Raw genomic sequence first — 138,436 nt, forward strand, 5'->3', positions numbered from 1 at the left:
AGTTTCCTTTTAGGTATTTGTATTATCATTATAATGTCATAATGTATTTTGTGAAACTCTATCTTATTAAGAATATTCATTCTCCTAAATATGGAGTAGAGCCAAAATAAAGAAACCGTGACATCAGCCAACTAATGATTCTGGCTAAGGATATAGAACCTCAGAGTTAGAAGAAACCTCAGAGATATTCCACTTTAACTGCCTCATCTTACATAAGAGACGTCTGAGACCTGGAAAGGTGAGGTAATTTGTTCTAAGTCATGCAGGAACCAGGAAGCAGGTCTCCTAATTTTCAGGCTAGTATTTCTTCCACTGATTGAGCCAGTCAATAAAGTTTTAGAACTTTTTGAGATTGCTTTCCTGAAAATGCATCCTCAAGTTCAAGTTGATATCCATTCTTTCATTACTAATTCAGATTAAACGAGCTATTATTGCTTTTGTTGGGAAAGTGATGTTTTAGAAATAGTATTTAAAACTAATATCATGGCCTTTTAGGTCCTTCTCCTTCACATCCTTGCACATGTTTCTTTATAAGCAATTTACTGAATAAATGCAGAGGAAGCCCAGATCTGACTAAATTAAGTGGACCAATGTAAAGTCTCTTCACTTTTGGGGGTATCAGCTTCCTCATTTATTCAAAGAATGAGCACCAGGCCCCATTCCATGCTAGGCCCTGGAGACATGAAGATGAATAAGGAACAACCTTTAGGCCAGGCAAGGTGGCTCACACCTGTAATCCCAACACTTTGGCTGGCTGAGACAGGAGGGTTGCTTGAGCTCAAGAGTTCCAAGACCAGCCTGGGCAATATAGTGAGACCCTGTCTCTACAAAAAAATAAAAAATCGAGGCCAGGCGCAGTGGCTCACGCCTGTAATCCCAGCACTTTGCGAGGCCCAGGCAGGTGGATCACCTGAGGTCAGGAATTTGAGACCAGCCTGGCCAACATGGTGAAACCCCATCTCTACTAATAATAAAAAAAAAAATAGCTGGGCATGGGGACACATGCCTGTAGTCCCAGCTACTTGGGAGGCTGAGGCAAGAGAATCACTGGAACCTGGGAGGTGGAGGTTGCGGTGAGCTGAGATCACACCACTGCACTCCAGCCTGGGCAACAAAGCAAGACGGTCTCAAAATACACACACTCACACACACATATATATATATAAAAGTATCTAGGCATGGTGGCACATACCTGTAGTCCTAGCTACTCAGGAGGCAGAGGCAGGAGGATCACTTGAGCCTGGAAGGTCAAGGCTGCAGTGAGCTGTGATTGTACCACTGCACTCCAGCCTGGGTGCCAGAGCAAGACCCTGTGTATAAAAAATACTAAAAAGATACAACCTTTATTCTCCTGGGGCTCATAGTTGAGTGGGGAAGATGGGATGGGAAGATAGACATGCAGATAGCTGTATACATTATAGAAGAAGGTAATAACACAGGATGTTCCTAAAGGTGCTGTGCTATGAGACTAGGGGAATAAAAAGAAGGATTCTTTCTATCACAAAAGGCTTCATAGCAGAGGTGGCATTTGAGCTAGACCTCATAAAGTGAACAGCATTTTACTAGGCAGAGTAGTGAGGAGAGAGTATCAAAGATAGCAAGGCAGAGGAAATAGGAAAATCAAAGGCATGAAGACATAAAAAAAAAAAGTACACATAGAATGGGGATCTCGAAAAGCAAGATAAAGGATGTTAGACTCTTAGTGGTCCTCAACTGGGAGTACTTGTCAGAATAACTTGCAGACCTCTATTAAATTTTAGAAGATTGTGATGTACATCCTTGAATAAAAACCTTACATGGCCACTGAAATCTTATCTATGCCCTAGAACTTTTTGGATCTATGTTTACCATAGTACCACCACACTTAGTACCACAAGTTATTACCATTTAATCCATGTTGGAACCCAAGTGGCAAAAACAATGCCTGTACTCTGGATGGTGAATTGACACTGATGAATGGCTTGATCATCAGAAAACCAAAGGGGACTGCAAATGAAAATAGAAATAAAGACATAGTCTCACACACTGAGTTTTCCCCAGTTCATTTTTTGGGGGGAAAAAAAAAAAGCCCTGTTTTTAAAGGTTCACCCAAGTGCTAAGATGCCTCAGGTGAGGAGTTGATGATAATCAGTAATTATCCAAGGTGAAATTCAAGATATTTTATAAAGATGGAAATAATAACCCTGTCAGAAATGGAAATCAGCTATCATGGGGTATGGGGCTATAAATCCAAATATAATATCCAACTTGTCTTCACCTCAGAGAGTTTCCAGCTGTTGATGACGTTCTGCTGTGATTTGCCAGAGATGAAGTGCATTTTTAATAAAACTCTGCTCCAGCCAGCTAAATGAAAGGCTTGGAGTCATACTCTCTTTCAAGAAGTGTTGAGCACTTGTGAAGTCTGCAGAGAAATGGTAGAAGGTGTCCACTTTCTTGTCAGTTCCAATTAAGATCTTTTCTTTGCAACCCCAGAGTTGAGCATTATTTTCTAAGCGAGCTAATGGAAGATCAAGTCAGGTCTTTCTCGGGTTGAAAGGACATTTGTTGAGATGCTATGGGCTTTAAACTTACCGCTCCAAGTCCAGTAGTTCAAATTCAAGCCTTGCTGAAGGCAGAGGTAATAAAGGAACACACGCTTATGGAGAGCCCAGGGAGTATATATGTGTCAAGAAATAATTATGGGAAGGAAATGGTCCAAATAATGCTTGAATATGTGCATAAACACGCACACACACACACCCCCCCTGTGCTGAAACATACAAGGCAACCAGTAGTAATGGCAGTTATCTCACCAGATCATAATTAGATTGGAGACTCCTTGGGAGCAAGGACTGAGGCTTTTTGAGCTCTGAATTCCCCAGCAGTGTTGAATTGATGATTGGCCTGTTGAATTTGAGAAGACAGTGGTATGGGCATGTGGCAGTGTCTTCCCACAGTCCCACTAGACTGCCTACAATGTTTCAAATAAGCCTTGCCACCTTCACACCCTGCCCTGTGGCTGTACCCCTCTGATTACTCCTCTGCCAAGCACCTTCTTGCACCTCTGTGGCTTTCAAAGTCTGTCAAATTTCTTCTTGTTCTTCATAATCCATCTCACTGTCTTTTGAAAATAATTCTCCAAGCACAAGAGGGAGCAGAAAATGTTCTTGGAAGTCAGAGAAATCTAGATTTGAATCCCAATTCTACCTCTTTCAAGTTCTTAAACAAATTACATTACCTCTTTGTGCCTCAGTTTCTTCCAGGTGGGTTATGGGGAAAATTTATTTATTTATTTATGAGATGGGGTTTTGCTGTATTGCCTAGGCTGGTCTCAAACGCCTGAGCTCAAGCAATCCACCCACCTCGGCCTCCCAAAGTGCTGGGATTACAGGTGTGAGTCACTGCACCTGGCCAGTTTTAGGGAAGATTTAATGTGATAAAATACGTAAACTACCTAGCTCAGTGACTGGCACAGGATAGATTATCAGTGCATGATTGTTAGGCTTATTCACCTTCCTCTGTGAAACCTCAGTGCTTAATAACTGTTAGTTTCCCCTGCCTATACATCCTTTAACATCTCTTAGGTTTCTTCCCCTACTCTACCACCCCTGTATCAGCTGTTGCCCCCTCCTTTTTTCCATAATCCCTTGTTTATGCCTCTTTTCTAGCACTATATGCTGACTTGTGCTGTAACTCATTGTGTTACCCTCCTGGGTAGCTGAAAACACCTCAAGGCACTATCTCTAGCAACTAGCAGAGGGACTAGTTTAGGACAGACATTCCATAAATGGTTTTCTAATTGAAATATAACATTTAATCCAGCTTTCCAGAAGATAAAGTGAGCATGTAACATGTCTTCTCCCAGCAAGTGCTGAATGGTCTAAGTAGCAAAGAGAAAGTTTCCCTGCAATTAAGTGTTTCAGAGTTGATTGCTGTCTATCCAGCCCAAGTAAGCAGAGCCTCAATTTCCAGATGTTTTTGTTTCTCCCACTTCCAGCCTAGCCAGGCCAGAGGAGCATTCCCATAAGGGTAACCCAATATGTGCTTTTTGATGATCTGATTAGAGTGTGAAATACTTTCTTTGGAGTAAATGCACAAGAGTGAGGATTTTCCTGTTTTTGTGACGGACTAAAGGTGACGGAGTGGGAAAAATCGAAGCCAGAGGAAAATCTATCATACCCCAAGAGATGAAGAGCACATAAAGCCAACACAACCGATATTGTCCTGGGTCAAAACTTCAAAGCCTGGGCCATAAATGACTATACACCTTTGAAGTGACCATAGGAAAAGAAACAGAAGCAAAAGCAAAAGTTTCCTAGAAGCTATTCTTTGCAGTGATACCTGTACCACTAAAGAACCTAAAGCAACCTGAACATCAATCAACTGAACAAATATTTTCTGAACTACTAAATGCAGGGCACTGGAGTTACAGATATGTTGGTGAAGCTAGACTTCTGACCTTAGTCCATTGTTCTAGCTATTCGATTACCTTCTTTTTTGTTTTCTTTCTTTCTTCTTTTCCTTTCCTTTTCTCTCTTTCTTTCCTTTTCTCTCCTTTGTTTCTTTCTTTCTTTCTTTTTCTTTTCTTTCTTTCCTTCCTTCCTTTTCTTTCTTTCTTCCTCTCTTTCTTTCCCTCCTTCCTTCCCTTCCTCCCTCCCTCTCTCTCTCCCTCCCTCCCTCCCTCCCTCCCTCCCTCCCTTCCTTCCTTCCTTCCTTCCTTCCTTCCTTCCTTCCTTTTCTTTCTTTCTTTCTTTCTTTCTTGACAGGGTCTTGCTGTGTCACCTAGGCTAGAGTGCAGTGGCACCATCTCAGCTCACTACAGCCTTCACCTCCTAGGCCAAGCGATCCTCCCACCTTAGCCTCCCCAGTAGCAGGATTACAGGTGCACACCACCATGACTGGCTAATTTTTGTATTTTTTGTAGAGGCAGGATTTCATCATGTTGCCCAGGCTGGTCTTGAACTTCTGTGCTCAAGTGATCTGCCCACCTCAACCTCCCAAAGTGTTGGGATTACAGGTGTGGGCCACCACATCCAGGCTTCAATTACTTGTTTCACTCAGTGTTCATCTAAGGAAACAGAACTACTATGAAGTAATGCATAAGGAATTTGTTATACGAATTAAAACTAATACAGTTGTGGGTGCAGCTGGGAAAGTGCCACTCTGAACTTGGAGGGAGGCAGGGATCGATGGAGTCACTGAAGAAGTCAATCCTAGCAGCCAAATACACTCAAAGGTTGTAAAGGGGCTGCAGAGGAGGAGCTGATGGAGACATCTACAGAAGGCTGTGGGTCCACTGCAAATGTCTGGTGCTAGGTTTGGAGCTACGATTGGTCAACAGGGTCAGCAGTCAGGAAGAGCTGGATATGGAGTGGAGGAGAGTGAACTTGCTCGTGCCTCCTCGCCTCTTGTTGTAATGAATCCCCATGATCTTCAGAGAGCAGTGGCTGCTGATTCACTTTTGCCTCCCAGATCTCAAGCAACCATCACTGTTTTGTTTTGTTTTGTTTTGTTTTTTTAGACGGAGTCTTGCTCTGTCGCCCAGGCTGGAATGCAATGGCATGATCTTGACTCACTGCAACCTCCACCTCCCGGGTTCAAGCAATTCTTCTGCCTCTGCCTCCCAAGTAGCTGGGATTACAGGCACCCATCACCGTGCCCAGCTACTTTTTGTATTTTTTTTTTTTTTTTTTTTTTTGAGATGGAGTCTCGCTCCCGTCCGCAGGCTGGAGTGCAGTGAGTGCGATCTGGGCTCACTGCAATCTCCGCCTCCCAGGTCCACGCCATTCTCCTGCCTCAGCCTCCCGGTAGCTGGGACTACACGAAGCCGCCACCACACCAGCTAGTTTTTTTTTTTTTTTGTATTTTTAGTAGAGATGGGGTTTCACCATATTCCAGCCAGGATGGTCACCGATCTCCTGACCTGAGTGATCCATGCGTCTCCAGCCTCCCAAAGTGCTGGGATTACAGGCGTGAGCCACCGCGCCCAGCTACTTTTTGTATTTTTAATAGAGATGGGGTTTCACCATGTTGGCCAGGCTGATCTTGAACTCCTGACCTTGTGATCCGCCCACCTCAACCTCCTAAAGTGCTGGGATTATAGGAGTGAGTCACCACGCCCAGCTGCAACTATCACTCTTAACCGACTTTAACCTAGAACCATACAGTTGCATTTTAACCAATCTGACACATATAAATTTTCTCCATAACCATAAAGTGATTTCTGTCTTCTCCCAGTTTCCTACAGTGGAAAAAAATTGGACTTATAAGTCTAACAGTGCTAGGCTCTAATTCTGGGCCTGCACTTCTGTAGCTGTCTGACCTCAGGGAAATGACCATTTCTGTGCCTTAATGAATCTGGAGCCCTTCCTCTGTGCTATCATAGTACCCATGTGCTGCTTTCTGTTGTGTATATATTTCATTTTACTCTCATTATCTATTTATGTGTCCATTTCCTCCATTAGACCTTAAGCTCAAGCACATGGGTCATATCTGATTCCTCTCTATATTTATGATGCCTGACAGTGTCTGGCACAGAGTAGATGCCCAGTATATGTTTGCTGAGAAAATTAGTCCTTGAAACAGAGAAACTCATCAAACTATCAAGCTGGTAGCAGAACCCAGTACTAACATATTAAGGCAGTGAGACCCACCTCTGTGTCTGTCACACTCTCAGCACCCTGAAAAATCAGGCCCCAGACACCCTCACCTCATCCACAGCTTATATCTTAAACCATTCACCACATTTCACTTTCAAACCTGTTTTAATTATCCTGATTCCTGAATCCTGAGCTTGACCTCTGTTTATGACCTGCTATCACCTCTTAGACCTTCCAATGTTCAGGCTTCTGGCTATCTTATTTGAATTTTCATTTTTCCCATCTGATTAAATACTTTCACTTTCTTGGCATATTTCTCACCCCAAACCCTAGGTTCTCAGGTCAGAGACTATGAAAGTCCCTGCCCTCAGGGAGTACTCAGACTGGTGAACAACAGACAAGGTGACCAGCAATTCCAGGATGGTATGGTAAGAGATCTGGTTGAAATAAGTTTAGGGTACTATGGAAGCATAGAAAGAATGAAGAGCTCCTAAACTTAGAAAGAGAAGGGTAGTTGTCAAAAGAAAGTGTGGATTGATCTGAGTAATGAGAAACTGCATAGGAGATTCCCAGGCAGAGAAAGGGAGAATATGCATTGCAGACAGAGACCAGCAATGCAGAGGTATGAAGACAGGAGAGATCAGGATGTGGGCACCACAGGTGGGTTGGTGTGTCGAGAAGAGTGTGAACGTGCAGTTGAGAAGTGGAGGGAGATGAATAAATGTCAGGCGACGGATGGCTTGAGTTCTAAGCTAATGAACTTAGACCTGACCCTGTAGGACAGAGATGGTAAATTATCAGGATTTGGCCCAGAGATCCTCCTTTGTTCGCCCCACATACTTTTTTTACATTTGCTTTCCCAGTATTTTAAAACTGGAAAATTTTACATAAAATTCTGGGTTTCCAGCTTCTGTGGAAAAATCAGGTGACCCGGCCACACTAGGCTGTCATTCGTTGTTTGTCCTTCATAGGTGCTATATGTGTTTTGTAACTCGCTAGTCCGTACCACACCTCTTTGTCCTCATACTCCTGCACTTTTGTTTTTCTTTAGGGGGAGAAATATTTCTCACTACCAGTATCTCTGTGAAAAGTAAGGAGTTGAAGGTTAGAGTCAGGCATTTCAGAAAATGGGGAACAGCATGTTTCTTTGTAGAAATAAAGAAACAAAGTATATCCATTAAAACACTGCAACCTTCTCTTAAACCACTTCTTTTCACTTGTTTATGTTACCTACAGGATTTGCTGTATAAAGAATGATGACTTCACCAGGCCACCTTACTTCCATAAAAGCTTGTGATGCTCACAGACCGTCAAGCAGGAATGTGCTGGGTATTCTAGTCTTAAAGAAGGTGTAGGAGACATGTACATGTCTGGCCAGAGATTGTCAAAGACTCTCAGAGTCTTTGGCCAACACTGACTCTCAGAGCCTCAAATAAGTGATGAATCAAGTAGAAAGAAATTGGGAGGACACAAGAAAGAGCTCGTCGGGGCCACAGGCAGCTAATGCAGCCAGTGACAGAATAGAGGAAATGCAGCATAACCCCCAACTCCAGGATCTAGGGCCTAAAGGCCAGAGCCACTCCCTGTAATCATGCAGAACTCGCCCACCTTCTCTGTAAGAGGGTTGCTGGGTCCTTCAGACTCGCCCCTGCTTCCCCCTGCCCCACCCTCACATCCTGGGACTGCACCGCACTTCCACTAATCCGAACCCTCCTGCCCTCCCAGAGTCTTGAACCGCTGCTTCTGAGCTCCATGTAGCTGGTGAAAGGAGGCTGCCTTGGGCTCTTTGGGGGCCTCCTGTCTTCAGTGATGATTCTCTGCAGCTCAGCTCCTCTCCCCATGTAACTGATCCCAGTCCTCTGGTTCTGTCAGCGCCTCTGCTGTGTACACTATGACATGTGTGAGTTCCCAGCTGGGTGGGAACCCTGAGTGAGGTGTGAGTTTCCTCCCAAGCCACTGAAGTTGGCTTTCTGCAGTAAGCCAGACACTTGGGCTCTGCTGGTCTTAGAAACAGTATTTTCACTACATGGTCAGGGAGAAGGGATCCCCTAAGTCTTCAAATTGATCTCTCTGCTCCCCCATCTTTTCCCACCTCAATTCTGCTTGTACCCATGGAATTACTATACATTAAAACATAATGCTAAATATGTCATGTTTCTAATCAAAAACCTTGAGCAGCTCCTCATTTCCTACCAAATTCAAACCAAGTTATCTGCCCTGGCATGTTGGACCTGTCCCAGGCTGACCCCAAATGCTATTTTCTAGGCTTATCTCCCACTATAAATAACAAATGCTGCCCGGCACAGTGGCTTATGCCTGTAATTCCAGTATTTTGGGAAGTCGAGGCAGGTGGATCAACTGAGGTCAGGAGTTCGAGACCAGCCCGGTCAACATGGTGAAACTCCGTCTCTACTAAAAATACAAAAATCAGCTGGGTGTGGTGACACAGGCCTGTAATCCCAGCTACTTGGGAGGCTGAGGTAGGAGAATCACTTGAACCCAAGAGGCGGAAGTTGCAGTGAGCCGAGATTGCACCACTGCATTCCAACCTGGGCAACAGAGTGAGGCTCCGTCTCAGACAAACAAATAACAACAAAAAAATGCTCCAGCCAAAATTTCACTTGGCCTTCTCTGCAAGCAAGGAGATTTCTTGCCTTGGTTCTTTTCTTCCTTTGTGCCCAGCTGTTCAAAGCCTACCCATTCTACAAACTTCATCTCAAGTCACCTCTCAAAACTCCTAATGGTTCTAGTCGCATGTTGCTCTTGCTCAAGGTACCTGCCATATATTGTTCTTCTTGTTTAACCCTGGGTATAGTCTATTTCTTTTTTAAATTATGGCCACACACCTTAGCCTTTTTGCAAGGCTGAGCTTAGACAAAAGGGGTTATGTATTCACCTGTATCACCATTCCTTGGACAGGGCCTGGTGAATGCAAGATGCTCAGAAATATTTCCTTGAATTGTGTTCATTCTTCCTGCCATATTTTTTGGTGGATTCAAAAAAATCTACCTTCCTACCTCTCCATAATCCTCAACTCTTCACAAAGGAATGGCTCTTAACTGTCATTGTGTCCAGTCTTGCATTTGATGATAGGTATCTCTTCCTGACATCCCTGCCAAGGGAGGATGCCAAGTAATTTCCCACTAGAGCAGATGGAAAAGTAGTGAGACCCATCCAGGTGAGACTAAATACCTGGGCAAGAGAGAAATTTCACACACAAAGTCATCAGAGTTAGTCTAATTGTGTCTCACTGGGGCCTGGATGTCCCTTTTTTTTTTTTTTTTTTTTTTGGATACAAAGACTGGCTCTGTCACCCAGGCTGGAGTGCAATGGCGCCATCTCGGTTCACTGCAACCTCTGCCTTCTGGATTCAAGTGATCCTCCTGCCTCAGCCTCCCAAGTAGCTGGAATTACAGGCGCCCGCCACCATGCCTGGCTAACTTCTGTATTTTTAGTAGAGACGGAGTTTAGCCATGTTTACCAGGCTGGTCTTGAACTCCTGGCCTCAAGTGATCCACCCACCTTGGCCTCCCAAAGTGCTAGGATTACAGGCATAAGCCACCATGCCTAACCCAGGCTATCCATTTTGCCAGATGTTCTCAAGCCACAGTAGTAAGAAAGGCCTAGTCCACTGGTAACAGAGGACCAAGACCAAGCCAACTCAGGCGTCATTTGCAATCATCCTCCCCTGCATTGTGTAGCTAGCCTACCTCATCCCATGGGGAGTGATGGGACATAATATTTTAAGTACCATACATCATAGATTCAAGTTTATTGGAATTTCATCCCATAAATTAGGAGGCAATAAAACACAAAGGAAGGAGCATGGCCTTTGGAGCCAGCCAGACCAGGTTTAATTTTCATTGTTTTGCTTAGTATGATGTGGTTAAGAACTCCAGAATTAAGCAGAACCAGGTTGAAATGCTATTATGCCATTTCTTATCTCTATAACTTTGGGAAAATTACCCACCTTCTCTGAGCCTTCATTTTCTAATATGTAAAACAGGGACAATAACACTATCCTCATGGATTTTTGGTGAAAATTAAATGAGAAAATACATGTGTGTCAGCTAGGATGTCTTTAGCTCCAAGTAACAAACCAAAACTCGAAATGGCTGAAACATGGCAGAATACACAAGGAAAATGTATCATCTCATATAACAGGAAGTCTAGAAGTAAGAAAGTTTCAGGATTGGTTAATTCATCAAAAACTCTTCTTTTCATCTTAATGCTTTTCCAACCTTGGTATATAGCCTTTTCTAGGCTGGCTTCCCTCATGGTCATAAGATGGGTGCCAGGGTTCCCAAATTTATATCCAGATGCTACAATATACAAAGCAGAAAAGGGTCATCTCTTCCTTTTGTGTCTTTCTAAAAATAAGAAAACCTTTCCCAGAAACATCTCACTGATACTCTCTCCCACATCTTTGGCCAGAGCTGGGTAATAAGCCTGCCTTTAATCCAATCGCTGACAAAGGGGGAATGGGATCACCATGATTGGCTTGGCCAATTATACTGGAGATAGAGCCCCTTTTCCTGCCAGATGAATTGCTGGGTAAAATTAGAATTCTGTTAGCAGAGAAGAGGCAGGATAGCTACTGGGTAGGCAAGCAACAAGGTCTGTTACAGCATGGAATCTGGCACATGGTAAGCATTTAAGCATTTAACTCTTGTTATTAACTCTTACTAGCTGTATGAACTTATTCAAGTCACAAATCTCATAGATTCCCAATTTCTTAATCTGAAAATGGGAGTAGGATTATCAGCTTTGTTGGATAGTTAAAAAGTTAAACAAGATGACACATGTGAAATCTTCAGAGCTTAGTAAATGATAGCTACTTATAGTTGTATATAATTATTGCTAGAGCACTTGGGCAGCAGGCTGACATCTTCAGCAAAGGTTCCTGGGGTTAGCACCAGGCTGAAAAGCTCAAAAACATGAGCACTAGAAACTGTACATACTCAATTTTCTATAATTGTGATTCTGTGTGTTAATTTGCCAGACCTTAATCCAGTTGCCCGTGCCCATTAGTTCTCCCTTCATGTAAGGAGATCCAGTAAGAAAATGATTTCTGCTAGGTGGTCCTCTGCCCTTGCCCCTAGAGGGCACTAAAGGCAATCCGGCCTCTCCTACTGGATTTGATGGCCCAACACCAACATCAACTGATCCAAGATCCCTCTTCTTGGGCTTTGAGCCCTCAACTCAGGATGGGAGCTTGATTCTTCATAGCACCCAGGGCTATAACTGTATCAGACCCTGATTCCCATCCCAGCTCTGCCACTTATGAGCAGTGTGACCTTAGGCAAAGCACTTAACCTCTGTTTGTTTGTTTGTTTGTTTGTTTGACAGAGTCTTGCTCTGTTGCCCAGGCTGCAGTGCAGTGGCCCAATCAACGCTCACTGCAACCTCCACCACCCAGGTTCAAGCGTTTCTCCCACCTCAGCTTCCTGGGCAGCTGGGAGTACAAGTATGCACCACAATGCCCGGCTAATTTTTGTATTTTTAGTAGAGACTGGGTTTCGCCATGTTGGCCAGGCTTCTCTTGAACTCCTGACCTCAAGTGATTCTCCCACCTCAGCCTCCCAAAGTACAGGGGTGAGCCACCATGCCCAGCTGCTTTACCTCTCTTTGAATATCATCTGCCAGACCTGTAAAATGGGGTACAACCTCATGTTTGCTACCTTTCCCTCAAACTCAGGCCTCTGGTCACTTGAAATGATCTGACATTACTGAACAGATCACAGTATCTCCCCCTCCAAGCCTTTATAGATTACTTTCCCTTCCGGAATCAATGCCAACCCCATTTCATCCTCACCAATCAGGATGGGGTTTAGGAAAGCATTTCCTCTTTCTCCACCTCCTGCCCACAGCTCAAATGACCCTAAAGCACCTTGGACTTACTTCTTTTGTTCTTTTAATGGTTTATCAGTATTGTTTTCAATATTTTTATTGATACATAATAGATGTATATATTTTGGGGGTACATGTGATAATTTAATACATTCATATAATTTGTAAAGATTGAATCAGTATAATTGGGATATCTGTCACATTAAATATTTGTCTTTTCTTTATGCTATAAATATTCAAATTATTTTCTTCTGTTTTGAAATATATAATACATTATTGTAAACTATAGTCACCCTACTGATCTATCTAACACTAGGTTTTATTTCTTCCATCAAACTGTGTGTTTGTACCCATTAATCAAGCTCTCTTCATCTCCCTTCCCTCCTACTCTTCCTGTCCTCTGGTAACCACCAATCTGCTCTCTATCTTCATGAGATCCAGTTTTTAAGCTCCCACATATGATATTTTTCTTTCTGTGCTTGGCTTATTTCACTTAACACAATGACCTCCAGTTCCATACATTTTGCTGCAAATGACAGAATTTGATTCTTTTTTATGGCTGAATAATATTCCATTGTGTATATGTACCACATATTCTTTATCCATTCATCTGTTAATGGATACTTAAATGGATTCTGTATTTTGACTGCTGTGAATAGTGTTGCAATAAACATGGGAATGCAGGTATCTCTTTGATGTATTGGTTTCCTTTTGGATAAGTACCCAGTCCTGGAATTGCTGGATCATATGGTGGTTTTATTTTTAGTTTTTTATGGAACCTCCATAAAGTTTTCCATAGTGGCTGTACTAATTTACATTTTCACTAACAGTGTATAAGGGTTCCCCTTTGTCCACATTCTTTCCAGCATTCATTATTCCCTATCTTTTTGATAAAGGCCTTTTTAAAAATATTTATTTATTTATTTATTTATTTATTTATTTATTTATTTATTTATTTTGAGACAGAGTCTTACTCTGTTGCCCATGCTGGAGTGCAGTGGCACAATCATGGCTCACTGAAGCCTCGACTTCCCAGGCTTAAGCAATTCTCCTATCTAAGCGTCCTGAGTAGCTGGGACTACAGGCATCCGCCACCATGCCCAGCTAAGTTTTTGTGTATATTTTGTAGAGACAGAGTTTCACCATATTGCCCACGCTGGTCTCAAACTTCTGGACTCAAGTGATCCACCTGCCTTGGCTTCCCAAAGTTCTCGGACTATAGGCAGGAGCCACCACACCCAGCCTATAAAAGCCATTTTAACTGGGATACCTTGCACGTATTGCTATAATTGCATTGCTCTCCCAGGATGGGAACTTTTACTTGTCTTTCTTAACCACTAGGTTGTGAGACCACAAATTAAGAGGAAGGTCCCTGGACTTACTCATTGCTTTATCCTCAGAAAAATAAAGAGTGTTGAAATGTCATCACTGCAGTGAAGTGTTGTCAGTGAAGGGGAGCTCTAGTTTCCAATGAAGTTCCGTGGGTGTTGCCTGGAGCCCCAGTAGCACCATGGAATCATTCACCTCCCTCCCTTCTCACCCCTGGAATCCCAACTTCAACAAATAGCAAGATGATTTCCTTCCTTGGGAGCTATCCCAGCAAGTGGAGCATTTCAATAAACAAATAATAAGTGTGGAACAAATGGAAGAGGGAAATGTGAGACCCCAAGAGAAGGATTGGAATGAGACTTGGCAAGAGGCTGTGAATACATCCAAGGCTGATAGATTTATTATTGAGAAGTTTGTTTTTCCTCATGGATCTTTCCTACCTCCAGTATAATAGCACGCAGGGCAGGACATAAAGCCAAAGTGATCTGGAGGAAGCAGGACACCTAAATTCATTTGACTTGGAAAGAGCTTTAAATTTTTACATTCTGTCTTCAAACACAGAGTTTCCCAATGGTCTTAGGGGGATGCGTGTACATTTATGCACATGTTCATCCTAGATTTTTGTTTCTTTCTCACAACATGCACACACATACATGCACACACACTTGGATAGGCAGAGATTGATTTTTTAAAAACAATCACATTCCCATGCTTCTCCAAGAAATTAGGTAGAAAAGAGACCCTTAAACTTCTTTTTTAAATTTTTTCTGGAGCTCAGGAGGATTTAGGCATTCCAGATTCTCATATTTCTCCAAGGTGAACCAAATGTTTCACTTCCATATTTCAGGGTCCCATTTCTTCCCATTTAATGCTCTAACTTTCCTGTAAGAAACTTGAGGCACCTGTGATTTCTACGAACATTGTAATTCTGCACCCACAGGATTAAAATTTGGGTTTGCCTTTCAATGATCTTAGTCCCATAGCTATAATAGATTATATATTATATAATTAATGTCAATATTAATATAATTAACCTATTTATATATAGTTTTGTATATTAGTTATAAATACATATATATTTTAAAGCTATAATGGAAGCTCTCTGGTTCTCTGAACACGCCTAGAACTGAGAGTTTAGAATCCTGAGCTTGAATTTTTTTTTTTATAAGAACTTTGGCACCGTCAGAAGCAACTGATTCATCTTAAAATCCTTGGTCACAATTCTCACCTTAGTAGTGCATTTCAGCAGCCATTTGGTCTTCCAAAGACTTGCCTTTGAAGGCATTTCATCCCAGTTATTCACAAGGTGCTAGTTTAAGTAACTTTTGCTATTGCGTGCCATGGACTGCCGTGGACAGTTGTTGGGAAATACAGTTTGCCGACCTCCAAATATCCTTGTATATTCTTGTTTGTCCCAAACAGCAAGGACTAACCATTTTCTGACCCTGAATAGTTTATATAATTAGTCACAAAAGCAGTTAGGTAGGTAGGTCAAGGTGACCACAATGTGCAGCAATTCGCTCTCCAGGGAAAGGAGACTGGCTTGTGAACTGCTTGCTATAAAAGGTTCTGCCCTTAGCCCACGATTCCTTGGTGACATGACAGCCCCAAGGCACGCATAGCTGCCATCTGGGCCATTGTATTGACTCGTGGGATTTGAGGGCAAGGAAACTCACTCTACCATGCTCTTGGCCCTTTTGTTTGCTATACTATCTTTTTCTGATTCACTGGGTCTTGCCTACTTTCAGCTCCCATAGAGTTGTGGCAAGCCAATTTGGAGTCCTGTTACTCCTTGTCATCTTCCATGAGGTTGGAACTCTTCCCTGATACAGTATCCCATTTTCTACTGGCAATGAAGTCATCATTGAATTCAAGCCCACTCAGGTCATATTACAATCCCAGATTCCTATCATGGAGGGTCAGTTTCCCATGACCGCTTTCATATCAAGTATTATATCAGCAGCTTCCTGTCAGGAAAACACATCATTCTAGATCTGTGCTGTCCAACACGGTAGCCATTAACCACGTGTGGCTATTAACATTTAAGTATTAAAATTAAGCAAAATTATATGTTACAAATTATATGTCTTGAACAGGGTTCTGGGGCCCCTGGCTATATGCCAGGTACTGTCTTTTTAGTATCTGGATCTGATGGATCCTGGGAAGTTCCAGGGAATTCTAAGAGGCGGGGGGAGGGGGTGGGCGGGATGGCTGGTGCAGTGGCAACAGGGTACCCAGGGAGCTTGGGGGTGGTTACTATTTACTAGCCAGTATAGAAATATTTCAACACTTTAATAACCAATACAGTCGAACGTACCTAATGCAGTCCTGTTGGCTGGGGTTATGACTATGTAAATGTTATTCATAATTAAGCCATATAGGGGTCTGTGAGTATATTTCCATTCTTGTTAAGATTTCAGTTTCTCCTACATTAATAATTGCCTTTTTGTTTTCTTTTGCTTAGTTTCTGTATCTCCATCACTAAGTCTTCTCTCAAACTCTTTGAAAGAACAGTATGATGACCAAATCTGTCAGGTCCAGCTATATCCCAGGCATTATGATGGCTTAACTATGGCTATCCATCAGATCCAGCTACTAAAAAGACAGTACCTGGCATATAGCCAGGGGCCCCAGAACCCTGTTCAAGAGGCCAGCGTTTGTTCAGATCAGTCAGTTTCTGTGCCAGTCAGCAGCCTCCAGTCCCTCCTAGGCACTGCCTTTGGCTCCCCCAAAAGGCTGACCTGAGCCTTCCTTGCTACACCTACCTGGCCCAGGGAGCCCCGCATGAGAACCATCCTGAGACTGTTCTGGTGCCACCTGGCTGCCAGGTAATAGCCAGCTACCCTCACTTCCCACATATCAGCCCCTGTCCCTGCATGTTCCACCTGCCCCCAGGAGGCTCAAACCTCACCAGGAGAGACAGCAGCCCTGGAAGAGATGTTGGTATCTCAGAGGGCAAATATATTTTAATGACTTCTGTGGTCATAATATATAAACACTGCAAAATGATTAACCAAAAATTGTTAAATAATTGTAGATACAATTATATTAGAGAATGGAGGAGGGAAGCGCTATTAGAGAAAACTTCCATTGTTCAAAGTCAGTAGATAATGTCTGAACCTTGGTGTTTCAGGAATACCCTTAAAAAAAAAAAAAAAAAAAGACTAGGTCTATAATAAAAAGTGACGAACTCTGCTTGGGGGGATTGGAACTGGTTCACAGAGAAAGGGGTGTTTGAGCTGGGTCTTGAAGAGAGTATAGAAGTTCTCACTTCCACAAAGGTTGAACTCTAAGGTGAGTGGGTATCTTAAAGGAAGAAAATTCTTGGGCAAGGGTGGTGAAGAATAATAGGAAGTACAAAGGCACAAAAGCATGGGAGCATCATTTTGGGGACAAACAATGAACTGTCCCATGGAGTGAGAAGTTCAGGAGCCATGTTAGGAGAAGACAATGGTAGAAATAAAGCAGAGACAGAAGTTTTTGACCAGAGCCCAGCGGCCTCCAATGTAGCCCAAGTGGTCCCCTTCCTCAAATTGGTGGCAGCATAACAGGTACAAATCCGAAAAGCAATTTGGAAATACACATCAGAAACCTTGAAAATGTTTCTATCCTCTATCCCAGTGATCCTACTCCTGGGGATTGTTCCTGAGAAAATACAATTTTTAAACCATAGAGTGAGCAGCACACACTGGTTTTTTGTTTTTTTTTTTTTTTTTTTTTGCATCATTATTGGAAATAGTGAAAAACTGCACAAAAACAAAAGTTTCATCAGAGGAGAATACTTAAGTAAAAGATAGCAAATTCACCTAGTGAATAATAAATATGCAGACTGGTATGCCTGTCATAATTTAGGTGGGCTCACCCAGCGGGCCTGCTGGGCCCAGTACCATAGGATGGTACTAATGCCATCCCCATCTTACAGATGAGGACCTGCGGCTCAAAGAGATAGAATGATCTGCTCAGGGCTAGCTGGCTTCAAAGTAGAGGAGCTGAGATTCCAACCCAAGTCAACATGATGGCAGAGCAGTTGGTGCTTTTCCTCTGCCACATGATGCCAGTTGTCGATGATGATCATGTTACCTGTGGAAAGTCCCTTTACATGACCCCTGGCATATTTCTTCAGTCTTGGGAGAACAATGCTAAGCCAGTGTGGACACGAGGGGCTGGCAATAAGTAGCAAAAGAGAAAAAAACTGTATGATACAAGGCTAAGCAATAAAAACAGAATACGTAGTTGTATTAGTAATAAAAGCGGTCAGAAAAATTATGCTCATGGACAACAGCAGGAAGGGGTAAGGAGAAATGGAAACAGATAATGTGTGAGTGGGTGCTCTCTTTCCTCTTTCTCTTATTGAAGTTTCCGTTCTTAACACTGTATTATTTGCACAATAAAAAAACAATTCACAATGAAAGATAGAAAGACAGAAAATACGAGTCCCTGGGGTGGCCCACGGCCATGCCTTGAGTCCAGCTGCAGCTCTAGGATTTCCAAAGCCATTCTGACAGCAGCACTCATAAAGAAGCAGCTAGTTCCTTTTGGATGAAGGGGGGAAGGAGAAAAATGTAGCGTGTGACCCATGCCGAGAGGCTTAAGTTCCTTGCCATCATGCTCCAGGGTTGGTGTCATTGCCACATCTGATCAAGCTCTTACCCTGGCTGGGGAGGTGTGCCTGTGACCTGGCACTTCCCAGTTCAAGAATTTTTGCATCTAATGGTATTGTTGATCCCTGTTCATTTGTTTCACCTCTGCTGGCTGGGGCTTGGGTTTGGCTTTGCTGGAGGAAGGGCCAATGTGGGATTCTCTCTAACTGAGGAACAGAGGCCAAGATGACTTTAGCCAGCAAAGAGAACAGTGAAACAGCAACATTTATGCCTGGGGTGCAGCGATTTTTCTTTGGTTCATGCTCACACCCCATACCTCATTTGATTTTATTCTACCCTTTAGATCACCATTCCTTTCCAGATTTCATACATTTGCCTATGCTGGTCTCTCTGTCTGGAATGCCCTGTCTCATTCTTCCTGACAGAGCTAAGCCCTGCCCATCCTTCAATACCACTTCATTGATGAACCTTTTTCCAATCTCCTTTTGGGGAATGAATCATTCTATCCTCTGGCTCCCAAAACACTTGATTTGTATCTTTCCTATGGCAATTGCATTTGTCTGCAGTACATTATAATTATTTATGCCCATGTCTGTTTCTCCTACTAAATGGTGAGCTTCTCAAGGTGGCCAAGAAATATGTCTTATCCAACTCTGATCCCTCACACAATGTCTGGCATGTGGTAGGTGCTCAATCAATGTATGGAATGACATTAATTTACAATGGTTGAATTCTTCCTCTTTCTATGCATGGGCTCTCTGGGAAAGCTGTTGAGATTATAGGCAGATGACCAATTGGTTTTTATGTCCATTTGAAAGAGGCAGGAAGAGGAAGAGAGTTAAAGCTATCTGTGGATCCATATTCCAGAGATTTCAGCCAGGGCTCCTTAGGGGGATGATAACTGGAATAATAACTAACACGTGCAGAGGCTCTTACTTACACTTTCACACCCATTAACTCAGTTGAGTCACACAAGGGCTCATGGAGGTAGGTTGGTTGGGCAGTATTTGGCCTGTTCCAGTGTTACAGCTGAGGAAACCAAGGCTCAGAAAAATGAAGTGATTTGCAAGATTACATCAACTCAAAGTAGGGCTGGGACTCAAACCCAGATCTGTTGACTCCAAATTCCATGCTCTTGGAAATGCTGAGGTGACAAGGGCACAAGCAACTCTTCTCCTTGATAAAGGTTTGCAGAAGGAAGAAAGGAAGCCTATGGTTAACCTTGATGAAGTATACTTGCACCAGGCCCCAGTTGTTACCCTCATACATATTTACCTCTCATCCAGGGCAGAGACCATGCTTTCTCCATCATTTCTCTCTCCAAAGTTCAGGTCTTTGGCAAGCCTCACACTTTTGCTGGGTCTTGATTTTCAGGTCTAAAACGAGGAGGCTGAGCTAGAAGTTTAAATTGGGTCACATTCACACTGGCACCCAACACAAAGCCTGGCACACAGTTTCCATCACCCTCTCCATGGATGACTCCCAGTTCCAACACTAGAGGCCTCCAGGACTCCAGCTGACATGATGCAGTGCGTACCCTGCACGTTGCAGCCTCTTCCCAGGCTGGCTGTGGAAACTGAGCCTCCTCCAGACAGCAGGGCTGCTCCGCTCACGCGGATCAAGTCCGGAGCCTCATTAGTCATGTCAGATGACATAGTTAACACTTGGGGCCGGTACAGCCAGTTCATCAAAAGCTCCTATGTGCCTGGCTCCATCACTGCAGCTGAGGAACTACTGTATGTGGAGTAGGCAGTACATCAGAGGAACAGCGCCAGAGTGCTTCCAAATTGGTTTTGATTAATTGCATAGACCTGTCTTTAATTGGTGCCAGTGCAGCAGCCAGAGAACTTATGGGAAAGCAGGATGTTATGCTTTCATTCCCTGAAGTCCCATAAAGCAATGAAAGATGAGGAACAGAATCACTGCTCGTTGAAAATTCATCGACCGTGCAGACCTAGAAAACACAAATAAGTATCTGAATTGAAACCTAACCTCATTTTCCCAACTCATTGGAAGCCATGCATGTTCCCCTCTGCCCTGCCTGCCTGCCGAGATATGCAGCTGAGCAAAAGGTGTGATTTCTAAGAAACAAGTGCTTTAGCACAGAGACAGCATCCTCACCGCTCCCTCCTGGAATCGATGCCTGGAGGTATTTGGGAAGGTGCCTTCCCTCAGAAACGCCTTTCTTCAGCCCATCTCCATCCTATGAACTGTTACCAGAGACTGATTCACTTTGGGTGAAGCATTCATTCACACATTCATTCTTTCTTTTCTACCTCTTGGAGATTTAAGACATATGTATTGACCATGTACTAAATACAAAGCACTGTTCTGGTGTCATAAGGAATATAGTAGAATGGGAAAAAAAAAAAAAAGACGCTTTTCCCAGGAAAATTATTATATAGGAGAAAAGAGAGGACAGATGAACTGATGCATGATGAGTGACATCACATAAAAGAGGAACCATTGGGATTTGGCATCAAGAAGACTTGGGTTCAAATCTCAGTTCTGTTTCTTCTTACTGAGCCACCTCAGATAATCACTTTAATTCTCTAAGTTCCTCTCTTTTTGGGAGGCTGGAGTGCAGTGGTGCAATCACAGCTTACTGCAGCCTCCAACTCCTGGGCTCAAGTGATCCTCCCATCTCAGCCTCTCGAGTAGCTAGGGCTACAGACATGCACTACCACACGCAACTTTTTCTTATTTTTTTTTTTTTTTTTAGAGATGGGGGTCTTACTCTGTTGCCCAGGCTGGTCTTGAACTCCTGGGTTCAAGTGATCCTCCTGCCTCAGCCTCCCAAAGTGCTGGGATTACAGGCATGAGCCACTGAGTCTGGCCTGAGTTTTAATTATAGAATAAAATAATGATACTTACTGCACATGTCGACTGTGAGACTTGTAAGAATGAGCAGGGTGGAAAGTACCCAGCACAGGGCCTGGCACTGATCAATAAATTGTTGCCAATTCCAAATAAGCATCACTAGTGAGGCTCTGATAGGGTGCTGGGTGACAGTTCAGTATTCAAGGAACAAACCATTACTGATCACAGACTCTATGCCAGGTTCTATCCTGGACATTAGGGATTTAGATAGGAAGCTCAGTCCTGCCCTTGAATGAGACTGAGGTCCACTAGGGAGTCACGGTGATTTAAGGTGGTAAGAATGGCAAAGTGTCACAGGTGTGTTCACAGAAGTCTACTCAGGGAGCAGTGAGGAGAAAAGGAGATACGGGTCACTTCTACCTGGGAAATCAGGATAGATTTGCCTAAAGAGGCAATGCTGGAACTACATCCTGACACATAAGAAGATTTTCATTTATAGATAAAGAAGGAAGCATTTTCCATGAACAAGGCCACAGTTTCCTTCCTTTTGTTCCTAGAGCAAACAGGGGTTACCCCCATAGAATCTTGGAATTAGCTGTTCTCTTTGTATAGAAAGTTCTTCCCCTAAATTTTCCCAAAGCTGGCTCCTTGACATTTATAACCCGATATTTTATTTTTTCGTTTGTTTATTGTATATCTCTCCTACTAGAATGACAGGTCCGTGAGAGCCTGAGATCCTGGCTATATTTTCCTCCACTCTGTTACCACATCTAGAACATTGCCTGGCATATAGTAGGCATTCAGTATACATTTGTTGCATAAATAAACAACAGGAGGCACAGGAGGGCATACTGAAATTGAGGACCTATTCTAAGCACACTGCCTGGCACGTAGCGGACACTGAATTTTCTTTCGTAAAATTAAATAATGGGAAATGCCTGAAGCATAGGCCAGAGGAACTGAAGTGGAAGGTAATAGAAGAGGTGGCCTCTGAGCTGCACCTGGGAAGAATGACAATGTGATAGGGATGCTAGGAAGGGGATCGGGAGGATTAAATCATAGAACTTTTAAGTCCCTTCCAATCTTGAGCTTCTGAGAATTTCTCCCGAACAAATAATCTCTTGTCACCCTTCCTGATCCCCTCACTCACACCCCTCCTTTCCACTCCACCCTGTCTGGAGGCTGTAAGGACATCTGACGCACCATTTCCTGCCAATGTAAATCATAGACTGCTGTGTGATACTCATTCGCAGGTTTTACCATCCCCAGATGGAGATGGCCCCAAATCTCAGGGTGGAGGCCTCAAGCAAAGCCAGCCTTACCACAGGGTGGCAAATAAGGGGGAACTGTTTACCCACCAGCACCTTCCTGGCCCTGCTCCCAGATAATTTTATTTCCTCTGGTCCTGGATCTGCTCCTTAGTTGGATGCACCTCAGTTCACTTGCTGGAGCACTGATGTGTGACTGTTTAACTGCTGCTGCTTCCTGTCCCAGGGATCCTGGGCTTCAGGGAGCATGGGAAAGAGACAAGAAAGAGAGCTTTATATGAGGTAAGCCTTGACAGTAATCATAAAAGTCAAAGACTAACTTACACTTAGATAGTGCTTCACAGTTTACAAAGCCCTAGAGGACCCCTATTCATCCTTCAAGGCCCGAACAAATGTTACCTCTTTTCACTAACCTTCAACTCTCCCAGGCAGAGCTAATCCTTTCCTCCACACTTGATAAAACCTCCATGATAGCCCTTACTGCTTTGTAATAAACGTATCTGTGTACATGTCTCGTTTCCTCCACTAAACCATCAGAACCCTGGGGACAGATCTCTTTTCTCCCAGTAAAACACATTTCTTTCTTTCTTAAAAAGTAATTTTAATGTTCATTATACAAATTTTCTAACTATAAAAATAATATTTACAGTTATAATAATAAAATTATATATATAAAAGCATAATGAAGCAAATTGAAAATCACTTATAATTTCATCACCCAGATCAAACCACTGGTAACGTTTTGGATATATCTTGAGGGCTTTTTTTTTAGCATACAGAAAGTAAAAATTGGACCATATAATGCATGTGGTTTTATAGTCTGATTTTATCACCTATCTTATTGTGAACATCTTCAAACATCATTGACAGTTCTTTAAAAACATCATCTTAAATAGCTGCATTATTTCTTTTTCTTTTTTTTTTGAGACGGAGTCTGGCTCTGTCGCCCGGGCTGGAGTGCAGTGGCTGGATCTCGGCTCACTGCAAGCTCCGCCTCCCGGGTTCACGCCATTCTCCTGCCTCAGCCTCCTGAGTAGCTGGGACTATAGGTGCCCGCCACCTCGCCCGGCTAGTTTTTTGTATTTTTTAGTAGAGATGGGGTTTCACCGTATTAGCCAGGATGGTCTTGATCTCCTGACCTCGTGATCCACCCGTCTCGGCCTCCCAAAGTGCTGGGATTACAGGCTTGAGCCACCGCGCCCGGCCAGCTGCATTATTTCTCTTAATGAGTATGCCATAATTTTCTTAACAATTTCTCCATTGTGGGGTATTTGGGTTATTTCCTTCTTTTTACTATTTTCACAAATAAGTCTGCAATGAATAGCTGTTACATAAATCTTTGTCTGCATCTCTGTTTTCCTAAGAAAGATTCCTAAGAAATCTTCCTAGAAGATTCATTCCTAGGTCAACTGGTTTAAATTTTTTTTTTTTTTTTTGAGAGGGAGTCTTGCTCTGTCGCCCAGGCTGGAGTGCAGTGGCACGATCTCAGCTCACTGCAACCTCCACCTCCCGGGTTCAAGCGAGGCTTCTGCCTCAGCCTCCTGGGTAGCTGGAATTACAGGCGTGCACCACCATACCCAGCTAATTTTTGTATTTTTAGTAGTGACGGAGTTTTACCATGTTGACCAGGCTGGTCTCGAACTCCTGACTTGTGATCTGCTCACCTTGGCCTCCCAAAGTGTTGGGATTACAGGTGTGACCCACTGCGCCCAGCCCGGTTTAAACTCTTTAAAGCTTCATGATGCTCATTGCCAAATTGCTCTGAGAAAAAAATATCAATTTATAAATTTCACCAACGCAACAACACGTCTCACCTGACCAACATTATGATCCCATTTGTATCTTTACCAAGTCCAGTGTCCTTTTCACAATGTCTCACAAGTTAAGTAATTTTTCTTAAACACAGCAGAAATTATACAACCAAACTTAGAGGTATCCTCTTCCAAGATGTCAACCTGGGTGGGCATATTTATTTATTTATTTATTCATTTTATTTTTTTGAGACAGAGTCTCACTCTGTAGCCCAGGCTGGAGTGCAGTGGCGCTACTCGGCTCACTGCAAGCTCCGCCTCCGAGGTTCACGCCATTCTCCTGCCTCAGCCTCCCAAGTAGCTGGGACTACAGGTGCCCGCCACCACGCCCAGCTAATTTCTTGTATTTTTAGTAGAAACGGGGTTTCACTGTGTTAGCCAGGATGGTCTCAATCTCCTGACCTTGTGATCCACCCACCTCAGCCTCCTAAAGTGCTGGGATTACAGGCGTGAGCCACCACGCCTGGCCCGGCATATTTATTTAAACAGTGCTTCCACTGCTTTAAACATTTCTTTTTTATTTGAAAATTGGCTGCAAAGCAGACAACACTTTTTTTTGCATCTAAATTACAATACACTCTGTCTTCAGGGAATGATTTTTGATTTTTGGCAATAGTCAAAAGTCACTTGAAGTTCGTGAGATGAGAAGCTACAGCTGGGTTTGGGGTCAGAAATGAAGTGCAGTATTACAGTAATGAGATTGAGGTCTTTTGCAACTTGTAAAGCAAGTCCCAGAGGAGTTCTGGGCAGTAGTGGCATCATCAGAATAAAGGCTGAGCCTTTTAGCATGACCATTCCAAAGCGGCTGCACTCAGGTGGAGGAATGACTCTAGCACACAGTTATGGAACCTCCTCTCATGACTTCATCGTTACTCTGTGGATAGCCCCAGGACCAGGTGTCAACTTATTTCAGAACTGAACTCCAGGCCAGGTGTGGTGGCTCACACCTATAGTCCCGGCATTTTGGGAGGCCTAGGTGGGTGGATTGCTTGAGCCCAGGAGTTTGAGGCCAGAGTGGGCAACATGGTGAAACCCTGACTCTATAAAAAATGCAAAAATTAGCGGGCATGGTGATACATGCCTATAGTCCCAGCTACTCAGGAGGCTGAGGTGGGAGGATCACCTGAGCCCAGGAGGTAGAGGCTACAGTGAGCTGCGATTGAACCACTGCATTGTAGCCTCAGTGACATAGGGAGAGCCTGTCTCAAAAAAAGTAAAAAAGAACTGATCTCCAGACCAGGCATGGTGGCTAATGCCTGTAATTCTAGCACTTTGGGAGACTGAAGGAGGAGGATCACTGGAGCCCAGGAGTTCAAGACCAGCCAGGGCAACATAGTGAGACCCTGTCTCTACCAAAAAAAAATTTTTTTAAATTAATTAGCCAGGCATGGTAGCATGCACCTGTTGTCCTAGCTACTTGGAAGGCTGAGGCAGGAGGATCACTGGAGGCTGCAGTGAGCTACAATCCACTGCACTACAGCCTGGACAACAGTACTGATCTGATCTCCTTCCCTCTTCTTTCTTCCTCAAGTCCACTCGGACCTGATGTGACTCCAAGACAGTATTTTAGAGGGGCAGTTTAAGGGGAGGGCGGAACATGGCATGGCAATGGAAAGAGCCTTCAGACTTCAGTCAGAAAGAAATGAGTCTGTTGTGTGGCTCAGCCTGTGCCTTTTGCCAGCTGTGTGATAGGTCCCATTAGTAAAGGAGGATGCTACCTACTTCCAAGGACTGTTTGGGAAAATGGAGAATATACATATAACCACACGTAGACACACAAACACGCACAGGCATACCAAATAGCTAATGCTTATTGAGTACCGACTCCATGCCAAATACATACTGTGCTTCCTATGCACATGGCAGACCCTGTTGACTGGCTACCCAAAAGTCATTTGCTCCTTGTTACCTACCACTGCAGCTCCCTTGGGCCAATGAGATTTAATAGAACTCTGCTGGGAGTTACTGGGAGAGCTTTTGCTTTCCTGATGAAACAGGACTGCTGAGTCTGAACTGTCTGTGCCTCCCAACCCCTGCCTGCCTTGAACTTGGAGGTGAGGGCTGGGTGTCACAGTCATCTTGTAACCAAGATGGAAAGACCAAAGTAGCACCTTTGGAATTCTTGTTATGCTAGAAAATAACTACCTATTTAAGTCACTGTTAGTTATCATTACTTGCAGCTAAAAATATTGCAATATACATGCATAAAAAGTGTCCACACATAATCAATGCTCAATAAAGGGTAGCTATTTGTACTCATTAAAGTTCCCATCCTGTAGAGACTTGAAATGCCTTCTTTTTCTTCAGTTAGACCTCAGTCATCCCCATTGATCCCCTGCACCTTTGCAGGGCACCTACTCAGGACCAGGCTTTGTGCAAGATGCACAGGGTAAGAGGCACCCCCAATCTAAGGAAGGAAGTGAAAAGCCTGAGAGTATGCCAGTCTCTGCTAAGACATGGCCCAAACCCAGAAGGACTCAACAGGTAAGTCCTACCGTGGCCTGGGCTTCCTCCTTCTGCCTGAGGCAGACCAAAGATTATGCACGGGATGCTTGGTACGTCCCCTTCACTGCCCACCTCCTGCAGAAGCTTGGAGATGCTTCTGGGTGGTGGAGGAAATGCTTATTGACTTCCACATCTTTCCAGCCAAATGCTCCTACCAGGGGCTCCCAGGCTCAAGACAGCCTGGCTTCACCTGCTTGCTGTTTACGCCCATAGGAAACAGGAGGAATCTTTTTCAGAATATTTGCTCCAGCAAAAATTGTCCATAAAGGCTAACAATGGAGAGAAGGCAGACATACTGAGATACCTTTTAGATGCCTGGATGTCCCACATGGGATTTTATAGAGAAACAGATTGAACATAAAACCTATTTCCGCACTTAAAGTTGTATGGCTTTAAGCAGTTTAGACAACCTTTCTGAGCTTCAGTTTTCTTATTTGTAAAATGGAGATGGCTGGTCCAAAGGTAGTGAGTTATCTCAATCGATTGTTCACAGTCAATCACAGATTGAACTCCTCGTTCTACTCCTTCCCTCTTTCTCACTAATAAACTTAACTAGTCTAAAATAAATAAGTAAATAAACAAACAAAATGGAGATGTGACAGCCAATTTTGTGTGTTCACTTGACTGAGTCCTGGGGTACTCAGATAGATGGGAAAACATTATTTCTGGGTGTGTCTGTGGGGATGTTTCTGGAAGAGATTAGCATTTGAATTGGTAGACTGAGTAACGAAGAGGCACCCCTTCATTAGGATGTGCATGGACATCATCCAATTCATTGAGGACCTGAATAGAACAAAAAGATACGAGAAGGGCAAATTTGTTCTTGCTTCTTGAGCTGTGACATCTATCTTCTCCTGCCCTTGTGCACCAGCACTCCTGGCTCTTCGGCCTTTGGACTCAGACTGGAGTTTACACCTGGTTTTGGCTGGGCATGGTGGCTCATGCTGATAATCCCAGAGCTTTGGGAGGCCAAGGCAGGAGGATCCCTTGAGACAAGGAGTTCAAGACCAGCCTGGGCAACATAGTGAGGTTCCGTCTCTACAAAAAATAAAAATAAAAAATTATTTGGGCATGGTGGCACATGCCTGTAGTCCCGCCTACTCAGGAGGCTGAGGCGGGAGGACTGCTTGAGCCCAGGAATGCAAGGCTGCAGTGAGCTAAAATCGTGCCACTATACTCCAGCCTGGGTGCCAGAACAATATCCTGTTTCTAAACAAACAAACAAAAAAACAACAAAACCCACTAAACTCTAGTTCTCAGGTCTTTGTCTTTGGGCTTGGACTAGAACACCACCATTGGCTTTCCTGGGCTCCAGCTTGCAAATGGCAGTTCAAAGGACTTCTCAGCCTCCATAATCACAATAAATCATATGACAGAATAAATCTATTTACATATATCTCCTAATGGTCCTGTTTCTCTGGAGAACCCTAATACAGGAGATTATGTCTACCTCCAAGGCCGGGAGTGGTGACTCATGCCTGTAATCCCAGCACTTTGGGAAACCGAGGCAGGCAGATCATGAGGTCAGGGTTCCAGACCAGCTTGACCAACATGGTGAAACCCTGTCTCTACTAAAAATACAAAAATTAGCCGGGTGTGGTGGCACGCGCCTGTCTCCTTTTCATGGAAGAAAAGCAGACTGCCCTTTCTAATAGTGCGATGTATTTTATCCCATGTATTTTATATATCTATCTATATATAAATAAAATAGAAGGCATAATAAAGGATAATAAAGGAACAGAATAGTATGGAGGAGAAAGAGTTGGGAAATTTGAAAAAGAACCATATAGAACTTCCAGAAATAAAAACATAATTACTAAAATTAAAGACTCAAAGATGAGTTAACCTACATATTCGAGCTAGCTGAAGAGGGAATCTGAAGAGACATTTTGAGGACATGACCCAAAATGGAGTAAAGAGAGATAAACAGAGAAAACCTGAACAAGAATTTAAGAGAAATGAAGAATAAAAAGAGAGAGCCAAACAGATGTCTCATAGGAGTTCCAGAAAGATTTAACAGAGGGACCGGGTGCAGTGGCTCATGCCTGTAATCCCAGCACTTTGGGAGGCTGAGGTGGGCGAATCACCTGAGGTCAGGAGTTCGAGACCAATCTGGTCAAATGGTGAAACCCTGGCTCTACTAAAAATACAAAAATTAGCCAGGCATGGTGGCGTGCACCTGTAATCCCAGCTGCTCAGGAGGCTGAGCCAAGAGAATCACTTGAACCCAGGAGGCGGAGGTTGCAGTGAGCTGACATTGCGCCATTGCACTCCAGCATCGGCGACAAGGGTGTGAGACTCCATCTCAAAAAAAAAAAAAAAAAGGGCTAGGCGCGGTGGCTCACGCCTGCAATCCCAGCACTTTGGGAGGCTGAGGCAGGAGGATTATCTGAGGTCAGGAGTTCAGGACCAACCTGGCCAACATGGTGAAACCGTCTCTACTGAAAAATACAAAAATTAGCTGGGCGTGGTGGCAGCTGCCTGTAATCCCAGCTAATCGGGAGGCTAAGATGGGAATTGCTTGAACCTGGGAGGTGGAGGTGGCAGTGAGCAGAGATCACGCCAATGCACTCCAGCCTGGGTGACAAGAGCGAAACTCCATCTCAAAAAAAAACCAAAGATTTAACAGACGGAATGGTGGAAAATCATTATTTAAAATATTATGGGGTTCTTCAGAGAAACAGGAAACAGAACCAACAAGATATGTGTGTGTGTGTGTGTATGTGTGTGTGTGTGTGTGTACAGAGAGAGAGAGAGATTTATTATAAGGAATTGGCTCACGCAATTATGGAGGCTGAGAAGTTCCAAGATCTGTACCTGGCAAGCTGTAGACCCAGGAGAGCCAACAGTGACTTTCCAGCCTGTGTCCAGAGGCCTGAGGAAAAGGAGAGCCAGTGGTGTAAGTTCCAGTTCAAAATCCTGCAGTCTTGAGACCCAAAAAAAGAGCTGATGTTTCAGTTTGAGTCTGGAGGCAGGAAAAGACTGATGTCCTATTTCGAGCAGCCAGGTAGGAGGAGTTTCCTCTTACTTGCAGGAGAGTCAGCCTTTTTGTTCCATTCAGGCCTTCAACAATTGAATGAGGCCCCTTCGCATTATTAGAAAGGGCAGTCTGCTTTACTCAGCCTATTGATTCAAATGTTAACGCATCCAGAAACACCCTCCCAGACACACCCAGAATAATTGTGTGACCACATATCTGGGCACCCCATGGCCCAGTCAAATTGACAAATACAATTAACCATCATGAATTATTGATAATTTTCCAAAACTGGAGAAACATACCAAGACAGTAAATAAACAGTCCAGGCACAGTGGCTCATGCCGGTAATCCCAGCACTTTGGGAGGCCAAGGTGGGTGGATCATTTGAGGTCAGGAGTTCGAGATCAGCCTGGCCAACATGGTGAAACCCCATCTCTACTAAAAATACAAAAATTAGCCAGGCAGTGGTGGTGCATGCGTGTAATCCCAGTTACTCAGGAGGCTGAGGCAGGAGAATCACTTGAACCTGGGAGGTAGAGGTTGCAGTGAGCTGAGATTGTGCCACTGCACTACAGCCTGCGCGACAGAGTGAGACCCTGTCTCAAGTAAAATAAAATAAAATAAAATAAAATAAAAGAATAAATAATTACATGACTAGTCACATACTGATGAAACTGCAGAACCACAAGGCAAATACAAAAGTCTGCAGTGACAAGGGTCAGATTATCAAAAGGAATGTTAACTACAATGAAATCAGCTTTCTCATCAGCAACAATGGGAACCAGGAGACAGTAGGATAATATCTTCAAAGTGTGCACAAAAAACAGATCTCAAACCAGAATCCTATACACAGTCAAATTAACAAGTGAGAGCCAAACTTACAGACATTTTCTGATGAACAAAGACAGTTTACCTCACAGAAACTTGCTGGAAGTATTTTAACACATTAATAGATATACTTCTATAAGAAAATTGAGGCCGGGTGCGGTGGCTCAAGCCTGTAATTCCAGCACTTTGGGAGGCCAAGACGGGTGGATCATGAGGTCAGGAGATCGAGACCATCCTGGCTAACACGGTGAAACCCCGTCTCTACTAAAAAATACAAAAAACTAGCCGGGCGAGGTGGTGGGCGCCTGTAGTCCCAGCTACTTGGGAGGCTGAGGCAGGAGAATGATGTAAACCCGGGAGGCAGAGCTCACAGTGAGTTGAGATCTGGCCACTGCACTCCAGCCTGGGCGACAGAGCGAGACTCCATCTCAAAAAAAAAAAAGAAAAGAAAATTGAATTCAGGCTGGGCATGGTGGCTCATGCCTATAATCCTAGCACTTTAGGAGGCTGAGGTGGGAGGATCGCTTGAGGTCAGGCGTTCAAGACCAACCTGGCCAGCATAGCAAGACCAACTCCATTAAAAACAATGTTTTTTGGGCTGGGCGCGGTGGCTCAAGCCTGTAATCCCAGCACTTTGGGAGGCCGAGGCCAGGCTGGGATCACCCGAGGTCAGGAGATGAGACTATCACAGCTACTTTTGATTGAAACCCGTCTCTGCTAAAATACAAAAAACTAACAGGCGGTGGTGAGAGCTGTACTGTGGAGTCCAGCTACTGGGAGGGTGAGACTTAGCAGGAGAATGCGTGAACCAGGTGGGCACAGTGAGCTGAGATCCGGCCACTGCACTCCAGCCTGAAGCGACAGAAGCGAGACTCCATCTCAAAAAAAGAAAAAAGAAAAAATTGAATTCAGGCTGGGCATGGTGGCTCATGCCTATAATCCTAACACTTTAGGAGGCTGAGGTGGGAGGATACAAGCTTGAGATCCAGAAGCGTTCAAAGGAACCAACCCTGGCCAGCATAGCAAGACCAACTCCATTAAAGTATTTTTTGGGCTGGTAGCAGTGGCTCAAGCCTGTAATCCCAGCACTTTGGGAGGCGAGGCAGGCGGATCCACGAGGTCAGGAGATGAGACCATCCTGGCTAACTGCGGTGAAACCCGTCTCTACTAAAATACAAAAAAAAACTAACGGGGCGAGGTGGTGAGCCTGTAGTCCCAGCTACTCAGGAGGCTGAGGCAGGAGAATAAGTGAACCGGGGAGGCGGAGCTTACAGTGAGCTGAGATCCAGGCCACTGCACTCCAGCCTGGGCGACAGAGCGAGACTCCGTCTCAAAAAAAAAAAAAAAAAACAATGTTTTTTAAAGAAAATTGAGGCCAGGCACAGTGGCTCACACCTGTAATCCCAGCACTTTGGGAGGCCAAGGCAGGCAGATCACCTGAGCTCAGGAGTTCGAGACCACCCTGGGCAACATGGTGAAACCCCGTCTCTACTAGAAATACAAAAAATTAGCTGGGCGTGGTGGTGTGCACCTGTAGTCCCAGATACTCGGGAAGCTGAGGCATGAAAATCACTTAAGCCCTGGAGGCAGAGCTGCAGTGAGCTGAGATTGCACCACGGCACTCTAGCTTGGCAGCTTGGGTTACAAAGTGAGACTGTCTCGAAAGAAAAAAAAAAAAAAAGAACAAAGAAAATGTAATGCAGAAAGAAGTAGTAGCATGTAAGGTGTGGGATACAAGTGAGGCACTGAAGCTAGATCTCATCAGCCCAGATAGCAGACTGTTAAAACTTTCAGGAATTTTGAGAATTGGTTGTTAAACAGTCATTTTCTTTCTTTTCTTTTCTTTCTTTTTTTTTTGAGACTGAGTCTCACTCTATGACCCAGGCTAGAGTGCAGTGGTGCCATCTTGGCTCACTACAACTTCTGCCTCCTGGGTTCAAGGGATTCTCCTACCTCAGCCTCCCAAGTAGCTGGGACTACAGGCACAAGCCACCACTCCAGGCTACTTTTCATACTTTTGTAGAGATGGGGTTTCACCATATTGGCCAGGCTGGTCTCAAAACTCCTGACCTCAGATGATCCACCTGCCTCAGCCTCCCAAAGTGCTGGGATTACGGGCATAAGCCACCTCATCCAGCCCATTTTCAAAAATTAAATTATGTAAACTTACAGTTAAATGAATCACTTTAAATATAAAGGTCAAAAATCCTTACAATACATGTCTTAATTATTTTACCACATTATGCTATTATCCATGCAACTTTTATTTGTATCTCCTGTGTTTATACAGTAGACATACTATAGAATGGTGTACTGCTCTGCATCTCTTCCCAACTCTACATTCAATGTGCCACATTGGTAATTTGAATATTTACACTCTAGAAATTAACAAATGTTACAAATCAGAGATCCCCAACCCTACCAAATGAAAACTGGTGTTAAATATTTACCAGCATACCACTGAATACAAGAAATAATGAATTATTTATGAATACCACTCCTAGGTGTATACCCAAGGGAATTAAAAATATATGTTCACAAAAAACTTGTACATGAACATTCATAGCAGTATTCTGCATAATAGCCAAAAGCTGAAAACAACCTAAATGTCCATCAACTGATAAATAAATAGAATGTGGTAGATCCACACAATGGAATGTTATTCAGCCATAAAAAGGAATGAAGGGGCTGAGTGTGGTGGCTCACTGCTCACTCCTGTAATCCTAGCACTTCGGGAGGCCGAGGTGGGCGGATCACGAGGTCAAGAGACCGAGACCATCCTGGCCAACATGGTGAAACCCCGTCTCTACTAAAAATGCAAAAATTAGCTGGGCATGGTGACACGCACCTGTAGCCCCAGCTACTCAGGAGGCTAAGGCAGGAGAATCGCTTGAACCCTGGAGGTGGAGGTTGTGGTGAGCTGAGATCGCCATTGTACTCCAGCCTGGGCAACAAGAGTGAAACTCCGTCTCAAAAAAAAAAAAAAAAAAAAAAAAAGGAATGAAGGACTGACCCATGCTCCAACATGGATGAACCTTAAAAACATTCGGCTAAGTGAAAGACGCCAGACATAAAAGGCTACATATTACGATTTCATTTGTATGAAATCTCCAAAATAGGCAAATCCATGGAGACAGAAAGTATATGAGTGGTTGCCAGGGGATTAAAGAAAATGAGGAGACTGCTAATGGGTAGGGGGTTTCCTTTTGGAATGCTGTAACTGTTCTAAAATTAGTGGTGATGGTTCTACAATTTTGTAAATATACTAATGATTTTATTGGATATGAATTATATTTCAGTAAAAAGAGAGAAAGATAGGCAACAAAACTGGTAGGCAGGTTTATAAATCTAAATAAACACTGGCTGTTAAAACACCTAATTTGAGCCCAGGCATGGTGGTTCATGCTTGTAATCTCAGCACTTTAGGAGGCCAAGGTGGGATGACTGCTTGACCCCAGGAGTTCGAGACCAGCCTGGGCAATGTGACGAAACTCTATTCCTACAAAAAAATACAAAATTAGCTGGGTGTGGTGGCATGCATGTGCAGTCTCAGCTACCTGGGGAGCTGTGGTGGGAGGATCCCTTGAGTCCGGGAAGCATAGTTTGCAGTGAGCCAAGATCATGCCACTGTACTCCGGCCTGGGCAACAGGAGTAAGACCCTGTCTCAAAAAAAAAAAATAAATAAAATAAAATAATAATAATAGTAGCACAGAAACATTAAAAGGATGGGAAAATATACTAGGCAAATGCTAAGCAAAATAATGCAATATTGACAGATTTTAAGTTGAAAATAATTACTAGGGATAAAGAATCATATGATAATGATAATGACAAAAGGAAAAGTTGACCAGGAAGATATATCCCAGAACCTCTGAGTACCACCTGGCAACACTGCTTCCAAATATACAAAGCCCCCTCAAGTCTTCAGCATGCATGTAAGGAAACTACCAGAGGCCAGAGAAAGAACTACCTAAAAGGATTACAAGGAACTATTTTTGGAGATCACACAGGTCCACTTCCTATTCCTAACATCTAGAGTGGAAAGACATATTTCATAAGGTTTCAGGTGCCCTCAACACTGGGGCAAAATTAGCTCCAGACTAATATTACTCTGGTCTCATCTAACAAAGCTTAAAAGTAGTAGCCAAAAACTGTTTCCAAAAGTCAGTCAACTGAAACTGAGGGAGATAGGTAAAATTGGTAGACAAAGTCATTAAAACCATTATAACTGTATTCCATGTGATCAATAACCCAGAGAAAAAAATTGAGCGTGTTAAGTAGAGACATGGAAGATATCAAAAAAAACCAAATTCTGGTAGCAATACACTCATTGCCCATATCTTGGTTTCTAAACACTATTCTCCAATAAAATGAACCAGGGCTAGAGAGAAATCGAGAATAGAGAAATGGCTGGTCACAGGTGTGGAGAGGCAAAAAACAAGATAATCTTGGAGTATATTGTAGTACCAGAAGGTAAGGACCTGCTAAGAAAAAACAAAAGGTTATGAGCACATCAAAGGGACACAGAAGCCAACCTGAAAAAACATCCAATGGCCAAAGCTGGAACAACTTGAGCAACAAAATAAATAACACAGTATGGGATTATTACTCAAAATATAAAACAAACATACATGAGTCCAGACATATCCATAGAGATAGAAAGTTGATTAATGGTTGCTGGGGCCAAGGATAAGAAAGAATGGAGAATGACTGCTTAATGAGTATAGGGTTTCCTTCTAGTGTGATGAAAATGTTCTGAACTAGATAGTGGTGATGGTTGCACAGCACTGTGAATGCACTAAATGCAACTGAGATGTACACTTTAAAGTGGTTAAAATGGTGAATTTTTTACCACAATAAAAAAATTACCAGAAAAATCCCTTCTTTTATTTATCTATCAAACATTTATTGAGCAGTTCCAGGCAAGGTTTATTCTGGATGCGGGGAACACGGAAGAATCAGATGTGGGCTTGGCTTTTAGGAGGTCCTGGGCTGGTAGGGAAGAAAAACATCCTGCAAACAACTAAGTTCAGTTAAGTGTTACAGTTTTCTTGACGTCAGAATGTGCATTGCTACAATCAGATATCATCTCACCCCAGTTAAAATTGCTTTTATTCAAAAGACAGGCAATAATGAATGTTGGCAAGGATGCGGAGAAAAGGGAACCCTCATACACTGCTGATGGGAATGTAAATGAGTACATCCACTACAGAGAACAGTCTGAAGGTTCTGCAAAAAACTAAAAATAGAGCTACCATATAATCTAGCAATCCCATTGCTAGGTATATACCCAAAAGAAAGCAAATCGGTATATCAAACAGATACCTGCACTCCCATGTTTTTTTGCAGCACTATTCACAATAGCCAAGATTTGGAAGCAGCCCAAGTGTCCGTCAACAGACAAATAGATAAAGAGAATGTGGCATATGTACACAATGGAGTGCTATTCAGTCATTAAAAAGAAGGAGATTCTGTCATTTGCAACAACATGGATGGAACTGGAGGTCATTATGTTAAGTGAAATAAGCCAAGCACAGAAAGACAAACCTCTCACTTACTTGTAGGAGCTAAAATTAAAATAAATGAACTTATGGATATAGAGAGTAGAGTGATGGTTACCAGAGACTGGGAAGGATAGTGGAGGGTGGGGTGGGGGGAAGAGGGGATGGTAAATGGGTACCAAAAAATAATTAGAAAGAATGAATAAGATCTAATATTTGATAGCACAGCAGGGTGACTATAGTCATAATAATGTAATCGTACATTTAAAAATAACTAAAGGAAGCCTGGGCGTGGTGGCTCACGCCTGTAATCCCAGCACTTTGGGAGGCCAAGGCAGGCAGATCACCTGAGGTCAGGAGTTCAAGACCAGCCTGGTCAACATGGTGAAACCTTGTCTCTACTAAAACACAAAAATTAGCCAGGTGTGGTGGCGTGCACCTGTAATGCCAGCTACTCGGGAGGCTGAAGCACGAAAATTGCTTGAACCCAGGAGGTGGAGGCTGCAGTGAGCCGAGATGGCACCATTGCACTCCAGCCTAGGTGACAGAGCAAGACTCCTCTCAAATAATAATAATAATAATAACTAAGAGTATAATTGGATTGTTTGTAACACAAAGGATGAATGCTCGAGGTGATGGATACCCCATTTACCCTGATGTGATTATTACACATTGTATGCCTGTATCAAAATATCCAATGTACTCCATAAATATATACACCTACTATGTATCCACAAAAGCTAAAGCTAAAAAAATAAAATAAAGAATGTGCATTGTACATGATGGTGGGGGAGGGCGGCTGCTTCACTGAGTGGGTTGGTGGGTGGTGGGGGAGAACAGCAATCGTGAGACTGAGGCTTCAGTCCAAAAGGGGAGTTTGCCAGGTGGATGGCAGCAGAGAGGGATTCCAGGCACAAAGTGGGGCATGATTGAGCAAGCTCAAAAAGTTGGTGTCCAAAGCCTCCAGTTTTCAGCAAACTCCAAGCCAAATAGCATAGGAGCAGTGTAGGGGATGGTCTTCAGACGGTGAGGTGAGAGGTGGGTGGCCACCCCTGTCCAGTTGCAGTAGGTGACAGTATGAGATGTTGGGGAAACCACATGGACCTGCTCAGGGTCAAAGAAAGCATGATTCCAAGATTGGGTCACTGGGTGGGTGGTAGGTACTGCCCATCCTTAAGGTGAGCCTGCAGGAACATTCTGTTCAGGAGGTCAAAGTAGAATAAGATACACAGTCCCCTAATTGTATCCCCTCATACTACACCCATCACCTCATTTTATGTATTCTACAATTTTTAATTTTTTTATTTATGCATTGGAAACCAACTTCCCTTTTCCTTGGGCTTCCTGTTTTCATGTTTGAAATATATGTTACTATGGAAATGTCATGGCACAGTATCGTGGCATTTATAAGTGAAGTGTAAAGAATTTTCAGAACATCTAGAAACATAAGACTGGGGTTTAGGGATATAAGTCCTAATTATGTGATAGCATTCATGACTTCAGACACTGTGTCATGAATATAAGCATACTCAGAAATCTGAGACAGCACAGAGGAGATAGTTGAGAGCTTTATTAGGATTTATGTGCCCAGATTTTTAAAAACATATATGAGACATATTAAAAACACAAAACATAACACACTACTTGGGAAGAACATCTGGAAAAAATGGATGACAGAATGCCAACATTTACTTATGAATACACACCTCTGGAAGGACCAGGGGACCTGGACACCCCAGAGAAATTTGGTAAAACCCTCTGCACCACTTTCTATGCTATAAATATGTTCCTTAAACATTGTATGTAAACCAACTGTTGGTAAATCATTTGTTAAATGCGAGGGTGAGCATGATTTTAAAGATACTGTAAGAATGTACATTTTAGTAAAGGAAATAATTACCGATGGAGTAATAGAAAAAACTCACGGATTGAGTGAAGTTCAAGGTCGTTCATTATTATCCTGGCTCTGCCACCAACTAAATGTGTGATTCAAGAAAATCATTCAACCTCCCTGGGCCAATTCCCTCATCGAGTTTGGGTTGTAATCCTGAATTTTCACTTATTAGGTTCTTAATGCGAGGTACAGGGGTACTGGCCCACAGCCTCAAGTCCAGTTTCTTCTGAGAGGTAATATTACACACTAAATCCTTGTGGACAGAGCTCCAGGCTCTCTTACATAAGAAGAGCTACAGTTACCATCGTTCTGTGTTTTGCTCCTTTACAGTTCACTGTCTCATTTTCACAATCACCCTCAGTTGATGATTACAACTTTTTGTTCCAATTCTTTACAAAAGTTTGTTCCTCAGCTCTGTCCTCTGAGAAAAATTGACAGTCTAAGGTAGAAATCCTTTCTTGGTGCTCCTCTCAACCTCTGGCCCCTTCCCTAACCCACAATGCTGGGCACCGCCCAAGGACAAGGGCTGTACTCTGTGCCTAGTGCAGGCCCAGGCTCGAAGAAGGAATTCAGCAAATGACCGCTGTTTTTTGTTTTTGGTTTTTTTTTTTTTGAGACAGAGTCTCACTCTCTCGCCCAGGCTGGAGTGCAGTGGTGTGATCTCAGCTCACTGCAACCTCCACCTCCCAGGTCCAAGCAATTCTCCTGCCTCAGCCTTCTGAGTAGCTGGGATTACAGGCGTGCACCACCACGCCCAGCTAATTTTTGTATTTTTAGTAGAGACGGGGTTTTACCATGATGGCCAGGTTGGTCTCGAACTCCTTACCTCAAGTGATCTGCCCGCCTCAGCCTCCCAAATGGCTGGGATTACAGGCGTGAGCCACCATGCCCGGCCTGGCTGGCTGTTTTTGAAGGAGGAAGCTGAGGCAAGGAGATGGGTCTGACGAAAGACCCGAACCCTAGGAGTGGACTCCTGGCTGCTTCTTTAAATATTTCTAAACTTTCCAAATTTTCTACAATGGACAAAAATATTAAAACCGCAAAGCATTAAACTCTCCTTTTCCTGGCTTTCTGTCAATGCCCTTGTCTCCCATAAATAATGCAGTAGGCAGTTTCCTTCTAATACTGCTAACTTTGCTCAGTGCTCCAGCGTTTGGCCCAGGACATAGGGCACACATCTTTTCTTTAAGAGAAACAGCCATTTTGGTCTTCTGGTCTGTTTTGCTTAAATAGCTATGACACTATGCATTTGTCTTTGTGGACTTAACACCTGCCATCCTGCCCCAGGCAAAGACTCCTGCCAACTGGCTCCAGAAAAGGTCATTTATCAACAGTGTTTAGGCACCACCTTGATTAATCTGCCATACAGGAAGTATAAAACACCACTGTAAGAATTCTTTTGTCTTCTTAAGCAAAAACAGGTTTAGGCCTTAACTGGCAAGAGATAGAAAGCTATGAGTCAGGCTTCTTACCGACTACCACCACGTTGTAGAGTAATTCCGGAGCTGTTAGGACGCCTCAAGAAACAGAAGAAATTATTCTCTATTGAGCACTTACTCCATGCCAGGTGTTGTGCTGTGTGCCTCATATACACTGTTTAATGTAAGCCTCACATCTAATAATCACTATCTAACATAGATACTTTTACTAATTTATCTTATTTCTTGTCTGTCTCCCTCACTGAAACGTGTGCTCATGAGGAGGAACATTTCTTGGGGTCTTGTTTATTGTGTCTACAATGGCATCATACACAGATAAGCACTCAATAAATATTGTTGAAATGAACAAAATGAACAACTCCATGAGACAGATGGTATTATTTCCCTTTTACAGATGAATTAACTGAAGACTTTAGATGGTACAAATGAACTGCCCAAAGTCACATAGCTAGTTAAGAAGCCAGAACTGAAACCCAAGCCTCACTCGCTCATTCTATAGACCAGAGGACTTTTACTTAGATCTTAAAGAACTCTTTCAGCTTGGCAATTATATGAGCTATAGGCCTATAAAATATGTATTTACCTTGTGTACTCATTTGGAGGTTTAAAATTTCACTAAGGAGACATGTAACATTTTTATAACAATCATTTTACTAAAGCAAAGATTAAGTACACATTTTCCCAACATAACAATTTCACCTATGGATAGGCATTAGCTACATGATTTTTCATTTTAAAACCCCACAATGATTATTTTTCAGACATAAATAAAAAATACACTGGTTCTGGATGCTAACAAAATCACATTTGCAAACTTTAAGAGTTTGGTAACTTACAACTTTAAGATGACTAATGATATGTGTGCGGTATTCTCAGTATAGAATACCCAAAATTTCAGTGTACATCTGTGTTGCTTGAGTGTCCCAGTATGGGAGGAGGTAGACTCGGCACATCGAAAGTCACTGCTATACTAAAGAATCCTATGAAATCTCAGGGATTCTTCAGAGAATCAGCTATTATAAAATCCATCTCAAGAATTCATTTTGTGTGAGAACGTGAGAATGAAATGCAAAGGAGGTTAATTTTACCCAGGAGAGCATTCATATCCTTTTCTACTTGTCAGAATATATTTGATTCATAAATGGTATTTTACCTACCTAGGACTACATCACAAGAGCATGCCACACATGGTGTCTTCCCTTAACACTTTGTGTTTTTTTGTAGGGATTATGGTCACATGGTCACACGGTCTCTTCTCCTCCTGGGCAGGTCCTTTTCCCTTCTGGCCCAGCCTTGCTGCCAATACAAGATCATACAGCCTCTGTGTCCACCCAGCCAAGTTAATTGTTCAGGGACCAAACTAGTGATCTGGCCTCAATCTCTCCACTGCCAGCTCTAGATGCTATTGATTTTTACTGATAATACAAGTAATAACATACTGGAGAAATTTTTTTAAAGCATAAAACCAGGAAAACCCATAATCTAACTACCCAGAGTTTGCCTATCCTTTCCATCTTTTTAAAATACATTTTCTGGATTTATACATACAATTTTGTATATCACTCTTTTCACTTAACACTACAAGCACTTTGCCATGCTGTCAAATACTCTTCAGAAACATAAATTATAATGATGGCACAACAGTCTACTGGATAGTCATACTGAATTTACTTAACCAATTTTCTACTGGTGGACTTTAAGATTGTTAAGCATTGATTTTGCCCACATTTTAGACTATTTCTTAGGACAGATTCCCAGAAGTGGAATTAGAGGATCAGAGGATCTAAACATTTTTAAAGCTCTTGATAGATACTGCCAAATTGCTTTTCAGAAAACCATTGCCAGTCTACACTTCCAACATTGCCAGTGTGTTTTTCTACCAATATAGATCTGTCTAAAGGATAATAAAATTTAAATGAAACACGCAGTCCTCAAATTATTAATGCAGCTGGAAAGGCATCAAGACCAGAGCACAAAGGCATGTGGCAATGGTCATACCTATTTCCAGGTATGCAGTTAACAATGGGTTAGTGTGCACACACGGAATAGAAATTTTGCAAGAGTGAAGAGTAATATAATTAGATTTCAGACCATCTAATCCAAGGCCTGTGTCTATTTTGTCCACTGCTGTATCCCGGCACACAAGATAGCATCTGGCACATACAACCACTCAATAAAAGTTTGTTGAATGAATTAACACAGAATCTTCTTTCAGATGCAATCTTTCAGCAGCTGTAGGGTTTAGTTACTCCTGAACTCACAGGAAACATGACTGGCTGGATCAGACACTCTTGTAATGGTCTGTTCAATACTGAGATTCTATTACAACTTTGGAAAATCAGTTTAAATAAAGGTGACACAATAAAGAGATCTCTAGGGGAAAAACAAATACACTTACCTAAAAGGACACATCTCAGCACCAGTTGCAAGGTGCAAATACACATACGTATCTGTAATACTTATGTATATTTGCAAGCATGCAAAAAATACATTTCAGTGAGTTTTGTCATCTCCATAGTACACACTTTAATAGGTGATAACATAAGCTTATTCAAATGCTGCCCATGGTCAAATCATTTTTGGGACTACCTTCAGTTCATTCTATTATTGTTGATTGCAGCTTGGCATCAGTTTCAGTGTTGCCAACACTGGTTTTGATATTTTACATGGGAATAATATAGGTGGTTTTATAATATCATTTTTAGTCAAAAACAGCACAAAATTTATTTTGTGAACCAGAATATTTCAAGGTAAAATAGCCAATCATTCAGCTATAGTTTACTCTCCTGGCTCCACAGATTCTCTCCAATATTCCACAATTTCCTTTTTTTTGTTTGAGACAGCGTCTCACTCTGTCGCCCAGGCTGCAGTGCAGTAGCACAATCATGGCTCACTGGAGCCTGGACCTCCTGGGCTCAAGTGATCCTCCTACCTCAGCCCTGCAAGTAGCTGGGACTACAGCCACGTGCCACCATGCCAGGCTAATTTTTGTATTTTTTTGTAGGGACAGGGTTTCACCATGTTGGCCCAGGTTGGTCTCGAACTTCTGGCCCCAAGCAATCTGCCCGCCTCAGCCTCCCAAAGTGCTAGGATTACAGACGTGAGCCATCGTGGCTGGCCCACAATTTCTACATAATAAATTGCCAGATACTGCCAGATCAATGTGGCATTAATAATGTTATTGATGGAAAATAATCATCTGTCATTTTTATATACACACTATATACACTAGACTGGGGGTTATATCAAACTATAGTCCATGGGACAAATCTATCCTGCCATCTGTTTTTCTATGGCCTAAAAGCTAAGAACGCCTTTTTTTTTTTTTTTGAGATGGAGTCTTGCTTTGTTGCCCAGGCTAAAGTACAGTGGTGAGATCTTGGATCACTGCAGCCTCTGCCTCCCTGGTTCAAGCGATTCTCTTGCCTCAGCCTCTCGGGTAGCTGGGATTACAGACACACACCACCACGCCTGGCTAATTTTTATATTTTTAGTAGAGACAAGGTTTCACCATGTTAGCCACGCTGGTCTCGAACTCCTGACCTCAGGTGATCCACCCACCTCGGCCTCCCAAAGTGCTGGAATTACAGGTCTGAGCCACCGTGTCCGGCCTCTTTTTAACATTTTTCAATGGTTTAAAAAAATCAAAATAGTATTTTGTAAAAACTATATAACATTCAAATTCCAGTATCCACTTATAAAGTTTTATTGGAACACAGCTGTCCTCATCTGTTTCTGTATTAACTATGTCTGCTTTTGCACTAAAATGTTTAGTGGCAAAAGAGACCATATGGCCCATAAAGACTCCTTTACACAAGTCTGCTGACCACTGGACTATGCCCAAGTGAGTCCTTGGAGGGGACCCACTGGAGCTCCCCACTATAGATTTTTTGTTTCCAGATATTCATACTGGGAAAGGGGTGATACACTAGGACAGTATTTGCAAGGATCTGATAAGGGAGACACTCTAGAACATTAATACATGATGGTTACCTCAGAAAAGATATAAACGCCTAGTAAAATCTGGGTGGGCTGATTGAAGAAGAAGCAATTGGAGAATGCAGGGTAACATACACAGTTTAGCAGCAAAGGTAGGCTCTTATTGAGTCACATGGGACCCTGCTGAGACCCAATCCCAAAGAGCCCAGCGAAACTCGCTGGTGATGATGTCTGCAAATAGCAGGGAGGCTGAGCAACATTTGTAATGCAATGACAGACAATTTCCCAATAGTACCCCATTCTTTTATCAGGTGTCCTCAAGTCATTTAGCATCCAGATTTATCCAGGCATTTCCAAAGGCAAGTCTAGACTTTGACGAAAAAATTGATCTGAAAAAAAGGTTCTGGGAAGGAGGCCCCAGGTAAACATTCTTCCCCAAATGATAACACTTCAATGAGGACTCAGTGAGGATCAGAATTCAGAAGACAGCAGAACCCTCCACAAGTTTTTCTAAGTCACAGATTTGGTGAACATTTTATTCTTTCTCTTTTTGATCATTACTAGTGGGGCAAATGAAGCAAGGTAGGGTGGGGTGATGGAAGGGGAGAATTGCATAAAATCAGTGTTAGGATGATCTGCCCCAGAAGGCATGTATTCCTCTTAGACTCTCAACTGTCGCATAAAACATTCCATGTGGACTTTGAATTAGAATGAGCGTGGGGGCGGGGATAAAGATCAACCTGAAAGCCGAACAGAGTCATTGACCGATGGTGTTAAGCTTCAGAAAGCTTGCAGATGGCCAGCTGTCCTACTGACATCCCACAGAAAGCTAGGCTTGATCTCCTGTGGTTAGGTGGAGCTTCTCCTGCCAGGGAAAATACAGCTGCTAGGAGAATGGGCTTTGGATGTTATAGCTCTGAAAAAGTTTCATGACTCTTGCTACTTTAGAGGTAACCATATTGCCTCCTTGAGAAACTGGTGACACTGGATGCCTCGGGGGAGTGCAACTGAGGGTGGCTAAGGTGCCCATGTCCCTTAGAAAAAACAAAATAAATAAATAATTCCCCCATGTCACCCCACCCTGCTTCTTGAAGACAGGAAGGCAACCCGGGGCCAGGGCTGGAGCAGACAAATTTCCTTACTCAGCAGCTGACACAGGGAGCTGAAAGAAGGATCCAAAAAATCAGAGAGAAGAGTTGTAAGTTAAGTGGAAAACCATGACCCAAAAGTCAATTCAAGGATCAGCACACCAAAGTGACCAAAAGCAGCTACTGAAGATGTGACCCAGGACCAGAAAACAAAGCAACAAGGAAAGAGAGGAGTAAGAGCAAAATGGTGGAGAATAAACTGAGAGGTGTCTGAAAACAGCCAAGGACAAGAGTCTGGGGTGTGACAGACACATAGCTGGATGTGTGAGACTACCGGACCAGGAGCTCAAGAGGCCTAGGCAGCAAGGTGCAGGCCAGGGCAAAATGTGGATCAGTAATAAAATAGATTTGGTGGGTGGGCACATTAGAAGTACTCATATAAGAACTTTCCTATTTGGGGATGCCTAGATCATGCTCTACCCTTGGGTTTAGAGATTCTGAGCAGCCAAATGTGAATGTTTTGCTCTGGATAAGTCCTTTTCATTATAGCCAACTGGAACCATTTGAATTCACACTCCTAATTACCTGCTTCTGGCTGCTGTGTCTAAACCATAGCTTCTGGTACTCTACACTCCACCATAGGTCTTGGTCCAGCATCATTGGCACGGTCACACCAGCCGTGTTCATAGGACTGGAATAAAATCCAGAAGTAAGTTGTCTCAGGACCTCTGTTTTATAACAGGTTAGAAACAACTCCTGTAGGTATGGTTGTAGGATCCTGGCCTGGGTCCAGGAGCATATAAATCTGTAACAATTACCACTGGGTGGGCCTCAGCAAGGATTAATATGAGGTTCAGCAACAAAGCTGCAAGAACTAGTGGTGGGGACTTTGTTCCTAAAGTGCAGTGTCCCTGGTGCCAAGTGCTTGTGGGCAACCTGGAGCTGCATCTGATGTAGGAAGACTTAATGGTCCTGAAATGGAACGTCTAGAAACTGTTAAGGAGCTGGAGATCTATAAGCTGTTGCTTGGTTTAAGAGTTTTCTTACACAGTATCTCGTCTTCATGGGACAAGGTCTAGCTTTCAAAGTGCCTCAAAACTAACAGGTGTTGATCCAGCGCAGTAGCTCACGCCTGTAATCCTAGCACTTTGGGAGGCCGAGGCAGGTGGATCACCTGAGGTCAGAAGTTCGAGACCAGCCTGGCCAACATGGTGAAACTCCGCCTCTACTAAAAATACAAAAAAATAGCCGGGTGTAGCAGCGTGCACCTGTAATCCCAGCTACTCAGGAGGCTGAGGCAGGAGAAACACTTGAACCCGGGACGCAGAGGTTGTAGTGAGCCAAGATCGTGCCACTGCACTCCAGCCTGGGCAGCAGAGCAAGACTCCGTCTCAAAAAACAAAATAAAACAAAAACAGGTGTTAATGAGGAACTTGTAATTTTTGGAGGTGAGTAGAGAAAGTGAAAGAACAGCACTAAAAGTAACTGTGATGAATGAGTGTTGTGCCTCTAGCATCAAGCAATATTGTCTAAGAGGAGCTGTTATATGTAAAAATCCTTGAGTAAAACAGAGACTGGCCAATTCTCTGAAACGCTATTACCAAACCCCTGCCCCCTGAATGTTTTTTATGTGGTATTACTTGGAACCCACTTGGGAAAAGTTGCATTCCATAAATCTGGCAGAGGCAGGAAGAGAAGACACAGAGTTTGAATTTGCAGAAACTGCTTGTCGGAGTCCAAATGGAAAATCACATATCAAATTAGTTGTTACAAACCTATTCACAGACTCAGGGGAAGCAATTTAATAACAACTGGCATAGAGTTGGAGGTATAGGAGAGGAAGCAAATTATCCCAAATTGTTCATCCGCTGCAACACCATTATCTTCCTCTTTGAACTTTGTTATTTTAGCCAATAGTGTCATCATTTTTCCTTTTTTTTTTTTTTTTTTGAGACAGTCTAGCTATGTCACCAGGTTGGAGTGCAATGGCACAATCTTGGCTCACTGCAACCTCTGCCTTCCGGGTTCAAGCGATTCTCCTGCCTCAGCCTCCTGAGTAGGTGGGACTACAGGCACACACCACCACACCCAGCTAATTTTTATATTTTTAGTAGAGACGGGGTTTCACCATGTTGGCCAGGATGGTCTCGATCTCTTGACCTTGTGATCTGCCTGCCTCAGCCTCCCAAAGTGCTGGGATTACAGGCGTGATTCACTGCATCTGGCCAGTGTCATTTTCTACCGATGCAGGTTGGAAGCCTCATGCTGTTCCACCTGCCCTGGAAGCTTTCCGTAATGTCACAGCCCCGTCTCACCCATCCTCATGGGTCCAGTTCAAGAACCATCTCATCCATGAAGCTCATCAGCCCTTGGAGATCTTGTTCATAACTTTCACATTGTCAATGCCCAGCAGTGTTCTAAAAACAGCAAGTTCTCAAAACTATAGGCATTAGTTACTAAAAACAGGCTGCTGTGTGGGAATCCACACGTAGGCAGCAGATTCCCTTAATTCAGGGACTAGAGAGCCACCTGGTCTTCCTCCCCACACATCACGGCCTAGGGCTGGGTCCCTGGGTTTCTATTTTCTAGGACCAGATACTCATCTTCCAACAGAGGAGATACCCAAATGAGTGGAGATCCAAAGAATAGGACTAGAATGAAACAAACCCAGCTCTTCTGTGAGATGTAGGCCTGTGAGAAGATCAGTATTGGTGGCCAACCCCTGATTCCTAAGGGGCGCCCACTGAGTCATCCGGACCAGATCAGCCCCTAGGCCCAGCACTGTTCAGTAACACCAGCATGCCACTGCATTATGTACCATACCTCAGGCCCTGACTGCGAAGCAGGCTGAAACTGTAAGCCTTCTTTTGGGGTCCTCCCAGAAGAGCATGCCTCCCTGGGCACAGAGATACAGATTCCAGGAGCTCCTGTTCCTCTCTTCTCACTGGCATGATCCTCTGAGGCAGAATGTTGAGAACAAAGGAACAGGACAGCCACAACAAGCTAAGGTCTGGGCAGAGAAGAAATCCAAACTTGTTGAGCAAAAGAAATCAAGAACAAGCAAATACCAGAAGGGAACAGCCAGAAGTTTTTCAGTTATGAAGAACAGCAAGGAAAATGGTCCAATAGTCCAGCAAAGAGTAATGAGGAGGGCCATGGTACATAGGGAGGAGTAGTGAAGACTGAAAAATAGGTGAGCAGCCAAAGAAGGTGCCTAACAGTGAGGCAGCACCCTAGTTCTGGTTCAGCTAACTCACATTCCTCTCACCATGGGGTGAACCAATCCTCAGCTACCCTGGGGGGAAGGCTTGTTGAAGATGACGCCTGCAGAAGCTGGCTGGCAGGGTAGTGGACTCTGGGATGGGATACAGACAGGGGCATTTCCCCATCAGCCTCACCCTGGAGATAACTCCATGTTTCAGAACCTGTTACCTTTTTCCTCAAACATGAGCTTTTTTTCCTAGTTTCCTTTGAAAGATTGGACTGAAAGTCAAGTTTTCGTGGTTTAGGCTCACCCTTCAAAACACCCGAAATAACTTTTGCAGAAACCTTCCTCATGTTCAAGTTTTCTTTCAAAATGAGCCTAACAGTTTCTTTGTCTAAATTTAACTCTTCGGCCATCATCCTCACGGTTAACTGCCTGTTTGAACAAACCAAGTCCTTGACCTTCTGGATATTGTCATCTGTTCGGTGGGTGACCGGACGCCCACTTCTGGCATCATCTCGAACATCTTCCCGTCCTTCTTTAAACCTTTTGTGCCAGTCAAAAACTCTGGCCCTTGACATGACTTCTTCCCCATAAGCTTCTTTTAAAAGATGGTGGGTCTCACTTGCAGACTTGTTCAATTTCACGCAAAATTTGATACTGATCCTTTGTTCTAAATAGCGGTCACTCATTCTGGCACTGAAAAACACAGGAACGCTAACAGGCCACGACTGTAAGGGAAAAACGGACAGATCAATCTTTATAGGCCTGCAGGTGTAATTATATCGCTGTTCTTGCTCTTCTGGAAGCCTCGCCGGGAAAGAGTAATTGCTTTTATGAATTTTTGTCCCTCAGCTTCCAGTCGAGGCTGGGGAGATCCGTTCTGGGACGCTAACAGGGCCAACAGTCGCTGCAAAGCTGGGAAAAATTAAATCGCCTACAACCACTGCATCCAACCAGTGCACGCACATCTGCCGAGAGTTTGCCAATCAGTCAACAAGGTTGCTCCTATTCCACGGCCCTTAAGGAGTATATGGCGAATTCTGCAAGAAAGGCCTAAGTGTTGGCAAATTAAGCAAGCAAGAAGAGATGCATCGGTGATGTAACGTGCAAGCTCGCCCTAGATCCGCAGAAACCCGCGAACGCCAAACCTACCGGAACAGCCAGGGTATCGCCTGCTCTAGCGTCCCGGGAGACAGGCGCGCATGCGCAATTCTCTTCCCTCCGCGGATTAGACTGTGCGCAGTCGCACTGCGGCAGCGCGCGCCAGGTCCCGCCTCCGCCTTGCCACACCCCGGCAGGCGCGCTTCCTTGCGCGTGCCCGCCTGCGGAGAAGGCGGAAAGGAGGGGCGGGGGAGGAAGGCTGAGGGAAGAGAGGGCACCCCCGGGCGTCAGGGTGCATTGTGGGAAGGAGGCGGCAGCGTCTCGGGCGGGCGGGAGGTGCACCAGCGGCGGCGGCGGCGGTAAATCCTCCCGGCCGCTCACAGCACTGTGGAGCCGCGTCCCCAGCCCGGCCTCGGACCGCGGCACCCCTCCTGGCCCTCGCGGCTTCTCGCCCGCCCGCCCCTCCCCCGCGCGTCGGCCCTGCCGAGCCGGCCGGCCGGCCTGGCTCCCCTCCTCGGCCCCGACGGGCGGGCGGACTGCCCTGAGGAGGCGGGGAGGGGAGGGCTGGGCCGGCCGGCGGGCGGGCGACGATGCCGAACTTCTGCGCTGCCCCCAACTGCACGCGGAAGAGCACGCAGTCCGACTTGGCCTTCTTCAGGTTCCCGCGGGACCCGGCCAGGTAAGCGGCGGGCATGGAGCGGACGGCCCAGGCCCACCTCCGCGGTGAACGCTGCCAGCCGCCGGCCGCGGGCGGGCTCCTGGGCTGGCTGAGAGGGGTGCAGGAGGGGGGCGCAGCGCACTGCCGTCGACCCCAGCGTTGGACCGAGATTGGGAGCCGGCCCCAAGCCATGGGCGGACGGGCGTCCGGGGACCTCGGAACACGTGCGCTGGTGGGGGCTCTGCGCGCAGGGCACCACCCGAAACACGAGGGAGCTGGGGCGGCGCGCGGACGCGGGATGCTGTGGGTTCTCGCCGTGGCTCACTTGCTGTGTGACCTCGGGCGAGTCGCTTTCCTCTTTGGGCGTTAGTTTCCTTAGCTGTCAAAAGAGAGCAGGACTCTGTGGTTGTGGCCATTGGGGCCCTTCCGTCTCCTTGCCACCACCCCCGGGACAGTGTTTCTGTTTTGAGTCCCGCTACCTTCTTTTATCTTGTCACAACTGCTCTCTCCTTCGGACTTGTCATTGCACGGTTCAGGGTTCATTTTATGGCTGTCACCGTTACTCATTTTCTCACTTGGTTATTGTAGGGATAACAGAGGGTGTACGCGTGAGGGCGTGGGAATTGGTATTGGAACCTCTTCTTTCGGATAACCCCCACACACTGACTTATATTTAGGGAATGATAGCATAGGAACTGTGTTTGAAAGGCTGACATGGTTCATAGACCTCTCTTGTTGGTTCATTCATTTAAAATCAATGCCTATGTGCCGAGCGCAAATGTTAGGTGCTGGGAGTTCACAGGTGAATAAGGGTGTCACTGCTTGCAGAAAGCTCTCAGTCCATTAAGGGAACAGGTACAGCAACGGGCGATTATAATGTGTATTATTTATTAATTAGTTCAATTAATTATTGAAGGTCTACTTGTGAGCGGTGGGGGTTACAGATGAACAAATCGAAGTCCTTGCTCTCATGAAGATTACATTCTAATGGGGGGGGAATAAACAAGTGAAATCATAGTGTGTCGGATGATGATAAATACTGTGGAGAAAAATAAAGGTTAGAGGGTAGGGGAATAAGTAGTATCAAGGGATGCACAATTGCTATTTTTAATACAGTGATTAGAGAAGGCCTCACTATGAAGGTGAATTTGAGCGAAGACCAGGTGAAGGGGCCAGCTATGGAGATACCTTGGGCAGCAGCATTCCAAAGAAGGCAAAGACAGGGCAGCCAGGAGTCCAGGGAGAGGGACTGAGAGAGAAGTGAGATGAGACCAGAAAGGTGTGTGTATGATAGGGGCAAATTCTTTAGGTAGGACCTTGTAGGTCTTGGAAGGCACTATGGTTTTTATTCTGAGTGAAATAGGAAGTCATTGAAGGGTTTAGAGCAGAGACTTAAATTTTAACAGGATCAGTGGCTGCTCGTTAGATTGTGGGGTGAAAGGTGAAAGCCGGAAGACCAGTTAAAAGGCTGTTGGAATAATCCAGATTAGTAGAGGAGGAGGTGGTAAATTTGAGATATGGTTTGAAGGTGAAGCCCACAGGATTTGCTAATGGTTTGGAGGTACACTGTAAAAGAAAAAGAGAACTCAAGGCGACTTCAAGATTTTAAAAACCTATGTTGATCAGGTTGGTCTTGAACTCCTGGCTTCAAGCAATCCTCCTGTCTCAGTCTCCCAAAGTGCTAGAACAGGCTCTGAGCCACCACACCCAGCCGACTTCAAGATTTTTAACGCGAGCATTTGCTGAGATAGGGAACACTGGGAAGAGCAGGTTTGGTAGGGGAATACTAAAAGTTTGGGTTTGAGAGGCCTGATAGACATTCAAGAATAGATGTCTAGGCCGGGCACGGTGGCTCACACCTGTAATCCCAGCACTTTGGGAGGCCGAAGCAGGCGGATCACTTGAGGTCAGGAGTTCAAGACCAGCATGGCCAACATAGCGAAATCCTGTCTCTATTAAAAAATACAAAAATTTGCTAAGCATGGTGATACATGCCTGTCCAGCTAGCTACTCAGGAGGCTAAGACATGAGAATTGCTTGAACCCGGGAGGCAGAGGTTGCAGCGAGCCGAGATCGTGCCACTGCGCTCCAGTCTGGGTGACAGAGCAAGATCCGTCTCAAGAAAAAAAGAATAGATGTCTTTCTTCATACCATATACAGAAATGAACTCCAAGTGGCCTATACTTTTATTTAGATCAAAGGCCTGAATATAAGAGCTGTATCATTAAACTTTTAGAAAAAAATACAGCTAAATCTTCATGACTTTAGATTTGGCAGTACATTCTTGTTTGTTTTTTGTTTTTTGTTTTTTTTGAGACAGAGTCTTACTCTGTTGCCCAGGCTGGAGTGCAGTGGCACGGTCTCAGCTCACTGCAACCTCCGCCAGCGGGGTTCAAGCAATTCTACTCACTCAGCCTCCCAAGTAGCTGGAATTACAGGCGCCCATCACCATGCCTGGCTAATTTTTAAATTTTTTTTAGTAGAGACGGGGTTTCGCCATGTTGGCCAGGCTGGTCTCGAACCCCTGACCTCAGGTGATCCGCCCACCTTGGCCTCCCAAAGTGCTGGGATTACAGGCATGAGCCACCATGCCTGGTTGGCGCCACATTCTTAGATATGACACCAAAATACATGCAGTAAAAAGAAAAATAGACTAATTGGACTTCATCAAATTTAAACTTTTGTGTATCAAAGCACGTTACCAAGAAAGTGAAAAGAATGGAAGAAGGTACTTGCAAATTATACATTTGGGGTCTAGTATCCAGAATATATAATGAACTCTTTCAATTCAGCAACAAAAAGACAACCCAATTTTAAAATAAGCAAAGGACTTCTTTCTTTAAACAAAAGATACAAATGGCCAAAAAGCACATGAAAAGATGCTGAACATCACTCATTATTAGAGAAGTTCAAATCAAAACCACAAGTGGCAGTTAGACGTAGAATTACCGTGTGTCCCAGCAATTCCATTCCTAGGCGTATATCCAAAAGAATTGCAAACTGGTATTCAAAAAAACCAAATGTACACACATTCATAGCAGCACTATTCGCAATAGTCAAAAGGTAGAAACAAGCCATGTTTATCAGTGCATGAATGGATAAACAAAATGTATATCAATACAATGAAATATTAGCCATGAAAAGGAATGAAGTGCCAGTACATGCTACGGTATGGGTGAACCTCAGAAACATTATGCTAAGTGAAAGAAGCCAGATACAAAAGCTTATATGTTGTATGATTCTATTATATGAAATATCCAGAATAAGTAAATCCAGAGAGACAGAAAGTGTATCAGTGGTTGCCTGGGGCTGGGAGAAAGGGTATGGTTTTGATTTGAACTTCTCTATTAACGAGCGATGTTCGGCATCTTTTCATGTGCTTTTTAGCCATTCGTATCTTTTATGTAAAGAAAGAAGTCCTTTGCCTATTTTAAATTTGAGTTGTCTTTTTGTTGCTGAATTGTAAGAGTATTTTATATATTCTGGATACTAGACATACAGGGTTTCCTTTTGAGGTGATGAAAATGTTTTAGAATTAGGTAGTGGTAATGGTTGCAGAACATGATGAATGTATTAATTGCCATTCAGTTTTTTACTTTAAAATGGTTAATTTTATGTTATAAGAATTTCACCTCAAAGAAAATAGATGTCTTGAAGAGAGAGTAGGATATACAAGTCTGAAATTCAGAGACTTTCAGACTGGAAATTGTAAATATGGGTGTTCTCAGTTGATAGAGGGTATTTAAAGCCATGTTACGGGTTAAGGTTATCTAAGGAGTGAGCAAAGAGTGGATCTGAGGATTGAGTTGTGGGGCATTCCCAGTGTTTTAAGTTCTGAGACATGGGAAAGAACTCGCTCAGTAGATTGAGGAGTAGCCGTTGGGTTCCATGGGAACAGAGGAGAGGAGCATCTTAGTCTTACTTGGCCTTGCCCCATTATGCATTATCTTCCTTTTTCCCAAATTTTAGTCCAAAGACATTCTTACAGATTTATTTCACTTCCATAATGAGGGCACCCCTAGTCAGTTCGGGACCACAGGTAATTTGTGTTAATATGTTGTGAATCCTGTTTTTACTACACTCCTTAAGGGGAATATGGTCTATAGGGGGTTACAGTTTCAGATTTGAAAGAAGTTTTTAGATCTAGTGAAATCTCACTTGAAATACTGGAATTTTCTCAATAATAGTGACTTTTAGTCATTTTTAGGGTTATTATCCTTTTGAGAATCTAACATAAGGACTCTTACCTGAAAAAACAAAAACAAACATAGACACAATTTAGCATTCGAAGACAAAGGTGTTTATGGACCTTTATAGGCCCTGTGCGTTCCTGACAGATGGGCATCTCTGCCCTGGCTAAAACACCTCTAATGACAGTCCTCCCCTTTGTGAGAAGACACCTGATGATCCTGGACAACTTTGGCTGTTGTTTCTTCCCTGTATTGAGTGGACATCTGCCTCCTGTAATTGAGGCCTTGGAGGTCCTGGTTTTGTCCCCAGGATCACGCTAAGTCTGTGCCCTTTTCAGTGTTAGACTCCTTTGAATGCTTCAAGACCAAATCATGAATTTCTTTTTAAAAAGATGTTTATTGAGATACAATTCACATATAGTTCACCCATGTAAAGTGTACGACTTGGGGTATGTACATTAATTTTTAAAATTTTGGTAAAATACATGCAACAAAATTTGCTATTTTAATCTTTAAATGTGCAATTCAGTGGCATTAATTACATTCACAGTGTTGTGCAGTCTTCTCCACTATTTCCAAAACTTTTTCTTTATCCCAAACAAAAACTGTAACCATCAGGCAATAACCTCCCATTCCCCTGCCCTTCCAGCCTTTGGTAACCTCAAATCCACTTTCAGTCTTTATAAATTTGACTGTTCTAGGTTCCTCCTATAGGTGGAATCATACAATATTTCTCCTTTTATGTCTGGCTTAACATAATATGTTCAAGGTCTTTTTATCCAAATGAGACCTCCTTGTACTACATGATTTCAAGTTCTACTGTATTTGATAGTTTCCTTTTCACTGTGCCCAGAGTTATTTATAACAAAGAAGTAGTTTCCAGAGGTGTTACTGAATTAATAACAGTGTTTTTAGGGTTATTAGTTCTAAACCCCACCCACACCTTTTCTTCCGTAAACAGGTTGTAGGGAAGGTTGATAAAAGGTGACACTGCCAATCTAGTCTTCAAATATTAACATTGTTAACTAACAATAAAGATGAATATATTTAATGCTATTAAAACAGTACATTTCTCAGTCATCAGTTATAAATCCCATGCATGCTTTTAGAAAAAGCTATTTAGAAATAATTTAAACTTCAAGAGTGTAATTAATAAAGTGTATGGTGTGGAATTTACATACCATAATAGTTCTTACTGTTTTAGAAAAAGTGGCATTAATATGCTTCTTTTTTTAAAAAGTGAAATAATATAATCAACCCAGCTTAGGTCAGTGACAGGGTTTAAGTAAAAACAAACAAACAAACAAAAAACAACTGCCTAAATCTTGATTGCTCCAGCAGGGTAGCTTGCCTAATGCCAAGGCTTGCCACTTGGAGGCAGCTCACAGTGGAGCTTTTCCTAAACCAGGAGAAGGTGCAGGTAGAGCTAATGAATTGCTTTGATTAGAGTGAGTTGGGTGTTGAAGCTCTCTTCTGCCTCTTCAGGCAGCTAGTACTAACTCACCCAAGATGGGTGAGGGCTTCCAAGGTTCTTCTGGCAGTTTAATCAAGGCTGATTGAGAGTTGATGTACTCTACTTTGTGAAATGTAAAATCAGTGGTTTTCTGGGGACTCAGGAGGGTGCCTATTTACGCTGCTATAGCAAAATACCTTAGACTGGGTGATTTTTAAACAACAGAAATTTGTTTCTTATAGTTCTGGAAGCTGGGAAGTCCAAGATGAAGTCACCAGCAGATTTGGCATCTGGTGAGGGCTCGCTCTCGACTTCTTAGATGGTACCTTCTTGTTGTGTTCTCACATGGCGGAAGGGGCAAATAAGGCTTCCACTTCATGACCTAAGTCACCTCCCAGATGCGCCACCTCCCAACACCACTGCACTGGGGATTGTTTCAATATGAATTTTGAGGGGACGCAGACATTCAGACCGTAGCAGCCCCCAAGACCCTTTCAGGGAGTCCACAATGTCAAAACTATTTTCATAATAACACTGATATTATTTCCATTTTTCATATTCGGTCTTTCAGGAGTGGACAGTGGAATATTTGGAGTGCTACATAACATGATGGCATCATTATTTTGATAAATTGTGTATTGTGTCTTCTAGAATTTTCTAAATATGATTTTTCAGATCTGGGTGTTTGATAGACATTTTCTCAGAAATAAACAAGCCTGCCACTTCAAGGAGAACAACTGATAATTTGAGCATTCAAGTTGAAAATTAGAATTTTGGGGCCGGGCGCGGTGGCTCAAGCCTGTAATCCCAGCACTTTGGGAGGCCGAGACGGGTGGATCACGAGGTCAGGAGATCGAGACTATCCTGGCTAACACGGTGAAACCCCGTCTCTACTAAAAAATACAAAAAACTAGCCGGGCGATGTGGCGGACGCCTGTAGTCCCAGCTACTCGGGAGGCTGAGGCAGGAGAATGGCATGAACCCGGGAGGTGGAGCTTGCAGTGAGCTGAGATCCGGCCACTGCACTCCAGCCTGGGCGACAGAGCGAGACTCCGTCTCAAAAAAAAAAAAAGAAAATTAGAATTTTGGAAAATTTATTGCCACTGTGAGCTTGGCAGCTCTCTAATACTTGAAGACTTTTCTGGTGAGATCACTGATGATACTGATGTGGGTTTTTTCTACATATTGTATAATTAATTGCGTTAACATTTATATGGTATGTATAACTCACTGAACTAATATTTTCCAAATGACCAATTTATGGTTTTACAGAGACATACGTGGATAAAAGATCTATTTGAAGTGCAAGATAGACTATGGGATTTTTTATGTACTAGGGCATGAAAAAGTTCATTGGTCTGGTCTCAGATTTCACATTTCAACTAATCTTGAAGAAACTACCACTTGTGGAGAATTCACAATTATATGGAAAAAAGAGGAGTATTGTAATAACCTTTTTAACTGCATATCATTATGAGGCTAGATTTTCTTCATATATTTCAACCAAAACAACATATAGCAATAGATTAAATACAGAAGCAGATGTGAAAATCTAGTTGTGTTCTGTTAAGCTGGACAGAAGAGATTTGCAAAAATGAAGCAGTGTAATGTTTCTCACTAGATGTTTTTGTTTTGGAAAACGTAATTTTTTATTAAAACGTTATTTATGTTAACATATTATAAGGTTGGTATTTTAATGAATTAATGAATATTTTAAAAATTTCTCTGATAAATGTTGTTAGGTAAAATCCACATAAACAAAAGGTCTTTGGAGTCCTCAATAATGTAATAGTGCAGAGGAATCTGGGGACTATGAAGTTTGAGAATTGCTGCTCTAAAATGTGAGCAGCAAATTTCAAACTTTTTTTTTTGAGGGTTCTTGCTCTGTCACTCAGGCTGGAGTGCAGTGGCAGGAGCATGGCTCATGGCTCACTGCAGCCCTAACTTCCTGGGCTCAAGTGATCTTCCAGCCTCAGCCACCCAAGTACCTGGGACTATAGGTGCCCGTCACAACCCCCGGCTAATTTTGTTTTTAAATTTTTTGTAGAGACAGGGTCTCACCACGTTGCCCAGGCTGGTCTTGGACTCCTGAACTGAAGCAGTCCCCCCTTGTTCAGCCTTCCAAAGTGGTAGGATAACAGGTGTGAGACACCATGCCCAGCCTGAAGTACTTTCATATCAACTCATTTAATCTTTCAAGCAATGCTCTGAGTTGTAATAATAGTACTTCTTTTTTTTTCCTTTTTTTTTTTTTTTTGAGACAGTGTCTCACTGTCACCCAGGCTAAAGTGCAATGACACGATCTCCACTCATTGCAACCTCTGCCTCCTGCGCTCAAGCAATTCTCCTGCCTTATGCTCCCAAGTAGCTGGGACTGCAGGTACATACCACCATGCTTGGCTAATTTTTGTATTTTTTGTAGAAACAGGATTTTGCCATGTTGCCCAGGCTGGAACAGTATTTATATACTGTATTCTTTGTGACAGACACTGCTCTGTTATATATTTCTCTGTTATATATACATTATTTCATGTTACCTTTGCAGTAAATTTTGAGGTAGTCCTTGCTTTACAGATGACCAAAGTAGGTACAGAGAGGTTAGCTAACTTTTTTAAAGGCCCTATAGGAATGACTAAAACCTTAAGAGTAGGATGGGATAAAATATGTATTATCCAAACTTATTTGACCATGGAACCTTGTTTTTTGTTTGTTTGTTTGTTTTGTTTGTTTTGTTTTGTTTTTTTTTTGGAGACAGATTCTTACTCTGTGGCCCAGGCTGGAGTGCAGGGGCATAATCATTGCTCACTGCAGTCTCCATCTCCCAGGCTCAAACAGTCCTCCCGTCTGGGCCTCCCAAGTAGCTGGGGACCATAGGTGCACGCCACCACACTTGACTAATTTTTTAATTTTTTGTAGAAACAAGGTCTCCCTATATTGTCCAGGCTGGTCTTGAACTCCTAGGCTCAAGTGATCTGCTTGCCTTGACCTCTCAAAGTGCTGGTACTATGAGCCACCATGCCCAGTCCTTTTTTTTTTTTAATGGAACAGTTCTGACTGGGCATGGTCACTCATGCCTGTAATCCCAGCACTTTGAGAGGCCGAGGCAAGAGGATGACTTAAACCTAGGAGTTTGAACTTACAATGAGCTATGATTGCACCGGTGTGCTACAGCCTGGGTGACAGATTGAGGCCCTCTTTTTTTTTTTTTTTTAAAAGGAACAATTCTTTGACCAGGATTCCTTGGAATACACTTTGAGAAGTGCTGCATTAGTAGGAAACCATTGAGGGAAAAACATTAAAAACAAAACAAAGAAGTGGTCAGTGATGGTTGACTAGTGCTGAACGTGTTTAAGGTGTGTACAGAAAGTGGCTGCGTGCAGTGGCTCACACCTGCAATCCCAGCGCTTTGGGAGGTTGAGGTGGGAAGATGGCTTGAGCCTGGGAGTTTGAGACCCACCTGGGCAACATAATGACACCTTCTCTCATTACTTTAAAAATGAAATAAAAGATAGGCCGGGCACGGTGGCTCACGCCTATAATCCCAACACTTTGGGAGGCTGAAGCGGGTGGATCACCTGAGGTCAGGGGTTCAAGACCAGCCTGGCCAACATGGTGAAACCCTGACTCTACTAAAAGTACAAAAATTAGCCGGGCATGGTGGCGGGTGCCTGTAATCCCAGCTTCTCAGGAGGCTGACGCAAGAGAATAGCTTTAACCCAGGAGGCAGAGGTTGCAGTGAGCCGAGATTATGCCACTGCACTCCAGCCTGAGCAACAAGAGCAAGACCACCTAAAAAAAAAAAGAAAAGTTAAAAGTGAAATAAAATCTGTACAGAAAAGTGACCATTAGATTTGGCAGAATGGGGTCATTAGTAATTGTCTTGAGCAGTTTCAGTGGAAAAGGGATAGAGCATGAGCCTCCTTGGCATTGATTTAGGAGACAGTACAGCAAGATAATTGGATGCAGTCCAAATGGATGCTTTAACAAGTTTTGCTATAAAGAGGGTCAGGGTTAAGAGAGTTTTAAAGATGGGAGACATTAGGGCATGTTTACACTGTGGGAATAATATAGTAAGATAAATGTAGGGAATTCAGATATTATATATGGAGAGGTGGAAAGTCTTAAATACCTAGAATTTTCTGGGTGCATACGTTTTCATACACATATACCCACATACGTGTACACTTGGGAGTCAGGAAAAGTTTCCCTCAAGAAATGACATTTGAGCTAAGATCTGAAGGCTGAGTCATAGTTAACTGTGCATAGGAAGTGTATAAAAAGCAGCAAGAAGAATGTAGTAGGCTGAGTAAACAGCACTGGGAAAGCCCCAGGATAGAAGTGAACACAACTGTTTATCCTGAGAGTATTGAGAAGCCACTAAAAGCTTAAGCACGGAAGAGACATTCTCAAATTGGCTTTAAAAAATACTCTGCATCATGGAGAAGGGGTTAGAGAAGGGCAGATGACCAGTTTGGAAGAGATACTAGTAGACCAGGTAAAAAATTGTGGTAGCTTGAACCAGGGTGTTATTAATGGAGAGAAGCAAATGGATTTGGGGAGTCATTCCACTGTGCTAAGGGAAAGTCTACAGAATCTGGAGTATAGGGAACAGAACAGTGACAGGGAGAGCTGGGAAAGGGGAGGCATTGGTAAAAATTTGAGACAATTATATAAGTGGGTATATATGTATATAAATATATATACATGTTCATAATACACATATGTGAAAAGACTTATTGTGGTTTTATATATATATATATATATATTTTTTTTTTTTTAGACGGACTCTCGCTCTCTTGCCAGGCTGGAGTGCAGTGGCGCGATCTTGGCTTACTGCAACCTCCGCTTCTCGGGTTCGAGCGATTCTTCTGCCTCAGCCTCCTGGTCATATATAATTTTTATAATATTATTCGTGTAAAAACGTATACACAGAAGAGCTACGTGCGGTGACTCATGCCTGTAATTCTAGCACTTTGGGAGGCCGAGGCAGGACGATCACTTCACCCAGGAGTTTGAGCCTAGCCTGGGCAACATGGTGAAACCCCATCTCTACAAATAATACAAAAAATTAGCTGGGCGTGGTGGTGCATGCCTGTAGTCCCAGCTACTTGGGAGACTGAGGTGGGAGAATCGCTTGAACCCAGGAGGTGGAGGCTGTAGTGAGCCGAGATTGCACCATTGTATTCCAGCCTGGGCAACGGAGTGAGCTTCTCTCTCTCTTTCTCTCTCTCTCTCTCTCTCAAAAGAAAAAAAAAACCCAAAAAACATATGCACAGAAGATCACAGATGGTAACTGTACATCATGTTGGATTTTTAGAGTAACATAGCCATGAAAATTTCACCAGAATTTAAAAAAAATACAGTATTACTAGCATCCCAAACTTCTCTGCTCCAAGGTCCTCCCAGCCATTATCCCATTCTCCCCAGTGGTAGCCACTGTGACTTCACATACCTTGAATTATTAGGTTTTGGGGGAAAGAGGGAGAATGAATGGAAGCTTTATTGTTGTTTGAGATATAGAACATAAACAGCACCTCAGTAGCCTCTTTTGTGCCCACTACCAGTTGTTACCCTCCCCAAATGTGTCTACTATTCCATCACTGTGTTGAGGCAGGGCCAGACCACCCCATATTCAGAGATTCACTAGAAGGTCTTACAGGACTCAGTATATGGTTGTACTCACAGTGAAGATTTATTGCAGCATTGTAGTAAGGATACACATCTGGATCATAAGGGAAAAAGACACAGGCACAGTCTGAAGGAATTCATGTATAGGCTTTCCTATGCTCTCTCCTTCCCATGAGGGGTCACCCAAAGTCCATTTTTCCCCAGTGGTGGAAATGTAGCAACACATGTGCCGTGTTTCTGTGGAGAGAAGACCGTTAGAGACCTAGTGTCCAAGGTTTTCACTGGGGCCTGATCACATAGGCAGCCTCTGCCTGGCATATAATAAAATTCCAGATTCCTAGAAGGGATGACAGGTGTTCAGCATAAATCATGTTGTTTGCACAAACAGTCTAGGCACATTGAGCTGCATTATCAGTTAGGGAAAGTTTTATTTCCGTTTACCAACCGAGTTCCCGGATACCAGCCCAAGGTCCTTAACAAACAGGCCTTTCTAAGGACAGCAGCCTCAGGTCTGCTGTGTTAACTCTTTTTCTGAACAATCACTATAAATGAGTTTTGCCTATTCTTGAATTTCATATCAAAGGAATCCTGTAGTAAGTACTCCTGGCTGCTTCTGCTTAACATTACATTTGTGAGATTGTAGATAGTTTGTTCATTTCATAGCCAAGTAGTATTCCATTGAATGACTATACCACAATTTATCCATTCTACTGTTGATGGGCAAAGTTATTTTACCTTCTCCCCGATATTTGGTATTACCTCTTTTACATTGCAGTCATTCTTGTGGGTATGTAGTAATTTGTCATGGTTTTTTTTTTTTTTTTTTTTTTTTTGAGACGGAGTCTCGCTCTGTCGCCCAGGCTGGAGTGCAGTGGCGGGATCTCAGCTCACTGCAAGCTCTGCCTCCCAGGTTTATGCCATTCTCCTGCCTCAGCCTCCCAAGTAGCTGGGACTACAGGCACCAGCCACCTTGCCCGGCTAGTTTTTTGTATTTTTTAGTAGAGATGGGGTTTCACCGTGTTAACCAAGATGGTCTCGATCTCCTGACCTCGTGATCCGCCTGTCTCGGCCTCCCAAAGTGCTGGGATTACAGACTTGAGCCACTGCGCCTGGCCTGTTATGGTTTTAATTAGCATTTCCCTGATGGCAAATGAGATTGAGCATTTTTTTCATCTATGTATTGCCATTTTTATTACCTTTTTATTATAAAGTGCCTGTTCAAGACCCTTTGCCAGTTTTTATGTTGGGTTATTTATTTGTAGTTCTTCATATATATTTTGAATGCGAGTCCGTTGTTAGATATATGTATTGCAAATATCTGACATTTTGTGGTCTACCATTTCACTCTTAAATGGCTTCTTTTAATGAAGAAAAGTTACTAACTTTAAAGTAACCTAATTTATAAATCTTTTCCTCTAGTGTTTGTGCTCTCTGTTGCCTTAAGAGATCTTTATTCCAAGGTCATGAAGATAATCTCCTGTGTTACCTTTTAGTGGTTTTATTGTTTTACCTTTCATATTTGATCTACAATCACTTGGAATTTATTTTCGTGTATGGTGTACAAATGGGAGTTAAGATTTGTTTTTTTAATGTGGATATTCAACTAACTCAACCCTATTTATTGAAAAAGAAAACTCCGTATTTGCCGCTGTTCAAAGCTACCTTTAAGTATCTGTAGTGCCCTGTTTTGTTTCATTGTTCTGTCCTTCTGCCAGGAAGTAATAAACTTTACAGTAAGTCTTAATATCTGGTAGTGTAATTCTTTCAACCTCCTTTTTTTCCCCTCTCTCTCAAGATTGTCTTGGTTATCCTGGGTTCTTTAAATTTGTGTATAAAAAGTTTTAGAATAATTAGTCATTTCTTTCTCTTGCTCTCTCTCACAAACTTATTGGGCTTGTGATTATATTGAATTAGTAAATGGGTTTGGGGAAAATTGACATCTTTATAATTTAGTGTGCCAGTTCATAAACTTATGTATTTATTTAAGTTTGCTTTAAAAAGATTATTAGAGGTCTTGCGCATCTTTCACTAGATTTATTCTTAAGTAGTTCATATAGAGAGACAGGTGTATTTAATTAGGCTGTCTGCCTGATGCCCATTCTGTTCTTGATTGTCTGAATAAGAGTTGCTGTTGATATCAGAAAGCTGCTTCAACTTAGTTCAGAGGTAATATGTACAGTATTGCTCTGTGTGGAAGGTCTCCAGAGATTTAAGAATTTAAAAAACAAACAACTGTAGCAGTATGGCAGATTATTTTATAGTGAAATAGTTTTTATACTTAATATTTGGATTTTGAAACATGAAATGTTTATAGTCATAATGTACAACTGTGTACAAGTGTGATGAAATTGTGAACATCTTAGGCATCATTACTGTGAGCAGTGTAATACTTGTTGGTCAAATGAAATGCTGTACAATTTAGCTGTAGTTTTTTTAAAATCATAGCATTTTACCATGATTTTACATTTTTAGAATAGAATTAAGTGTCAGGGGCAGGTGTGTTGGGGAAAGGTGGACAATAGTGTTAAAACATTAAAAATATATATATTGTGATGTAATTATAAAGGAATATGTTGGGCCGGGCGTGGTGGCTCACGACTGTAATCCCAGCACTTTGGGAGGCCAAGGCGGGCGGATCACCTGAGATCCGGAGTTCGAGACCAGGTTGGCCAACATGGTGAAACCCTATCTCTACTATAAATACAAAAATTAGTTGGGTGTGGTGTTGCACACCTATAATCTCAGCTCCTCGGGGAGCTGAGGCAGGAGAATCACTTGAACCTGGGAGGCAGAGGTTGCATTGAGCTGTGATCATGCCACTACACTCCACCCTGGGCGACAGAGTGAGACACCATCTCAAAAAAATAATTTGTGACACTGTTTATCCACGGCAGGACTTTTATTCTTAGAAATTTGAGGGATGGGCCGGGCACGGTGGCTCACATCTGTAATCCCAGCACTTTGGGAGGCCGAGGTGGGTGGATCACCTGAGGTCGGGAGTTCGAGACCAGCCTGACCAACATGGAGAAACCCCATCTCTCCTAAAAATACAAGATTAGCCAGGTGTGGTAACGCACACCTGTGATGCAAGCTACATGGGAGGCTAAGGCAGGAGAATCGCTTGAACCCCGGAGGCAGAGGTTGCAGTGAGCCGAGATCATGGCATTGCACTGCAGCCTGGGCAACAAGAGCAAAACTCTGTCTCAAAAAAAAAAAAAAGAAATTCGAGGAAAGATCCGGTTGTGACTTTAGCAGGTTACTTAATATTTCTGTGCCTTGGTTTCTTCATCTGCACAAGGGAGATAATAATAGTACCCATCTTTGGAAAGGACTTAGAACAGTGTCTGGCTCATAATAAGTGCTTATTATTAGTTTTTCTGAAAATATTTAAGCACTGAGAGGGCATGGACTTTGTCTTGTTCCCTGTCTTCAGTACTTTTTGTGTACTGGATTGTGTAGACACAGTCCCTGCATTCATGGAGCTTGCAATCTAGTCAACACATATTACTATAGATAATAATTTGTGTTCATAGGAAGATAAACGAATACAACCTTTATGCTTCTGTTAGAAACTAGTTATTTAAAGAACATCTGATTACTGATTTTCAACAGTGACAGTGTTGTTTCGTTTGCTTGTTGAAGTTGAAATCCTGAAGGGAATGTTAGGCTGTTAGCCTTGTGGCTGTGCAGCTTTCTGCTTGTTCTACTGATGGTTGGATCTTCTCTGATGTCTGGAGTTGGAAGATGCCGGTTTCAGTTCTAATTCTGCTGCTGATTTTGTACTTGCCTCCAAGCAAGTTACTTCTTAACCTTGTCTATAATTGAAGTGTTGTTACTAAATGATTTCTAAGGTTTTTTCCAACTGTTATTTTGTTATTAATAAAATTCTCCAAATTATGTTCTCAGGGAGGGGAGCAGGAATCCGTTGTTATTAATAGATGTTTGCCTTAAAACTGCAGGCTGAAATTTAAATGCTGAGCTCATTTTCATAATTGTGTTTTGGTTTTATTTATAGATGCCAGAAGTGGGTGGAGAACTGTAGGAGAGCAGACTTAGAAGATAAAACACCTGATCAGCTAAATAAACATTATCGATTATGTGCCAAACATTTTGAGACCTCTATGATCTGTAGAACTGTGAGTAATAGAAGAGCTTGGTGTCTCTCTGTTTGTCTTGATTTCTCTCTCACTCTGTCTGGTTGGAAATGTAAGTATTTGCCAATGTTGGAAAGTATTCCTATATCCTGCCACTTTAAGATGAAGACAGATTTGGAGCTGAATAGTATCTGTTTTGTTCTTAAAATCTGATTTTGCCAGTCACCTATAATCCCAGCACTTTGGGAGGCCGAGGCAGGAAGACCACTTGAGCTCAAGAGTTTTGAGACCAGCCTGGGCAACATGGCCAGACTCCATATCTACAGAAAATACCAAAAAAACTAGCCAGGTGTGGTGACGTATGCCTGTAGTCCCAGCTACTTGGGAAGCTGAGATGGGAGGATCCTTGAGCTTAGGAAGTCAGGGCTGCAGTGAGTTGTGTTCATGCCGCTACACTCCACTCTGGGTAACAGAATGAGAGCTTGTCTGGAAAAAAACCCAAAATGATGAAAAAAGAAAAAAAGAAAGAAAAACTCCTCTGTTTCTGATGCCCCATTTCTATCCACCCGAGGTAACTCCTTTTTTTTTTTTTTTTTTTTTTTTTTTTTTTTAAGACAGTCTCGCTTTGTCACCCAGGCTGGAGTGCAGTGGTGCTATCTCAGCTCACTGCAACCTCTGCCACCTCCCCCACCTCCTGGGCTCAAGCGATTTTCTCTCCTCAGCCTCTCAAGTAGCTGGGATTACAGGCACGTGCCACCACACCCAGCTAATTTTTGTATTTTTAGTAGAGATGGGGTTTCACCATGTTGGCCAGGCTAGTCTCAAACTCCTGACCTCAAGTGACCCGCCCACCTCGGCCTCCCAAAGTGCTGGGATTACATGTATGAGCCACCACACCCGGCCGAGGTAACTACTTTTAAATATTATTTAGTTTTCAGAAAAATTTTAGATGATTATAAAAGTATATATTTAAGGTAAAGTTGGTGTTTTTATTTGGAGCTGTTTAGAGCTTTTTTATGAGTAAAATTTTCATCTTGGAATGGAGCTCTTGTTTTCATGTTTTTGTATGTACTATTAGAACCAACTCTTAATTTTTATGTGCTAGATGTAATAGTAAACAAATTATCCAGGTAATGTGGAAAACCATTTCCATCAATAGTATGTAATTTCATATCAAGACCAGTTAATTGTGTGAGCTTGGCCAAGTCACTTCCCCTCTCTGGGCCCCAGTTCCTAATAAGGAGATTAGACCAGGTAATTCCTGAGTTCTAAGATTTTTAACCCTCTGTGATTCTCTCGCTGTGATTTATAAAAGGCACAAATAAGGCAAATTTGATTGAAATGAAGCAGAATTGTTTCAGTGTAACTAATGTAACACCTCAGATATTGGGATAGACATAAACTTGATTCGAAGGTACACTATATGTTGTTATGCAGCAATTTATTTTGATATTTTTTTCAGATACATTTTGCAGAGGCATCAGAAAACTAAAGAATGATTGGGTTATTTTATTTCTCAAAATTAATTGAAGCAGATACTTGTGAAGTCATTGGGAGGTGAGCCAATTCCGGTTCAACAGTTTAATCACAAATATTTGAGGAATATTTTTGCCTTAATTTGTTAAGAGGGTAATAATGATCAACCGAAATAAAAGGTTTCATATGTTTAAAAGGCAAACTACTTTTATGTTCTTGACATTAAGTAAAAATATCCCAAATTATTTTAAATACATTTGCCATATGCATTTTTGCATTTTTATTTTAGTAATAAATATGGTCTCTTAATTAGATAATTCTAACCAGATTGTGAGAAATTTAAAGCATAGTTCATTCTTACATTCTTTAGAGAATGGAACAGAAAGATGAGCCAGGTTTGCTTTTTTAATTTCTAAATGATTCTTCAATCCTGAATAAATGAATCCGAATGTGAGAAAATGTTCTTTCTATACATCTAGGAGATGTTATTAAAAACTGGATTTCTGGGCTGGGTATGGTAGCTCACGCCTGTAATCCCAGCACTTTGGGAGGCTGAGGTGGGCGGATCATTTTAGGTCAGGAGTTCGAGACCAGTCTGGCCAACAGGGGGAAACCCCTTCTCTACTAAAAATACAAAAAAAAAAGAAAAATTTGCTGGGCATGGTGGTGCACGCCTGTCATCCCAGCTGCTCAGGAGGCTGAAATAGAAGAATTGCTTGAACCCAGGAGGCTGAGGTTGCAGTGAGCCAAGATTGTGCCACTGTACTTCAGTCTTGGTGACAGAGTGAGACTGTGTTTCAAAAACGAACAAGCAAACAAAAACCCCTGGATTTTCTGATATCCATATCTAAATGTTTAGGAGTTTTGGCTTTATTAGTTTGACATTGAAGATCTCATCAGTGGCAAGGCACAGTGGCACGTGTCTGTAGTCCCAGCTACTCAGGAGTCTAAGGCTGAAGGATTACTTGAGCCTAGGAGTTCAGAGCCAGCCTGGGCAACATGATGGTGAGACCCTGTCTTTAAACAAACAGACAAAAAAAAAAAAAAAATCTCATCAGTAAACATTCATGACTACTGAATTTGGCCTGAGCCAAATATTTTATTATTTTGATGCTAGAGTAAGATTATTGTTTCATGCTCAAACCTTAATTCAGCAGTTAAAAATTAAATCTTGATACTGCGATACTTGATATCATAAGCAGTAATTGAATATTGTCTTTTTTGGCATGTGTCCTTGTAAATATTTATATTTTTCTTATTTTTATTATTATTTTTTGAGACAGGGTCTCGCTCTGTTGCCTAAGCTGGGGTGCAGTGGTGCAATCATGGCTCACTACAGCCTCGACCTCCCAGGCTCAAGCAATCCTTCCCGTTCAGCCTCCCAAGTAGCTGGGACTACAGGCATGTGCCACCATACCTGGCTAATTTTTGTATTTTTTGTAGAGATGGAGTTTTGCCATGTTACCTAAGCTGGTCTTGAACTCCTGGGGTCAAGCCGTCTACCAGGCTATGGCTTCCCAAAGTGTTGGAATTACAGGTGTGAGCCAACATTCTTGGCCAAAATAAATATTTATAAAATGTCATTTTTTTCTTTCACATATTCTGTTTTCCGATCTATAATGTCTTTGCTTTATTTGCAAATAGAAAATCATTTGATTTGACTTTTAAAAATTTGTTAAAATGTTTTTTTCCTCCCCTCCTTATTTAATAATTGGTAAGATATTGAAAGTTGATTGTGTATTTGTATTTGCTTATTTTGGGGACATTTGCTCAGTATGAAAGATGGGGGAGCTTTGAGTATAATAGCTTGTACCCCCTTCAGTGATTGTTTCCCTAACCAATTCCTCATTCAGCCTCCCTGGTAGATTCAGGATCACGAGCCCAGAACTAGAAGTTGAGGGTTACTAGGAAGTCAGAGAATCATCTTTGTGCTTTCTGTTATGGCATGGAATTGAACTAGAAAATATTGACTCTGAATAGAAATTCATCCCAAATGTGTTTAACAACTCTTTGGGTACAACCCAAGATAGTGTGTTCCATTTAGATACATGTTTTCCCTTCATGTCTTCCCGACCTCCCTTCTTTGGGTGAACAAATTTAGAAGTTGTTATTTTTGTTTGGCATGTTCTTTGAACATGCTTAGATATTTTGAAATAATCACTGCTTCCAAGAAAGCTTGTTTAAATGAAGTATGTTTTATCTTTATCATTGCAAATTGAGGAAGAAATTAAAGGCACTATTTCTTTGGACTGTCTGAGAGGAGTGTAATAGCAGTTATTTATTACTCTCCCTCTTAATAAGCTTCTTGTCTCTTACCCAGCCTCCTCAGGGCTGGCAGTAGGGCTGTTACCATCTAAGTATATATCCAGCTTCTAGCCAAGTTGGATGAAATTAACAGGAAGTAGGGTAAAGTATGATCATTCTTTCATAAGATCATTAGGACTTGAAAGAAATATAGAAATACCTAGATTATCATTTGCAAAAATGTGATTATGTATATCAGTATCACTTGTGGTGTGAGAGTTGGTTTCATGTGGCACATGAATCAATTTTTATTTTAGAAGTTTTGTAGTATGTGTTAAAAACATAAAATTTTTAAAAACGTAAGATAAAAACATCAGATCATTCTGCCTACAGTTTTTATTACTTAAGACAGTGTGAGTCGATTGTGTAAAAATACAGATGGTAATATAACTGAAATGGCAAGCATTATGATCGTTAAGTATGTGAATAATTTCATTTTGGGAAATGTTGAAATAGTTCCATACCAGAATTTTATTCAGAAGAAGAAACTGGGGCCCAAAAAGGGAAAGTAATTTAGCCAAGGTGTCTTAGTGAGTCATTCACTGGTAGAGTTTGGACTAGTTCCTAGGTCTCCTGGGTCCCAGTCCAATATTTTCACTGTACCTTGATACTTCTCAGTAATATTAGCAAAAGTGGAACATTAGGTAAAATAGGGATGCATTATTATGGAACATACAAGAGTGCAGATTATTTTGGGAGACTTGTACCTCCTGTAGATTGTGGGCTCTTGGAAGGACAGGAAGATAAAGTAGCTGGGATGCTGAATTAGAAACAGATACGCAAAATGCAAGCACATTTTATGTTTTATGCCTACCTTCAATTCAGTTTCTTAATTTATAATAAGATTGCCAGAAGGGCAAATGCAGGTACAGTTGGAAATAGTAGACTGACCTGAACTGACATCAAGTTCTATAAGCCTCTATACTTTAGAGCTGGAGTTGAAGGAATATTGTGGAGGTCATTAACATGGAATTTTATTGATATGTAATATATTTATAAGGATCATATCTGAATTAACACATTTTTCTTTTTCAGAGTCCTTATAGGACAGTTCTTCGAGATAATGCAATACCAACAATATTTGATCTTACCAGTCATTTGAACAACCCACATAGTAGACACAGAAAACGAATAAAAGAACTGGTATGTCTGTGTACTTTCAGCTTTCCCACCTTCCCCCATAATACTATGAAATCAAATATGGATGCATTTCTGTTAAATTAATCCAAGTTACTCTCTATTTCAGAAGTAATGTAATGGGAAATAAATGTTATGGTAAATAGTAGCCTGGATGTGAGATGATGAGTTTTAGTATTTAAATTGGAAAATCTCCCTCAAATTTAGCCAGTTGATACTGTTGAATTGGTCCAGAGTGTGCTATTAATTATAGGCCACTAGCTCATTCCCTTCTGGGGAAGAAGGAGAAAGCTACCTTTTCTTTTGTAGTAAGGAAAATAGAGTTGAGGTGTTTCCAGAGTTCAGCACAAAGGAATAAAGAAAGGGAAAGTGTAAAAGTGGAGACATGGAATGTTTTAAAGATAAGGCTTCTGTCACTATTAAATATGGACAGAGTTTAGAAAAAAAACATCGAAATCTCTGTTTATGGCATAATTTACACATATTCTTATATTCCTTAGATATCCTTCAGTTCTGAGGATTGACACCTATCTGTATTTTGTTGACCTTAGGTGAACGGAAGTATAGTAACTCCTTAGTCCATGGCTTTCTGTCATCATTGCCACTAGCAAGGCCCTTATTTTGCTTTATTATTTTTCCTTCTTCACCCACTATTACCATTACCATTCCTTCCCCTGCCAGTTGGTGTCCATGCTAGTGTATTTAATGTATGTCCTATCAGTTCACCTACTGTGTGCTTTTTAAAGGTAGCATTTATCTAATTTTCCTTATTCTATGCTTACCATATTTAGATATTTTATCCATTTGGAGTTTGTATGACATACAGTAGGGATCTATAATAACTTTTTCTCCTTGTAGAGAAACTGTTTTCCCAACATGGTCTGTTAATCCTTCCTTTCCTCTACTGGTGTAAAATGCCACCTCTGTTATATAACAAGTTTACATAAGGCTGTTTTGGGGAGTTCTGTTCCATTTCACTGTATTATTTGTTTGCAGCTATACCGTACTGTTTTATTACCATGGCTTTGTAATATATCTAACTTTCAAATAAGGTGATTGTTTAACTCTTCTTTTTCTTAACTATTTGTGGACCTTTATTCCTCCATATGAATTTTTTTTTTTTTTCCTAGACAGGGTCTCACTCTGTCACCCAGGCTGGAGTGCAGTGGCATAATCTTGGCTAACTGCAACCTCCACCTCCCGGTTTCCAGCAATTCTTCCTGCCTCAGCCTCCAGAGTAACTGAGACTACAGGCCCTCACCACTATGCCTGACTAATTTTGTGTTTTTGGTGGAGACACGGTTTTACCGTGTCAGCCAGGCTGGTCTCGAACTCTTGACCTCAAGTGATCTGCCCGCCTCGGTCTCCCAAAGTGCTGGGATTATGGACGTGAGCCACCGTGCCTGGGCTTTTGAATTTGAAAGTCCTTTTGTCAAGTTCTCCTAGAAATTATTTTGGGATTTTCATTATAATTGCTTTGAATTGACATCTTTACAATATTAGCAATTGTAAATTTATTACTAGTTTATTACTAGTTTAGTATTACTAATGTTAGTAAATGAATATTACTAGTTTACTATTACAGTATAAACTATTGTAAAGTATTAACTAGTTCCATCCATGAATAGAAAAAAAATCCCATAAAATACCTATCAAGTAACAGCAATCATTGACAAAACTAAATACTAGTTTTTTGAAAAAAATATTAGAATACTTTTAGGAGTACAGAAAATGAAAAATTTTTAGGGCTTTCGTTACAGTTCTTTAAATGACAATGTATACATTCTTCCTTAGATCACTTCTTAAATACATTACAGTTCTTACTGGTATAGATGATATATTCTGGTTGAAATTGTTTCCAGCACTTTTGAAGAACTTCTTTTTAAATTAATCCTAATAAGTCTTCTGAGTTTTTCCTGTTACTGATTGTATCATCTGTAAATAAGGAGAAATTTGTCACTTTCAGTTCTTACTATTTTAATTTTTTCTGTTGCCTGTCTTGTTTAGTCAAGATCCCTGGTACTACATTGAACAATTCTAGTAATGTCATACTTGCCTTGCCCCATTAAGTATAATGTTTGCTCTTGGTATTGTTAGATAGTTTTTATCAAGTTAAGAAAATTCCCTTCTACTCCCATATTCAGAGTTTTCTTGTTTGTTTTTTGTTTGTTTTCTTAAGACAGGGTCTCACTCTGTCACCCAGGCCAGAGTGCAGTGGGGCAGACACTGTTCACTGCAGCCTCTGCCTTCTGGGCTGAAGCAGTCCTCTTACCTCAGCCTCCCAAATAGCTGGGACCATAGGTGTGTGCCATCATGCCTGGCTTATTTTTTTGTATTTTTTATTTTTTATAGATGCGACCATGCCATGTTGCCCACTTTGGTCTCAAACTCCTGGGCTCAAGCAGTCCTCCTACCGCAGCCTCCCAAAATGCTGGCATTACAGTAGTGAGCCACCACACCTGACCTATATTCCGTTTTTGTATTTGACTTATCACATGCTTTCATTGCATGTATTTAATAGAAAAGTTCATTTTTTTCATTCTTTAATGCAGTGAGTACTAACGGATTTTCTGTGAACCATCTGCATTTCTGTAATGAATTCTAGTTGATTGCAATATATCTGTTTACTTTTATATACCATTGGATTCAATTGGTCAGTATTTTATTTAGGATTTTACATTTGTGAATCTTGGCCTGTAACTTTCTTTTCATGTACTGTCATTATCCAATTACAATATCAAGGTTCTATTAGCATCATAAAATAAGTTGGATATCTTTTTTTTTTTCTCCTAGAAAAATTTGTATAGGTAGATGTTAACTGCTCTTGAAAGTAAGGTAGAACTTGGTAAAACCATTAGAGGGCTTGGGGTGGGTGAGGGAAAGTTTTGATTGCCATTCTGATATCTTTATTGGTTTTCTCTTTCTTCTTGTGTTTTGTTAATGTTTGTAATGTTGTAAGTTTATGAAACTTTAATAATCTTTTCAAAGAACCAGTAGTTTTGTCAGTGATTGTTGTACTTGTGAACTCTTATTGGTTTTCCTTGATTAGGTTGATTTACTTTTTGACTCTTTTTCTAGCTTCTTGAATGTTTAGCTCATATTTATGTGTATTCAAAGCTGTAAATGTGTCTCTTAGGTCCATTTTAGCTATACCCCACAACTTTAGACAGATAGTGCTGTCATATCTGGCTGTAGGTATTTTGTAATTTCTCTATTTTGTTAACACAGGATTGTTTTTCTTAGTTTCCAGATGTGGAATTATTTTAAAAAATGATTTGATATTTTAAATTTTAAATGTTATTAAGAGATACATAGAGGATACATATAGTCTATGTGATGTTGATTCTTTCTGATTTTTTTGCATCCATTATTGCTATTGAAGTCTGTGCCAGCCTGATTCTTGTTCCTTTTTAGGTAATCTTCTTTTTCTCCCTCAAAGCTTTTTAAAAGTTTTCTTTATATTTGACATTTTAAATTTTGCTAATCTATATCTAGATGTGAGTTTTTTTCTCATGTACCTTAATTTGTCATCTTACAGCTGAGGACTTACATCTTAAATTCTGAGAAATCCTTAGTTTTTATTTTTCGTTATGCATTTTCCCCTCTATTTGTTTATTTCTATTTTCCTGGGACTTCTCTTAGATGAATACTGACACCTACATTACAGTCCTCCATATCAGCTTTCTTCTTGGTGTCCATGGAGGACTGATTCCAGGACCTTCCGTCAGAGAGCAAAACCCACAGATGTTTGATTCCCTTATATAAAGTGGTGTCGTATTTGCATATAACTTAAACACATCCTCCTGTGTACTTTAAATCATTTATAATACCTAATACAATGTAGTGCTATCTAAATAGTTGTTATATTACATTGTTTAGGGAATAATGAGAAGAACAAAAGTCTGTGTGTTCAGTATAGACACAACCAAACTTTTTTTTTTTTTTTGAGACAAGAGTTTTGCTCTTGTTGCCCAGGCTGGAGTGCAAGGGTGCAATCTCAGCTTCTCACAACCTCCGCCTCCCGGGTTCAAGCAATTCTCCTGCCTCAGCTTCTCGAGTAGCTGGGATTACAGGCATGCGCCACCATGCCCGGCTCATTTTGTATTTTTAGTAGAGACGAGGTTTCTCCATGTTGGTCAGGCTGGTCTCGAACTCCTGACCTCAGGTGATCCTCCCGCCTCAGCCTCCCAAAATGCTAGGATTACAGGCGTGAGCCACTGTGCCCAGCAGAACCATCCATTTTTAAGTAATATCTAGATTATTTATGATGCTTAATACATTTGTTTGTAACACCTAGTACACTGTAAATGCTATGTAAATAGTCATTCTGCGTTATATAGGGGAATAATGAGAAAAAAGTCTGCACATTTTCATGATAGATACAACCATCCATGTTTTCCCCAGCATTTTCAGTGCATGGTTGGTTGAATCTATAGATATGAAGTATAATATGTATCAGGATGAGGAGCTCCATCACTTGCTGTCCTGTAGCTATCATTTCCCTGTAGTCTGTCCCTCAGAGAGCCTAACATAATCTCACAGCGCTTCACGTAATCTCACAGCAGGCATACTCTTCCTGACCCGCCATCCTTATAAACGTGCAGTCCATAGGATAAGGAGGGGATGTCCAGGTTGACCGGCCTGCTGATGTTTCTTGTTATTAGCACCATGTCCATTGCTGCCCAACAGGCATCCTGCTGTCTGTCACTGGCATTGCTGCTTTTCTGCCACGGAAAACGACAAAGTGGACTATGATTTAAGCATTGTAGAGGGTTGGAAGGAAAGTAAAGGATGCAGCTAGAAAGTTCTTCCTTTGTCTAACCCTATTGGTACCACTTGGCCTACTATGCTCTGTGTATGCTCTGTGTATCTCTTCCATGCTGGTACTCTTTCACCTTCTCCTTCACAGGGATTTCTCATCACTTTTGTGTTGAGTCCAGAGATTCAGCAACCTCCTTCTTACGGGACATCTCCAGGGTTAAATTGGGGAAGCAAGATGATTTGCGTCCTCTTGAATTTAACTCCAAGTGCCATGGTGTATTTTTGTGACTTTCATTAGCCAGGAAACACTTATAACCCAAAGTTACGGTGATTTAGGTAGAAAATAAGTAAAATGATGTATTCTTTTTTCCCTAGGACTTTGTTATAACCTTGGAGTCATTAACAACTTATTCTGGTTTTCTCATTGTCGGTCTGTTTGAAGAATGTATACTCTCTATATAAAGAATTTATGCTCTTAAAAGAATTAAATTGACTCAGACTAGGCATTTGTATTTGTGAGTCTAAGATGATAGACTAGAGGTCAGTTTTTTAAAGATGATTTGTGTTTTTTGTTTTTTTTTTTTTTCTTTTTTTTTTCTTGACATTTAGAGTGAAGACGAAATCAGGACACTGAAACAGAAAAAAAGTAAGTGATAGTGTTAATGACTCAACTTCTGAATGCCTTTTAAAAAGGCCTTGACCTGGTAAGGACAAATAAATATGTTCTGTGTCAAAAACCTACCTTGAGAATGGATGTAAGAGTGTGCTCAACTTTGTCCTGTGTTTTGAAATTGTGAGAATAAAGTCTAATTTTAGTTTGTCTTTATTGAGTGGTGCTATGCCACACACTATGCTATATGCAGGCCTCACAGAGGTGACGCCTTCTCTCTCAGTGTGGTAGAGGGGTGGCAGGCACACAGTGCTCCATTGTAGGGAAGGAAGGGCAACAGTAGAGGCATGCACTGAATCTCTTTTCTGTCCACCCAGTTGTGGTGCGTAATGAATTCTTGGTAAATGTTTAAGGACTAAATGCTGTGGGAACACATAGTGCCACTGGCAGTAGTGGTCACAACAGCCTTTCTGTAGGTGCTGATGCCCGAATTATGTCACCAAAGGACGAGGGCTAGAAGCTGTTTTTCTTCTTGTCAGTTATTAGTTATTCCTCCTCTATTTCTTCCTCCTATTGCTGTTGTTATTAACATAGCATTTTATTGAGTGCTTACTGATGCCAAGTCATTGTTCTAAGTGCTTTACTTGTATTAATTCATTTTATTCTCACAATAGCCTTGAGATAAGTACTGTTATTTCCCTCTTCATAGATGAGGAGATATGGACTTAGGCAAAGAGAGGGAAAGGTGTTCTGTGCATGAAACAGGGTGGTAGATTTGGGGAACTACACTCATTTTAGTGTTGTTAAAGTTTGTGATAACCCATTATGGTTAGAAAATGAGCCTGGAGAGGACCCCAAAGGCCAGAACTTGCAGACTTGTGGGCTGTTAGCAATAGGAAACCACTTAGGGGTTTGTAAGTAGGTGATAAGAGGGACCTGATTTCCATGGTACATAGAGTACTCTGTTGGATTACAAAAGGTAACACTGGAGGCAGGGAGGCCAGTTGGACTGTCAGCTGACCAAATAAAAGTTGAAAGGCCTTGAATTAAGGCAATGGTAGAGAGAGTAAAGAGAATAGATTCAGGGAACTTAAGAAATTTGTATACCTATGACACCTAGGAAAGATGCCCAAAAGAAGAGGGACTTGACTTTTCACTTTGTACTCTTTGCTCTTTAATGAACTTCTTTTTGAAAAAAAATAAAAGCAAGGGAATTAGTACTAGTTAATTGGAAGTAGAGAAACAATGGAGGAGAGAGGGAGAGAGCCAGACAGGCAGGCGTCCAGGAAAACCTCTTGCTTTCTGGCTTGGGAAGCTTCCCTAGAATAGAACCACTGCTGTGTCACGTATGATGAATAGCAGTGTCATCTGATTTGAGGAGGGATGAGGGAAGGATGCTCCCTGCATTTTGCTGAACCCTTATTAAGCTCTGAAGTATGGCTCACACAGGCTCCAGTCAGACTAGATTTCCCTTTGTGCTTGGACAGCCTGCTTCCCCCTTCTACCTTAGTGCTTTTGCTGGAATAATTCTCACCAACTGAAAGCCCTCCTTGTTCATGTCCCTCTTATTTATCCTTGTCATCAAATGCAACTTCTGAATTTTTGTTTCTCCCTGCCACCCTCCACAGTCTTTTTTCTTTTTGAGATGGAATCTCACTCTGTTGCCCAGGCTGGAGTGCAGTGGCACGATCTCGGCTCACTACAACCTCTGCCTCCCGGGTTCAGACGATTCTTCTGCCTTAGCCTCCCGAGTAGCGGGAACTACAGGCACATGCTACCACGCCCAGCTGATTTTTGTATTTTTAGTAGAGACAGGGTTTCACCATCTTGGCCAGGCTGGTCTCAAACTCCTGACCTCATGATCCATCCACCTCAACCTCCCAAAGTGCTGGGATTACAGGCGTGAGCCACCGCACCCGGCCATAGTCTTATGTTCTAAGAACTAGGTTTTAACTGTGACTCCTCAGATTTGGATTATTTTCCTGCAGACACCAGTGACCTGTATGACTATGGACAGGGCATTTAGCCTGTAGGGCCTCAGTTTTCCTATCCCCTATGAAGAGATTAGGCTGTGTGATATTCTAATACTAGCCCTAAGAATTACATTAATCTCTTTTATATTATACTGGTTTGTACAGTTGTCCCATATCTCCCATATAAATGTGTGGCATCATGGTTTGATAAAAACAGCATCAGCATGGACCTTGGAGCAAGACACACTTGGATTTCAACTTTACTTCCATTCTTCTAACTATTTGTGATCTTGGGGAAGTTTACTTAGTGTCCTCATTTGTCAAGTGGGGTTGATACCACCTGCCTGAAGAGAGGGTAATGTGATGCATATAAAATACTAAGCACAGTAGTTTAGTAATTAGTTCTGTCCCACTTTGTTTTTCTGAGGGCATGCACTGTCATTCATTACATATGTGGAATGTCTTGTTAAGTGTGTTTTAAAAATTAGGCTGGATGTGGTATCTCACACCTTTAATCCTTGTACTTTGGAGCTGAAGTGGGAGGATCACTTGAAGCCAGGAGTTTAAGACCAGCCTGGGCAACATATTGAGACCCCCTTCTTCTTCTTAAAAAAAAAAAAAAAAAATTATTCCTATCTTATAACAGCGTTTACATCTAGGATTAAAATATATCTGTTTATACTGTCTCTCCCACTAGATTGTGTCTTATCTTAGTGTCTTATTTTAATCTCTATCTTAGTCTGTAGTCTAGTAAATGCCCTATGAATATTGAATGAATGAGTTTGTGGATTTTAAATATTTAACCAAAGGTGTAATATTTTTTGTTTTGTATGGTTTTTCTTGAGCCTGTTTGTAACATTAATTCTTTGTTTTCCAGTTGATGAAACTTCTGAGCAGGAACAAAAACATAAAGAAACCAACAATAGCAATGCTCAGAACCCCAGTGAAGAAGAGGGTGAAGGGCAAGATGAGGACATTTTACCTCTAACCCTTGAAGAGAAGGAAAACAAAGAATACCTAAAATCTCTATTTGAAATATTGATTCTGATGGGAAAGCAAAACATACCTCTGGATGGACATGAGGCTGATGAAATCCCAGAAGGTCTCTTTACTCCAGATAACTTTCAGGCACTGCTAGAGTGTAGGATAAATTCTGGTGAAGAGGTTCTGAGAAAGCGGTTTGAGACAACAGCAGTTAACACGTTGTTTTGTTCGAAAACACAGCAGAGGCAGATGCTAGAGATCTGTGAGAGCTGTATTCGAGAAGAAACTCTCAGGGAAGTGAGAGACTCACACTTCTTTTCCATTATCACTGATGATGTAGTGGACATAGCAGGGGAAGAGCACCTACCTGTGTTGGTTAGGTTTGTTGATGAATCTCATAACCTAAGAGAGGAATTTATAGGCTTCTTGCCTTATGAAGCTGATGCAGAAATTTTGGCTGTGAAATTTCACACTATGATAACTGAGAAGTGGGGATTAAATATGGAGTATTGTCGTGGCCAGGCTTACATTGTATCTAGTGGATTTTCTTCCAAAATGAAAGTTGTTGCTTCTAGACTTTTAGAGAAATATCCCCAGGCTATCTACACACTCTGCTCTTCCTGTGCCTTAAATACGTGGTTGGCAAAATCAGTACCTGTTATGGGAGTATCTGTTGCGTTAGGAACAATTGAGGAAGTTTGTTCTTTTTTCCATCGATCACCACAGCTGCTTTTAGAACTTGACAACGTAATTTCTGTTCTTTTTCAGAACAGTAAAGAAAGGGGTAAAGAACTGAAGGAAATCTGCCATTCCCACTGGACAGGCAGGCATGATGCTTTTGAAATTTTAGTGGAACTCCTGCAAGCACTTGTTTTATGTTTAGATGGTATAAATAGTGACACAAATGTTAGATGGAATAACTGTATAGCTGGCCGAGCATTTGTACTCTGCAGTGCAGTAACAGATTTTGATTTCATTGTTACTATTGTTGTTCTTAAAAATGTCCTATCTTTTACAAGAGCCTTTGGGAAAAATCTCCAGGGGCAAACTTCTGATGTGTTCTTTGCAGCTGGTAGCTTGACTGCAGTACTGCATTCACTCAACGAAGTGATGGAAAATATTGAAGTTTATCATGAATTTTGGTTTGAGGAAGCCACAAATTTGGCAACCAAACTTGATATTCAAATGAAACTCCCTGGGAAATTCCGCAGAGCTCACCAGGGTAACTTGGAATCTCAGCTAACCTCTGAGAGTTACTATAAAGAAACCCTAAGTGTCCCAACAGTGGAGCACATTATTCAGGAACTTAAAGATATATTCTCAGAACAGCACCTCAAAGCTCTTAAATGCTTGTCTCTGGTACCCTCAGTCATGGGACAACTCAAATTCAATACGTCGGAGGAACACCATGCTGACATGTATAGAAGTGACTTACCCAATCCTGATACGCTCTCAGCCGAGCTTCATTGTTGGAGAATCAAATGGAAACACAGGGGGAAAGATATAGAGCTTCCATCCACCATCTATGAAGCCCTCCACCTGCCTGACATCAAGTTTTTTCCTAATGTGTATGCATTGCTGAAGGTCCTGTGTATTCTTCCTGTGATGAAGGTTGAGAATGAGCGATATGAAAATGGACGAAAGCGTCTTAAAGCATATTTGAGGAACACTTTGACAGACCAAAGGTCGAGTAACTTGGCTTTGCTTAACATAAATTTTGATATAAAACACGACCTGGATTTAATGGTGGACACATATATTAAACTCTATACAAGTAAGTCAGAGCTTCCCACAGATAATTCTGAAACTGTGGAAAATACCTAAGGGACTTTTAAAAACAGGCTTTCTTATATTTGATACTTGGAAGAAAAGCCGTAAGGTGTATGTAGGCCACTTAATCACTAAATATCTTTGCCTATAGGACTCCATTGAATACATTAGCCATTGGTAATCTACCTGTTTAAATGGCCCCTGTTTTTGAACTCTCATGCTTTGAAGACCTACCTGTCCTTCCAGAAGAGAACATTGAAAGTGCCATGTTTCCTTCTGTGTGATCTCTGTTGACGGCACTCTGGAATTGTTTTAGTTAAGTCATTTTAGACATAACATTTATTATCACTGTGGATCTCTACTTGTTGGGTGTTATGAATTCTTTGAAGAAATACATTTTGAAGAGGTGTGGGAGGAAGGAATACATTTTATAAAATGGTATAGTGAAGCCCACAATTGATCTTTGACTAATAGGAGTTTTAAATGTGCTAAAAATCTATACTGGACAGTTACAAGAAATTACTGGAGAAAAGCTTGCGAGCTCGCCAAACAAGGATTTCAGTGTAGCTTTTGTCTTTCTCGAACTTAAAGGAACAAATGACAAAGTTTGAATGGAAAGGCCTGCTGTTGTTCCACATCTCATTGTTGCTGTTTACATTCCTTTCTGGAGCCTACATCTTCCTAAGCTTTTTAGCAGGTATATGTTGAACACTTCTGTTTCATGGTTGAGACAGAATCAGAGGCCATGGATACTGACAACTGATTTGTCTGTTTTTTTCTGTCTTTTTCCATGACTCTTATCTACTGCCTCATCTTGATTTATAAGCAAAACCTGGAAAACCTACAAAAATAAGTGTTGTGGTTTATCTAGAAAAATATGGAAAATATTGCTGTTATTTTTGGTGAAGAAAATCAATTTTGTATAGTTTATTTCAATCTAAATAAAATGTGAATTTTGTTTAAAGCTTAGGCATATTATTTTTGGTGGGGTCAAAACATTCTTGTGTAAATTCTCTTAAAAAACTTTTGATAAACTGCCTCACAATTCAAGATGAGTCTTTTGTATGTGGTTTACTAATTGGGTTATAGAAAAAAACAATTAAGAAAGTATTAAATGTAAGGTTCACCCAACTAGGTGTTTTTTTTTTGTTTTTTTTTTTTTGTTGTTTTTGATGTACTGTGTGGGCCCTGATATAAATTGTCAGTTTGTCTTATTATTGCTGGCTAAAATGAATGCAGAGGTGTTAATGAATTATTTTATGTTGGGAGTAAGTGTTCCTTGAGCTTCAGAAACCAGAGTGGTATGTATTTGCTGGACTGCTGAGAATGATAGCTCACAGTCCATTTCTCTGTCCTAGGAAAGCCCACAGACGTGTCAAATTAAGACACATTATGCATGCAGCTTATCAAAAAGATAAGAGTTTATCTTGTAGCCAGGGCTCTAAGAGATGCCTCTGTCCTTGTCAGAATTGATCAAGTTCATGATGGCAGGATGAAAATGAAGGAGACACAAAGCTGGTGTTTCAATATATTCATCCTGTTCTTAGGGCACTTAAGAGTGGTGTGACCTTGGCAGGTTGTTTAACCTGCGTCAGTTTCCTCAACTATAAAATCTACCTTAAGGTTGTGCTTTAAGGGTTAATTTATCATCAGTGACCTATTGCTGCTTAACATTACCCCCAAATTTAGTGGCTTAAACATTTAACCATTTCTCACAGTTCTGTGGGTTGCTTGAGTGGTTCTTCTGCTAGTCTCATCTGGGCTCTGCATTCAGCTGGGAGGGTGGCTGGGGACTGAATATGATGACTGGGCCTCTCCATGTGGTCTTTTATCTTGCGCTATGTAATGGTGGTCTCAAGAGTACCAGGAAAGCAAAGGCAGTGGCTTCAAAACCTGGACTCAGTAATTCAGAGCATCACTTTCACCACATTCTTTTGGTCCAAGCAAGTCACTTGGCCGGTCTGGATTCGAAGGATGAGGAAATAGACTGCTTTTGTTGGGAGGAGCTACAAAATAATGGCCCCCTTTTCAGTCTGCCAAATAATGTATTCAAAAATATTCATTCAATAAGCATTAGTTAAGCTTTTGAGATGCCCATCATTTGTTTTTATAATGTAAGTATGTTCTCTAATTTGGGAGTCTATTGGAAGCTTAAAAGCCTAATTTATTAAAAGATGTTTTCAACAAACTGATCTTTGATGGTAGGTTGAATCAGTGGTAATCTCACTGATGAAACAGGTTGTCTTTTGCAAGATTAGATAATTTAGAAAGTGGTAGGGTCATGACCATTTATTCCACAAATATAAGTTGAATGCTTACTGTGTGCCAGGCTTCTTGGCTAAGTGCTGGCAATACCCAGTACATTTTCTGACTCACCAAGCTTACAGCCTAGAGTTGGCCCATAAGTACATAAAATTGTACATACTTACAACTACAGACACACAAACTTCATAGACTTCAGTAAATCAGATTTATTGAAATTAAAGGAAAGGAAAATAACATACAGAGTATCCACAAAAGCCTTGTACAGTTTTTTTTAAAATAAGGTCTGTATCATATCTAAATAGTTTGCAAATGTACTAGGAAAGACATTCAAGATTTGGCATATCAGAGGAATTTTTGCTTTTGACATATCTCATTTTTCTTTGGAAAAAAAGTTAAACAGTTGAAGCCTGATCTAGGATGTGTGACTGTGAAATAAGTGGGAACAAATGCTTTATTAATAATTCGATGTAATTTTCAGTTAATTCTTAGAATAATTCCTGCGAGGTAAGTAGTAGTTGGTTGGGTTGAAAGAGCCTTCCTTCTGAGACAAGTTCCTCTGCAGTAACTTAGTTGGATCAGGTTTATTTCTGTTTGATATTAGGGGCAGCCACTTTTTAAGTGCTATTTTAAGTAAGTCATAAAACAGGAAAATTGTACTTGCAGTGTTTATTAATACTTATATGTTACTTTAGAGCTTACAAGGCACTTTGAATGATCTCATTCAGGTTCTCAGAGAAACTCAGATATTAGCCCACTTTTTTCAGTTGAGAAATCATGCTCACAGAGATGAATTAATTGCCTCAAATTATATGGCAAGTAAGTGTCAGAGGCAGGTACTTCAGTCCAGTACTTCAATATTGAAATTGATTGTGAAAGCCATTTCATTCTTAAGGTTTGTAAAAGGAATATTTGCTTTAGGAATAGGTTCCTTTTATGTTCTTGTTTTATCCATTGCCAGCTTTCAGCACAGCATCTGTAAAATGCACTCATTATAGTCAACATGGGTTTCTTGCAAAGAAAAAAAAATGGAGCCTGAAACTTCTGAGACTTTACAAACTGGGTGTAGAAGTGCTGCCACCTTTGTTTGGCTGCCAAGACACTACCACAAAGGACTAGATCCAGGTCCATTTATTTCATGCGAGTGGATGCAGCTGTCTTGCCATAATCAAATGCTGCTCTGTAGCCAGCTTTTTGTGGCCAGAAAAAGTAAAGTAATTTTTAGTACAGAGTAGCATAAAAATATCCACAAGATCAGTTTCAGGAAACAATTACTAGCTTAGAAGTAACAATAAGTGTGATCTATAGGTTGACTAAATGGCAGTTAATTTCCAGACCTTTTTTAAATGCCCCTTATTTCTCACCATGAATACTATATAAATAGAATACACTACCTGCCACTGTATTTAGTTTCATAAATTATTTGGACAGGGTGAACAACAGACTTCAAAACTATGTAGAGGTAGTAAATCTCCTTTTTAATGAGTTTGAATTTACAGTAGTAGTTTAAACATCTGGAAGTTTAAAGTCTTAATTCATTCCAAATGTTCAACAAGGATGTACTTTAAAGAGGATATTGTAATTGAGGGATCAAGAAAACTGTTGACTCAATTTGAGGCCTTTCTACTTTCGTCTGTATACATTAATCACATACAGCCTGAGAGGTTGACAGTTCAAAAAGAGAAGAGATGGACCCAAATATCCAAGTTGGCATGCTTATATGAGTAAATTTTAAGAGTATAGTTATAACAAGGGTGAAGTTTAAATGTTGGTAATTAGCAATTTAAGGATGCAGTCAGATAGTGCTGCTGTGTTCTATGCTTCTTATGGAAATGAGGAGGGTTTTTTGAATTGTTACTAAAGCTGGGCTTGGAGTCAAAACTTTCGACTTCTAAATTGTAATTTTGATTAATGCATCTCGTAACCCAAGATTCTGGTGTGAAGCCAGCACCTAGCACGAGACCAAGCATTCCTTTAGTGCACACTTACTGAGTTTCTACTGGATGCTTGTTAGGTGTCAGTTTTCTCACACCAAAACAGGGTTGTAGCAGCAGCAGTCATCATCGTCCACAGCGGCAGCTGCTGCTAACGGTGCTCAGCATATGCCAGCTATGTGCAAAAACACTTTTTCTATAGTTTCTCATTTAAACTTCTCTACTTTATGAAGAAGGTACTGTCATCCCCATTTTACAGGTGAAAACCTAAGAATCAGAAGGTCACACAGCTAGTGAAAGGTAAATCCAGAATCCCAACATGATATAATGATTTGCAAATCTAGTTTGTTGTTAATTGTATTTGCTTCTCATTCTAATTTTGAATATCGAACACCTATGTTGCTCAGTCTGTTTGGCATCAGGCACAAGGCTGTCATGGATACAAATGTGAATGACATAGAGCCCATGCCATGGATACACAGGAGAATAAGATTGACCCCAGGCCCCCAGTGAGCTGAGTCACATGGGAGAGCCAAACAAGCAAGCTGGAGTCTGCCAGGATCAGGGCTAAAGGTGGGGTAACCCTATAATTGATGGTCCTAACCAAAGTACTTTCGAGCATGTAAGGGGGCACTATTAATAGTTGTGCCAGACAACAGATAGACTGTCTAGAGCACACCACAACTTTTGTTCACCATAGCTAGAGGTAAACTCGGTGTGAGGGGAGCACAGAGGAGAGTGCCCTGACTGACCAGAGGCAGTGCCCTGGATCAACAAGAGTGCAGCATGTGTGGTGTGTTGTCACCCTCGCAGGCCTTAGTCTAGATGCCAGTTCCCCTGGGGGCTTCCTCATCCCTGAAATCTGGGTCAGGGGATCCTTATCTGTGACTCTGAGGTGTCTCCCAGTTTGCAGCTCAGAGTAGTAGACAGCATTGAATATAGGAGGTCAAAGAGGTAGGCAACAGCTTTTGCAGAAACCTATAAAAACAGCAATATTTGTTTCCCCATATATTACCTCATTAAGTTAGTGAGTGATGGTGGTGTGTAAAACTAAGCCAAATTCACCACCATCATTGCCAATATAGGTCCAGTTGAAACATGTTTGAAGCCACTGAGAAATTGGCATTTGCTAACAGTAGTTGGACCTTTGAAAGTGGTGTGTACTGTGCAACTTCATGACCCCAAATACTAGGTTAGTCTCTCACTTCCTTCTCAGTGAAAATGTAGCTTTTATATTAGTATTAGAAGTATACCCATATAATGTGTGATTCATCCTCCACTCCCCACCTACCCCCAACAACAACAACAACAACAACAAACTCTGATACTCAGCATGCTATTTCAGGTTGTTAAGGTACCTGATACATAAGTAATACGTCTTCCTCACACCAGTATTACACACGTTGAACTGTAAATTCTTCATGGTGGTGAGTTTTAGAGCTGGAAGGAGTTGTGGAAACTTTGTAGACAACTCATTTGACAGAGGACTGGAGAGGACGGCTTGCTCAGGATCGCACTGCTTGGTGATGGCAGAGGCTGGGGGTGAGCAGAAGTGTCCTCACTCAGTCCTGTGCTCTGTCACAGCACACAGACGTAACTCAAGATGGAAAACCTGAAAGAATTATTTCTTGGCAGGTGAGCAGTGTCTGCCCTTTAAACTTAGTGTAAATGCTAATCCCGTAAGTACGTCAGCTTTATAGGAGAGAGATTTATTAAACAGGCCAGGGTCTGGGGTTCTTGGCACCATTTCTGTTTTGTGTTACCATAAAATTTGGTTTTAAAAATATTTGGTATTGCTTACATCTTTTTTGGCAAATTCCTATTGTTGGTATGATTATTTTTCTTTAGAAGAATCCATGTGATTAGATTGTAGATTTGCAAAGCCTTTTTTTTCCTAAAAGACATGTTGAAAGCTTTTTTTATAATTGGTTTGTGGAATTTGGACATCCTTTTATTAATAGCAGCTGCTATATATTGAGCACTTACTATGTACCAAACATCGTTTTAGGTACTTTGTAACAGTCATTTAGGTTCACAATAATCAGATGTTACTATCCCCATTTTGGGGATGGACCAGAGAGTAAATGGCTTGTCCAAACCACTCAGTGGTGGAGTGGGATTCAGACCCTAACCAGCTGATTCTGGTAGACTAGGCTGCTCCTCAAAGAGGAAATACCCACCTTTTTACAAATGAGTATGGAAAGACTAGGGGGAAAGTACACCAAAATACCAGTTTGTCTCCAGGTGGTGGGACTATGAGGAATAACAACTTCCTTTCTTTGACATTTCAATTTTTCAAATTTTATATATACATATAGCCACCTTGAAAAAGATTAAATAGCATTCTGAAACAGAAAATTCAAGATTACTTCATGAAAACATTTTTCTTCTAGTATATTTGTTACTACTTTTCCAGTTCCATTTAACACACATCATGCCAGGTATCATGCTAGGTGTTTTGGCTGCAAAGATGAGACATTGACCCTGTTGGCAAACTTAGGCTGCTAATTCGTCAGGGCCCAGCTCAAGTGTCCTATAACCAGTGCACCCCTATGTCTGGCCCCCAGTTAGTTCTCACCCCCTCTCCTGTTAACCTGCCTAGTGTAAACCATCATCATCTCTCACTTTATCATTCCCTACAAGGTTATTTTCCACCCAACAGGCAGAGTGATTGCGTGGACCTCCTTTTCTCCGACCCCCACACTTAGACCAGAATCCAAGCTCCTGACCATGACTCTTAAGGCCCTATGTGAGCTGGGCTATGCCAACTTATAGACCTTCTTCACTCTGCCCAGCTATTAATGGTGGTCTTTTTGTTTCATCTACTCACTAAGCTCATTGAGAGAAGCTTGTTCAAGGCCTTTACACTTGATGTGCCTTGAAAGCTGTTGACCCAGTTAGCTCCTAGCTCATTTTTTGTACCATTCAGGTCTTTGCTTAAATGTTATCTCCATGGAGAATCTTTCTCAGACTACCCTTTGTAAGGTAGCCTACCTTTCCTGGAAATGATTGGTCTTCTCACACTAGTATGTAAGTTCTACAAGGGCTGGGACTTTGTCCTGTTCACTGGTTGTATTCCCAATTGGTAAAACAGGACCTGGCATGTAATAGTTGCTCCATACTTGTTGAACAAATGGTGGGTTCTAGAGCCAATGGGAAATTCACAGTGGCTAGAGGACTGGAGGCGAGGAAAGCAACCAAAGTGAGGATAGAAAGGGATTTAGGGGCCAATCCATGAAAACCTAGAAAGCCCTGCTCAGGAGTTGGCCTGGTCATAGAAACAGTGCCCTTCGCAGGTGAGATGCATATGGCAGAGTACAGGCTACAGTTTCTGGGCATGTTTAGAAAGTGAGAGAAGAGACCGGGCGCAGTGGCTCACGCCTGTAATCCCAGCACTTTGGGAGGCTGAGGCAGACAGATCACCTCAGGTCAGGAGTTTGAGACCAGCCTGGCCAACATGGTGAAAACTCATCTCTATACTAAAAGTACAAAAATTAGCCAGGCATGGTGGCAGGCGCCTGTAATCCCAGCTACTCAGGAGGCTGAGGCAGGAGAATCGCTTGAACCCAAGAGGCGGAGGTTGCAATGAGCCGAGATCGTGCCACTGCACTCCAGTCTGTGCAACAAGAGCGAAACTGACACACAAAAAAAAAAAAAAAAAAAAACCACAATCAAAAAGCAAACCCCACATTGGCCACTGTTAATCATAATTAATAACATCTGTGATTTGTATAGTCTTTCTTCCAATGCGTTCCAAGTCTTGAGACATGATCCCTTTGGTCCCCCAGGCCCCTGCCACAATAACAACCTTGGCATGCGACTCACCACCCTTTGCTGCCATATAATACCCTCCTATTTATCACCCGTCTTACCCCTTCCTTTCCAAGTGAAATAATTTCTGCCTTATTTTTTTTTCTCTTCCTTCCCTTCTCAAACCACAACCCATATAATTTTCATTGCCCTCTTTAGAACCTGCTTGTGTCTCGGCTCCTGCCTTTTTAATACAGAAGGGGAGCCAACCTGAAACAGTATGGATGAACAGATGTGCATTTTTAAATCACCCTCCATACATAGTGGCATCTTCTTCTGGACTGCAATTCCTTTTCCAGCGTACAGTCTCCTTGAAAGATAGATGACTAAATGCAAAAGTAGCTGCTTGTGCCTTAAAATCATTAGCAATCTTAGTGCTCATTTGAGGTTAAATTCCCTACCCATAGCATGAGATTTATCCATGTGCTTAAATAATAGAATTAAAGGATTGATATAATGCTTCATATAATGACGCTTACACTTAGGAAGGAATATATTTATTGTGTGCCTCCTGTATGCCAGGCACTATAGATCCACAAGTTGATGAGGCTGATGTATTATTCCCATGAGAGAACTGAATTTAAGGATCATTTGCCTGAGGTCCGTGTCTGCCTAAAGCCAGAGGCAGTGCTCTTTGCCCTGCACCACACAGCCAGCCTCAATCCCACAGCACTCGAAGGTACACCAAGAGTTTGCACAGACATCTTGTCATTTCAGTCCTCGTAACAGCCTGTAAGATGGCAGTGTCATCCCCAAGTGGCTTGCCAGAATGCGGCACTGCTGGGATGGACTTTATGTCTCTTTTCCTCCACCTCTGTGGCTTTCTTTCTTTCTTGTTTGTTTGTTTTTTGTTTTTGAGACAGGGTCTCAGTCTGTCACCCAGACTGGACTGCAGTGACGTGATCATGGCTCACTGCAGCTTCCGCCTCCTGGGCTCAAACGATCCTCCCACCCAGCCTCTGTAGTTGCTAGGACAAACTATGCACGCCATCACTCCCTGCTAATTTTTGTATTTTTTTGTAGAGATAAGGTTATGCCATGTTGCCCAGGCTGGTCTTGAACTCCTGAGCTCAAGGGATCCACCCGCCTCAGCCTCCCTAAGTGCTGGGATTGCAGGCATGAAACACCGCGGCTGGCCAGCTCTGTGGCTTTTTGATTTGGAGTCTGGTGCATAGGGTCCTGTGCATGTCACTGTGGTGGGTGGAGGGATTTGAATCTGGCTCTTGAAGAGTTAGAGCATTGGTGGGAGATGCTGGAGGAGCCTCAGCCCCTGTGACATCGATAAGAACAGAGACATGGGTCTAGAAGAGGCTGTTGTCCCTTTCCTGCTAGAGGAAGTAGAGACAAGTGTGACTGGGACCTGGAAGCATCAGAGTGAGAAAAGGGTCAGGGTTGGACAAAATAGCAGCAAGGAACCAGAGAAAGCAACAAGGAGGGTGTTGGGAGACCCCATCTAAATGCTGTCACTTTGAAGTGGTGAGGCCTTGGGTAAACCACTTTACCTCTCTGAGCTCATATATTATAGTTTTTATTGTGGACTCTATGGGTAAACCTCTTCACATCCTGGAATGCCACTTTCTCCAAGGAAAGGTCTGGCTAACCGGACTGCTCACCAGCTGATTGTGGTTAACTATCCCACAACAAGCATGAAATATTGGTGTGAAGAACCCAGAGACTACTTATCTTCCCCACCCTTCCATTGACCTTGAGACAAATGGGCAAATTGCCAACCCTCTTTGGGCCTGTCTCCTCATCTGTAAAGCAAGGATGCTAAAATATCTCATGATGAGGGAGAAAGCATTTAATCAGCTATATGCAATATTGTTACTAAAATGCTCTGACAGAAAAAAGGCTTCTAGATGAAATTGGAACAGGGTGAGATATGCGCCAAGGGTCCTGGAAAGGCTCCTTGGAGGAGTGTGGTGTGAACTAGGTCACAAAGACTAGATAGGTCAGCAGGTAAGGACGCAGAACTGGTGTGGACAGCTAGGGCAGAGGCCAGGTGTCCTATCAGAACAGGAGGGCTGCTGCTCTGTCTCTTCCCTTCCATCTGACCCCATCAGCATCCTCCACTCTCACAGCTCAAGCCCGTGAGTCTCAATTCTAAGAGGCTATTGGTGGAGACAAACTTTTGATTACATGATAACTTTTAGGGAAATGAAAAAATATTTCAACTATAAACATACACTAGTTTTATGTTGCATCTCAATTTCAAAACCATTAAACTGTGGGGATAAAATGTGTCTTAGAATTGAAAAATACAGTTATCTCACTTCAGAATGAATACTACCAAAAAAAGTCATGTGGACTTTGGAACCAATGTTCAAGTTTCTGTTCTGTCACATACTAGTTTTATTATTCTGTGCAAGTCACTTGATTTCTCTAGGCATCAATGCATTTTTAAAATGGTTTATAAATTGACTGGGCATAGGAGGTGAGCAGTTAAGGTTGTTTGAGTCTGAATGTTGATTCATTTTGGGAAGAGGTCTCCAGGAACATATTTTGTCAAATTATGGGTTGCCATTGAATAACTGTATGTTGTTATTTTTAGAATAGCATAACACAGACCAACGGTTCTCAACTGGGGGTGATTTTGCCTCACCCCCACCCCCCAGTGACATTCGGCAATATCTGGAGGCATTTTTGATTGTCACAACCATGGTGCAAGGAAGGAGTACTGGCTTCTAGTGAGTAGAGGCCAGGGATGCTGCCGAACATCCCACAGACAGCCCCACAACAAAGACACCCCCAAACAAAATCTGGCCCAAAATTCCCATTAAGGTTAGGAAACCCTGACATCAAGGTGAAGAACATAGATTGTGGAGCCTAACTGCCTTGATTTAAACCCCAGCTCTGCCATCTCTAGCTGTGTATCTTTGGGTCAGTTGCTTCACTTTTGTCCTTCAGCATCTTCATCTGGGAAAGGAATAATAACTGTCTTCCACATACAGTGGCTGTGTGGATTACTAGGACCTACTGCAGGTGGAGCATTTCAAGCAGAGTCTGGCATCCAGGAGGCACTCAGTGCCAGCTCTTATTTCAAGTACTCAGTGAGCACTAGACTTGGTGAAACTACCTGGTGATCAGTATCAAGACTTCAGATAAGATACTTAGTTTCTTCAGCTGTAAAAAAAAAAAAGCAAAAACAAAAAACAATGAAAAATCACATTTCGGGAATCAAATGAAATCAAGAATATGATAGCACTAGGGAAACAGTGGAAAATCTTACAGATACACTTGTATCATTATTATTGCCTCAAACTCTTTCCAGTAAGAGAATGTTCTGGGGTGAAGCAATAAACTCTCCTGGGCCAGGCTGTAACTCAGCAGAAGGGACAGCCAGAGAGAGGAGGTGCTCAGAGCAGCACGTTGCAGGCCCAGTCCTTAAGTGCATCCTCAGCTGTGAGTCCAGGAAATCGCCTTTATTGCTGTGTTATGTGCAAACTGCGCCCCAGCTTCACATACCACTTTCCCCAAAGGAGTGCTTGGCAAACCAGCATACACACCCTCTCTGCGGACTAAACTCTGGGAAAAACAACAGCATAGATGGAAAAAGAGTGCCCTATAAGTCTTTGGCCAGGGATCTCTTCCTGCTCCACCTCTGTCTTCTCTGGCCCCAGTTTTCTGAGCTCTTGGATGAAGGAACTAGATTGCTGGCCTGAACTCCAAGGCCTGCTGGAGCCCTTGTTCTAGCCACACAGAACTGAGTGAGGATTTTTATTATTTTTAGTAGGGAACAATTATCTAGCAGGAACAGTGTCTATCAGTTTACATAAATAAAGTTGTGTTGGTGGGGTGTGGTGGCTCATGCCTGTAATCCCAGCACTTTGGGAGGCTGAGGTGGGAGGATTGTTTGGGGCCAGGAGTTCGAGACCAGCCTGGCCAACAAAGCAAGACTTTGTCTCTAAAAAACAAGTCTTTTTAAAGTTGTGTCTCAGAAGCACCTCATGAAACATTGGGTATTATGGCCATATTGTTGATGATGATATGGCCATAATATCATCATCACTGAGGCCCAGAGATCCTGAGCAACTTGCCCGGAATGCATAGAGTCAGATCCATATCACTCTTAACCAACACACTGCAGTACCCCAAGCCAGAACAAGTAAAGATTTTGGCAAACACTAGGCACTTAATACTTGTTAATTTAGTTTAATGAATGAATACAAGGGGAAATGACAAAGTAGTTTGTTCCTTATTGAGCTCTGTCTACCCCGTCTCTCACCACGTCATCTCCTCTCCTTGTCTCAGCTCCCAGTGCCCACTCACTCTTGCCAAGAGCTCTGCACCCTCTCAGCAACAAGTAAAACTATTCTTTTTTGTTTTGTTTTTTGAGCTGGAGTCTTGCTTTGTCGCCAGGCTGGAGTGCAGTGGCGCAATCTCGGCTCACTGCAACCTCCGCCTCCTGGGTTCAAGCGATTCTCCTGCCTCAGCCTCCTTAGTAACTGGGATTACAGACACCCGCCACCATGCTCAGCTGATTTTTGTACTTTTAGTAGAGACGGGGTTTTGCCATGTTGGCCAGGCTGGTTTCAAACTCCTGACCCCAGGTGATCCACCCGCCTCGGCCTCCCAAAGTGCTGGGATTACAGGCATGAGCCACTGTGCCCAGCCAGTAAAACTGTTCTTTAAGGGACCTTCAGTGACAAGTGCAGAGAACCGTCCTTCTCACTATTCTATTTGGTGAGCCTGCTCTGTGCCAAGCCCCGAGTGGTCTTGAGGACACAGACCTGAGTCATCCCTGACACTTGCTCTGAGGGAAGTTCACATCTGTGGGAGGTGAGTGGGAGTGAGTGGGAGACTGATGAGAAAACCGGCTTGTTACAAGATAGCACGATAAAAGCAATCCTTGAAGGGGAAAGGCTCGGGAAAGCCTTCCCTGGAGCGGGCGGAGGTGGGGTGGGGGTGCAGTGAGACTTCTTTTAAAATTTGCACACCTGTATCTGACATGTACTGGGCCACAGCTGCCCCCTGTCATCATCACAACTTATCCTACATTCAGTGTCCTGACACCACCTGATGGAAAACTAAAAAACAGTCTCTGTCTAGCAACTCAGAATCAGAACTGGGAAAAGGAGGAAAGTAACAGCTGCTAGGGACCTCCTATAGGCCAGGCACTTTAATCTACTTTAACTTATGACTAGCCTGTGAGATAGATAGACCCATTGTAGAGTTAGGAGGAAATGAGGTTCAAAGAGGTTAGACAATTTGCTGATGGTTCCAGAGGAAATTGCTTATAAGGGTAAGTAGGTCAGGCCAGGTGCTGTGTCTCATACCTGTAATCCCAGTACTTTGGGAGGTTGAGGCAGGCTGATTGCTTGAGGCCAGCAGTTTGAAACCAGCCTGGGCAACATGGTGAGACCTTGTCTCCATTAAATTTTTTTTTTAAATTCCCTGGACATGGTGGTGCACTCGTGTGGTCCCAGCTACTAGGGAGCCTGAGGTAGGAGGATCACCTGAGCCCAGGAGGTTCAGGTTGTGGTGAGCCATGATTGTGCCACTGCTCTCCAGCCTGGGTGACAGTGAGACCCTGTCTCAAAAGATAAATAAAAAACAATAAGGCCTCTCCATTTTGGGTCCTTTTGGAGGTCCACTCTCTTATGGTCCCTGAGAGGGGCAGTGTTGGGGTGTCCAGTGAGCTGCAGAATCTGGGTGGGAAGTGAGTACAGCCCAGTTTCCACACAGCCCTACCAGATTCTCTGATCAAACTAACTCAGGTGCCCTCTCCTCTGGAGTGCCCGTGGGGATGGTCTAAAGGACAAGAACAGGCAATGCAGAAAGGCACTCCTAGATCATTGTCCAGTGGTTGGCAGTGTTCTTGGTGGGGCTCAGACAAGAATGAGAGACCAAGGGGAAGGTGGAGGAGAGGGACCTTTCAGCTGTTTCTGGGGGCTGCCCAAGAGCCACCAACAGGCTACTGTGGGAACCTCAGTCCAACCTGTAGAGCTCAAGCTCCTGCCTAAACCACCCACAATGAGTAGAATTGTGGACACAGGAATAATAAACTACTGCATGCCCTACTCATTAACCCAGTCACAATCACTCCCAATGATCTAATTCTCCACTCACCCATCCACCTATCACTTCCTCCTCCCTCCTTTCAGTCATTCCCCTATTGCACTCAGTAATTTATTTATTTCAATGAGTGTCTAGGGACACCTATCAGGCACCTCAAGCACTTTGCTAGGATCCAAGAAGCCTTCATCATGGTGCAAAAAGCATGAGATTCAACCCTTGACAGATGACACAGAACTTTGGCAGAGAGAAACGAGTTAAAACAAAAGCAGTCCTGATGGAAAGAATGGTGGGAGCTAAAGCAGAGAAGTATTAAAGTCTAGGAGAAATGTTGGTGATCATTTGTCATTTACTTTGACAGAGCAGTGTTTCCCAAGAATGTTTGACCATGGAGAATCTCAGATCAGTGGCCTGAGGAATGCACTTCAGGAAAAGCTGGGAGGGGGGTGTGTGTGTGTGTGTGTGTGTGTGTGTGTGTGTGGGAGAACAGGAAGGTGAGGGCATTTGTACTTGCTCCTGGAGGTGGTGATCCCCAACATCTAATCCACAGAATACTAGTCCTCAGGGATGCTGTATTAGTCTGTTCTTGCATTGCTATAAAGAACTACCTGAGACTGGGTAATTTATAAAGAAAAGTGGTTTAATCAGCTCATGGTTCCACATGCTGTACAGGAAGCATGGCTCGGGAGGCCTTAGGAAACTTACAATCATGGTGGAAGTTAAAGAGGAAGTAGGCACATCTTACATGGCCGGAGCAGAAGGAAGAGAGAGAAGAAATGGGGAGGTGCTATGCACTTTCAAACAACCAGATCTCATGAGAATTCTGTCACAAGACAGCACTGGGGGATGTGCCTAAGTCATTAGAAACCACCCCCATGATTCAGTCGCCTCCCACAAGGCTTCCTCTCCAACACTGTGGATTACAATTCAACATGAGATCTGGGTGGAGACACAGAGCCAAACTGTATCATTCCACCCCTGGCCCCTCCCAAATCTCATGTCCTCACACTTCAAAACACAATCATTCCTTCTTAACAGTTCACTAAGTTTTAACTCAAAAGTCCACAATCCAAATTCTCATCTGAGACAAAGCAAATCCTTTTCACCTATGAGCCTATAAAATCAGAAGCAAGTTAGTTACTTCTAAGATACAGTGTGGGCATAGGCATTGGGTAAATGGCATTTCTCCCATTCCAAAAGGGAGAAATTGGCCAAAATAAAGGCCCATGCAAGTCCAAAACCCAGCAGGGCAGTCATTAAATCTCAAAGTTCCAAAATAATCTCTTATGACTCCATGTCTCACATTCAGACCACATTGATGCAAGGGGTGGGCTCCCAAAGCCTTGGGCAGCTCCGCCCCTGTAGCTCTGCAGGATATAGACCCCTTGGCTGCTTTCATGGTCTGGTGTTGAGTGCCTGTGGCTTTTCCAGATACAGGGTGCAAGCTGTTGATGGATCTACCATTCTGCTGTCTGGAGGATAGTGGCCCTCTTCTCACAGCTCCACTAGGCAGTGCCCCAGTGGGGACTCTGTGTGGGGGCTCCAACCCCACATTTCCCCTCCACAATGCCCTAGTAGAGGTTCTCCATGAGGGCTCCACCCCTGCAGCAGACTTCTGCCTGGACATTCAGGTGTTTTCATACATCCTCTGAAACCTAGGTGGAGGCTCCCAAGCCTCAACTCTTGCCCTCTGTGCACCCATAGGAAGCTGCCAAGACTTGCTTGCACCTTTTTGAACATTAACCTGAGATATAGCTTGGCCCCTGTTAGCCATGGCTGGGATGCAGGGAGCAGTGTCCCAAGGTTGCGCAGGACAGCAGGGCCCTGGGCCCAGTCAGCAAAACCATTCTTCCCTCTTAGGCCTCCAGGCCTGTGACGGGATGGGGTGCTGCAAAGATATCTGCAATGTCTTGGAGGCATTTTCCCCATTGTCTTGGCTATTAACATACTTTAATGTAATTAATAAGTAAAGCTCCTCTTATGCAAATTTCTGCAGCCAGCTTGAATTCCTTCCCTGAAAATGTATTAAAATGTGTTTTCCTTTTCTACCACATGGCCAGGCTGCAAATTGTCCACATCTTTGTGCTTTGCTTCCCTTTTGAATATAAGTTCCAATTTCAAGTCATTTCTTTGTTTATGCAGGTGAGTGTAGGCTTTTAGAAGCAGCAAGGCCACATCATGAAAGCTTTGCTGCTTAGAAGTTTCTTCCACCAGATACCCTAATTCATCTCTCTCAAATTCAAAGTTCAAGTGATCCCTAGAGCACAGGGGCACAATGCTGTCAGTCTCTTTGCTAAAGCATAGCAAAAGTAACCTTTACACCAGTTCCCAAAAAGTTTCTCATCTCCATCTGAGACCTCTTTAGCCTGGACTTCATTGTCCATATCACTATCAGCATTTTGTTCACAACCACCACCCCCATGATTCAATCACCTCCCACTAGGCCCCTCCTCCAATGCTGGGGATTACAATTCAGCATGAGATTTGAGTGGGGACACAGAGCCAAACCACATCAGATGGTCTGGAAAAATGGTCCTAGCAGCAAGTGTAGAGAGCACCAGGCCTCAGATGGGTTCATCAGACACAGCAGCATGTTAAAGGCCACCCCACCCCAAGCCTATGCAGCAAAGACACTTGAACATCACTTAACCCTGCATGTACCAAACTTATTTCACCAAAAATCCCTTTGTGTCAGGGAACATCTTTATTTGGGGGAGTGGGGAGTTGACTGTTTTTTGTTTGTTTGTTTGTTTGTTTTTGAGACAGAGCCTTACTCTGTTGCCTAGGCTGGAGTACAGTAGCGTGATCTTGGCTCACTGCAACGTTTACCTCCCAGGTTCAAGCAATTTCCCTGCCTCAGCCTCCCGAGTAGCTGGGACTACAGGTGCATGCTGCCACACCTGGCTAATTTCTGTATTTTCAGTAGAGATGGGATTTGGCCATGTTGGCCAGGCTAGTCTCTAACTCCTGACCTCAGGTGATCTGCCCGCCTTGGCCTCCCAAAGTGCTGGGATTACAGGTGTGAGCCACTGTGCCCAGGTGATTGACTGTTTTTTGAAAAAGCTATGTGCTTATAGTATTAATATATTCCAAACAGTGCACTAGGGTACACTTTGAAGCATTTTCCTCCCACCCTTGACTCCCTCAGTCTCCAGTTTCCTTCTCCAAAAGTGGTCATTTGTCTCTCTTCTGTATCCTCCCAAGTTCCAGGCCAAACAAGGATGTATGGACATGTTTTCTTTTCAAAATGCAGGTGGAGGCAGCTCATAAACACATCTCTACTGCAGGTATTTTAAGGGCTTCTGGTGCAAGGCAGTGTTCAGCAATGTTTTCATGGGGACACCTCCTTTGGCTGGACCTGAGGAATGAGGAGGAACTATCCAGGGGTCCTAAGGATGTATCATAGTGCATTTAGCCATTCTTCCAGTGAGGGGTATTGAGATAGTTTCTAGCCTTCTGTTAATCTAAACCAGGTTTGGCAATCTATGGATTCCTGACCAAATCCAGCTCAGCTCTTGTTTTTTATGTACCTTAAGCTATGAATTTTTTTTATGTTTATAAATGGATTTTTTTGTTTGTTTGTTTGTTTGTTTGTTTTGAGACAGTCTGGTTCTGTTGCCCAGGCTGGAGTACGGTGGCACAATCTCGGCTCACTGCAACCTCCACTTCCCATGTCCAAGTGATTATCGTGCCTCAGCCTCCTGAGTAGCTGGGACTACAGGTAGGTGCCACCACACCCAGTTAAGTTTTGTATTTTTGGTATAGATGCAGTTCCACCATGTTGGCCAGGCTGGTCTCAAACTCCTGGCCTCAAGTGATCCTCCTGCCTCAGCCTCCCAAAGTGCTAGGATTATAGGCATGAGCCACCACAACCAGCCTATAAATGATTTTGAAAAAATAATATTTTGTGACACATGAAAAGTATACAAAACTTAAGTTTCAACGTTCATAAATAAGATTTTATTGGAACACAGGCATACTCATCAATTTATGTTTGTTTATGACTGCTTTTGAGCTGCAGCAGCATTGTGGATTAGCTACAATGAGACCATATAGTCTGGGTATGGTGGCTCACACCTGTAATTCCGGCACTTTGGGAGGCCGAGGCAGGCAGATCACTTGAGCCCAGGAGTTCAAGAGACTGTATAGTTCTCAAGCCTAAAATAGTTACTGTCTATCCTTTACAGAAAAAGGTTATTGACCTCTGCTTTAAACAATGCTGCAACAAATATCTTTCCCCATTACTGCAAACATGTAAGTAGATCTCTCATAAATAGCCCATTTGATCTAAGCCAATCTGAGAGACATAGCTCAAAAAGCACATTTCACTGATTTTAATTTTTCTTTTATTTTAAGTGAAGTTAAGTAAGCATCTTTTTAAACACATAAAAGTGTTGGGCCATGTGTGATGGCTCACACTTGTAATTCCAGCAATTTAGGAGGCTGAGACAGGAGAATAACTTGAGCGCAGGAGTTCAAGACCAGTTGGGTAACGTGGTGAGACCTCCATCTCTACTAAAACTACTATCCAGGTGGGGTGTGGTGGCGCATGCCTGTAATCCCAGCATTTTGGGAGGCGGAGGCAGGCGTATCACTTGAGGTCAGGAGTTCAAGACCAGCCTGGCCAACATGGCAAAACCCCGTCCCTCCTAAAAATACAAAAATTAGCCAAGCGTAGTGGAGGGCACCTGTAATCCCAGCTATTCAGGAGGCTGAGGCAGGAGAATCGCTTGAACCCAGAAGGCAGAGGTTTCAGTGAGCCGAGATTGTGCCACTCTTGCCTGAGTGACAAGACCAAAACTCCATCTTAAAATAAAATAAAATAAAATAAAATAAAATAAAATACAAATAACTGCCCAGTGTGGTAGCATGTGCCTGCAGTCCCAGCTACCAGGGAGGCTGAGGCAGGAGGATCGCTTGAATTTGGAAAGTCAAAGCTTCAATTAGTCATGATTGTGCTACTGCACTCCAGCTTGGGTGACAAAGTGAGACCCTGTCTCAAAAAAAAGTATATATATCTATATATTTATATGTGTGTGTGTAGTATATATATATAATGTGTGTGTTTACTCTTTACTGTAAATTTTTTTTTCAATTTGATAAAGAATATGGGTCAGTTGTGGTGGCTCATGCCTGTAAACCCAGCACTTTGGGAGGCCAAGGTGGGTGGATCACTTGAGCCCAGAAGTTCAAGACAAGTCTGGGCAACATAGTGAGATCCTGTCTCTACAAAAAGTTTAAAAATTAGCCAGGTGTGGCCAGGCAAAGTGGCTCACACCTATAATCCCAGCACTTTGGGATGCCGAGGTGGGCGGATCACGAGGTCAGGAGATCAAGACCATCCTGGCTAACACGGTGAAACCCTGTCTCTACTAAAAATACAAAAAATTAGCTGGGCGTGGTGGCGGGACCCTGTAGTCCCAGCTACTCGGGAGTCTGAGGCAGGAGAATGGCATGAACCCAGGAGGTGGAGCTTGCAGTAAGCCGAGATCGCACCATTGCACTCCAGTTTGAGCGACAGAGTGAGACCCTGTCTCCAAAAAAACAAAAATTATGAACAAAAGTATTTTTCTTATTGCTTTACATAAACAAGGAGGAATTAGCATTTTTGTCTGTCTTGCATCCAAATGTTTTCTCCATTTGTTACTTGACTGACTTATTTATTTATTTATTTATTCATGTAGTAATGCTCGCCTTGTCCGTGAAGGGAAGGTGGGTTCAGGTGCTGACAGCGAAGGGGATGGGGGACCGGGCCAGGCAGGCAATACTTGTTTCTGGATCCCCTACCTTGTTCCCAGCCCTGGCCCAGGCACTGGGGTCCAGCGGTGAGTGAGGTGGGCAGAAGCTCTGACATCATGGCACTGATGGGTAAGCAGGGCAGTACTCAGCGCAGGTGTTACAGGGACACCTCCCCAGCTGGACCTGAAGAATGAAGAGGGACTTCCCAGGGGTCCAGGCTGCAGCGGGAGGGTTCTGAGCAGTAACTCATACAAGGCTAGACCTCTAAGAGATGGAGGTTTCAGAGTACAGGTTCTTGGAGCCTAAGCTCTACTGAGTGGTGATGAAGCACCTGTTATGGCCATGCATGAAAGGCAAGGACAGGAGTCCCAGGAGTCTCATTGAGTCTCTGAGGTGCACAGAAAGCTGCCCTGTGAGGGTCTAGAGTTTCACCTCTTTGCATAGGGGAGGGAAGTACCTCTCAGGGCTGAAGCTACCTTGCCAGCAGAGACTTAAACTCGGGTCTGAGGGGTTAGAATTGGCCGGGGCAGAGGTGAAGCATTGCTTTGCTCCAGGAACAGCAAAGGGCATGAGGACAAGGCTGGCCTCTCCTGGAACGAAGACCTCTCCCTGCCCTTCCACAGCCCTAGCCTCCACTTTAGTGCTACCTCTCCAGAGTATCAGAGGGACAGACAACTACGCTTCCAAAGACCAAGCGGCAGCCTGGGAGGGGAGGAGGGGGCTGGAGGAAGATGTGGCTGGAGGGTGAGACCAGCCCCTCAGGCCTTGAAAGTCAGGCTAAGCCAGCAGCCTGCCAGCCGCTCCCCTGCCCAGAGCTCCACCCCCAGAGCTCCCTGCAGGCGATGACAAGGATGAGGGGGGATGCAGGGGGAGAGCCAAGAGCTCACAAAGGTTCTGCTGTGCTTGGCCAGGAACTCCGCCAGAGCCAGCTTGCTTGCTTGCTTGGAGGGAAGCATCTGATTTAAAAAGGTGGTGGCCCCGGGGTTCAGGGCCAGGCCTGCTGGCTGCCATCCTACACAGCAGCCCCACTCCAAACTCTCCATCCTGGGGCGTCCTCATTCCTCTTTACTTTGGTGTTCCCAGTTAAACCCAGGTAGAACTCCACAGCTTTGGGCAGAGGACTTACGAAGCAGCAGGGGCCAGTGCTCACACTTGGGACTCTTAAGTCACTGGGGGACCTGTAGGACCAACCTGCTGGAGACTTCATGGAGAAGGAGGTGCGTGGAGGTGGCCCTTCACTGAGCACTTGCTGTGTGCTGAGCGTTGGGCAGGGCACTTCATTTATGGGGTTCCCTTTTCATCCTTTAAGCAACTGTAAGTATTATTGTCTTTATTTTACAGACAAGAAAAGAGGGTCCTAGAAAGGCTAAGGGGACTCACCCAGGGTTACACAGTGAGTCAGTGGTAGGGCTAGAACTCTAACTCAGGTTGGCCCCACCTGTGAATCCAATCTGTGCTTAACCCCTACACTGCTTTGTGCAGGACATAACCCTGTCTTGCATGTGTCTGGCACAAAGTGAAGGTCCCATCATGTTGACTTTATGATGCACTTTCTCAGCTGGAGCTGTGGGCCTCACAGCAACGCTTCAGGGTCAGTAATGCTTCTCTCGCTTTCATGATGTGCAAGCTCAGGCTTAGAGAAGTTGAGCAACTTGCCCAAGGTCATACAGCTAGTCTCAGAGGGTCAGGGAAGTCAGGGAAGTTCAAAGAAAGGTGGGGTAGAGGGGGTTTTCCCAAGGAATAACAGGAATGTTCAAGGAACTGAAAGCTGGAAGTGTCTGTGGAAGCTGCAGATCTGCTGGCAAACAGTGGGGCTGCTCATGGAGTAGTGAGCCCAGGCCCTGGGTAGGGGTGTTGGGGGACTCTCACCCAGCAGAAGAGCAGCCATCAGACACCTGGGCTCGGGATGCCTGCCTGGTCCCTTGTGTTACTTGGAAATGTCAGCAAGAAGGGCCCTTCACCGGGCATGTTTCTCTTCTGTCAGATGAGGGCTACTAAATGAGGTCTTTGATTTTTATTGTTCAGCAGTGGCATCTTTCTTTTAAATAGTCTTGGCTGGGCGTGGTGGCTCACACCTGTAATCTCAGCACTTTGGGAGGCCGAGGCGGGTGGATCACCTGAGGTCAGGAGTTCGAGACCAGCCTGGCCAACATGGTGAAACCCCCGTCTCTACTAAAAATACAAAAATTAGCAGGGTGTGGTGGCAGGCACATATAGTCCCAGCTACTCAGGGGGCTGAGGCAGGAGAATGGCTTGAACCTGGGAGGCGCAGGTTGCAGTGCGCTGAGATTGCACCACTGCACTCCAGCCTGGGTGACAGAGTGAGACTCCATTTCAAAAAAAAAAAAAAAGTCTTAAGTTGAACTTCATTCGTTCGCCCATTCAACAAATATTGAGACTTTCAAGGCACCTGGAACATATGGTTTACCAGACTGCTTCCTGCTTCGAGTGTCTCTGACATGTGTTACAGAATTAAGGGTCCCTACGCCTCCACTCAGCGTAGGAATGGGCCGCCTGGCTGCTATGGGCCCATGCCCTCATTTGGGAGCTCCTTAACCATGGTGCTCAGCTGAAAGGTTCCCTGTCAGAGCTGAGTATATTCATATATTCACAATTGGCCATTTCACAGATAGGGTGGAGAAGGCCAACCCCTGGGTCCCCTGAAGCAGCCTCTTTATGGCATCATTAATCAAAGAGGCTTTGTGCAATCAGTGGAGACTGGGCGTGTCCATGATGAGAGAGAAGCAGCGAGGAGGCACGGGTGAGCAAAGCCCTCCAGGCGGGAAAGAGGCCCGTTTTGCAGAGGCCAACTTCCTCCCTCCCACCTGGCAGAGCCTTCCTAACAACCTTCCCTCCTCCACCCACACCCGCCAGCCTCTGCCCAGAGCCAGGGTGTCAGCTTGGGTTTGGTGACAGCAGCCCTGAAGGAGGTGTTGGATGGTTGAAGCCCTCCATTGTAGCAGTTCTGGCATCTTCCACGAGCCCAGCCTCGCCAAGTCGTCCTCCTGCCAACTGGAGAGTGGCTGGCTCCTGAGGGATCCTCTCCAACTAGGTAACTCGATTCCCTACAGCCCAGCATCAGCCCAGCTCTGGCCACCAGGGCCGGAGCTCTGAAGAGTTTACCTCCAACATGGCAGGGAGCAGTTTTCAAGGTCAAGGAGGGTGGCCACCAGGAGCTCCTCAGCCAGGGTGCATGGGGAGAACACAGGACTGGCGGGCCAGGTTCTAGCTCCAGTTCTTCACTAACTTCCTGTGTGTCTTTGAATATATCACTTCCTCACTCTGGACCTCAGTTCTCATATAAGGGAGCCTGACAGAAGGTCCCCGAGTGCTTACAGATGGACTAACTGGTCAGGGTCTTCTTGGTCTGCAGCATCCCTTTCACTAAAGACCTGACTACTCTGTGCCTGGTGATCAGGGTGCCCAGTAGCTGTGAGCCCCCCTCACCTGGCCTCCTTTCCAGTGGTAGGGAGAGCAGGGGCTGGCAGCTGCTGTCTTGGTTCCCAGCCTCTCTCAGGAGTCAGAGAACATTAGAAATTCAGTGGAACTACACTGGGTGTGGCTTCCACTTGCCTTATGATAACCAAGTGAAACTGGATTTTTCTCAACAACTATGAGAAAGCTTAAGAACAAGCTATTTACAGGATTCCACTTAGCATCTGAATCCCTCAATTCACAAAAACCAATATGTGAGTAACACTGTGAAATGACGCTTTTGGTTTTCTCCCCTAGAATGTTACTATCATACATGTAAAGCATGCTATTGTAATTTCACCTACCGTTCACTATTCACTACCTTTTCATAAGGACCAACTGGACTTTACTGAGATTATGCTTTTCCCATTTTGCATAAAAAAATTTTTTTTAGATGAAATAGTGGTGCAATAGTACAGGATAGTTTTCCTTTTTTAAAATTTTTTTGAGACAGAGGATGGAGTCTTGCCCTGTCTCCCAGGCTGGAGTGCTGTGGCACGATCTCGGCTCATTGCAACTTCTGCCTCCTGGGCTCAAGCAATTCTCCTGCCTCATCCTCCTGAGTAGCTGGGATTACAGGCGCCTACCACCATACTGGCTAATTTTTGTATTTTTAGTAGAGATGGGGTTTCACCATGTTGGCCAGGATGGTCTCAAATTCCTGACCTTAGGTGATCTGCCCACCTCGGCCTCCCAAAGTGCTGAGATTACAAGTGTAAGCCACCACACCTGGCCTAGTACATGACAGTTTTTGAGTAACTTTTCACGAAGTCTAATATGTATTCAGAGTAATCACACTCCTAAATGTACAGCTTGATGCTTTACCACTAAATGAACACACCATGGAACCACCTCCCAGATAAAGAAACAGAACATTATGATAGTTCTTTTTTTAATGTTCTTTCCTTTTTTTTTTTAAAGCAAACTTAAAAAGCTGGTAACTTTACGCTGGTCACCTCCTCTTCATTTAAATTTTACCAGTTGGTAAAATCTAGAATTTGGAGACGTTCTGGGCTAGCTGATCTAATAATGTCCCATGCAGTGCTGCTGGAGCCCTTGGAGCCATTATCTCCTGTGACACAACAACCAGAGGAAAGCAGACACGGGCCAGGGACCCACTTCACCCCATCTCAGGCGATAGGGAGAATCTGGCCCAAACATCCCCTCCAGATTCAGCAGAGTTGGCTGCTGGATGCCAGGGCCAAGGCGCAGTGATGAGGAGTGGCTTTGGAAGGCAGATGCTGGGGAAGAATCATTCCTCCCACCCAGGCCTCTTTTGCAGCCTCTTTTCATCAGCTGTTACTTTTCCCTTCCACCTGCCCACCCCAGGGGCAGGTCTTCTGGACACCTAGGAATCCTCAGGTGCACATTGTGCATCACCATTGCCATCTCCTCTCCCCCCACTCAATTCTCAAGTCACAGCTCCGAGACCCAGGAAGCATTCTCTGACCCTTTTTGTCTCTATTGATAATGGAGAAACCCTGGCATCTTTCTGAAAGGCTATGAGATTTGTTCAAAATCACACAACAGGCTGGGAATCCAGGAGGCCACATCCACTCAACCAAAGCAATGCACATTTGTCAAGGACTTGCTTTGTACCCAAACATAGATTAAGGTGATTCTAAGGAAGAGGACCCTTTCTGTTCAGTAAGTCTTACGTATCATTATGCTCAATAAATACGTGCCTGGCCCTCACTAGGTGTTGACCATTCATGCATTCAGCAAATATTTTATTGAGCAGTCTCTCTGTGTCACTAGGCTAAACTCACTATCTTTGGGGAGTTCACAGCCTGGTTGGAGAAACGAGACCAGACAAAATATCTACAGTCAAAGCTAGACGTGATCACAGTAATGAGAGTGGGATACAGGGGAAAGGGGAAGGAAACATCACATGAGATTGTGGGGAGCATGGAAGGCTCCTCAAAGCCATGCATTTGAATTTGCCCTTGATGGATGAATTGTGTTCCACCTACTCAGCTAACTTAGCATCCCAGTGTCCCGAGAATGTTCCTCTCCTGCTAGCCTTGCTGAGTTGGCCAGTGTCCAGCTGGGCCTTCTGCTGAAAATAACTGCCCCCCTGCCAAGAGTAGCCCTCACTTAAGGGCCTGTTGTTACGCAATTTAAATATTTAGTTGTACATGTGTACAGTTTAGAAAATCTGTAAAGCTTGTAATGGAAAGCAGCAATCCCCCTGCACCCCTCCCACAACACACACACACACACACACACACACACACACACACAAATTTTCTGCTTGACATAGGCTACTGCTTTTGACTCTAAATTATTTGCTTATACTGCTACTTCTTGATTTTTCCGTTTCTTTCTCTTTCTCTCTCTTTCCCCTTACTCTCTCCACACTCACATGTACATTTTGTGTCTCCCTACTTCCTCTTAGTATCACAAGTTTGATTGGAACAGCATTCATGTTTTCATTATCAGGCGACGTGCTATTGACAACTGGGCTGTGTAGTATTCTATAATTATTTTTCCTTCCCTGCATAACAATTGTGGTTATGCAATTCTCCTTTCAATATGTTTAAATGCATTGGCTAGTCTACCAATTTCATCTTCCTGAAGAAGTCCCTCCCAGAGTCTTCCACCATGTCCCATTAGGATGAATTGTCTTCTATTGCACAATAGAATAGAATGGCCTGGGGATTCCTTTGCCCCTATTCTTTGTTACAGTTTCTCTTCCTTGGATGCCATGTTTTCCTCTTTCTTGGTTAACTCCCTCATTTCTGCTGAAGCACACCCTCCAGAAGCTTCCTCAGAAAGCATGCAAAGATAATTCACATGACTAGAAATGTATTCTCTCTTCACCCATGATCATCAGTTGGCTGGGTGGAAATATAACTTTCTGGGATGGAAATATAACTTTCTTCAGAATTTTGGAGGCATTTCCCTATTGCCTCCTAATTCCCATCTCGCTATTGAGAAATCCAATGATATTCTGATTCTTAATCCTTTGTATGAAGCCTTCTTATTTACTCTTCTATCTGGAAACTTTTATGATCTTCTCTTTGTTATCAAGATTCTAAAATTTTGATGTCTTGGTGTGAATCTATTTTCATACATTGTACTGAGTCCTCAATGGGTTATTTCAGTCTGAAACTCATGTATTTCAGTCTCAGACATTTTCTCTAATCCCTCTTTCTAGAATTGCTGTCATTTAGGTGTTTAATCACCTTGAGTAGCCCTCTAATTAACTTGTCTTTGCTGTTTTCTGTCTCTTCCTTTTCCCTATATTTTCTCAAATTTATCTTCCAACCATTCTTTTCAGTTTTTTTCATCTTTGGCTATTGCATTTTTAATTTCCAAGAGTTCTTTTTTGTAGCATCCCATTCTTGTTTATGGATGCAATATCTTATCTCTTAGGACATTAATTATAGTTTTCTTTTAAGTCTTCAGTCTTCAGCTTTTTGTAGCAATACCTTATTTCTTAGGATGTTAATTATAGTTTTAAGTCTTTAACTTTTTGCATAGTTGCCATCTTCTAAGTTCCTTTGTTGTTTCCCCCTATTGTTTTGACTTCTTTTTTAATTAGAGGCTTTTCTCAAATGCTTACTCATCCTTTGCAGTCTGCTCATATTTAAGAATGAGACACTAGAATAGATTTGATACCCTCTGAACATGATTGGGGCTGTGCACAGGGATCTAGCTGGGCCATTCCATGTCTTTTCTTTTGTGCTAGTCAAAACAAAAGCTCCACCAATCTCCTGCCTGAACTGTTCTACATATCCTGTCTGGAGTATTAGTATTTTGCCAGGAGACAGAGTATCTGGAAATCTGATTGTTTCCAAGCAATCTTTCTGTTTTTAGCCTCCCCCGCCTCCGACCCACCCACTTTCCAGAAGTACCTGGTACAACCAATTCCTGAACCATTTGGGGGTTTAACAGTGTAAATTGGGCTGATTTTCAACTTTCTTTATTGCCTTTTAGGATTTAATCAGTTACCATTCTTTGTTGGCTGTGTCTGGTTTCCAATATTATGATAAATCCCTTTACTGTTGTTTTAGTTGGTTTCAGGGAAGACCACAGTGTGAGCTCCACTTGCTATCTTTATTCTAGTTCCATTTTTAAATGGGCAGCAACAACACATTTCAGAGCAGGAAGTCTCTGTTTATAAACATTGACAGAGACCGGAACCAGAATATGGAAAAGGGCCTAGAGGGGCCCTTCCCCCCCAGTTCTTTACCTATTAAGACTCCTGGCTCTAAAAGCCCAGGTCAAAAGCCACTCCTTGCAATGCCTTCCTCAGTCTCCCCAGCTTGTATTTGTTTTATTCAACTTAGGCCAACTGAGTGATAGATATTACAGTACTTTATAGACATTATTCCATTTAAACCTTTACACTCTAAAGTGTTAGAGGTTTGGAGAGGTGGATGCACTGACCAAGATCCCACAGCCTTCCTGACCATTTCACAGGTGGAAAACTGAGGTGGTCCCACGGCCAGAGCTAAGAAAGGCGGTGCTGATTCCTGGGCCCCCGCTGCTCACTGCGTCCTCTGGCATCACAGTAGGCCAAGAGCAGCTCACTCTTAGGTGGCCACAAGAATCACGGGGACAGTTTACATTTACTGAGATCGTAACAGCCCAAGGGGTTCACCTTGCCCGCTGCCTAGACAGAGCCAGTTCATCAAGATGGGAATTGCAATAGAGAAAGCGTAATTCAGGCAGAGCCAGCTGTGTGGGAGATCAGAGTTTTATTATTACTCAAATCAGTCTCCCCAAGCATTGGGGAGCAGAGTTTTGAAGGATAACTTGGTGGGTCCAGTGTGCCAGGAGTGCTGATTGGTCAGAGATGAAATCATAGGGAATGGAAGCTGTCTTCTTATTTTGAGTCAGTTCCTGGGTGGGGGCCACAAGATCAGATGAGCCAGTTAATTGATCTGGGTGTGCCAGCTGATCCATCAAGTGCAGGGTCTGCAAAACATCTCAAGCACAGATATTAGAGCAGGTTACAGAGGGTCAAATCTTGTATCCTTCAGCTGCATGACTCCTAAACCATAATTCCTAATCTTGTGGCTAATGTTAGTCCTACCAAAGCAATCTAACCCCCAGGCAAGAAGGAGGTCTGCTTTGGGAACGGTCTGTTACCATCTTTGTTTAAACAATAAACTATAAACTATATTTCTCCCAAAGATAGTTCAATCTATGCTTAGGAATGAACAAGGACAGCTTGGAGGTTAGAAGCAAAATTGAGTCAGTTAAGTTAGATCTCTTTCACTGTCTCAGTCAAATTTTGCAAAGGCAGTTTCAAGATCTCTCAGTAAATGACAGACCTGAGACTTGAACACATGTCTCTTCCATGCAGCCTTTCTGACATAATTGCTGACTTTGAGGAGCCCCAAAGGTGGAGTTCATATTTTGGTGAAAAAATGGCACGTGTACTGCAGAGTCAGCCCTGGGCACATAAATGGAGCACCAAATGGGGGTGAAGGAGTGGTGTGCAGTTCAAAGGAAAGTGTGCTTCCTCCCGAATAACCAGGACTGCCTTTGCAGAGGTGGTGGCATCTGAGCACATCACCCCACAGGTTCAGGATGGCTTCTTTTCTTGCCTAGGGAATGGGCGGTGACAGTGAATAATAATGATGGTGGTGGTGAAGTTAGTAAAGCACTTTTACTCAGATCTCTTTGATTTTACAGAACTTTGTGGGCTGAATGTTATCTTCACTTTAGGCAAGATAAAATCAAGGCACAGAGAAGTTAGTCATCCAGCAGGAAAGCCTGGGCTTCAGGGTCCAGGTCTGTCCCTTCCAAGTCCTCGCTCTCTGCTTTAACCAGGCAGAGGGGGAAGCTTCCTATTCCAGAATCTCTCTTCACCAGTGCTTCGCAACATGTGGACTATTTACTTGCTTTAAAGAGCTGATTTCCGGGTCCCATCTCAGACCTACTGCGTCTTTGGGAGATGGGGCCCTGGAATCTGCATTTTAACAACTGTCCCCGTGATTCTTGCGGTCACCTAAGACAGCTGCCCTTGGCCTACTGGGATGCTGAAGGGCGCTGTGAGCAGCTGGGGCCCAGGAACCAGCACTGCCTTTCTTAGCTCTGGCCATGGGAACACCTCAGTTTTCTGCCTGTGAAGTGGGCAGAGTCGAGACTCCGAGGGTGCCGTGCCCCGCCTGCCGTCCCGACAGCACCGGCGAGCGCAACACCTGCCTCTCTCCCAGGCTCCCTCCCACTTCTCCGTCCCGCCCGCCCGGGTGGAAGGAAACAGCTGGGGGCTCTTCGCTTCCAGGCTGCGGTCGCCTCCTCTTCGGCTGCGCACTGGCCGAGGCTGGGCGGCTCGGGGCCGCTTTCTGCACGCGCCGACCCCTGCCGGGGACCGCAGGGGACCCGAGCGCGCGGCGCTTTCCGCCCGCCGGGCAGCCTCGCCCCCGCCTGCCCGGCCAGCAGTCCATAAATATTCCCGAGGCCTGGAAGGGGCAGAAAACGCCTTTCCAACGCGTCTTCTGGCCGTGGTCCACCTTTCCACTCGCGGAACCCTGCGAGGAGAGGCCTGGACACCAGTCAGTACCGCGCCCCAAACCCTCGCCCTGCGCAGCCCGAGGGTACAAGCGTGGGCCTTGGGGGGCGGGCGTGGGCAAGGCAGGCGGACACAGACCCAAGGTGGGGGCTGGGGGAGGGTGCCCCACTCAATCCAGGGCTCAGGGAAGGCGTCCTGGAGGCATTTCAGCAAAGCTCTGAAAGATGAACGGATATGATGGACAGAGGGAACAGAATATGCAAAGACCAACAGGGTGGCAGTTGGGGAGATTCCAAATATTGTGTGTTGTCACAACACTGAGTTCAAGGTGTAGTGGCTCAAGATGGGGCTGGAGAGAGTGGGGAGAGCGTCCCGAGCAGGTGCTTGGAAAACCATGCTGGACGATGGGCGGCTCTGAGGGATTGTAAGCAGGACCCTGACTGGCCAATCATTTGCTTGCCGAGAAGGCCACTCTGACTGGTGTGGGAAGGGGACTGGGAGAGTGGCAGGAGAATGGGTGAGGAGGCTGTAGGCAGAGGTCACAGTGCCTGCTCCCAGGTGACAGCAGTGGGAATGTCTCCCTCCTGCCAAACCCTTCTTCCTCATTGGTCCAGCTTGGACCCTCTTCCAAGGCCTGGCTCAGTGCCCCACTCACCACCTCCAGGAAGTCTTCCCTGCTCCCACAGGGTCTCAGAACGCCAAAGCCTGTATGTGATTATTTGCTGCCTTGTCTTTGGAATTAATCTGTGTGCATCAGCCTTCAGGGGAGCTGGGCATGGTGATCAAGACCACCCGAGAACCCCAGTTCTACTGCAGACATGTGAACTGGGAAAGTCTTTCATTCACTCTGAGCTCACTTTCTTCCTCTGTAAAATGGGGAGAATGATCCCTCCGTTGAAGGATTCTATATGCCTGGCATATGGGTATGCTCAGTGAGTGAGCTTTTTCTCCACTAGAGTTGGTCAGCCCGGAAACCAGACAAGGGCCCTTTGAGTGTCTCCTGAAACTTCTCTAGGGCTTTTAGATAGAAGTAACAGTGGATAGCAGTGATTTTTAAGGCCAAGGATTGGAATACCGGAGTCCCTGTGTGACTTCAGGCAAGTCAGGGCCCCTCTGTGCACTCTGGATAACAAGGGGGCAGGCAGGAGGACTCCTACAGTCCCTACTGCTGCTCTTTTAGGTGTTACCTTTCTGGTGGAGTTCTTTGGGTTTCCTTGGGAGGCAGAGGCACCTGGAAGGCCAGCCCAGAGCTGAAGATCTAAGATGACAGATTGCCAGGATCCTGGCTTGGAGCAGCTACAGCAAGTATCCAGGCATGGGAGCAGGTATCTTGGGCACAACACGATCAGATGCGTGTGAGCAAAGCCATGGGATTTGGGTAGGTCCCAGATGAAGGAGCCATGAGTGGTGTCATCACACCCTTCTCTTTGCCCAGATGAAAGTCCAGTGAGCCACCCATGGTTATGTGGCAAGCTCATCGCAAGGCACTTTGGCTAACAGGAAGAGCAGGAACAAAGTGGTCAAGACTCCCATGTTCAACTCAGGTGACCTAAGTCTGTAGTGAGGCAAAGCACAGGAAAACATCTAGTCCAATGGCACATAGGAGATGCTTAATAAATGCAAATTTATTGAACACCAGACCTTATACTGAGAAGCAGTGGGTCACACACAGCCTCTTCCCTTGAGCTCAGAGCCTGGGGAGAGCAAGAGATGGGTACAGAAACATTCCTGGCCTATGCAGGGACAAAGGACAGCACAGGAACTATGGGGACCCAGAGGAAGATGGGATTGAACTTTTACCCAGAACAGGCTCTGTGCTCAGTAGTGAACTTGGGGAGAAAGGTATATTAAGGAAGCTTTCATGGAGGAGGTGACTTTGCTCTGGCACTTTTTGTTTTGTTTGAGATGGAGTCTTGCTCTGTTGCCCAGGCTGGAGTGCAGTGGCACCATATCGGCTCACTGCAATCTCCACCTCCCAGTTTAAGCGATTCTTCTGCTTCAGCCTCAGAGTAGCTGGAACTACAGGTATGTGCCACCATGCCTGGCTAATTTTTGTTGTTTCAGTAGAGACAGGGTTTCACCATGTTGGCCAGGCTGGTCTCGAACTCCTGGCCTCAAGTGATCCACTCACCTCAGCCTCCCAAAGTGCTGGAATTACAGGTGTGAGCCACCATGCCTGGCCTGCACTGGGTTTTAAGCCAAGAAGGCAGAGAAAGTTATTTCAAGCAGAAGCAAGAATATATATGGGGGGCCGGGAGCGGTGACTCACGCCTGTAATCCCAGCACGTTGGGAGACCGAGGTGGGTGGATCTTGAGGTCAGGAGATCGAGACCAGCCTGACCAACATAGTGAAACCCTGTCTCTACCAAAAAACACAAAAATTAGCCAGGTGTGGTGGGGTGTGCCTGTAATCCCAGCTACTTGGGAGGCTGAGGCAGGAGAATTGCTTGAACTTGGGAGGTGGAGGTTGCAGTGAGCTGAGATCGCATAATTACACTCCAGCCTGGGCAACAGAGCGAGACTACTCCATTTCAAAAAGAAAAAGAAAAAAAAAAGAAGAAGAAGAAGAATGTATGTTGATCGGTGCAAAAGTAATTGCGGTTTTTGCCATTGACTGTAAAGGCAAAAATCGCAATTTTGCACCAACCTAATACAAAGTCACAAGACTGGGGAAAGCATGGAATGTTCAAGGAGCTGGTGAGTATTTTGCTGTATAGGAAATGGGGCATCAGAGGTCAGCAGAGGCCCGGATGGGAAGAGCCTTGAATGCTAGCTAAGGAGCAAACATGGTCTCCAAGGGCAGTGAGGAACCATGAAAGGTTTCTGAGCAAGAGAATGATGTGGTCATAATCCATTACAGAAGGAAGCATCTTGCATTCATTGAGCCATCTGGAGAGACCTGGGGGTGGCGGGGAGGGAACTGGGCCAGTGGCCCAGGTAGGAACTCTTAGCTGTGCTTCAGTCCACTGGGATTTATTTAGGTCAGAGCCGGGCTCCTGGGACTGGTGGCCTCTTCCCACATGGACAGTAGGTGGCGCTGCAGCTCTGTGTATGCAGCCTCCAGGGTGCGGCTACCTGCCCTCCCCTAGGTGGGTCAGACCCCTTGTCCCGCTTGGCCCTGGGGCTTGGGTCCTATCTCCAGGGATGAGGCTTGGAGGGGTAGGATGGGGATGGGCTTTGCTCCTCCTTCTCCAGAAGCAGGGAAGCCACTTGCTTTACAGAACCACAGGATGTGTGAGTAGAGACGGCCTCCAGGGACTTTCTGGCCCGTGTCCTATTTCACGTGTAGGTAAACTGAGGCCCCCAAGGGGGAGGGGCTTGCCTGAATCACAGAATGGGTTAGTAGCTCGGGGGCGGTTCCAGTGCTTGATGTGGGAGGTTATCCCATCCCTTTCCCCTCCTAAATCCCTCCCGTTTGCCTCCTCTTGCCCTCCCCATTGGCCCCTCTCCTCTCAGTTCCCACCATCCACCTGGCCTGGACCACTGTCCCAGCCTCCTCACAGATGGCTGTGTTGTCTCTTCCATGCCTGCCCGTGCCTTTCCCCACCCCATCCATCCCCCACCCCACCCAGGGATTTCCATCACACACAGATGCAATGGTCACCCTCCCCTGTTAAACCCTTCCCTGCCCCCTCATCATCACTAAAGGCTGCTTAGTTTGCTTGGCAGATGGGGATCTGCTCTGGGCCCCCAGGTCTCTGCTCACCCTGGCCCTCATGCCTTATCTGTGCCAATCCTACTGTCGCACTCTTACTAACCCTCCATGACTCAGTGGGGGCCTCCAAGGTATGGGGGCTTAGGTGCCCCTTCTGGGCTGCCATAGCTGTGACCGCACTGTGTGAGTGAGGGTCCCTGCTCCCATCTTCTCTGCTGAATCACCCAGAGCACATCCAGGGTGGGGACCCTGGCACCTGATTCACATTGCTCCCCGTGGCATGGGGCTTGGCCCCCATGGGAGCTTTGTGCTGTCCTTTTGGATGAATGTCTGAATGACAGGTGCACCCTGAGAGGATACTTACCAGATCATGGTACACTGCCATGGGCCAGGCACTGTGCTGGTACTTCCATGCACAGCCTCGCAATCCTAACAGCAGCCTTGGTGGGGTCACACTAGAATTACTAACTCTGTTTTGCAGAAGAGGAGAGTGAAGCACAGAGAGGAGAGATGACTTGCCTAAAGTCACACAGCAAGTGAGTGAATAGAAACCAGGCTCACCAGGCTGCCTGGCATAGCAAGACCTCAGGCAGCTAAAGGGATGGGCTCAGCGTGATGGGACGGCTCCCAGGAGCTACAGGGCAGCAGGGGCGAAATCTCCCAGAGTCTGAGCAAAGCGAATGTGGAGCTATCAGGAGGCCACTCAGGTGCCTGGACCCTCAAGAAGTCAGGTTCCTTCCCTGTTTTAGAGCATGGGAAGTCTCCAGTTGTTCCAAGTCAGGCAGGGACCTGGGCAGACTTGAGTACCAGAAGCACTTCTATGGCTGCTGTGAGGTAGAGACCAGCAGCTGGAGGCCAGCCAAGAGGCCGACCTAGTGATCCAGGGAGAGGCAAGGCTCAGTGGGTCAAGCAGCACATGGTCTGGGGTCAGGCCCGGCCAAAATATTAATACCAAGGCCTTCCAAGGGGCCCTGTGGTCAGTAGGCTGGGTGCCTGGAAGCAAGAAGTAAGCAGCGATGGGGCTGCCCATGAAGATGGGTGGGCAGAATGTGATAACGAGCTGGGCGCCGTGGCTCTCGCCTGTAATTCCAGCACTTTGGGAGGCTGAGGTGGGCAGATTGCTTGAACCCAGGAGTTGGAGACCAGCCTGGCCAACATGGCAAAAGCCCATCTCTACTAAAAATACAAAATTTACCTGGGAGCAGTGGCATGCACCTGTAGTCCCAGCTACTGAAGTGGGAGGAATGCTTGAGCCTGACAGGTCGAGGCTGCAGTGAGCCGAGATTGCACCACTACACTCCACCTTGGGTGACAGACTAAGACTCTGTCTCAGAAAAAAACAAAACAAAACAAAAAACCATGGTAACAAACTGCAAATATTTGTTGCAGAAAAACCCAGGAGCATGGAAGGGCAAAAGCAGAGGCCAGCAGAGTGCTCAGGCTTCTAGAGCCTGACACTCCCAATGATGGGAGTGTCTTCAACTTGTTGCATGACCTTGATCTTATCCCTGTTCCTCTCTAGGCACCAATAAGGGAAATTTTAGCCTGAAGTCCCCCAAGGGGCCTCTATATCTGGGTGCCCAGTCTTGATGCTACATAGAAGTCAGAGGTAGAAGGGCCCTTGGTGTCTCAGGCTCAGAGAGGGATTGGGCCTGCCCACATCCCACAACGAACACAGGCCCAGAACCAAGAAATCCTGATTCTCAGTCTGCCTTGGTTATGGCACAAAGCACACTCCCTCCTGCTCTTCCAAGGCGAGTGTTTGGGTCCTTTAGGGAGCCCTTTGGTGGTCATTTGGTGCAGCCTCTTTGGCTGGGCAGCTGCAGCTTCTTCTTTTTTGTTTGAAACAAAAGTCTCGCTCTGTTGCCCAGACTGGAGTGTAGTGGTGTGATCTCGGCTTACCACAATCTCCATCTCCCAGGTTCAAGCAGTTCTCTGCCTCAGCCTCCCAAGCAGCTGGGATTACAGGCACCTGCCACCATATCTGAATAATTTTTGTAGTTTTAGTAGAGATGGGGTTTCACCATCTTGGCCAGGCCGGTCTTCAGCTCCTGACCTCGTGATCCACCCGCCTCGGCCTCCCAAAGTGTTGGGATTACAGGTGTTAGCCACTGCGCCTGGCCCATCTTTTTTTTTTTTTTTTTGAGATAGAGTCTTGCTCTATCGCCCAGACTGGAGTGCAGTGGCGCTATCTTGGCTCACTGCAACTTTTGCCTCCTGGGTTCAAGCTATTCTCCTGCCTCAGCCTCCTGAGTAGCTGGGATTACAGGCACCCACCATCATGCCCAACTAATTTTTGTATTTTTAGTAGAGACGGGGTTTCGCCATGTTCACCAGGTTGGTCTTAAACTCCTGACCTCAAGTGATCCACCCGCCTCGTCCTCCCAAAGTGCTGGGATTATAGGCGTGAGCCACCGTGCCCGGCCTGCGGCTTCCTCTTTATTCCCAGGAGGGAGCACTCAGGATGCCTTCCTGGTGAGCGTGCTACAGAACTTCCTTTAATCTACCCTGTGCCCTAGCTGCAGCCATCCTTCTTGGGGGTGTGTTTGGGGCAGGACAGTGTGGGGAGTTGCTGGGGAGTGTCTGCTCGGTGGTGATGCCCAGGGCAGTCTGATGCCCACCTTCCTATCACCACCCCTGCCAGCATCACACCACTTGGTGAGGTCAGCCTCTTGCTGGGAGGCTGCCTCTTAGGGGTCCCTTGGGGTCCTGGTCAGGGCTTCCCCTTGACTCATCCAAGGGGTCCAGCCACTTCTGGAAGGTAAACCTTTCCCCTGGATCATCAGTCTCAGCCTCTTCCAAGCACCACCCAGTTCTGAACAGCAGGGCCTCTGGCACTGGTCCTTAGCTGTGGGCTGCAGTGAGAGTCCCTGCTGGTTTCCTGGTGGGAGAAGTCAGACTGGCCCCTGGGATGGTGCCGCCAACTCCCGCCAGGGGACATGAGGGGTAAAGCATCATCCCAGCTCGAGTGGGGAAGTCAGGCGAGTATTAGCATGCCCCAGAACCTCTCCTGCTGCCTCTGGTCCTGCCTCATCCCTGAAACTCCCACTCCCTGCCCAGGGAGGTGTGTGGAGGGTGCTGCTCACGAGAGGAGACACACTTTTTGCTGAGCCCCTGCCTGGTGTAAAGGCCTCTTCCACCAGAGTCCTCACAGCCGCTCCGAGAGGTGGAGTTTTACCATCCCCATTTGACCAGCTGAGATCCCGAATTGCCAAGCCACTAAAAGTGGAATCGGCACTTGAATGTCTTTCATAATCCAGTTTCTCACCTTTTCCTAAGCTGTCCTTATTCATGCATAGGGAAGCAATATTCATTCATTGTTTTTTTCTTAAAGTGACTCTAACTGGTAGGAATAACTAACACATAGTAGGGACTCAATCAATACTTGTTGTGAGCAAATGAACTAGCTGTTAGGACTGGGAGCTGCTGAGATGACTGCCCTTCTTGGCATTCAGCACCGGCCCTGTTGGAAACCACACTGTGTGGAGAGAGCTGCCGATGCAAGGGGAGGCTCCGCTCGGGCACCTGTGGGCACAGCATGCTTGTCCCACCACCTTTGAGATGTAGGCGAGGCAAATCTGAGAAGCAGGAAGACAACCGGGGATTAGGATGGGGCATGAATCAGTTGGCGGAGGGTGTTTCCTCTGCGAGTTCCCGTCATCTCTCTGTACTCCCTGCCCTGCTGGGATGTAGCCCTGGAGCCCCTCTTCTCCTACAGACTCAGCCTCCTCCAGGAAGCTTCCTTGCACTGGAGCCTGGACTGGGCCTTGCTCTGGGCTCCCCAGCCCTTGTGAATTGTTGTGACACAAGTTCCATGTTGTCATCGACTAGTTATGTGATTGTTTCCCCATCAGACCAGGAGTTCCTGAAGGCAGGGGGTTGTTTGATTCCTCTCCGAGTCTGCAGCTCCCACGACAGGGCCAGAAGGAAAGGTTGTTGAATGAATGAATGAATGAATGAATGAATGAATGAATGAATGAGTAAAACAAGTAGTGCAAATATCCCTAGCCTGCAAGCCTTGGGCTTCAGTTCTGCCACCAGCTGGCAAAGCCCCATTCCACTCTGGTTTCACATGCCCCATCTGTACTCTGTGGCCATGGGACCCTCCAACTGCCCCTGAGAAACAGGTAACGAGGGAGGGACTAAGTGCCACTGGCGGATGCTCAGCTTGAAGCTGCCTCCCTGTGCTTATCCCCTCAGCTGAGCCCCGCCTACCGGGGGTGGAGGAAGGGCCCGTCAAATTGCATTCCCCTCACGCTGCGTTGCATTGCCTCATCTCAGAAACGCTCCATCTTAGCTCTCATCTCTCTGCCCCAAGCAAGCTAGCTTGGCCAGCAGACCCGCTGACATCAGCCAGGACTTGCTGGGGGCCAGGGTTGGGGGCCAGGCCCTGTAATCCGCCCACGGGATCAAAAAGCTTCTACAATGCTCTGCAGGTTTCCAAGCCCGTGCCACACCCAGCCCAGCCTCCCCACACCCCAGAGGGCTGGGCTCTCCATCATCATTCTGTTACCCACAGAGGGAGGGGCTGGAATGTCCCTGAGTGCCCACTGACCGGTGGCCCAGCTGGGAATCTGGACTCAAGTCTTAAACTCCAAACTGCTTTATTTTAATCCCTAGTGGCTATCTCAAGGTGTGAATTTGGGCAAGTGGGTGATTTCCTCTGGATCTCAGTTTCTTTTTCTGTTTCAGGGGGATGGCTATTGCCCAGTACTCCTGAAGGTGCCTGGAGAGGTGGAGGGGCTGCTGGACACTATGGAAAAGGCACCAGCTGGGAGCCAGACCCTGGCTCTGCTTCTCTCTGGCCTCAGCTCTCTATCTGTAGAGTGAGGGGCCTGGCTGTCCCTTGTTCCTCCCCACTTCCTCCTCACTCTTGCTTCATCACCCTCACAGTGAAGGCAGTGGCAAGAGGAGCATCCTGTGCGCTGGCTATTTTTCAGGCCTGGGTTGGGCTATGGGCATCAAGAGAGGGCCCAGTCTCCACCCTTAGGGAACCCATGGATGTACAGGGGAGGACACATCTATTTGTCATCCATCCATCATAGGTCATCTATCCATCCATCCATCTATCCATCCTCACATCCCTCTGTCCCCCCATCCATCCCCCCATTCTTCCACCCATCCCCCGCCATCCATTCGTTCATCCATCCACACACCTATCCAGCCAGCAAACGTTTACCCAGCATGGTCTCTGTCCCAGGCCTAGGCTGTGTGGGACTGCAGAGCAGACTCCCACCGGGTCCTTCCTTCAGAGACTCACAATCCACCTCCAAGCTGCCCTCACATCTCAGCCCCCAACCTGGGCACTTCTTCCCAGGTCCAGATCTCACATCTCACAGACGCCCTGACTTTGCCCTTTGGGTGTCCCATAGGCTTTCAAACAAGAACACTTGATTTGCTCCCCACCCTACCCGCTATGTGCTTCCCTCGCAGGTTTCCCCAGGTCAATAAATGGCCCCGTGATCCATCCAGGGCTTAAGCTCTACACATCTTCCCAGATTCCTCTCTCCTCTCACTCACCCTTGACACCAAAACAAGCGAGCAGTAAAATCTGAGGATACCGCCTCCAAATAAGCTGCTGTTGCCAATTCTCCCGTCTCCACCATGGCCACAGTCACAGAAGCATAGTCACACTGGGCCATGACTGTCTCCTCTCACCCCTCCTCCACCGTGGTAGTGAGACCTTTCCAAACGCAGACCCAACCCTGTCTCTCTCTGCTTAAAACTCTTTCAGGCTCCCATTGACTGGAGGCTCAGGCCATGTTCCATGGGGCAGTGTCCAGCTGTGCCCACCTCTCTGGCCTCATCTCGTGACACCCTGGGCTTTACACCCAGCCTTCTTTCTGCTCCTCAAACTCCCGCTTCAGAGCCTTTGCCTGTGCCTGGAAGAATATGTCCTTCTGCCCCTCCGTCCGCTCCTCATGGCAGCCACCGCTGGCCAGTGTCTTCCCTCCCATCAGCTCTCAGTTTGAACAGCACTTTCCTGGGGTTATTCTCACCTGAACCTCAGTCCAGTAGGTTCTCCTATATCCCTTCTGACTGCCTTCCTTCCTCCCTTAAGACCATCCTTGGCTGGGCGCGGTGGCTCATGCCTGTAATCCCAGCACTTTGGGAGGCCGAGTCAGGCGGATCACGAGGCCAGGAGTTCGAGACCAGCCTGGCCAACATGGTGAAACCCCATCTCTATTAAAATACAAAAAGTAGCCAGGCGTGGTGGTGGGCACCTATGATCTCAGCTACTCGGTGGTGGTGGGTACCTGTGATCTCAGCTACTCGGGAGGCTGAGGCAGCAGAATCGCTTGAACCGGGGGGGCGGAGGTTGCAGTGAGCTGAGATCGCACTACTGCACTCCAGCCTGGGCAACAGAGCAAGACCCCGACTCGAAAAGAAAAAAAAAAAGACCACCCTAACATCTCTATTTCCTGCCTGTCTTCTTTCTGTCCACATTTGTTAAGTGCCTACCATATACCTGGCATGAAAATACAGTGATGAACAAAAATAAGCAGGGTCCTGGCCCTCAGGGAGCCTGGATTCCAATGAGGGAGGCTTATGTTGGCAGAGAAATGCCCAGGACATAGAGACAAATTGAGACAAGCATTTGCTACTTCTCACGTGGGATTGGTCACAGATTGGCTTCCCTGAGAGGCAGCCCCTGGCTGGCTGATGAGGATGTCCCTGGAATCATCCCTACTAAAGGGAGGGGAGGAAGCAGGATGCTGTGATAGTCGTATGAAGCCCTCAGCTGGCCCCCGGGGGAGCTCTGGACCTGAGACAAGACTCAAAGTTGCCCTAGTTTGAGGTGAGGGGCTGGGTCTCCCCTCCCTGCAAGCTGGTCAGTCATCGGTGCAGGCTGCCCCTAGAAGAGGGAGTGATCTTTGCCAAGGCAGCTTGCTTCAGCAGAGCTGATCTCACTGAAGTGCTGACAGCTGGGAGCTGTCTTCCTGCACTCCCAGCATTTCATTTCTGAAGAGGGACCTAGAAGGCCTAGCATCTCACATGGAGGCGTGTGTCATCACCCATGTGTGGCATGTGGGGAAACTGAGGCTCACAGGAGTTACAGGCTTTCCTGTGGTCATACGGCTCACTCATCAGCCTTATAATTGTCTCTCTGCTTCCAAACTTCTCCTCCTTTGGCAGCTGCTTCCCCCCTGGGGAGCCATGGAGGCAGCTGAGCACTGGAGAGGCTGAGGGGTACTCAGAGAATTCAATAATCCAGCACCGCGGGGGTGGGCTGGAGGAGCAGCGAGGGCTGGTTCCTCTGCCAGGTCTGCTACTTGGCCTCACCTGGTACTTGGAGGGGCACTGCAAATGCTGCCTCTGGGGGCCATACATTGCGTATAGAGTGTGGGGGCTCTTGGGCCTCACCGATTCAGAGCTGTCCTCACGATTCGGCCCCCGGTGGCATCCCTGGCCCCCGTACCCCTCAGAGGCACAGCCTGGGTACTGGCCGAGAGCCTGCAGGTGATGTAAGTGGTATGATTGAGGGGGAAGACAAATGAGCAGAGCTGGGCCTGCTGTTCCCAGGACTATGGGTTAGACAGGCTAAACAACAAAACAAAACAAAACCCCCGGCTCCCCAGCCCTCTGTTACTGTTTGCCAAGCACTTCCCCAGGTGCTTTACTTACACTGCAGGTCATTCTCACAACACTGTAAGGAGGGACAATTTTTTTTTTTTGAGATGAAGTCTCGCTCTATTGCCCAGGCTAGAGTGTGCAGTGGCATGATCCTGGCTCACTGCAACCTCCGCCTCCCAGGTTCAAGCGATTCTTGTGCCTCAGCCTCCTGAGTAGCTGGGATCACAGGCACCTGCCACTACACCTGGCTAATTTTTGTATTTTTAATAGAGATGGGGCTTTGACATGTTGACCAGGCTGGCAGGAGGGACAATTTCTTAGCCCATTTTAACATAGAGACTTGAAAAGCTCTAGTGACTTGCATGGTGATGTCCGGCTGATAAGTTGTGACGGGAGCAACTCAGGAGGTAGAGAATTCTTGCTGTCGCCCAGGTTGGAGTGTAGTGACATGATCATGGCTCACTGCGCCTCAAACTCCTGGGGCTCAAGTGATCCTCTTGCCTCAGCCTCCTGAGTAGCTGGGACTACAGGCATGCAGCATTGTGCCTAGTTTTTTTTTTAGACGGAGTCTCGCCCAGGCTGGAGTGCAGTGGCGCAATCTTGGCTCACTGCAACCTCCGCCTCCTGGGTTCAAGCGATTCTCCTGCCTCAGCTTCCCAACTAGCTGGGACTATAGGCACGTGCCACCATGCCCGGCTAATTTTTTGTAGTTTTAGTAGAGACGGAATTTCACCATGTTAGCCAGGATGGTCTCAATCCCCTGACCTCGTGATCCGCCCGCCTCGGCCTCCCAAAGTGCTGGGATTACAAGCATGAGCCACTGCGCCCAGCCTAGTGCCTAATTTTTTAAAAAGTTTTTGTAGAGATGGGGGTCTCACTGTGTTGCCCATTAACCTCTCCGAAGGCTGGCCTGAGCACTAAAGCCATTAAATGGGTGTTAATACCAGGAGCAGTGCTAATCAATGCTGTCTTTCAGGATGCTGCATGGTCCAGATGGCAGGGGTTAGCACAGGCCCAGGCTCTGGAGCACAAAAGCCCTGCAAAGGTCGGCTGCTCTTTCAGGAGGGGTAAAGGAATGGACAGGCTGACCGGGAAATCCTCAGCCTCCCTAACCGCTTTAGGGCCTATGGGCCTTACCTGTTCCTGATGAGACTGTGGCAGTGCCTGGGCCCCCTGTGGGTATGTGGTATGCACACTTTCATTCATGCATGAGTGTCCTGCTTCTGCCTCCAGAGCAGGGCCCCCTAGAGCCCCCAAGCCATGTATCCCCTTCAGACTGGGCCTCAACCAGTGGATTCATGGTGCCTGATTGCTTAATGAGCTTGGCATCAGGGTACAAATAATTGCACCACAAGTTATGCAAATCTAATCATAACAACATTGTGCTGGGCAACTTGCATTCTCTCAGCTCTCAGGGGCCTTAATCCTGGGACAAAACTTCCGTGGGAACCACACCGTCCCACACCCTGCTACTTTTCTGAAATTATAACGACAACGTGTACCTTGGCCTCAGTAATCACAGTTGCACAGAGGGCTCTCTGCTCCCGTGCCACCCGCGTCTCACAATAGGAATGAGCAAACGTTTATGGAGTGCTTACTGTATGCCAGGCACAGTTCAGATCACCTTATGCATATTAATGTATTCAGCCCTTCCAGTAGCATTATAAGGTGGTCATTATTGGATTCTGTGTTTCATAGCTGAGGAAACTGAGTCTTATAACTTGCCTAAAGTCACGTAGCTACTAAAGGGAGAAGTCAGAAAATTTTGCAAGAAGGGAAATTGAGGCGCCGAAAGGTGAAAAAAAACTTGTCAAAAATTTTAGAGTATTTGGGGGTTCACCCAGGTGTCCTTGGACCTCTTCAGCCATCTTCTAGGTCCGTGAGGGTCCGACCGTCACCCTGATATGTGGCTGTGTGTGTGCTGGGGGGTGGGGGGTGGGCTAGGGCCTCCTTCTGGGAAAGTCAGGGGATGTAGCCAAGGCAAAGAGCTATTTTAAGGCCTCCCCTGCCCGCCCTGTTCCCCACACAGCCCCTCTGCTGAGCCAGGCTACAGTGGCCCAGGGCCTGGGCCAAGCGTGGAGAGGTTTGTTCCATGAGCAGAGGGAAGTCTTGGCTCCAGGACACTTTACACCCAATGAATTACTTCAATGCTAGATTAGGCTTGCAGGCTTGGAGCAAAGTGATAATAGGACCCAATTAAATTAATTTATATGGACTCTATGCTCCAGCCCCCCCTCAGCCATGGGGGGGGGCCGGCCTAACCCACCCACCTTGGCCCGCAGGCCCAGGCTCAGCCCCCAGGGAGGTTAATGTGGAGGCTGCGCCCTCGCAGTGGGAAAGCCAGTCCCCAGCATCGGAGGGAAAGGCCAAGGCTGTTTTGTTTTCAGTCTGATGTGCAGGTTGGGAGAAAATTACCTTAATTAAATAAAGACTTGAAGAAGCTGATTCCTGGTTCGAGGTGAGGTCTGGCAGGTCTGGCTAAGGACAAGCTTCCCAAGGTTCCAGGGAGGAACCTTGACAAGATGATTTGGGTTGGCCTTGGCTTGTGGCCAGACCTCAGTGCCTCACTCTCCCCGGCGAGGGGACCCATGGCTCTTTCTGCTGAGTGGGCAGGTGCAGGGGAGAGCTGGGCACCTGGGCCACAGGTGGCTCTGCTGCAGCTGGTTGTGAGGACAGCCTCGAACCCTTCCCAGGCTCAGGATAAAGCCCACCTGCTTAATGTGGCTCGCAAAGCCCCCACTCACCTGGCTTTCCTGCTTCATCTCCTGGTTATCTTCCTTCCACCTGACTCCCACCCTACATTCTAGAGAGACTGAATCCACCTGCAGCTCCCCGGCTGGGCAGGGCCTTTGCCCATGCTATTCCCCTGCCCAGGACCTCCTCTTCCTCACTTTCCCTAGACAGCACTTGATCCTCTCCCCACCCCTGCACTTAGCACTTGGAATGTGTGGTCTGTCTTGCCAGGAAATGACTAGGAGGGCAGAGGCAGATACCATCAGCACCAGGCCCCAGGGCCAGGCCAGACTTGGCATGGAGGCGGCATCAGCGGAGGTGAGATAATTTGAGTGTTGCCGGCAGCTCTCCTGCTGTGACTCTGCCCCAGTCCCTAGCCTGGGCTGGGTCATCACTCACCTGCACAGGCCGCACTAGATGAAGAACCAGGTGCCTTGCTCGTGACTCAGCTGCTGGCCTGGGACAACTTATTTCCTTTCTCTCCACCTCAGTTGTCCATTCTGCAAAAGGCAAGACCTGGTGTCAGGGACCCCGGGGCCCTCCTGCATCTGATGCTCAGTGATTCTGCAGTTTCTGGTGTGGAAGTCTTGCCCTACCCAGCAGAGGCCAGTGTGGATACTGGCTTCTGAGAGCCATGAAGGTGAGGAAGACAGAGGAGGGCATCAGGGGAGGTCCCAGGCTGAGCACGGCAGCGGGGCTGGGCCCCATCCTGCAACCATCCATCATTCTCACTGTGCTGCCCACTTCTGCTGCTGCTCGGACACTTCACTTTGGGATCCAGGCTGCCATCTGTAGGACTGGCAGCTTCTGCCAGGCTCACATGGCTCTGGGCCCAGAGAGGCCCCCCAGGGGTTGGAGGCAAGGAGTTAACCTCTCTCCTTCACCCCACCCACCCCTGTTTTTTGACTCTTGATCCAGGGCTTGAACTTCATCCTATGGGGTGTAGGAGCTTGTGCTAAGCAGGAAATGGCCTGATCAGATGGGGGCAGGCTATAATCCTGTCTGGAGATGCCCCCAGGTGAGGCCCCTCGGGCAGACCCTTTACACCCAGGTCAGGCCTACCGCTGCCCTCAGCATGGATGGACCACTTTGTCTCACTCAGACTTTCCAGCAAGTCATTGACTCTCTAGAGCAGGGGGCCAGCCGTGGAAAAGCCCGCCTTCGCCACCTTTCCCACTCCCTGAAGGATACAGGGCCGTTTGGGGGTTGTAAATTTATGGTGGAAGCTGAGGGCCGGTGCCTGCTGCAGGCAGCTTTTGAACCTTAGCCTTCCACTCAGCACCCACCGAGGCCTTTCCTCCAGCCAGCGCAAGGAGGAGGCCCTTGGCCTGGAAAATAAAAGGCCTCTGTGGGGAGGCAGGAGCCTGAGTAACTCTCGCTGACCCTCAGCTCACCCCTCCAGGGCCCCAGAGGCAGGTCTTGCAAGCTCCACTATGGGGATAGCTGACCCGAGGGGGAACTTAGTGCCAGCTCAGGCTCTTAAGTCCCCACAGGCCTCCTCCTCATCTGATTGGCCTTTTTCTTTAGTAAGGACATCTAAATGGATGGGGATTTACAGCTTGGATTCCTGTCCTCCCAGCTCGGCCTTCTCCATGCCTCAGTTTCCTCTTTTGTAACAATAGAGGATCAGATGTAGTCATCTTTCAGTTTTATTAGGGGTTTAACATTACAGTGAACTCCACGTTCCTTTCTGGGTTCCTCCTCTGTGCCAAGGCCACATCAGGAGAGACGCCAGTGGTCATCTGGGGGGTGTGTGGGGGGTAGGGATGTGGGTGGTAGTGGAGACTATGGTGGGAGCAGGGAGGGGGCCTGCAGCAGCCCCTGCAGGCAGGAGGCAGTGAAGACTTCCCCAAGTGGGTGAGAGTTGAGTTGAATTTTTGATGCATTCATGTATTGATTAGACAGAGTGCCTGCTATATGTCAGAAAACATAATAGGCACAGATGGTACGTGCGTGTATGTGTGTGTAGCGTAACTTTGAGTGGAGCCTGGTCACCTTCTCTGGCTCCACTTTAAAGTTATGCTTCCACACTGGTCACCACCCCTCTCTAGGAATCTAGTCAGTATGGAGTAGATTGAGAAAATCACCTCCCTGGATTTGGGTACAATATCTCTATTGAGGTGGCCAAAGAGATCAGTAGTTATTTGGCAGCCCGTCTCACTCGGCTGCAGCAGGGAGACCCATCCACTTTGGCTATGCTCTCAGACATTTTAAGATTTGTAGAAGCAGCACAGAACATTCCAGGGAAGCAATAAATCCTTGTGGGATGAATGAATGAAGTGTCTGATTTTTGGCTCATGCCGGCCCCGAGGAGGGAATCTGGAGAGTTAGGGAGCACAGAGGAACCTTCAAGCCTGGGGGTGGTGTTACAGTTTTTCCTTGGGAGCTCAAAATACTTCCTGTCTTTCCATTCATCATTCCCCCCAGCCTGCTGGTTGCCTTCTGCCTTCACAATACTACTCTTTAGGGGATGGAACAGCAGGCTGATAGACTCATGGAATCTCAGGTGATCAGTACTGGGAGGGCCTCTACAGAGAGTCCAGTTCAACCTGCTCTGCACAGAGATGGTGAAAGTGAGGCTGGAGTAGAAGGAGGCTGGCAAGGTTCCTAGGGTCACCCAGGGAGTCCTTGTTGGAAGGTGGTGCAGGCAGATGGGGAGGACCACATTGGATGGTGTGAGTGCCGGCAGCCTCTACTTGTGGGGACAGCTGGCTCACCCTGTTTACAAGATCTCTAGGTTAGCCCCATCCAGCACCACCACCCAACAGCCCTGCAGAAACGCAACACTCTGGGCTCAGTGACCCTGGCAGAGTTCTCCTCCCCCAGGGCCCGCTGGAGAACCCTGGCAAGGGAGTGTGGGAAAGCCCTCCATCCTGGGGTGCGATTTCAAGGCTGGCACAGGGAGGGGCCTCCAGCTCAGGCTCCTCTTCTGGCTTTGTGCCTGCTCTCTGTGTGACTCTGGGCCTCAGTTTCCCCATTTGTGAAATGATGGCACCCAGCTGGATTCTGAAGCCGCTGATCTCTCATGCTGCTGTGTATCTGAATGTCTTAGCAGGGAGGAGTCTGCACTTGCCTTCAGCATTTCCTGCCTTGGCACACGCCAAGCCCCCTATCTAATCCTGGGGTCCCAGGCCTGCCCTCCAGGGAGAAATTGCTGTGATTTAAGGTTCCAGATTTCCTGAGCCATTAGTGTCATGATACTTTATACCTGGGCCTTGATGGCTTTTTAATTAAAAACGAATCCCTCCCAATCCCTGGTTTTATGTCCGTCTCTGGGAGCCTGTGGAGGTGCCCTGCTCCGCCTGATGCTTTGCGTATCCCTGGTTTCTGCTCTTCTGTTTCCTCCCTTGAGTCCCCAACTCCCCTTGTTTTAGGAAGAGAAGGGTCTGGGATTCTTTATGGACTCCTTCTTTGTGTTAGGTGCTGAGGCCCCAAAGTGCACACCACAGATGCTCAGCACCACAAATGTTAAGGTCTCTGTGTAGGACAGAAGAAAGGGATGGCCCCAAACCAGTTCTATTACTGGCACCCACCTCTAGCCCAAGCATGAAAGGAGGCAGGGACTGGAAGGAGAGGTCTGGTGTGCAAGGACTGTCCCCTTCCTGGCAAGTCCTGGATTTGGAGGCAGAGGGACAGGTACCTGATTTGCACTTGAAACACCATCTGGAGGCTGGAAGCTGGAGGGAGAGAAGAGGGGGCTGCAGGGGCAAACCCTTTCTGCCAGAGTTTGGCAGGCAAAAGCCAAGTTTCCTGTGAGTCAAAGTAGACACTCTGGAATGGCGTGGGGCTCAAACCATGCAGCAAGGACCAGTCCGAGGAGTCTGCTGCTTGCCAGGATCAGGGAATCCCAACAGAAAGCATCTGTGTGGGGCTGAAGGGAAGACTGAAGACCTCAGGTGGGCTTGAGGGCGGGGCTGGGGAAGTCAGCAGCAGGAAGAGGAGGCGTGCCCAGGCCGATGAATTGTGGGTTGGAGGTTCTTAGCAAAAAGGGGTCACTGAAGAGTCCACAGGACACAGGACACCCCAGAGACAGAAGGCTGGCATTTGGACACTGCCACCCTGAGAGGACTCGCCTAACCTGGATTCAGCAGTTCCAGGTAAGACCCTACTGGTGTTCCACACTGCCCTCCACTCCTCATTCTAGGCCTGACTGTGGGCAGAGGGCAGCATAGAGGAGTGGAAGGAGGGAAGAGAGGAAGAAACTGAGCCCCTCCCCACCCAGCAATGGAAGCAGGGAATGGGCCTGAGCTGGGGGAGGCGGAACTTTGAATTGGGCATGAGATTAAGCTCCCGGAGTCAGACTAGGTGCACCTGTTACCAGCTGAAGATGAGCCTGTTCCTTAATACCGAACACAGAGCAGGGAGATGCGGGTCCACCCTAGGTCCTTTCTTTTTTCTTTTCTTTTCTTTTTTTTTTTTTTTTTGAGACGTAGTCTCACTGTCTCAGGCTGGAGTGCAGTGGCACAATCTCGGCTCACTGCAACCTCCACCTCCTGGGTTCAAGCGATTCTTCTGCTTCAGCCTTCCAAGTAGCTGAGATTACAGGTGTGCGTCACCATGCCCAGCTAATTTTTGTACTTTTAGTAGAGATGGGGTTTCACCATGTTAGCCAGGCTGGTCTTGAACTCCTGACCTCGTGATCCGCCCACCTCGGCCCCCCAAAGTGCTGGGATTACAGGCGTGAGCCACCACGCCTGGCCCTAGATCCTTTTCAGGGGTGGGGAGGGAGATCCAATAGGGCAGGTTTGAAAGATGGTAGTGAGCAAGCACAGTGGCTCACACCTGTAATCCCAGTACTTTGGGAGGCCGAGGAGGGTGGATCATCTGAGGTCAGGAGTTCGAGACCAGCCTGGCCAACATGGTGAAACCCCATCTCTACTAAAAATCAAAAATTAGATGGGCGTGGTGGCGCACACCTATAGTCCCAGCTATTCGGGAGACTGAGGGAAGAGAATCGCTTGAACCCTGGAGGCAGAGGCTGCAGTGAGCTGAGATAGTGCCATTGCACTCCAACCTGGGGAACAAAGCGAGATTCTGTCTCAAAAAAAAAAAGAAAGACGGTAGTGAAAAAGATTTTTACTTGCATGCCACAAAAAGTTTTTCACTTGCATGCCACTGATTCGGCCTGCTCCGTATACCAGTTACACACACACTATTTCATTGAATCTCACAGTCACCAGTTTTATCATTTCAAGTTACAGATGAAAAAAATGAAGGTTGAGAAAAATTCAGTGACTTGCCCAGGGTTCCTTGATTCAGCATCTGAATGGATTCCAACGTCTGAGCAGAAATCCTTCTAGCCTAATGCTTTTTCTCAACCCCTGGAGATTCTAATTCAGGAGCTCGGGAATGGAACCAAGGAATCTACATTTTCACAAGTGTCTAGGAGACTCTGGCACAGGTAGGTGGTCCAGGGAGCATGTCCTGGGAAGCACCACCCTCACCTTGATGCCTTTATGGTGAGAATAACATTGTAGGTGACAGGGTCGGCTCCAGAGTGCCCAGGCATGAGGGCACTGTACCACCAGGGAAATCTGTGCACCTCAGCAGGCAGGGCCCTGGGGTTCCTTCCTTCAGTTCTGTGAGCTCCTAGGCTGCTCACTTCTCCTCCGCCTCCCAGGCTCAGCCACCTCATCTGAAAATGGCAATGATAGTGGGTGTGGAGGCTGGGCATGGTGGCTCACTCCTGTAATCCCAGCACTATGGGAGGCCGAGGTGGGCAGATCATCTGAGGTCAGGAGTTCGAGACCAGCCTGACCAATATGATGAAACCCAGTCTCTACTAAAAATACAAAAATTAGCCAGATGTGATAGCATGCACCTTTAATCCCAGCTACTCAGGAGGCTGAGACAGGAGAATCGCTTGAACCTGGGAAGCAGAGGTTGCAGTGAGCCGAGATCGTGCCATTGCACTCCAGCCTGGAAAAAAAGAATGAAACTCCATCTCAAAAAAAAAAAAAAAGAGATAGTGTGTGTGCAATGTTTGCAGAGCACATTTGCACTTGGGCTTTGTAGATGTCCAGCCTGGAGGACACTCCTCTTGTCCCACGTTTTCTGTGCCTTCCAGTCCCTATTCATGTCTCGTGAATGAATGCATAGCATGTGCCAAGAATGATCATTGCGGGGGCTCTAGAACCAGACTTGGCAAGTTTGAATTCCAGCTCAACTACTCCTTAATTGTGTACCTTTGGGGCAAGTTATTTCTCTCTGTGCCTCAGCATCCTCATCTGTAACATGGGATATTGTTGGCACCTATGTCACAGATAGTGGTGAGGATGACTTGGATTTGTTTCTGTAACTCAACTGTGTGTAACGTGCAATACCTGGAGGCTCGCCCTCCATAAATGCTAGCTATTCCTATCGCTATTATGGATATTAGTAGTAATAGTATTACTTGTGAGACTGAAGCATGCCAGCTCCTCAGGGAAGGGGGACTTGGAGGAAATGATCGGTCTACCTGGGGCCAGATCAAAGCTCAGGGGTTGCCAGGTATGGCTAGAGGACAACAAAGCAGATGTTTCCGTTGGAAGTTCCTTAACAATCAAGGAACAAGAAAGAATGTAGGGTTGGGAGTGGTGGCTCATGCCTGTAATCCCAGCACTTTGGGAAGCTGAGGCGGGCGGATCACCTGAGGTTAGGAGTTCGAGACCAGCCTGACCAACATGGAGAAACACAGTCTCTACTAAAAATACAAAATTAGCTGGGTGTGGTAGCACATGCCTGTAATCCCAGCTACTCGGGAGGCTGAGGCAGGAGAATTGCTTGAACCCAGGAGACAGAGGTTATGGTGAGCCAAGATTGGGCCACTGCACTCCAGTCTAGGCAACAAGAGCGAAACTCCGTCTCAAAAAAAAAAAAAAAAAAGGAAAGAATGTAGCTGGGTTGGGAAAGGCCCCAGAGAGAACTGGGACATGGCGACAATAGGATGTGCCCATCTGTTGGGTCCACGGTTGGTGCCATCTTACCTGAGGGGCAAAGCAGGGAGAAAATCATAGCACCCGTTGGGGACCTCTCTCGCCCAGTCCCCACAGGAGCTGCATGCAGTAGAAATAGCTGCTCTGCATCTCAGTGCACAGATGAGGTGATTGGGACTCACTTGCTTCAGGTCACAGGGCGGGTGGCAGAAGCAGGATTCAAGCTGGGGATGACTCTAAACCTGTGCCTATAACCATGGCCCTCCTGGGAAGGGAAGCAGAGGGAGGCTGCAGTTCTCCAGCGGCCCCCGCCACACCTCTGTGAGAGCCATACGAGTGGGCGGCGCGGCCACTCCTTCAGCCCATCCAGCACCTGGGCCCTGGCTGGGTTGATACATTATTTCCTTGGAAAGCCGGAAGCTGCTAAGAATCACTGCAGGTAGAATCCCTCTCTGGGTCCTCTGATGGCCCCATCCGTGGTGACAGCCATTCCCTGCCTCTCTCAGGCTGCAGGGGCAGCAGGGTAGGCAGAGGGCATTATCTCGGCGGCCCAGTCCCATGGGCCTGGCAGCTTGTCCTTTGGTTTTGAGGCCCACTGCTCTCCAGCGAGCTCAGGGTTCCCTGGGTCAGGGGATCCCCAGAGGTCTCAGGACCTGGAAACCATCTAGAGCAACTTTATGGTGCTGCTGGGTTCGCAGGGCCCATAAAACACATTGAGTTTGAAGCCCTCAGTTTCCATGTCTCCCAGGCACAAAATGAGCAGAGCAGGAGCTGGGCACAGGGTTTTGTGGGGCAGCTCCCACGCTCAGGCCTGCTGTGGGTTGGGGGTTGAGACTGGGGAACCTGAGAGCCAGCCAGGAAACAGGCACCTGCCAGGCGTCCTGCCAGTCCTCACAGCCCGTGAATCAGGTGCGGAGGATCATTCCTTTCTAAATAACATTTTTTGGTTTGTTTTGATTTTGTAAAATCATGCTATATTCTTATTCTACAGAACATGAAACTGAGACTCAGAGAGGTGAAGTGACTTGAAGAACAAGGTGGCCCTGGAGACAAGAAAGAGGAGGAGAAAGAAATGACCCAGGCCGGGCTGTTCTGGGGACCACCCCCATCCCAGCTACAAGGGGAGGCTCTTGTACCTAAGAAATTGTATCCATCACTGAGGTCCCCCACCTCCAGCCTTTATATGAAAGAAATAAAGTAAACATGTTTTTAGGCTGCAACGTGGGGGAATTTTGCATCAAAACACCCTTGACTGCAGACAGGTCAGGGGAGGGCACCAAGGGGATCCACCCTTCATGCAGCCACGCCATGAGCTGGTGGCAGGCTGGCCTGGGCCCATGGGGCCAGCAGGGAGTGGGAGCTGGTGTCTGGTGTGGAGGTCAGAGGCTGGCCCCCCGGCCCAGCAGAGGGGTACTTGTCAGCTGGCTAGATCGCTGGCCTGCAAGCACATCGCTTCTCCTAATGCAAGTCATTTCTGGGCCAGGCGGCTTTGTGGGAAGAAGCTCAGACCAGAGATACCAGCTCCTCAGGAGGGAATCCTGGCTGCAGCAGTCCTGACCAATAGCCCTCCAGGAAGTGATTTTCCCACCCCTGCCTTGATGGGGCACATGCTCCCTCCTCCCAGGGTAACCTCATGTGGGGCCCATCTGCCTGGGAGAAGATGCTTCCAGACACTGGTTCAAACATCTGACTTCCTGTGCCTCCTTTCTGTTGATCCTCACTTTGCCCTCTGGGACCCCACTCATTCATTTGTTCATGTTTTCCTTCAGCAAATACTGAGTCCAGTGTGGGTGGAGCCTGTGTCTGCCACTCCCTCTGCCCAGGCAGCCCCTCTGTGACAGGAGTGCTCTGTGTCCTCTGGAGGCTGCCTCCACGCTTGGTCCATTCTTTCTCTGCTCCCACCTTCCTACAACCTGGCTGCCGTCTGAACAGTCAGCAAGACCTGTAGGAGGCCGTGGTCAGAGAGCAGGGCCAGAGCCCCCAGCTGGGTGTGAGGGCCTGGGTTGCAGGCCCAGCTCTGCCTCTGCTTTCTGCACCCTTCTGTGGTCTTGTCTGTAAAATGGGAATTCAAAGCAGATGGTCTTGAGGGTCATGGCTCTTTACCCCTTAAGGCTCTGTGCAAAGGCCACCTCTGGCCCTCTGACCCCAGCTCAGATTCTTCCAGTCTCTGCTCTGAGAACGGCTACCTCATCTTGGCATTGACTGTGTAGGAGGCAAACCTGCCCTGGCAGATCCCTGAAGATTTATCATGTACCCCAGCCCCAACACTGGGCTGGGCACAGAGGAAGGTTTGGGTAACATGGGCCTGAACCGAGAGGTGGGTGGCAACAGTCAGAACAAGAACACCCACTTCCAGGGTGGGTGGTGGGGCTTAAACTCCAACCACAGCTTATGATCTCTGTGAACTTGAGCAAGTTTTTAACTTCCCTGGGCCTCAGTTTCCTCACCTATAAAATGGGGATAACACTCCAGAGGAAATTAAATTATATTTTCTTTCTTTATTTTTGAGATAGGGTCTCACTCTGTGACCCAGCCTGGAGTGCAATGGCACGTTTGTAGCTCACTGCAGCCTCCAACTCCTGGGCTCAAGCCGATCCTTTCATCTCAGCCTCCTGAGTAGCTGGGACTACAGGCATAAGCCACCATGCCTAGTTAATTTTTTGATTTTTTGTGGAGACAGGATCTTGCTGTGTTGCCCAAGCTAGTCTCAAACTCTTGACCTCAAGCAATTCTCCCAACTGAGCCTCCCAAAGTGCTGGGATTACAAGAGTCCTGTTGGTGGTTACATTACATAAATATGTTTCATGTATTGTAGATGCTCAGTAAGCGGCTATTGTGTTATTTCATTTTGCCCATATAAGGCCAGGGGGTTCTCCATCTTACAGAGGTATCTGTGCGTTCTATGGGAGTATGCCCACAGATTGCAATTGTATTCAACTCACCTGTGTGCCCAGCCTTTACACCGGGCTCCTAACCATGCACAACAGGCTTCAAGGACTCCATAGGATGGTGTTCCACAGTGGGTAGGCATATGCAAACCTGTCCCCAGTGTCCGAGGAAACCGAGAGGCTAAAGCTGGCAAATTCAGTTTCTTAGAAAAATGTAATAGGGTCTGACAAACAGAAGCCATTGTGGTGTCTCGGGTGGCAGTGAGACAAGATGGTGGATCCCTGCACCATTATCCCCCAAAGACCCAGGGCTTATATACCATAGGGAAAAGGCATCTGTAATTCAGAAGGGATGTGTAGGACAATCGAAGTACCATAACATCAAGGTTGTTTTGGCCTAAGGGCAGGATTTACAGTAAGTGTGCACTCTTACATGAGGAACAATGGAGAAACTGGAAATCTTAGAGGCCTTCCCAGAACAGGGGTTAATCAAAAGTCAACATGGTGTATCAGCATCTGAGATGGAGTTGCTTTAGCCTGCACAGGTTGGGAGCCAAGCAGCTGTGTGGCCAGCATCTGGCTGGTGGAGGCAGACAGGCCTTGGAACACTCTGTTGTTAGAGACTTGGTGGCTGGCACGGGCAGGCTTAGTGGGGCCAGGCTGCCTACCAAAAGTAGGGCAGGCTTGATTGCTTCCCTCGACCCTCCAGGCCTGGCCCAATTAAAGGTTCTGCCCCACTAGACTTGGAGCCCCAGGGTTGAGGAACTTGTGGGAGAGAGGAGGTCTCAGCTTGGGACAGGCTCTGCACCCAGAGGCCCCTCCCCTTCACAGCCAGTTTAGTTCATTTTCCAGCCCTTTCCTGAGCACCTACTGTGTGGCAGGCCTGCCTGGAGGCTTTGCCCATTATCTCACTGACCACTGACTTGCAAGCTAATGATCATTGTTCCTTTTTTTTTAAAAAAATTTTTATTTTATTTTATTTTAATTTTATTTTATTATTTTATGTTATTTTATTGAGAGAGAGAGAGCCTCATTCTGTTGCCCAGGCTGGAGTGCAGTGGTGTGATCTTGGCTCACTGCAACCTCTGCCTCCTGGATTCAAGCAATTCTCCAGCCTCAGCCTCCCGAGTAGCTGGGATTACAGGCACCCACCATCATGCCTGGCTAATTTTTGTATTTTTGTAAAGAAGGGGTTTCACCATGTTGGCCAGGCTTGTCTTGAGCTCCTGACCTCAGGTGATCCCCCGCCACTGGCCTCCCAAAGCGCTGAGATTACAAGTGTGAGCCACTGTGCCCGGCCCATTGTTTCTGTTTTAGAGATGAGGCTCAGAGAGGGGAAGTGACTTGCCCAATGTCACACAATTGGTAGGCAGCAGGGCCAAAATTTGAACCTGAGTGTGTGTGATTCCAGAGCCCAGGTGGGCTCTGCCACACATCCTGAGTGATAGGTTACCACACAGGACATCCTTTCTTTCCTCCTCCCTTTCTGCCTTCCTGCTCTCTGTAAACACGTAGTAAGAACTTGAACTATCTGGGGAGTTGCTGGACACACAGGCCCCTGCCATGGAGGAGCTCATCTTCTAGTGGGGAAAAGAGACAGGGGCTGAGAATTATTCTGTGAGACACAGAAAGCAAGAGAATTGTGGGGAGGGCTGGGCTAAGAGAGAATACATGTTTGGAGAATCTTCCATTCAACAAACTTTTATTAAACCCTTAGATTAATTTATTTCTTGCTTGCCTCATTCCAAAAGGGAGGCAGCATACAGACATATATAGAACACAACCAGTTTTTAAAAAGGAGAAGAGACAATCAGGGCAAAAAATAAAATAATAAAATAAAATAACTAGGGACCGGGTGTGGTGGCTCATGCCTGTAATCCCAGCACTTTGGGAGGTCGAGGCAGGTGGATCACTTGAGGCCAGGAGTTCGAGACCAGACTAGACAACATGGTAAAACCCCATATCTACAAAAAAAAAAAAAAAAAAAAAAAAAAAAAATTAGCCAGGTGAGGTGGTGTGCACCTGTAATCTCAGCTACTTGGGAGGCTGAGGCACAGGAATCATTTGAACCCAGGAGGTGGAGGTGGCAGTGAGCTGAGATCGTGCCACTGTATTCCAGCCTAGGTAATAGGGTAAAACTCTGTCTCAAAAAATAAATAAAATAAAATAAAATAAGTAGCAAGGATGCAAGAGGTAAGGTTAGCTCACAAAACACCTGCTGAGAGGTTCTCTAAACATTAGCCTTGAACACAGCTCTGAGCTTTCCAGAACCTCGAAAGACTAGAAGCACAGCACTGGTTTCTATCTGGTTCCTAGCATTGCATCTTGCTTTCCAAGAGACTCTTAGGCAGAACCCCAATTCATCTATCAGATACAAGGGAAAGCACCCTGGTTGAAGGGAAGGGAGGAATGCTTGGAGTCCCATCTGTTCACCTTCCCTTGACCATCTTGGCTGCTCCCAGCCCCTCTGAGGATCCTGAGGGCTCAGTTTAAAATTACCAAGCTATGCTCTTCTTTGTCCATCAGATAAAAAGTGAAGGAAGCCTGGGGAAACCCAGATGTTGCTGACACTGAGCCTGATTGCGCGTGGGCTTGAGTTCCTACTTCACGCCAGGATCCTGCTGGGCACTGGGGACTCAGATGAGTCAGGCATGTCCTTGCCAGGCCTGATGGTTAACACTGTAGAGAACCCTAGCTAATACACCAGGGATCCTCCCTCTTTGGTGGGAGAGATAGGAACATTGGCTGGCTGAGTTGTTCTTGCATGTGCCCCTGTATCTGGCTCCATGTGTCTGTTTATCTAATTGCAAAATGGGGAGGGGACGTTGGGTTCCACTGTGGGAGGAGGGGGAAAACTTTGACTGGAGTCCTGGCTAGATTAATAGGGCCAAGTCAGAAATTTCCAACACTATTGAGCACTTACTATGTGTTAGGCAGGATTGGATCCAGTTTTGGGGGACCCTGAAACTTGTAATTCTGGGTATCCTCTTTAAGAAGAAAAATATATGCCAGGAGCAGTGCACGACCATAATCCCAGCACTTTGGGAGGCTGAGGTGAGAGGATTGCTTGCGCCCAGAGTTCAAGACCAACCTGGGCAACATAGTGGGACCCCATCTCCACAAACAAAAATTAAAACATTAGCCAAGCAGGGTGGCATGTGCCTGTAGTCCCAGCTGCACAGGAGGCTGAGGCAGGAGGATTGCTTGAGTTTGAGGCTGCAGTGAGCTAGGATCATACCACTGAACTCCAGCCTGGCAAAAAAAATAAAAACATAGAAAGAAAAGAAAAGAGAAATCGAATTAAAAATGACAAAATCAAGTACAAAAGTGAATATTTATTTAGGATGAGAAAAACCACAATTAATTACAAATTTTTAAATGCCAAAAAATACCATAAACATCACCAAATTCTGAAAATATTTTTTCTTAAGTGCCAAAAATAGCTCTATAAATGCTTTTCTCTTATAAATTTGAACTATATACTCTTCACTTCCTGATACTGTAACTTATTAATAATTACAAAAATAATAAAGTTATTATAATAACTTACACAATATTTTCTTTCCTTTTTTTTTTTTGAGGTGGAGTCTCGTACTCTGTCCCAGGCTGGAGTGCAGTGGTATGATCTCAGCTCACTGCAACCCTCGCCTCCCAGGTTCAAGTGATTCTCCTTGCCTCAGCCTCCCAAGGAGCTGGGATTACAAGTGCCTGCCACCATGCCTGGCTAATTTCTTTTGGTATTTTTAGTAGAGATGGGGTTTCACTATGTTGGCCAAGCTGGTCTCGAGCTCCTGACCTCGTGATTCTCCTGCTTTGGCCTCCCAAAATGCTGGGATTACAAGCATGAGCCACTGCGCCTGGCCAACTTATGTAACATTTTCTATAGAAAGAATAGAAAGATAATTCCGTCTTTTTTCATGTGATTGATTGAAACTAGTGTATTATGATTGACAGCTGAGATGCATAAAATATGCAACTTCAGACACAAATACACTTGCTATTTGTTCTACTGCTGTAGGGTTGTGTCCTGCGAATGTAGAGCTCTGGCAAATTCTATTTCACATGATTCCCATCAAGAAGAAAACATGGATGTATTTATTTACTTTTTATTTATTTTGTCTGTTTTTGTTGTTGTTGTTGTTTTGAGATGGAGTCTCACTCTGTCACCCAGATTGGAGTGCAGTGGCATGCAATCTCGGCTCACTGCAACCTCTGCCTCCCAGGTTTGAGCAATTCTCCTGCCTCAGCCTCCTGAGTAGCTGGAATTACAAGCACCTGCCACCATACCCGGCTATTTTTTTTTTTTTGTATTTTTAGTAGAGACAGGGTTTCACCATGTTGGCCAGGCTGGTTTCGAACTTCTGACCTCAAGTGATCTGCCCGCCTTGACCTCCCAAAATGCTAGGATTACAGGTATAAGCCACCATGCCAGCCTATTGTGTTTTTTGTTTGTTTGTATTGTTTTGTTTTTGTTTTGTTTTTTGAGACAGGCTCTCACTCTGTCATGCTGTCATGTCACCCAGGCTGGAATGCAGTGGTGGGATTTCAGCTCACTACAGCCTCTACCTCCCAGGGTCAAGTGATCCCCCCACCTCTCAGCCCTGGAGTAGCTGGGATTATAGATGCACCCCACTATGCCCGGTTGATGTTTGAATTTCTAGTAGAGATGGGGTTTCACCGTGTTACCCAGGCTGGTTTCAAACTCCTGGGCTCAAGCAATCTGTCCTCCTTAGCCTCCTAAAGTTCTGGGATTACAGGTGTGAGCCACTGCACCCGGCCCAGAAAAGATGTATTTATAATTTCTAATTATATAGGCTGCATTATCTGTTACATTCCTGAGGCAAGATCATTACTGGGTTTGTTTTTTGTTTGTTTGTTTTTTGAGATGGGGTCTCACTCTGTCACCCAGGCCAAAATGCAGTGGTGCAATCAAGGGTCACTGCAGCCTCCACCTCCTGAGCTCAAGTGATCCTCCCACCTCAGCCTCCTGAGTAGCTGAACTATAGGCATGCACTACCATGCCCAATGAACTTTTTTTTTTGCATTTTTTTGTAGAGATGGGGGTTTCATCATGTTGCCCAGGCTGTTCCTGAACTCCTGGACTCAAACGATCTGCCTACCTCAGCCTCCCAAAGTGCTGAGATTACAGGCATGAGCCACAGCACTAGGCTGATAATTTCTGTTTTGAT

At 44.9% G+C, this 138,436-nt stretch overlaps 2 protein-coding genes across 5 annotated transcripts; one reads left to right on the forward strand and one right to left on the reverse strand.

The window, feature by feature from the left end:
* Window positions 1-19,021: 19,021 nt before the first annotated feature.
* On the reverse strand, window positions 19,022-48,898 carry GVQW3 (GVQW motif containing 3). Of its 3 annotated transcripts, none has more exons than XM_021926336.2 (2): window positions 47,865-48,898; window positions 19,022-20,312 (listed from the first exon to the last, which is right to left on the reverse strand). In XM_021926336.2, exons 1-2 carry the CDS (start codon window positions 48,327-48,329, stop codon window positions 20,073-20,075), a joined length of 705 nt encoding a protein of 234 aa, XP_021782028.1. In that variant the 5' UTR covers window positions 48,330-48,898; the 3' UTR covers window positions 19,022-20,072. The 3 variants fall into 3 exon arrangements, with proteins under 3 accessions (XP_021782028.1, XP_021782026.1, XP_021782027.1); XM_021926334.2 differs by lacking the exon at window positions 19,022-20,312 and having other exon boundaries at window positions 46,220-48,680; window positions 48,793-48,877; XM_021926335.2 differs by lacking the exon at window positions 19,022-20,312 and having other exon boundaries at window positions 46,220-48,368; window positions 48,793-48,869.
* Window positions 48,899-49,037: 139 nt separating this feature from the next.
* THAP12 (THAP domain containing 12) lies at window positions 49,038-80,910 on the forward strand. Of its 2 annotated transcripts, XR_004177431.1 has the most exons (6): window positions 49,203-49,420; window positions 64,686-64,806; window positions 66,227-66,321; window positions 69,580-69,687; window positions 75,052-75,088; window positions 77,903-80,910. XR_004177431.1 is itself a non-coding variant. In XM_003910439.3 (5 exons), the coding sequence occupies exons 1-5, from the start codon at window positions 49,332-49,334 to the stop codon at window positions 79,831-79,833; spliced, it is 2,286 nt and encodes a 761-aa protein (XP_003910488.2). In that variant the 5' UTR covers window positions 49,038-49,331; the 3' UTR covers window positions 79,834-80,910. The 2 variants fall into 2 exon arrangements, 1 of the variants encoding a protein (XP_003910488.2); XM_003910439.3 differs by lacking the exon at window positions 66,227-66,321 and having other exon boundaries at window positions 49,038-49,420.
* The last annotated feature ends 57,526 nt before the right edge of the window (window positions 80,911-138,436 follow it).

The sequence above is a fragment of the Papio anubis genome, chromosome 12 (assembly GCF_008728515.1).
Source record: "Papio anubis isolate 15944 chromosome 12, Panubis1.0, whole genome shotgun sequence".
Lineage (NCBI taxonomy): Eukaryota > Metazoa > Chordata > Mammalia > Primates > Cercopithecidae > Papio > Papio anubis.

Coding starts and splice junctions, on each gene's coding strand:
- GVQW3 (XM_021926336.2), bottom strand. CDS start 48,329: ATGAGTGACCGCTATTTAGAACAAAGGATCAGTATCAAATTTTGCGTG. Junction 20,313..47,864: donor GCTCATGTTTGAGGAAAAAG/GTAACAGGTTCT, acceptor TGTGTTTTCTAG/GTCTGCACGGTCGATGAATT.
- THAP12 (XM_003910439.3), top strand. CDS start 49,332: ATGCCGAACTTCTGCGCTGCCCCCAACTGCACGCGGAAGAGCACGCAG. Junction 69,688..75,051: donor GAAAACGAATAAAAGAACTG/GTATGTCTGTGT, acceptor CTTGACATTTAG/AGTGAAGACGAAATCAGGAC. Junction 75,089..77,902: donor GACACTGAAACAGAAAAAAA/GTAAGTGATAGT, acceptor TTTGTTTTCCAG/TTGATGAAACTTCTGAGCAG.